The sequence below is a fragment of the Gasterosteus aculeatus genome, chromosome 1, assembly GCF_964276395.1.
Source record: "Gasterosteus aculeatus chromosome 1, fGasAcu3.hap1.1, whole genome shotgun sequence".
NCBI classification, from domain to species: Eukaryota; Metazoa; Chordata; class Actinopteri; order Perciformes; family Gasterosteidae; genus Gasterosteus; species Gasterosteus aculeatus.
Genome location: NC_135688.1, coordinates 20,479,158 through 20,623,336, shown reverse-complemented (window position 1 = coordinate 20,623,336; position 144,179 = coordinate 20,479,158). Strand labels below are relative to the sequence as shown.

At 42.6% G+C, this 144,179-nt stretch overlaps 2 protein-coding genes across 4 annotated transcripts; both read left to right on the top strand.

Moving 5' to 3' along the window:
- Positions 1-23,629: 23,629 nt before the first annotated feature.
- Positions 23,630-30,063, top strand: LOC120829878 (dehydrogenase/reductase SDR family member 13). The gene is made up of 5 exons (XM_040194463.2): positions 23,630-24,442; positions 25,181-25,299; positions 25,767-25,890; positions 28,105-28,431; positions 28,790-30,063. Exons 1-5 carry the CDS (start codon positions 24,316-24,318, stop codon positions 29,047-29,049), a joined length of 957 nt encoding a protein of 318 aa, XP_040050397.1. The 5' UTR covers positions 23,630-24,315; the 3' UTR covers positions 29,050-30,063.
- Positions 30,064-47,935: 17,872 nt separating this feature from the next.
- LOC120829887 (dehydrogenase/reductase SDR family member 13) lies at positions 47,936-86,869 on the top strand. Of its 3 annotated transcripts, XM_040194481.2 has the most exons (6): positions 47,947-48,158; positions 58,458-58,576; positions 59,101-59,224; positions 59,370-59,696; positions 67,928-67,969; positions 86,024-86,869. In XM_040194481.2, the coding sequence occupies exons 1-6, from the start codon at positions 48,032-48,034 to the stop codon at positions 86,101-86,103; spliced, it is 819 nt and encodes a 272-aa protein (XP_040050415.1). In that variant the 5' UTR covers positions 47,947-48,031; the 3' UTR covers positions 86,104-86,869. The 3 variants fall into 3 exon arrangements, with proteins under 3 accessions (XP_040050408.1, XP_040050415.1, XP_040050424.1); XM_040194474.2 differs by lacking the exons at positions 67,928-67,969; positions 86,024-86,869 and adding an exon at positions 61,029-61,572 and having other exon boundaries at positions 47,936-48,158; XM_040194490.2 differs by lacking the exon at positions 67,928-67,969 and having other exon boundaries at positions 47,948-48,158.
- The last annotated feature ends 57,310 nt before the right edge of the window (positions 86,870-144,179 follow it).

Sequence of the window (144,179 nt, the reverse complement as noted above, 5' to 3'; positions counted from 1 at the left end):
GCTGAAATTATTTTAAAGAACTGCTGAAAATACAGGAAGTGGGGAAGCTGAATTTCAATAGATTTTCTAAAAACAGAAGTTGCAGGAGCTTAAATTTGTTTAAAATTGTTTGTAGTAATAATAGTAGTAGTATTAGTTATAATTGTGGTATTAGTAGTACTAGCAGTATAAGCAGTAATAGTAGGTTTAGTATCAATAGCAGTAGAAACAGCTGGAATACTATTAGCCATAGTAGTATTTGTAATAACATTAGTAGTAGTTGTAGTATCAATAGCAGTAGAAATACTAGTAGTATGGTAGTAGAAGTATCAGTTGTAGTACTAGAAGTACGAGTAATATTCGTAGTGGGAGACAGAATGTTTGTTATTCACACTTAAAAGTTTTTAATTAATAGGCCTCATCACAGACATTACAGTAAAAATTCCCTCCATGGGGCTTTTATTTTGAAATTATTGGATTGGGTGGGGTGGGGGGGTGTAGATAGAGGGAGGGAGGGTGAGAGGGTGAGGAAGGGAATGGTGGTGAGGAAGAGATAGAGAGGGAGAGAGGAGGAGAAATAGACAGACATACTGACTGACTGAGTGATAAACAGTGAGAAGAGGTCAGGGTGGAGGGGGGAGGGGGGGCGAGTGTCTTTATCATATTGGTCTGTTGACAGAAAGCATAGCTGCGTCATGTGACTCCACTAATCAGCTCATAGGAGCAGCTGTGAGCCACAGACAGAGATACTGCAGCGTGTTTACGAGTAACCACGGCAACGGCGCACCTATTGGATTGGGTGGGGTGGGGGGGTGTAGATAGAGGGAGGGAGGGTGAGAGGGTGAGGAATGGAGGGGTGGTGAGGAAGAGATAGAGAGGGAGAGGGGAGGAGAATTAGACAGACTGACTGACTGAGAGTGATTAACAGTGAGAAGAGGTCAGGGTGGAGGGGGGAGGGGGGCGAGTGTCTTTATCATATTGGCCTGTTGACAGAAAGCATAGCTGCGTCATGTGACTCCACTAATCAGGTCACAAGGAGCAGCTGTGAGTCACAGACAGAGATACTGCAGCGTGTTTACGAGTAACCACGGCAACGGCGCACCTATTGGATTGGGTGGGGTGGGGGGGTGTAGATAGAGGGAGGGAGGGTGAGAGGGTGAGGAAGGGAATGGTGGTGAGGAAGAGAGGGAGAGGGGAGGAGAATTAGACTGACTGACTGACTGAGAGTGATTAACAGTAAGTAGAGGTCAGGGTGGAGGGGGGAGGGGGGCTAGTGTCTTTATCATATTGGTCTGTTGACAGAAAGCATAGCTGCGTCATGTGACTCCACTAATCAGGTCACAAGGAGCAGCTGTGAGTCACAGACAGATCCTGCAGCGTGTGAGTGCTCGTAACCACGACAACGACGCACCTGTGATCATTAACGATCTGCTGCAAAAGACAGAGACATGGCAGCAAGTTACACAGAATCCACACCTCAAACAAATGAGAACCAGCGCAAAACTATAACAGCTATCTAAAAAATACGGCGTTTGTAAGAGACCCAAGACTCTACCGAACGCGTGGATGTGTTTTTATGTCTGTCCGGTAATAAATACGGCTCCTATGGCCGTTTACAAAACGTGTACCTTGTGGATTTTTCTGAGAAATATGTCGGCAGATTTGTATTGGAGCCTATGGGGCTTTTGGCAGAGGTTGTGTCACTCAAACACTCCTTGCGCCAAAACTAAAAAACTATGGGATTCCATGAACACATTAATCCAATCAGCACAACCATACCCTCATTAATCTGAAGAAATGAAGCCTCTAGAGTGTATACTTTGGCTGCAAGGACAGAAGTTCCATACTTTTTAAACCAGATTTCTGCGCTGCCCCACACTCTAGCCTCGAGCTCTCCACTCTAGCAGACGCAATACACACTCATGTAAAAGTCAGAAACGGAGCGAAGAACTAGTGAAACATAATCAGTGATTATGAAAAAAGTACAATAGATATCAAGAAGCAGTTTTTTTCATAAAATAGTTGAGACTTGTGTGAACATTTGAGAGTTGAAATGGTGTCTGTAGCTGAAAGATTGGCGAAGCTGAAAAATCTGAAAGTTGAAGAAGTTGAAGAGGATTTGAAAAGCAAACTCCATTTGAAAACCATGTTAAAATATTAACGATTATTGATTTATATAAATTCAAGCTTAAGAGGTAGAAAGCTGAAAAGTCATAGCCCTCAAGCCAGAAAGGAGCTGAACATTTTAATATTTGAACGGTTTTAATAGCTGAAAGTGTGAAGGAGTTGAAAGGTGGCGCGGAAGAAATAGAAGAAGAAGATGAAGATGAAGAAATAAAGATTCGAAGAACAATACTTGGAATGCATCGTTAATGCATTCCAACAATAAAGATTCGAAGAACAATACTTGGAATGCATCGTTAATGCATTCCAACAACTAGAAAATGCATTTCCTGCTGAAAATGCGTTGGAATGCAAAAAGCTGAAAGCTGAAATGAATATTTAAAAATAGCTGAAAATACAGAAAGTTGAAGGGAATTTGAATACATCTGAACTTACAGATATTAGAAAAGCTGAAATTAATTTGAAATTGCTGAAAATACAGAAATGGGAGAAGCTGAAAGGAATTTCAATAGATTTGCTGAAAAAGCAGAAATGAAAACAGCTGAAATAAATTTGAAATATTGCAAAAAAATACAGAAATGAATATTAAAAAATTGCTGTTGATAGAGGCATAAGAATAGCTGAAATTATTTTAAAGAACTGCTGAAAATACAGGAAGTGGGGAAGCTGAATTTCAATAGATTTTCTAAAAACAGAAGTTGCAGGAGCTTAAATTTGTTTAAAATTGTTTGTAGTAATATTAGTAGTAGTATTAGTTATAATTGTGGTATTAGTAGTACTAGCAGTATAAGCAGTAATAGTAGGTTTAGTATCAATAGCAGTAGAAACAACTGGAATACTATTAGCCATAGTAGTATTTGTAATAACATTAGTAGTAGTTGTAGTATTAATAGCAGTAGAAATACTAGTAGTATGGTAGTAGAAGTATCAGTTGTAGTACTAGAAGTACGAGTAATATTCGTAGTGGGAGACAGAATGTTTGTTATTCACACTTAAAAGTTTTTAATTAATAGGCCTCATCACAGACATTACAGTAAAAATTCCCTCCATGGGGCTTTTATTTTGAAATTATTGGATTGGGTGGGGTGGGGGGGAGTAGATAGAGGGAGGGAGGGTGAGAGGGTGAGGAAGGGAGGGGTGGTGAGGAAGAGATAGAGGGAGAGAGAGAGAGAGGAGAAATAGACATACATACTGACTGAGAGTGATTAACAGTGAGCAGAGGTCAGGGGGGAGGGGGGAGGGGGGGCCAGTGTCTTTATCATATTGGTCTGTTGACAGAAAGCATAGCTGCGTCATGTGACTCCACTAATCAGGTCACAAGGAGCAGCTGTGAGTCACAGACAGATCCTGCAGCATGTTTACGAGTAACCACGGCAACGGCGCACCTATTGCATTGGGTGGGGTGGGGGGGTGTAGATAGAGGGAGGGAGGGTGAGAGGGTGAGGAAGGGAATGGTGGTGAGGAAGAGAGGGAGAGGGGAGGAGAATTAGACTGACTGACTGACTGAGAGTGATTAACAGTAAGTAGAGGTCAGGGGGGAGGGGGGAGGGGGGCTAGTGTCTTTATCATATTGGTCTGTTGACAGAAAGCATAGCTGCGTCATGTGACTCCACTAATCACGTCATTGGAGCAGCTGTGAGCCACAGACAGATCCTGCAGCATGTGAGTGCTCGTAACCACGACAACGCCGCACCTGTGATCATTAACGATCTGCTGCAAAAGACAGAGACATGGCAGCAAGTTACACAGAATCCACACCTCACACAAATGAGAACCAGCGCAAAACTATAACAGCTATCTAAAAAATACGGCGTTTGTATGAGACCCAAGACTCTACCGAACGCGTGGATGTGCTTTTTATGTCTGTCCGGTAATAAATACGGCTCCTATGGCCGTTGACAGAACGTGTACCTTGGGGATTTTTGTGAGAAATATGTCGGCAGATTTGTATTGGAGCCTATGGGGCTTTTGCCAGAGGTTGTGTCACTCAAACACTCCTTGCGCCAAAACTAAAAAACTCTGGGATTCCATGAACACATTAATCCAATCAGCACAACCATACCCTCATTAATCTGAAGAAATGAAGCCTCTAGAGTGTATACTTTGGCTGCAAGGACAGAAGTTCCATACTTTTTTAACCAGATTTCTGCGCTGCTTCAGCCTCTAGCCCGCGAGCTCTCCACTCTAGCAGACGCAATACACACTCATGTAAAAGTCAGAAACGGAGCGAAAAACTAGTGAAACATAATCAGTGATTATGAAAAAAGTACAATAGATATCAAGAAGCAGTTTTTTTCATAAAATAGTTGAGACTTGTGTCAACATTTGAAAGTTGAAATGGTGTCTGTAGCTGAAAGATTTGCAAAGCTGAAAAATCTGAAAGTTGAAGAAGTTTAGGAGGATTTGAAAGCAAACTCCATTTGAAAACCATGTTAAAATATTAATGATTATTGATTTATATAAATTCAAGCATAAGAGGTAGAAAGCTGAAAAGTCATAGCCCTCAAGCCAGAAAGGAGCTGAACATTTTAATATTTGAAGGATTTTAATAGCTGAAAATGTGAAGGAGTTGAAAGGGGGCGCGGAAGAAATAGAATAACTAGAAAAGGCATTTCCTGCTGAAAATGCGTTGGAATGCAAAAAGCTGAAAGCTGCACTGAATATTTGAAAATAGCTGAAAATACAGAAAGTTGAAGGGAATTTGAATACATTTGCTGAAATGACAGATATTTGAAAAGCTGAAATGAATTTGAAATTGCTGAAAATACAGAAATGGGAGAAGCTGAAAGGAATTTCAATAGATTTGCTGAAAAAGCAGAAATGAAAACAGCTGAAATAAATTTGAAATATTGCAAAAAAATACAGAAATGAATATTAAAAAATTGCTGTTGATAGAGGCATAAGAATAGCTGAAATTATTTTAAAGAACTGCTGAAAATACAGGAAGTGGGGAAGCTGAATTTCAATAGATTTTCTAAAAACAGAAGTTGCAGGAGCTTAAATTTGTTTAAAATTGTTTGTAGTAATATTAGTAGTAGTATTAGTTATAATTGTGGTGTTAGTAGTACTAGCAGTATAAGCAGTAATGGTAGGTTTAGTATCAATAGCAGTAGAAACAGCTGGAATATTATTAGCCATAGTAGTATTTGTAATAACATTAGTAGTAGTTGTAGTATTAATAGCAGTAGAAATACTAGTAGTATGGTAGTAGAAGTATCAGTTGTAGTTCTACTAGAAGTACTAGTAATATTCGTAGTGGTTATAGTAGTATTTGAAAGAGCAATGCGTATTTCAACGAAACCGCTTCATGGTTAAGGTACAGATAATCATTGAGGCTTTTAGTTTGTAATGATGGAATTGGGTGAGGGGGGGTTGGGAGACAGAATGTTTGTTATTCAAACTAAGAAGTTTTTAATTAATAGGCCTCATCACAAACATTACAGTAAAAATTCCCTCCATGGGGCTTTTATTTTGAAATTATTGGATTGGGTGGGGTGGGGGGGTGTAGATAGAGGGAGGGAGGGTGAGAGGGTGAGGAATGGAGGGGTGGTGAGGAAGAGATAGAGGGAGAGAGAGAGGAGGAGAAATAGACAGACATACTGACTGAGAGTGATTAACAGTGAGAAGAGGTCAGGGTGGAGGGGGGAGGGGGGGCGAGTGTCTTTATCATATTGGTCTGTTGACAGAAAGCATAGCTGCGTCATGTGACTCCACTAATCAGGTCACAAGGAGCAGCTGTGAGCCACAGACAGATCCTGCAGCGTGTGAGCGAGTAACCACGACAACGGCGCACCTAATGGATTGGGTGGGGGGGTGTAGATAGAGGGAGGGAGGGTGAGAGGGTGAGGAAGGGAATGGTGGTGAGGAAGAGAGAGAGGGAGAGGGGAGGAGAATTAGACAGACTGACTGACTGAGAGTGATTAACAGTAAGTAGAGGTCAGGGGGGAGGGGGGGCTAGTGTCTTTATCATATTGGTCTGTTGACAGAAAGCATAGCTGCGTCATGTGACTCCACTAATCACGTCATTGGAGCAGCTGTGAGTCACACACAGAGATACTGCAGCGTGTTTACGAGTAACCACGGCAACGGCGCACCTATTGGATTGGGTGGGGTGGGGGGGTGTAGATAGAGGGAGGGAGGGTGAGAGGGTGAGGAAGGGAATGGTGGTGAGGAAGAGAGGGAGAGGGAGAGGGGAGGAGAATTAGACAGACTGACTGACTGAGAGTGATTAACAGTAAGTAGAGGTCAGGGTGGAGGGGGGAGGGGGGCTAGTGTCTTTATCATATTGGTCTGTTGACAGAAAGCATAGCTGCGTCATGTGACTCCACTAATCAGGTCATAGGAGCGAGCAGCTGTGAGCCACAGACAGATCCTGCAGCGTGTGAGTGCTCGTAACCACGACAACGCCGCACCTGTGCGGCTGCAAAAGGGGAGACACAGGACAGCGAGTTACACAGAATCCACACCTCAAACAAATGAGAACCAGCGCAAAACTATAACAGCTATCTAAAAAACACGGCGTTTGTATGAGACCCAAGACTCTACCGAACGCGTGGATGTGTTTTTATGTCTGTCCGGTAATGAATACGGCTCCTATGGCCGTTGACAGAACGTGTACCTTGTGGATTTTTGTGAGAAATATGTCGGCAGATTTGTATTGGAGCCTATGGGGCTTTTGGCAGAGGTTGTGTCACTCAAACACTCCTTGCGCCAAAACTAAAAAACTCTGGGATTCCATGAACACATTAATCCAATCAGCACAACCATACCCTCATTAATCTGAAGAAATGAAGCCTCTAGATTGTATACTTTGGCTGCAAGGACAGAAGTTCCATATTTTTTTAACCAGATTTCTGCGCTGCCCCACACTCTAGCCCGCGAGGTCCCCCTCTAGCAGACGCAATACACACTCATGTAAAAGTCAGAAACGGAGCGAAGAACTAGTGAAACATAATCAGTGATTATGAAAAAAGTACAATAGATATCAAGAAGCAGTTTTTTTCATAAAATAGTTGAGACTTGTGTGAACATTTGAGAGTTGAAATGGTGTCTGTAGCTGAAAGATTGGCGAAGCTGAAAAATCTGAAAGTTGAAGAAGTTGAAGAGGATTTGAATACAAACTCCATTTGAAAACCATGTTAAAATATTAATGATTATTGATTTATATAAATTCAAGCTTAAGAGGTAGAAAGCTGAAAAGTCATAGCCCCCAAGCCAGAAAGAAGCTGAACATTTTAATATTTGAATGGTTTTAATAGCTGAAAGTATGAAGGAGTTGAAAGGTGCGGCGGAAGAAATAGAGGAATAAGTCGGAATAAAGATTAGAAGAACAATACTTGGAATGCTTAAAGCATTCCAACTAATAAGTCGGAAATAAAGATTAGAAGAACAATACTTGGAATGCATCTCAATGCATTCCAACAACTAGAAAAAGCATTTCCTGCTGAAAATGCGTTGGAATGCAAAAAGCTGAAAGCTGCACTGAATATTTGAAAATAGCTGAAAATACAGAAAGTTGAAGGGAATTTGAATACATTTGCTGAATATTTAAAAATAGCTGAAAATACAGAAAGTTGAAGGGAATTTGAGTACATTTTCTGAATATTTAAAAATAGCTGAAAATACAGAAAGTTGAAGGGAATTTGAATACATTTGCTGAAAATATTAGAAAAGCTGAAATTAATTTGAAATAGCTGAAAATACAGAAATGGGAGAAGCTGAAAGGAATTTCAATAGATTTGCTGAAAAAGCAGAAATGAAAACCGCTGAAATAAATGTGAAATATTGCAAAACAGAAGTTGCAGGAGCTTAAATGAATTTTAAAAAGTACAGAAATAACAAAAGCTGAGATGAATAAAAAGAGGTTTAAAATTGTTTGTGGTATTGTTAGTTGTAATTTGGGTATTAGTACTAGCAGTAGAAGTCGGTTTAGTATCAATAGCAGTAGAAACAGCTGGAATACTGATACTATTAGCCATAGTAGTATTTGTAATAACATTAGTAGTAGTTGTAGTTTTAATAGCAGTAGAAATACTAGTAGTATGGTAGTAGAAGTATCAGTTGTAGTACTACTAGAAGTACTAGTAACTTGCTTAGTGGTTGTGGTAGTATTTGAAAGAGCAATACGTATTTGAACAAAACTGCTTCATGGTTAAGTTACAGATAATCATTGAGGCTTTAATTTTGTAATGATGGAATCGGGTGAGGGGGGGTTGGGAGACAGAATGTTTGTTATTCAAACTAAGAAGTTTTTAATTAATAGGCCTCATCACAAACATTACAGTAAAAATTCCCTCCATGGGGCTTTTATTTTGAAATTATTGGATTGGGTGGGGTGGGGGGTTGTAGATAGAGGGAGGGAGGGTGAGAGGGTGAGGAAGGGAGGGGTGGTGATGAAGAGATAGAGGGAGAGAGAAAGGAGGAGAAATAGACAGACAGACTAGCTGATTAACAGTGAGCAGAGGTCAGGGTGGAGGGGGGAGGGGGGGCGAGTGTCTTTATCATATTGGTCTGTTGACAGAAAGCATAGCTGCGTCATGTGACTCCACTAATCAGGTCATAGGAGCAGCTTTGAGCCACAGATAGAGATCCTGCAGCGTGTGAGCGAGTAACCACGACAACGGCGCACCTATTGGATTGGGTGGGGTGGGGGGGTGTAGATAGAGGGAGGGAGGGTGAGAGGGTGAGGAAGGGAATGGTGGTGAGGAAGAGAGAGAGGGAGAGGGGAGGAGAATTAGACAGACTGACTGACTGAGAGTGATTAACAGTGAGCAGAGGTCAGGGTGGAGGGGGGAGGGGGGGCGAGTGTCTTTATCATATTGGTCTGTTGACAGAAAGCATAGCTGCGTCATGTGACTCCACTAATCAGGTCACAAGGAGCAGCTGTGAGTCACAGACAGATCCTGCAGCGTGTGAGTGCTCGTAACCACGACAACGGCGCACCTGTGCTCATTAACGAGCTGCTGCAAAAGACAGAGACATGGCAGCGAGTTACACAGAATCCACACCTCAAACAAATGAGAACCAGCGCAAAACTATAACAGCTATCTAAAAAATACGGCGTTTGTATGAGACCCAAGACTCTACCGAACGCGTGGATGTGTTTTTATGTCTGTCCGGTAATAAATACGGCTCCTATGGCCGTTTACAAAACGTGTACCTTGTGGATTTTTGTGAGAAATATGTCGGCAGATTTGTATTGGAGCCTATGGGGCTTTTGGCAGAGGTTGTGTCACTCAAACACTCCTTGCGCCAAAACTAAAAAACTCTGGGATTCCATGAACACATTAATCCAATCAGCACAACCATACCCTCATTAATCTGAAGAAATGAAGCCTCTAGAGTGTATACTTTGGCTGCAAGGACAAAAGTTCCATACTTTTTTAACCAGATTTCTGCGCTGCTTCAGCCTCTAGCCTCGAGCTCTCCACTCTAGCAGACGCAATACACACTCATGTAAAAGTCAGAAACGGAGCGAAAAACTAGTGAAACATAATCAGTGATTATGAAAAAAGTACAATAGATATCAAGAAGCAGTTTTTTTCATAAAATAGTTGAGACTTGTGTGAACATTTGAGAGTTGAAATGGTGTCTGTAGCTGAAAGATTCGCGAAGCTGAAAAATCTGAAAGTTGAAGAAGTTTAGGAGGATTTGAAAGCAAACTCCATTTGAAAACCATGTTAAAATATTAATGATTATTGATTTATATAAATTCAAGCATAAGAGGTAGAAAGCTGAAAAGTCATAGCCCTCAAGCCAGAAAGGAGCTGAACATTTTAATATTTGAACATTTTAAATAGCTGAAAGTGTGAAGGAGTTGAAAGGTGCCGCGGAAGAAATAGAAGAAGCTGAAGAATAAAGATTCGAAGAACAATACTTGGAATGCATCGTTAATGCATTCCAACAATAATAAGTTGAACTAGAAAATGCATTTCCTGCTGAAAATGCGTTGGAATGCAAAAAGCTGAAAGCTGAAATGAACTTTTTAAAATAGCTGAAAATACAGAAAGTTGAAGGGAATTTGAATACATTTGCTGAAATTATAGATATTAGAAAAGCTGAAATGAATTTGAAATTGCTGAAAATACAGAAATGGGAGAAGCTGAAAGGAATTTCAATAGATTTGCTGAAAAAGCAGAAATGAAAACAGCTGAAATAAATTTGAAATATTGCAAAAAAATACAGAAATGAATATTGAAAAATTGCTGTTGATAGAGGCATAATAGCTGAAATTATTTTAAAGAACTGCTGAAAATACAGGAAGTGGGGAAGCTGAATTTCAATAGATTTTCTAAAAACAGAAGTTGCAGGAGCTTAAATTTGTTTAAAATTGTTTGTAGTAATATTAGTAGTAGTATTAGTTATAATTGTGGTATTAGTAGTACTAGCAGTAATAGTAGGTTTAGTATCAATAGCAGTAGAAACAGCTGTAATACTATTAGCCATAGTCGTATTTGTAATAACATTAGTAGTAGTTGTAGTATTAATAGCAGTAGAAATACTAGTAGTATGGTAGTAGAAGTATCAGTTGTAGTACTAGAAGTACGAGTAATATTCGTAGTGGGAGACAGAATGTTTGTTATTCAAACTAAGAAGTTTTTAATTAATAGGCCTCATCACAAACATTACAGTAAAAATTCCCTCCATGTGGCTTTTATTTTGAAATTATTGGATTGGGTGGGTTGGGGGGGTGTAGATAGAGGGAGGGAGGGTGAGAGGGTGAGGAAGGGAGGGGTGGTGAGGAAGAGATAGAGGGAGAGGAGGAGAAATAGACATACTGACTGACTGAGTGATTAACAGTGAGAAGAGGTCAGGGTGGAGGGGGGAGGGGGGGCGAGTGTCTTTATCATATTGGTCTGTTGACAGAAAGCATAGCTGCGTCATGTGACTCCACTAATCACGTCATAGAAGCAGCTGTGAGTCACACACAGAGATACTGCAGCGTGTTTACGAGTAACCACGGCAACGGCGCACCTATTGCATTGGGTGGGGTGGGGGGGTGTAGATAGAGGGAGGGAGGGTGAGAGGGTGAGGAAGGGAATGGTGGTGAGGAAGAGAGGGAGAGGGGAGGAGAATTAGACTGACTGACTGACTGAGAGTGATTAACAGTAAGTAGAGGTCAGGGTGGAGGGGGGAGGGGGGGCGAGTGTCTTTATCATATTGGTCTGTTGACAGAAAGCATAGCTGCGTCATGTGACTCCACTAATCAGGTCACAAGGAGCAGCTGTGAGCCACAGACAGATCCTGCAGCATGTGAGTGCTCGTAACCACGACAACGCCGCACCTGTGCGGCTGCAAAGGGGCAGACACAGGACAGCGAGTTACACAGAATCCACACCTCAAACAAATGAGAACCAGCGCAAAACTATAACAGCTATCTAAAAAATACGGCGTTTGTATGAGACCCAAGACTCTACCGAACGCGTGGATGTGCGTTTTATGTCTGTCCGGTAATAAATACGGCTCCTATGGCCGTTGACAGAACGTGTACCTTGTGGATTTTTGTGAGAAATATGTCGGCAGATTTGTATTGGAGCCTATGGGGCTTTTGGCAGAGGTTGTGTCACTCAAACACACCTTGCGCCAAAACTAGAGAACTCTGGGATTCCATGAACACATTAATCCAATCAGCACAACCATACCCTCATTAATCTGAAGAAATGAAGCCTCTAGAGTGTATACTTTGGCTGCAAGGACAGAAGTTCCATACTTTTTAAACCAGATTTCTGCGATGCCCCACACTCTAGCCTGCGAGGCCCCGCCTCTAGCAGACGCAATACACACTCATGTAAAAGTCAGAAACGGAGCGAAAAACTAGTGAAACTTAATCAGTGATTATGAAAAAAGTACAATAGATATCAAGAAGCAGTTTTTTCATAAAATAGTTGAGACTTGTGTGAACATTTGAGAGTTGAAATGGTGTCTGTAGCTGAAAGATTTGCAAAGCTGAAAAATCTGAAAGTTGAAGAAGTTTAGGAGGATTTGAAAGCAAACTCCATTTGAAAACCATGTTAAAATATTAATGATTATTGATTTATATAAATTCAAGCATAAGAGGTAGAAAGCTGAAAAGTCATAGCCCTCAAGCCAGAAAGGAGCTGAACATTTTAATATTTGAAGGATTTTAATAGCTGAAAATGTGAAGGAGTTGAAAGGGGGCGCGGAAGAAATAGAATAACTAGAAAATGCATTTCCTGCTGAAAATGCGTTGGAATGCAAAAAGCTGAAAGCTGAAATGAACTTTTTAAAATAGCTGAAAATACAGAAAGTTGAAGGGAATTTGAATACATTTGCTGAAATTATAGATATTAGAAAAGCTGAAATGAATTTGAAATTGCTGAAAATACAGAAATGGGAGAAGCTGAAAGGAATTTCAATAGATTTGCTGAAAAAGCAGAAATGAAAACAGCTGAAATAAATTTGAAATATTGCAAAAAAATACAGAAATGAATATTGAAAAATTGCTGTTGATAGAGGCATAAGAATAGCTGAAATTATTTTAAAGAACTGCTGAAAATACAGGAAGTGGGGAAGCTGAATTTCAATAGATTTTCTAAAAACAGAAGTTGCAGGAGCTTAAATTTGTTTAAAATTGTTTGTAGTAATATTAGTAGTAGTATTAGTTATAATTGTGGTATTAGTAGTACTAGCAGTAATAGTAGGTTTAGTATCAATAGCAGTAGAAACAGCTGTAATACTATTAGCCATAGTCGTATTTGTAATAACATTAGTAGTAGTTGTAGTATTAATAGCAGTAGAAATACTAGTAGTATGGTAGTAGAAGTATCAGTTGTAGTACTAGAAGTACGAGTAATATTCGTAGTGGGAGACAGAATGTTTGTTATTCACACTTAAAAGTTTTTAATTAATAGGCCTCATCACAGACATTACAGTAAAAATTCCCTCCATGGGGCTTTTATTTTGAAATTATTGGATTGGGTGGGGTGGGGGGGAGTAGATAGAGGGAGGGAGGGTGAGAGGGTGAGGAAGGGAGGGGTGGTGAGGAAGAGATAGAGGGAGAGAGAGAGGAGGAGAAATAGACAGACATACTGACTGACTGAGTGATTAACAGTGAGAAGAGGTCAGGGTGGAGGGGGGAGGGGGGGCGAGTGTCTTTATCATATTGGTCTGTTGACAGAAAGCATAGCTGCGTCATGTGACTCGACTAATCACGTCATTGGAGCAGCTGTGAGTCACACACAGAGATACTGCAGCGTGTTTACGAGTAACCACGGCAACGGCGCACCTATTGCATTGGGTGGGGTGGGGGGGTGTAGATAGAGGGAGGGAGGGTGAGAGGGTGAGGAAGGGAATGGTGGTGAGGAAGAGAGGGAGAGGGGAGGAGAATTAGACTGACTGACTGACTGAGAGTGATTAACAGTAAGTAGAGGTCAGGGGGGAGGGGGGAGGGGGGGCTAGTGTCTTTATCATATTGGTCTGTTGACAGAAAGCATAGCTGCGTCATGTGACTCCACTAATCAGGTCATAGGAGCGAGCAGCTGTGAGCCACAGACAGAGATCCTGCAGCGTGTGAGTGCTCGTAACCACGACAACGACGCACCTGTGATCATTAACGAGCTGCTGCAAAAGACAGAGACATGGCAGCAAGTTACACAGAATCCACACCTCACACAAATGAGAACCAGCGCAAAACTATAACAGCTATCTAAAAAATACGGCGTTTGTATGAGACCCAAGACTCTACCGAACGCGTGGATGTGTTTTTATGTCTGTCCGGTAATAAATACGGCTCCTATGGCCGTTTACAAAACGTGTACCTTGTGGATTTTTGTGAGAAATATGTCGGCAGATTTGTATTGGAGCCTATGGGGCTTTTGCCAGAGGTTGTGTCACTCAAACACTCCTTGCGCCAAAACTAAAAAACTCTGGGATTCCATGAACACATTAATCCAATCAGCACAACCATACCCTCATTAATCTGAAGAAATGAAGCCTCTAGAGTGTATACTTTGGCTGCAAGGACAGAAGTTCCATACTTTTTTAACCAGATTTCTGCGCTGCTCCACACTCTAGCCTCGAGGTCCCGCCTCTAGCAGACGCAATACACACTCATGTAAAAGTCAGAAACGGAGCGAAAAACTAGTGAAACATAATCAGTGATTATGAAAAAAGTACAATAGATATCAAGAAGCAGTTTTTTTCATAAAATAGTTGAGACTTGTGTGAACATTTGAGAGTTGAAATGGTGTCTGTAGCTGAAAGATTCGCGAAGCTGAAAAATCTGAAAGTTGAAGAAGTTTAGGAGGATTTGAAAGCAAACTCCATTTGAAAACCATGTTAAAATATTAATGATTATTGATTTATATAAATTCAAGCATAAGAGGTAGAAAGCTGAAAAGTCATAGCCCTCAAGCCAGAAAGGAGCTGAACATTTTAATATTTGAACGGTTTTAATAGCTGAAAGTGTGAAGGAGTTGAAAGGTGGCGCGGAAGAAATAGAAGAAGTTGAAGATGAAGAAATAAAGATTCGAAGAACAATACTTGGAATGCATCGTTAATGCATTCCAACAATAAGTCGGAACTAGAAAAGGCATTTCCTGCTGAAAATGCGTTGGAATGCAAAAAGCTGAAAGCTGCACTGAATATTTAAAAATAGCTGAAAATACAGAAAGTTGAAGGGAATTTGAATAAATTTGCTGAAATGAAAGATATTTGAAAAGCTGAAATTAATTTGAAGTTTCTGAAAATACAGAAATGGGAGAAGCTGAAAGGAATTTCAATAGATTTGCTGAAAAAGCAGAAATGAAAACAGCTGAAATAAATGTGAAATATTGCAAAACAGAAGTTGCAGGAGCTTAAATGAATTTTAAAAAGTACAGAAATAACAAAAGCTGAGATGAATAAAAAGAGGTTTAAAATTGTTTGTAGTAATGTTAGTTGTAATTTGGGTATTAGTACTAGCAGTAGAAGTCGGTTTAGTATCAATAGCAGTAGAAACAGCTGGAATACTGATACTATTAGCCATAGTAGTATTTTTAATAACATTAGTAGTAGTTGTATTAATATCAGTAGAAATACTAGTAGTATGGTAGTAGAAGTATCAGTTGTAGTTCTACTAGAAGTACTAGTAATATTCGTAGTGGTTATAGTAGTATTTGAAAGAGCAATGCGTATTTCAACGAAACCGCTTCATGGTTAAGGTACAGATAATCATTCAGGCTTTTAGTTTGCAATGATGGAATTGGGTGAGGGGGGGTTGGGAGACAGAATGTTTGTTATTCAAACTAAGAAGTTTTTAATTAATAGGCCTCATCACAAACATTACAGTAAAAATTCCCTCCATGGGGCTTTTATTTTGAAATTATTGGATTGGGTGGGGTGGGGGGGTGTAGATAGAGGGAGGGAGGGTGAGAGGGTGAGGAAGGGAGGGGTGGTGAGGAAGAGATAGAGGGAGAGAGAGAGGAGGAGAAATAGACAGACATACTGACTGACTGAGTGATTAACAGTGAGAAGAGGTCAGGGTGGAGGGGGGAGGGGGGGCGAGTGTCTTTATCATATTGGTCTGTTGACAGAAAGCATAGCTGCGTCATGTGACTCCACTAATCACGTCATTGGAGCAGCTGTGAGTCACACACAGAGATACTGCAGCGTGTTTACGAGTAACCACGGCAACGGCGCACCTATTGGATTGGGTGGGGTGGGGGGGTGTAGATAGAGGGAGGGAGGGTGAGAGGGTGAGGAAGGGAATGGTGGTGAGGAAGAGAGGGAGAGGGGAGGAGAATTGGACTGACTGACTGACTGAGAGTGATTAACAGTAAGTAGAGGTCAGGGTGGAGGGGGGAGGGGGGCGAGTGTCTTTATCATATTGGTCTGTTGACAGAAAGCATAGCTGGGTCATGTGACTCCACTAATCAGGTCATAGGAACGAGCAGCTGTGAGTCACAGACAGATCCTGCAGCATGTGAGTGCTCGTAACCACGACAACGGCGCACCTGTGCTCATTAACGAGCTGCTGCAAAAGTGCAGACACAGGACAGCGAGTTACACAGAATCCACACCTCAAACAAATGGGAACCAGCGCAAAACTATAACAGCTATCTAAAAAATACTACGTTTGTATGAGACCCAAGACTCTACCGAACGCGTGGATGTGCTTTTTATGTCTGTCCGGTAATAAATACGGCTCCTATGGCCGTTGACAGAACGTGTACCTAGTGGATTTTTGTGAGAAATATGTCGGCAGATTTGTATTGGAGCCTATGGGGCTTTTGGCAGAGGTTGTGTCACTCAAACACACCTTGCGCCAAAACTAAAAAACTCTGGGATTCCATGAACACATTAATCCAATCAGCACAACCATACCCTCATTAATCTGAAGAAATGAAGCCTCTAGAGTGTATACTTTGGCTGCAAGGACAAAAGTTCCATATTTTTTTAACCAGATTCCTGCGATGCCCCACACTCTAGCCTCGAGCTCTCCACTCTAGCAGACGCAATACACACTCATGTAAAAGTCAGAAACGGAGCGAAGAACTAGTGAAACATAATCAGTGATTATGAAAAAAGTACAATAGATATCAAGAAGCAGTTTTTTTCATAAAATAGTTGAGACTTGTGTGAACATTTGAGAGTTGAAATGGTGTCTGTAGCTGAAAGATTGGCGAAGCTGAAAAATCTGAAAGTTGAAGAAGTTGAAGAGGATTTGAAAAGCAAACTCCATTTGAAAACCATGTTAAAATATTAATGATTATTGATTTATATAAATTCAAGCTTAAGAGGTAGAAAGCTGAACATACATAGCCCTCAAGCCAGAAAGAAGCTGAATATTTTAAAATTTGAATGGTTTAAATAGCTGAAAATGGGAAGCAGTTGAAAGGGGGCGCGGAAGAAATATAATAATAATAATAAGTTGAATAAAGATTCGAAGAACAATACTTGGAATGCATCTCAATGCATTCCAACAATAAAGATTCGAAGAACAATACTTGGAATGCATCTCAATGCATTCCAACAACTAGAAAATGCATTTCCTGCTGAAAATGCGTTGGAATGCAAAAAGCTGAAAGCTGAAATGAACTTTTTAAAATAGCTGAAAATACAGAAAGTTGAAGGGAATTTGAATACATTTGCTGAAATTATAGATATTAGAAAAGCTGAAATGAATTTGAAATTGCTGAAAATACAGAAATGGGAGAAGCTGAAAGGAATTTCAATAGATTTGCTGAAAAAGCAGAAATGAAAACAGCTGAAATAAATTTGAAATATTGCAAAAAAATACAGAAATGAATATTGAAAAATTGCTGTTGATAGAGGCATAAGAATAGCTGAAATTATTTTAAAGAACTGCTGAAAATACAGGAAGTGGGGAAGCTGAATTTCAATAGATTTTCTAAAAACAGAAGTTGCAGGAGCTTAAATTTGTTTAAAATTGTTTGTAGTAATATTAGTAGTAGTATTAGTTATAATTGTGGTATTAGTAGTACTAGCAGTAATAGTAGGTTTAGTATCAATAGCAGTAGAAACAGCTGTAATACTATTAGCCATAGTCGTATTTGTAATAACATTAGTAGTAGTTGTAGTATTAATAGCAGTAGAAATACTAGTAGTATGGTAGTAGAAGTATCAGTTGTAGTACTAGAAGTACGAGTAATATTCGTAGTGGGAGACAGAATGTTTGTTATTCAAACTAAGAAGTTTTTAATTAATAGGCCTCATCACAAACATTACAGTAAAAATTCCCTCCATGTGGCTTTTATTTTGAAATGATTGGATTGGGTGGGTTGGGGGGGTGTAGATAGAGGGAGGGAGGGTGAGAGGGTGAGGAAGGGAGGGGTGGTGAGGAAGAGATAGAGGGAGAGAGAGAGGAGGAGAAATAGACAGACATACTGACTGACTGAGTGATTAACAGTGAGAAGAGGTCAGGGTGGAGGGGGGAGGGGGGGCGAGTGTCTTTATCATATTGGTCTGTTGACAGAAAGCATATCTGCGTCATGTGACTCCACTAATCACGTCATTGGAGCAGCTGTGAGTCACACACAGAGATACTGCAGCGTGTTTACGAGTAACCACGGCAACGGCGCACCTATTGCATTGGGTGGGGTGGGGGGGTGTAGATAGAGGGAGGGAGGGTGAGAGGGTGAGGAAGGGAATGGTGGTGAGGAAGAGAGGGAGAGGGGAGGAGAATTAGACTGACTGACTGACTGAGAGTGATTAACAGTAAGTAGAGGTCAGGGGGGAGGGGGGAGGGGGGGCTAGTGTCTTTATCATATTGGTCTGTTGACAGAAAGCATAGCTGCGTCATGTGACTCCACTAATCACGTCACAAGGAGCAGCTGTGAGCCACAGACAGATCCTGCAGCGTGTGAGTGCTCGTAACCACGACAACGGCGCACCTGTGCGGCTGCAAAAGTGCAGACACAGGACAGCGAGTTACACAGAATCCACACCTCAAACAAATGAGAACCAGCGCAAAACTATAACAGCTATCTAAAAAATACGGCGTTTGTATGAGACCCAAGACTCTACCGAACGCGTGGATGTGTTTTTATGTCTGTCCGGTAATGAATACGGCTCCTATGGCCGTTGACAGAACGTGTACCTTGTGGATTTTTGTGAGAAATATGTCGGCAGATTTGTATTGGAGCCTATGGGGCTTTTGGCAGAGGTTGTGTCACTCAAACACTCCTTGCGCCAAAACTAAAAAACTCTGGGATTCCATGAACACATTAATCCAATCAGCACAACCATACCCTCATTAATCTGAAGAAATGAAGCCTCTAGAGTGTATACTTTGGCTGCAAGGACAGAAGTTCCATATTTTTTTAACCAGATTCCTGCGATGCCCCACACTCTAGCCTCGAGCTCTCCACTCTAGCAGACGCAATACACACTCATGTAAAAGTCAGAAACGGAGCGAAAAACTAGTGAAACATAATCAGTGATTATGAAAAAAGTACAATAGATATCCACAAGCAGTTTTTTTCATAAAATAGTTTAGACCTGTGTCAACATTTGAAAGTTTAAATGGTGTCTGTAGCTGAAAGATTTGCGAAGCTGAAAAATCTGAAAGTTGAAGAAGTTTAGGAGGATTTGAAAGCAAACTCCATTTGAAAACCATGTTAAAATATTAATGATTATTGATTTATATAAATTCAAGCATAAGAGGTAGAAAGCTGAAAAGTCATAGCCCTCAAGCCAGAAAGGAGCTGAACATTTTAATATTTGAACGGTTTTAATAGCTGAAAGTGTGAAGGAGTTGAAAGGTGCCGCGGAAGAAATAGAAGATGAAGAATAAAGATTCGAAGAACAATACTTGGAATGCATCTCAATGCATTCCAACAATAAAGATTCGAAGAACAATACTTGGAATGCATCGTTAATGCATTCCAACAAATACGTTTCCAAACCAATCCCCCGGACGAATTGAACGACAGAGCACTTTGTGTGTTAACATCCTGAACGTGTTTGCGCAGGTGCCGGTTTGACACACGGAAATCTAAAATGGGGCGGAGGGATGCACCCCCGCTCGTGACACCTCTGATCGGCTGTTTGTTCAACAGCGATGTTATTTCGTCCTCTGGGACTCGCGCTGAATCGCCCCTGGCTACTGAAACTAACACACCGTTGAATCTCGGTGGTTTCATAGCGAACTAGAAAATGCATTTCCTGCTGAAAATGCGTTGGAATGCAAAAAGCTGAAAGCTGAAATGAACATTTTAAAATAGCTGAAAATACAGAAAGTTGAAGGGAATTTGAATACATTTGCTGAAATTATAGATATTAGAAAAGCTGAAATGAATTTGAAATTGCTGAAAATACAGAAATGGGAGAAGCTGAAAGGAATTTCAATAGATTTGCTGAAAAAGCAGAAATGAAAACAGCTGAAATAAATTTGAAATATTGCAAAAAAATACAGAAATGAATAGTGAAAAATTGCTGTTGATAGAGGCATAAGAATAGCTGAAATTATTTTAAAGAACTGCTGAAAATACAGGAAGTGGGGAAGCTGAATTTCAATAGATTTTCTAAAAACAGAAGTTGCAGGAGCTTAAATTTGTTTAAAATTGTTTGTAGTAATATTAGTAGTAGTATTAGTTATAATTGTGGTATTAGTAGTACTAGCAGTAATAGTAGGTTTAGTATCAATAGCAGTAGAAACAGCTGTAATACTATTAGCCATAGTCGTATTTGTAATAACATTAGTAGTAGTTGTAGTATTAATAGCAGTAGAAATACTAGTAGTATGGTAGTAGAAGTATCAGTTGTAGTACTAGAAGTACGAGTAATATTCGTAGTGGGAGACAGAATGTTTGTTATTCAAACTAAGAAGTTTTTAATTAATAGGCCTCATCACAAACATTACAGTAAAAATTCCCTCCATGTGGCTTTTATTTTGAAATTATTGGATTGGGTGGGTTGGGGGGGTGTAGATAGAGGGAGGGAGGGTGAGAGGGTGAGGAAGGGAGGGGTGGTGAGGAAGAGATAGAGGGAGAGAGAGAGGAGGAGAAATAGACAGACATACTGACTGACTGAGTGATTAACAGTGAGAAGAGGTCAGGGTGGAGGGGGGAGGGGGGGCGAGTGTCTTTATCATATTGGTCTGTTGACAGAAAGCATAGCTGCGTCATGTGACTCCACTAATCACGTCATTGGAGCAGCTGTGAGTCACACACAGAGATACTGCAGCGTGTTTACGAGTAACCACGGCAACGGCGCACCTATTGGATTGGGTGGGGTGGGGGGGTGTAGATAGAGGGAGGGAGGGTGAGAGGGTGAGGAAGGGAATGGTGGTGAGGAAGAGAGGGAGAGGGGAGGAGAATTAGACTGACTGACTGACTGAGAGTGATTAACAGTAAGTAGAGGTCAGGGGGGAGGGGGGAGGGGGGGCTAGTGTCTTTATCATATTGGTCTGTTGACAGAAAGCATAGCTGCGTCATGTGACTCCACTAATCAGGTCATAGGAGCAGCTGTGAGCCACAGACAGATCCTGCAGCATGTGAGTGCTCGTAACCACGACAACGACGCACCTGTGCGGCTGCAAAAGTGCAGACACAGGACAGCGAGTTACACAGAATCCACACCTCAAACAAATGAGAACCAGCGCAAAACTATAACAGCTATCTAAAAAATACGGCGTTTGTATGAGACCCAAGACTCTACCGAACGCGTGGATGTGTTTTTATGTCTGTCCGGTAATGAATACGGCTCCTATGGCCGTTGACAGAACGTGTACCTTGTGGATTTTTGTGAGAAATATGTCGGCAGATTTGTATTGGAGCCTATGGGGCTTTTGGCAGAGGTTGTGTCACTCAAACACTCCTTGCGCCAAAACTAAAAAACTCTGGGATTCCATGAACACATTAATCCAATCAGCACAACCATACCCTCATTAATCTGAAGAAATGAAGCCTCTAGAGTGTATACTTTGGCTGCAAGGACAGAAGTTCCATATTTTTTAAACCAGATTCCTGCGATGCCCCACACTCTAGCCGTCGAGCTCTCCACTGTAGCAGACGCAATACACACTCATGTAAAAGTCAGAAACGGAGCGAAAAACTAGTGAAACATAATCAGTGATTATGAAAAAAGTACAATAGATATCCACAAGCAGTTTTTTTCATAAAATAGTTTAGACCTGTGTCAACATTTGAAAGTTTAAATGGTGTCTGTAGCTGAAAGATTTGCGAAGCTGAAAAATCTGAAAGTTGAAGAAGTTTAGGAGGATTTGAAAGCAAACTCCATTTGAAAACCATGTTAAAATATTAATGATTATTGATTTATATAAATTCAAGCATAAGAGGTAGAAAGCTGAAAAGTCATAGCCCTCAAGCCAGAAAGGAGCTGAACATTTTAATATTTGAACGGTTTTAATAGCTGAAAGTGTGAAGGAGTTGAAAGGTGCCGCGGAAGAAATAGAAGATGAAGAATAAAGATTCGAAGAACAATACTTGGAATGCATCTCAATGCATTCCAACAATTATAGTCTGTACCCCTGAGAAATAAAACCCATGGATGGACTGCGCATGCACGCCACTGTTAGCACCGTGCGGTGACGTCACCTTCTCCTCCTCAAGGGAGCGGCCTCCCCTTGGTGGAGCGTGAGCTCCCCCAAGGGGATTATGGGGCCATGACAGGGTTTTGTTTTTATGTTTTGGGGGGAGCGTTTTGCTCTCGGCCTTTGGCCTGGCTGCGAGAATACAAACTTTATTTCTTTGTTCAATGAACTGGGTAGAAATGCTTGGTGACACTGTAATACCCGCCGCCCTCGATACTCCCTCTCTTGAACATGAGGAACTGGCAAAACGCCGGGGTTCAGTCTCCACTCCACTTCTGTCTTCCTTCTTTTCTTTGAAGGTGGAGGAGAAGGAGAAGCAAGGCCGGTTAGGTTGTGCGCTTCTTCTTACCTTCCCCGGGCTGGGATGGGTGGTTCCTTGCTGCAGTGGCCACAAAGGAGTGTATGCCCCATGGCTTAGGGTTTTCCGCTCGGGGCTGCTGGTTAGTCTGCTGACTCGCTGCCTGTCTGTGCGGTCTGGCACTTTCCCCTTACCCCTCTCACAGCTGCGGCAGTGGCTGTAAAACCTGGCCTGGGCACCTGTGGTGTATGAGGGATGTGCTTTCGGGGCAAGCAGGGGTCAAAGGCTTCGCCTACTTGTTTCCTGAGGGTGCTGGCCACCCAAGAGCAGGACCAAACATACCCTGGGCTGGGTCATGAGCTGCATCCATTACCTCTGCCTTCTGTGCATCACTGATGCCCGAGAGATTCAGCCACAGGGCCCTCTCACCTGAGACAGCAAGGCCCATTACACGTCCGCAGCCCTGTACTACGCCAAGTGAGGAGCGGAGGATGAGATCGTTAACTACACAAATCCCACAGGGCCAGGTTAGGTAACTTCTTAACTTCCTCCAGGATTTCCCCCTGGTACGCAAAGAGCAGAGTCATTGCGTGCAGCATAGCGATACATTCTCTGCAAAACGGAGGCGGTGAGGCGCTCTGTTTTATTAGGCAGGACGATGTTTGAGGAAGCTGAGAGAGCGGCGGCTTGGGTGGAATTGGTAAGTCACTGATGGCTCCACCTCTGGTGGTCCGCTTTGAGTTTTGAGTAGCCCTTGGTGGGGTGCTTACTTTTAAACGGGCTGGACCAGTACCTGCCCATTTCTTTCATGTAGATTGCCACTGCTGGCAGAAGTTGCTTTGACGACGGTTGGGCTGGTGGCAGTCATCTTCATCCTCGTCATCTTCCATGTCATCCATGTCAGAGGACAGAGTTCTCTGCCCTCTGCGTCCTCACCACCCGGCTCCAGTTAGAATAGCTCCTCGAAAAGTGGAGGCATTTCCGGGGACTCAGCATTCATCATGTCTGCTCAGCTCGAAGAGGCTCGCAGCAGATGGTGCTGGCTGAGGCTTTCAGGGCAGTTCCCAACAGGCACAGGTCGTTCTTCGTGAATACGGCCATTTTGAGCCTTCTTGCCCGGGTCTTCTCAGGCATTGACGCACAGTGCAGACAGGACTGGGGGTCCGCCAGCGCTGCCTGAGCGTGTCACATAGGATGAGGGTCTCTGCCGAGATGGACATGGGTGGGATGCAGCCTCTTTAGCCCTCAATACCGCCCCTTTGGCGGGGGTAGCGGTCGACATGGCAACTGAGAAGACAGCGAAATATATGAACAATTAGCTAAGCTTAGCGTTAACTTAAAATTGCTCCGGTATGTTGGTGGGGGGTTTAGCCCGCTAACCGCGTACCGTAAGAGTTTGCTCGCCGTGACGTTGGCAAAACTCAGGGTACTTGGCTTGTACACCCACCCCCTGAAGTTGTGAACCTAGAGGAAACACTGGATTTACAACCGGAACAATAATTAAATAATATACGTTTGTTTTTTTAATTCAATGTTTTCTCTGGTTTTCCACACCAAATTTCCAAATGAACGGGAAAGAAAAATTACTGTTTCATCAGCAGTGATTTAATCTTGAATGGATGGCCTTTGACTAATTTCAGAATAATTCAAAAAGATCCTATATCAAATAGAATCACATGCATATAAAACAATTACATATGCAATATAATGAAGAAGCAGTGAAAAGGCAGCATTATATCTACATTTGCAGGTCTGCAACAGCAGGTGGTGCTGCGAACAGAGAGTGCATTGCCACGCCCAGGAAGGAAGTGGGTTTGTTTGTGAAAGTTTGTCGAAATGCACTAATTCACTCGGACTTTCAGCAGTCAGCCAGTTTAGTTTGAGGAATTGGGACTTAACAATGTCTACCTTTATGCTGGTTGTGGGTGCTGTCATAGGAGTTGCTTACATTTACCGTCATGTGGTGGTTAAGGGAAAGCGGTGCACAAGTGAAGCAAAGCTGCATGGGAAAACTGTGATTGTGACCGGTGAGTAAAGGCTCTTTTTTATAGGCTGCTGGGTGTCTTCAAGCTGGCAGTAGTCACATTCACTGGCTTTTTTAAATGGCCAATATATTGGATGTGTGCACAGTCTGCAACAAGTGATATATTAAGAAACAGCACATTTTAAAGCTGGATATAAGTGATACTTTTTCACACCCCTCTCAGTTGATGCCCCGCTCCCTATGGCAGAATGTGAGAAAACACAAAAAAAGTGTTTAAAGTGAAAAAAGGATTTGAAACATGAAAACATAAGATTCAAATCTGAAAATACAAAATCTGTAACCAAAAAACTATAATACAGCAAATATCCAAAACATATATAAGTAAAGGCTGAAAAAATCTTATTCTAATTTGTTTTATTTTAATTTTAATAAGAACTGAGTTATATTATATTCAACTGAAATACTTTTTGACCACTTATTTTTATTTTGAAAACGTATGTTCAAGACCAAAAGTTCTCAAATGATCAAAACTTTTGGCCTGGATTTGGCTCCAAATGGATTCATCATTAAGAGTCACTTTAGCTACACATAGTAATTTGGTTCATTATAAAACATGGGTTGATTGGTGCAGCCCTAAGGAATTTTTCAGTTGAAGCATTACCCCCTTAATCCTTACACCAGGATTAGCTGTATTCCATTAACAAGCGCAATATTTGAAAGAAGCAACATTTGTATGTTGGACATCTAATTTGGATCTGTTTGTGTCACTTTTTATGTCCAGGCAGCAACACAGGCATTGGTAAAACTACAGCCATAGATCTGGCCAAAAGAGGAGCGAGAGTGATTCTGGCCTGTCGCAGTAAGCTGAGAGGAGAAGCTGCCCTAGAGGAAGTCAAGAACGTGAGTAGAAATCTTTTATACCCTGTTTTCTTTGTCCAAGAGAAGGCTCTCTGTCCAAAATGCTTTGTAGAGGTGTTTGTGGGCCCCTATCCTCATGTTGCAGCAATGCTTCCTAATATTTTTACAAACATTCCAATAAAAAATATTATGTAATACTTAGTACTCAGGTGATTCAATGACCTATTTTGGTGAATTAGCTGTGCACTCTCATTGGCCCAGCTGGGGCAGACCAACATCCTCTGGACGCTGTTATTTTCCTTGGGGATATTCACTTCTTACAGGTTTAGCCAAAATTACTATCAATGCTGTCACACATTCCGGAACCTTGTTCTGGCCTTCACAATGACATTGTGCAAAAAAAAGTGTTCACTCACTCACAAATGCCCCCACAGGCACACAGACCGATCGCATGAGCGATGATAATGACCACTGCATTAAAAAAAAATACTGCTGGATTTCTCCCACAGAAGAGTGGCAGTAATCAAGTGGTGTTCATGCCTTTGGATCTGGGGAGTCTCCAGTCTGTTCGAAGCTTTGCTGAAACCTTCCTGAAGTCTGAACCCAGACTGGACATCCTCATCAACAATGCAGGTTAGATTGTTCATTGTAGCTTGAGGTCACAAACCTGCACCCCATAAGTAATGTTGTTTGGAGTTTTGTGTTCTTAGTTGTCATCCTTGATCATTTAACCTTTTATTTTTTAAGCTTTCAGAAAGTACTAATTGTATTTTACTTGCTGGGTAAAAATACTCAGCAGGAATAGTAGTTATTATTATTGTACACATTTTTGACCTTTGTACGTCTTCTCACCTTTGTGATTGTCTCCCTTGCCCATAATTGAATCCTCTTGCGTCTAATCACCTGCACCTCTCGAGTGAATTTAAACCTTGTATGCCCTGTTTCTCAGTTTGTCTGCTATACTCCCTGCTTGACTGTGGTAAAGTTAAATTCACTCTGTTGCAGCTTGTCCCGCTATGCTGTGTTCTTCTGTTAGGCTACCTTTCCTGATTCATTAGGCTACTCTTTTAGGCTACCTTCACTGCCATGATCCTTTTTTTGTGGATATACTTTTTTTGAATTCTTTGCTCTTGTTGTGTTCAAAATAAAGAAACGGCAGATGGACAAAGGACATCGCAGATCGAAAGGTTAAAATCAAACGTATTTAATAAAAGAAAGGGTGTTGTGGTAAAAAGAACATCTCAGCTGAGGAGCCGCTAATCTTTGCAACTAACAGGCCCCAGGGCCGTCCTTTGACCATCCCTAGTGCCTGTCTGTTGCCTCCACCAGCGAAGTCTATAACAATGGTTGCCTACACGTATTTATACCGATCCGTAAAGGTGTGAAAGTTAGTGTCCACACCTCTGGGAGTGGTCTTCTGGTGAGTTCAATGTAACTCTGATTTCAAATGACCCTCAGTCAATATCCGTTGTTGTGCAAGTATTACATGCATGCATTCCAGTTGATTACATAACATTAAATGCAATCATAACTGTACATTGATGTTATTCGATTACAGTTTCAAAATTACATTGGTTTACAATATTGTCATTACACAGTTTCAGAATCATGGCTGTACTCTGGTGTATACTCAATGTATTTTATTAATTTATGAACCGGGTCGTCAGTTTATTTCTAATATCCTACTCTCCGTAAGTTTTATTTTGAACATGTTTGTATTTATTAAAGTCACCGCTATTCATCCCTAGATTCCACCTCCATCAAGCACAAACTACTCTGAAATGATTGGTTGGGCACAGTTACACTTGATATTTCAAGTTCAACTAACTCTTTAGGTAAACTGAGCTCAAACCCCAAATCCTGTTTTGCACTGGAAGGAACTATTTACTGGACTGGGAAGACGAGTTTCTTAATACCCGTGATTCCCACAATGCCTCTCAACCAGCTAGCCACCAACTCGTCACTTTACTGCAAATATTTTGACTCGCTTTCCGCCAACTGTTTTCCAGTCACCTGGCAATGAGCTGACCACTCAGCTTGCCCTAACTCCTTAATGGGCCTCCTGGTGATAGTTTCATATCACATCTGCCCCCCGATTCTAGCTGCCGCCTATGAGCCGTAGCAATCGCTAGTTCCGGACGTTGCCAAGCCACAGTAACTTAGTTCTGCACGCCCTGATGGTGGTCAAGCCGACCCTTGCTCCACCTGTCCGGTCGGCTGTTTAGCCCAATGCAGCTCACTGCAGTTTCTGTCCAGCGACACTCTGTTCCTAGTCCCGCTGACCCCCAGCTTTTGTTTAGGCTGCTGCCGGCCCCCAGAGTTTCTGGAGCCCCAACCCCCAGTACCCTGAGTGCCAGTCTCCACAGCTCTGAACTTGACAGACGCAGTTCCCCAGTGTCCCGTTCTCCGGAGCCCCAGTTCCGAGAGCAACTCTTGGGGTCTGGTTGTCTTCCTGCCCCTCCCCCGCAGCACTTCTGCAGGTCTGGTGACTGGTCCTCCTCCAAAATGTCTCTCAATTGCATAACTACCTTGCCCCCAAGCAATGGGTCTTGGCTTCACCCCTTTCCGCACCCCCTTATGTTCCGGCCCGGCCACTTATAGTTGAAACGTTGAATCAATTTCCGTATATTTACACACACTGTTTTTTCAATCTTTTTACTCTTTTCAAAATAAATGAGTAACAGTAAAAATAAGATAATGCAAGTCTTTTCTTGTTCCTCCGAAAGTGTGTATATTCAAAGAATAATTTTAATATTCCACAGGTGTTAGATAGTTTCAAGCCTTGTCTACTTTGTTTTTACCATTGTCTGAAAACAGGATTAAGCTTTCTCCATGTTTTTTCTTCAGGTATTTTCCTGCAGGGTCGAACAGAGGACGGACTTGGGATGATGTTTGGCGTCAACCACATTGGTCACTTCCTATTAACCAACCTGTTGCTGGACCGGCTGAAAGAGTGTGGATCTAGTAGGGTGGTGAACGTGTCATCTATGGCACACAACTTTGGAAAAATTGATTTTGACTGCCTGAACACCCACAAAGCTCTGGGACTGGGGACCTCATTCATGCAGCAGCTGCAGGTCTACTCTGATAGCAAGCTGTGCAACATTCTCTTCACCCATGAGCTGGCCAAGAGACTGCAGGAAACCAAGGTCACCTGCTATTCCCTCCATCCGGGTCAGTAGAAAGAGTATATCACTATTCCAAAGCCATGGATTTAAGCTCTGTAAACAGGGAGTCTGCACTGGTACTTTATAAGAGGCCATAGAGTTAAGTACGTAGATTCTTACTTGCACGAACGACCGTGATTATCCAGCACATCCAACTTGACAATCCCTCTGATCCTGCAGGGGAGGGCAACGGGGGAAGGGGGTGCAGGTTAATAAGAGGGATATATTTAATTCATATTGGTTTCAAAGGGGATGCCCTCTACCTTTAAATGACATACTCATGGCAATTATTTTGAAAATGTTGGACTTGGGGCCTGTCTGAACAATACAAAAAGCAAAAATGTACCGTTTATTTTCTTTTACAGGTGCAATCAACACTGAACTGACAAGAAACACCGACTCTCTAATCAAAATGCTCCTGAAGCCCCTGACTTTGTTTTTCTTCAAAAACACTGATCAGGGAGCCCAGACCACCCTGCACTGTGCTGTTCAGGAGGGGATCGAACTCTTCCATGGACGTTACTTCTCCAACTGCAGTGTGAAACAGGTCTATGCCAAAGCCAAGGATGACGCTGCAGCAAAGAAGCTGTGGGAGCTCAGTGAAAGACTGTCTGGTCTGGCATAAAATGCTTTCCTCAAAATCCCTTCGATTCGGTTGTTAATTATCTGTTAATATTAATTGTGTTAGATGGTGTAGTATTTCCGTGGCTGTAATTCCCCCGGTGGTGTTATTAGTAATCTTCCCATTTTCCCTGTAAAGAGGTGTGTTATCAAAGATACGGGGGTCAGAGATTATGTAACAGAAATGTTAAATTTGTAATAAATGCCAAGATTTTAATTAGATTCAATAATTATTAATAGATAAACATACCGACACAATATAACTAAAACATCATAAATAACATACATGAGGACCTTTTTTTTCATAGAAAAAGAATTTCATTATTTCAATTGATGATAAATGAACACTAACTTATTTAAATAACTAGTATGGTAATAGTATGACAGGTTTCTGGTGTCTGGTTTAAAGTTGGCTCAGGTGTGTTCGAAAAGGGTGAACAGGTATTACACCAACCAGTATATACCAATGTAAGACAAATCAGTTTATTGAATCAGCCAAAACCACAGCCACTTCAGTTTAGTACTCATGAATGATGGTTGTTTCTTCATAAATAATTATTGCCACTTTTGCCTAAGAAAACAAGTTTTCAAGAGCTTTAATGGATCATCAAATCAGCGCAGTTTGTTCTCAGTACTAGCCTTCATTGCATCTGCACTTTGGGAATTCAACAGCTTTGCTAACATAGTTCTGCTCACAAGTTAAACCAGCATTCATAGTATTCATATTTCAATTACCTTTGAGTATTTTCTGTTTTGATTGGGCCAATAAAAATTAACATAATTTGTAAAAAATACTTTTTTAGTATTTGAGTAATTTTCTATTTAAAATGCAAAATACTTCCTCCACAAATCTCAAAAAAGCTGACGGTGCCAGGTGGAGGCGTAATTGGCCTCAGCTGCAGTCAATGTCATGAATTGTGAGTCTTCTTGTACTTGAGCAGTAGTGGAGAGAATGGATCTGGACGACTGCTGCAACTTTGTTAAATAAAGATGTCCATTTGTTAGAAAAAACAATAAAGTATTCTTAGTTGTATGATTTCATACATTCTACAGTTGGCCAGGTGGAAAACATCCCGTCTCAGCAAGATGATGTTCAAGAAGGACCATTGACAAACACAGATGGAACGACAGATGGAAACAGCCCGTGTCTGTATCTTGGACGGGATTTAGGCTATTTACCTGTGTATAACTGGTTTTAATTTAATATCTTGTCTTTATAGTACACACAGGCCTAATGTGACATGCTATTCCTTTGTGATGATTTTTTTCTTGTTGATACAAAGCCAAAGTTTATGGGCTGTTAAGTCCCATTAATAAATAAATAAAAAATAACTAACTCATCTATAGCATATATATATATATATATATATATATATATATATAGCCAAATACCAAATTATAAGAAATCTGAAACATTTTAAATACAAAATACGTGTATTTTGTTACATTTTCGGGGTGCCAATATTTAGTTTTATTTTAATATTTTGTATAAAAATACTTTTGATGTATTTTTTCCCACAGTTTAGAGAGCTCGGATATACAGTTGTGGTCAAAAGTTTACATACACTTGTAAAGAACATAATGTCATGGCTCGCTTGAGTTTCCAGTTATTTCTACAACTCAGATTTTTCTCTGATAGTGATTGGAACAGATACTACTTCGTCACTTTTATGACTTTATTATGGGTTAACAGAAAGAGTGGCAAAATATGCTGGGTCACAAATATACATAGAGCAACATGAATTAGCAATTTTGGTGACTTAGAAAGTTGTGTCTTATATTCCTGTGAGTGATTATGAGTGACTACAGCTGGTGACTTCTCTGAGGACATTTAAATAGGGCTCATTGGATACAAATGCCCACAAATGCTACAATGGGAAAGTCAAAGGAGGTCAGCATGGAGCTGAAAAAGTGAATCATTGACTTGAACAAGTCAGGAAAGTCACTTGGAGCCATTGCATAGCAGCTGCAGGTCCCAAGAGCAACAGTGCAAACAATTGTTTGTAAGTATCAAGTGCATGGCACTGTTTTCTCACTGCCACGATCAGGAAGAAACACAAGCTATCACCTGCTGCTGAGAGAAAATTGGTCAGGAGGGTGAAGAGTCAACCGAGAACCACCAAAAAGCAGATCTGCTAAGAACTAGAAGCTGCTGGAACACAGGTGTCTGTGTCCACAGTCAAGCGTGTTTTGCATCTCCATGGACTGAGAGGCTGCCGTGCAAGAAGGAAGCCCTTGCTTCAAAAGTGGCACCGTAAGGCTCGACTGTAGTTTTCTGCTGATCACATGGACAAAGATAAGCCCTTCTGGAGGAAAGTTCTATGGTCCGACAAATCAAAAATCGAGCTGTTTGGCCACAATGCCCAGCAATATGTTTGGAGGAGAAAAGGTGAGGCCCTTAACCCCAAGAACACCATGTCTACCGTCAAGCACGGTAGTGGTAGTATTATGCTGTTTTGCTGCCAATGGAACTGGTGCTTTACAGAGTAAATAGGATAATGAAGGAGGATTACCTACAAATTCTTTAAGACAACCTAAAATCAGCCCAAAGGTAGGATCTTGGGCGCAGTTGGGTCTTCCAACAGGACAATAACCCCCAAACGCACATCAAAAGTGGTAATAGGATGGCTAAATCAGGCTAGAATTAGTTTTAGAATGGCCTTCCCAAAGTCCTGACTTAAATCCCATTGAGAACATGTGGACAATGCTGAAGAAACAAGTCCAGGTCAGAAAGCCATCAAATTTAACTGAACTGCACCATTTCTGTCAGGAGTGGTCAAAGATTCAACGAGACTCTTGCGGATGGCTACCAAAAGCGCCTAATTGAAGTGAAAATGGCCAAGGGACATGTAACCAAATATATATTGTATATTTTTGACCCAGCAGATTTGATCACTTTTTCTGTTAACTCATAATAAAGTCCTAAAAATAACCAAACTTCATGAATGTTTATTGTGACAAAAGTATCTGTTCCAATCACTCTCAGAGAAAAATCAGACTTGTAGAAATAACGGGAAACTCAGGAGAGCCATGACATGTTCTTTACAAGTCTATGTAAACTTTTGACCACAACTGTACTTAATGTTATTGTGCTACGTGCACAAAATTACGTAATTATGAATGTTTTATAAATGGTTGGTCACTTATAAAATGACTGACTATAGGCAATGGGACCATGCAAAGGAAAACTTGCTTTTAGATTTTATAGAAATAGGTCTTAAATATCTTGATAAAATATTGTCCAGCAACCAATACCTTACAAGTTATTTTGTCAAGAACGAGGGAGGTGAGGCAGGAAGTAGGGCTCAAGCAGTTTGACAAAAACAATACTTTTAATAAATCCAAAATGCTAGAGGGAAACTAACAAAGACATGGAAAAAACACAGACGGGGAACAGGGACTTACATCACACAGGGACAAGGTTCAGGGTAGATGTTCCAGGCATAACATGAAGGGTTGAACGATAAATGACGCGACAAGGCACCAGACGCACATGGCACTGGTCAAGAACAAGAAACCAGTGCAATTTCATCAAATAAGCTAATTTACAACTTGCTATAGATAAGTCATAAGTAGAATTTAAGTGCTTCAGTTTGTGTAGTGTTTGTGTAATTAATTGCATTATAATATGTAAACTCCTATAAAAAAGTGTTATTCATAAAATAAGTACACATCACCTTACTTTTTTGCACTTAGTTTTTTACGACTGGATAAATACTAAAATCAAAAGTATTACACAATTATCAAAACCTTCACTCAAGGAGCAAAACAACGGCTCAGATTTGCACCACTATAAGCACATGTCAACATCACACTTTTTGCAAAACAATACACGCAAGTGATTTGCAAAACACTAAACACACTTTTATGCTTTAGACACAGACGTATATCAAGATGTCACTTCCTTGCAATTCCAAAGAACTGCAAGTCAAATTACCACACTTTGTGGCAATTAGTTGAACACAGCCATCAGGTGCGCAAACACATGATTGCTTAATTGTAGACACAAAAATCAGGTTTGAGCACTATAAAAATGCAGCAGGTGAGTTCACCTATCTTCAACCAAAATGGAAGGAATCAGAGGGAGAAGAGCGAGGGTGAGAGGGGGAATCCGAGGAGGAGGAGGAGGAGGAGAAGCAGAAGGAGGAAGAGGCAGAGGCCGAGGTAGAGGTAGAGGTAGAGGAAGACCTGAAGCAGGAGAGGCTCAAAGAAGAGGACCAAATTTGTCAGATGAAATTCGTGCCATACTTGTTGACCATGTAGTCAACCATGGGTTGACGCTGAGGGAGGCTGGACTACGAGTTCAGCCGAATCTTAGCAGATTCACAGTGGCATCTGTCATTAGGATCTTTCGACGAGAAAACAGATAAAAAAATAATCTGTTTACAGCTGCTTATTGTATGCACCATATCAGCACTTTTGATACCCCTTCCTGTGACATTTTACAGTAGGTTACATGTATTTTGTTCTACATAGGATTGAGGCTCGAGCACAACAAGGAGGAAGGGTGCCATATTCAACCAACAGCAAGAAAGAGAGATTGTTAACATGGTTCTAGCCAATAATGTAATAAGGCTTAGAGAAATCCAAGCTAACATTATTGGCGACCATGACATTTTCCAAGATGTCAATCAGGTGTCTATTTCTACACTGGCACGCATCCTGACCAAAAATCAGGTTATGATAAAGCAGATTTATCGAGGGCCTTTTGAGGGCAACTCCGAGAGGGTCAAGCAGCTGCGGCATGAGTATGTGGAGGTATGTATTGTTCACTTTAGTACTCTAATGTTGCATACCTTTTTACATGTACTGTATACTAAATCTATGCTGAACTACACAATCTGGTCTTTCGCTGTATTTCAGAGAGTTTTACAGATGGATGCTGAGGCAATCCCTCAGGAATATATATATATTGATGAGGCAGGGTTTAACCTCACAGTTAAGAAGGAGAGGGAGAAACAACATTGGCCAGAGGGCTACGTGGGGGTAACATCACCCTTTGTGCTGCCATCACCCAGAATGGGGTCCACCGTCATGCCAATATGGGGCCATATAACACAGCTCACATTCTCACATTTTTGGACCGATTGCAAAACATCATCACTGCAGTTAACCAGATGCACCAGATGCAATTCACTGTCGTCTGGGACAATGTTTCATTCCACCGCTCTGCTCTGGTCCAGGACTGGTTTTAACACCATCAACAGTTTACACTTCTTTACCTCCCACCATACTCTCCATTTCTTAACCCTATCGAGGAGTTTTTCTCGGCATGGCGGTGGAAGGTGTACGATCTCCGGCTCCAGGCTCAGGTACCCCTCATTCAGGCCATGGAGGAGGCCTGTGACCAAATTGACGCTGTGGCAGTACAGGGATGGATTCGGCATTCCAGACGGTTCTTCCCACGCTGTCTTGCCAATGAGGATATTGCCTGTGATGTGGATGAAATTTTCTGGCCAGATCCAGCTAGGCGGAGAGATGATGCATAGTACAGTATTTTCGTTTTTTTTTTTTTGGTACTGGATATAATGTTATGTTCTATATATTATATATAATGTTATTATATTATATATAATGTTATCATCGAGTCCATCCTCTGCTCCTCCATCACCGTCTGGTACGCTGCAGCCACAGCCAAGGACAAGGGCAGGCTGCAGCGTGTCATCCGCTCTGCAGAGAGGGTGATCGGCTGCAATCTGCCGTCCCTGCAGGACTTGTTCGCTTCCAGGTCGCTGAAGCGTGCTAAAAAGATCGTGGCCGACCCCTCTCACCCCGGACAAAACCTGTTTGTGCCCCTTCCATCTGGCAGGAGGCTGAGGTCCATCAGGACTAAGACCTCCCGCCACACCAACAGTTTCTTCCCGTCGGCAGTCAGGCTCATCAACAGAGCCCGGTCCCCCACTGACTGACTATAACATCCCACCGGTCACTCCCCTTCACACTGCACACGTCACTTTAACTGCAATTCATCACTTTGTCGTCACTCGTCACTTTGTTACTTGTTGGTTACTTGTTCGTTAGTGCACTTTATGCTTAATATTTTTCTTTCTAACTTTTTTAATATTTAAATTTTTTTACTTTATTCCCTTGTTTTATACTAACCCATAGCCTTATTCTACTAACCCATTGCATTAGCATTTCATTTTACTTTATTTTATTACTTGTGCACTGCTGTCTTGTCTGTCTACTGTCGCGCACTAACCGCCAAGACAAATTCCTTGTATGTTTGGCATATTTTGGTAATAAATGTTTCCTGATTCCTGGTTTGTCCGATAGCTTACAGTGTTATGCAGTTATGAAGACTGAGACAAGTTTAGTTGTTTTTGTTGTGATTCTCCATGTTTGACTGATTTGTGTATATGGAGAGAATTAAATAATATTTTCAGCAGTCTGCAACATTGGTCTTGTGTTTGGTGAATTTATTGAATATTTGCACTTTCTCTGTGTACTTCACTTAGTTCACTCTAATCACTGAGAAGTAGAATTGCAAAAAGTGTTTTAGGTTTATAACAGCAGTGTGTAAGTGGTACAAACAGAATTCCGTCATATGCAACGTGTGTGTTTCATATGGTAACAAAATATGGTTTTGTTAAATTAGTGTATAGTTTTTAAAAGAGTGTTTGCAATGGATCTGAGGTGTTTTGCTCATTGGGTGTGTGGTTGTGCTAATTGTGTGAGTGAAATGAAAAACAAAGCAGTCATGGACATGAAAATTGCTAAGTCATGGTGACACAACCACTTGTAGGATAGGAGTGGAGTGTCAGTGGAAGGAGGGTGTGATCTGAATCTCAATCTAAAACAGTGGATGGCGATGTTTGACTCGGCACACACACTCAATGCACACATTACTACAAAAACACTATGTGCAGCAGCTCAAGTTACGGGGAGTCGCCGTGCTGTTAACGACAGCTCGTCTGTAGTTATTTGTGAGAAGTCACTTTAATGACTTTCTCACTTTAGAGGTTGACGCTGTGACGGTTTTATATACACTGGGAAGGTGCAGATGATTGAACACAGGTGGAAACAATCATGGATACGGCAGACAATGACAGGACAAAGCAGAAAGGGAAGTTAACCCAGGAGCACCAGAGGCATGAAACTACAAAATAAAACAAGACGTGGACCCAAACCGTGACATATTTAGCCTTTATTTCGTTTCTAAAGTAGATAGTACTACTTTTCATAACAGACCATTCAAAAGAGATACACGTTTGTATATAATTACTATCCTTCTATTGACATGTACAGTGACATTAATAAAGTTTTTCTCCCGGATATACTTGTACAGAGAGCCAGAAGTGAGTTACCTTGCCGAAAGTTTCTATCTATAACCTGTACAGACTGCGATTGGGTGGTTTTGAGATACGACATCAGGCGTTTTTCTGGGGTCTGCAGTTTATAGGATGGGAGTGGAATAAGAACAATATGAAGCGATGACGGTTGATATTGTAGTACCGGCAAGAACTTGAATCGAATTAATTTTGAACAAATGATTGTAGCAATAATTGTGATAAATTAATCGAGCTTGGATGTCTATGAATTAATATAAGTGTAGTGAGTGAAACAGACCGTGAGCGTGTTACATAAATATTTTAGTCCATTAAAAAGGACTTGAATCTGTCGGCCATCTTGAATTCTGTGTCTGGAGGATGGGTTTGGACACCCATTAAATTGTGACTAATGGCATTGTACAATGTGGTTTGAAACCTCCTTGACAATAGGGAAATGTATTTATTATCATGTCATGATGCTCAGAGTGTAATTACCGTCCTGACTCCAGTGCTATTTGCCTCTTCTTTTACAGAGAGTGCTCTCCAGGGCATACAATCGGACCAAGTGAATCTAAAAACCATTAACAGCATGACCAAGCAGCAACCATGGATGATAGACTTAATTTGGCACAGGAGTAGTGGTTGTTTGAAGAGTTTCTGGATATAGCGGGAACATAATGAGATGTGACTTCATGGAAAGTTGGAACATAGTCTATAGACAGTGGGAGGTCACAGGGGATATTGGGGGGTACTAGTGAAAATGAAATGGGGCACTGAGCAGGTTACTGATTCAACAACATTGAGACTTTTAGAAGCCATTGACCTTTCCCATAATTCCATGGCAGCACATGGCGAATAGCATTAACATATCTCCCTGGAGCTACGTTGACGGCAGAATAAGTGTAGAAAAGACAAAGAAGTAACTGTGCTTAGGGTTAGGACATACCCACATTTATTCCTGCTTCTAAAAGGAGTCTTTTTAAAGAGAGCTTATGCAATGGAAAAAAATAAAAAGTTGGAGCTGGTGTTTTCGTACACTTATTTCCAGCCCTAAAAAATAGTATTTTTGATAATAATCATTAATCGGTAAAAGTAAATCATTCTAATAGCTCCAGGTTCGATTGCAACATCCACATCAAGGCATGTCCACCTCACAAGAGTTTTTTTTCACCTCTACATGCCTCTACAAGGGTGTGTTTCACCCTTGTAGAGGCATGAGTCAGCACACACAACCAATGCACACATTACTACGCATATGTAATATAACTATGCAATCTCCTCCTCGACTAAGCTCGCTCCAGCTCAAGAAGACCAGCCCCAATGGTGTTTCACTGAGGGTATGATGCTGCCCCCCCATGGTTCATTGAGGGTATGATCCTGCTTGTGGTGGATGATTTTGTCAAAGCAATCAGGAATAAAGAATTGAGTCTCTGAAGTTGTTTTTCTGTTTATTGTTCCAATGGACTCCAAGTACTCCAAGTACAATAGCTTCACATAGAAAAAAGTTGTAATCTTCTATTTAATAACAGTTCAGAAACACAAAAGCCTTTTATACAAATGGAAGAACAACTGTTGAACTGCCATGGTATGAATAAGAATTGACAGAAGGTACCCGGGCGCCCGAGTAGACGTTGGGGGGAAGTCCCAACACATTCTTGGGTAAAATAGGGAGTCTTGGTGAGAATTACAGAGACGTTATGCCCTTATTTGTCTGGTCTGTCACCTATTCTAAGGCCCAGGTCGTAACCCTGGTTGGTTCAAGGCCAGAGACTATTTCTAGTTTCCCAACACCCCGGCGCAACGGTTTCACGCACAGGTGATGGGAGGGAGAGATTGATATGAGGTGCTCATGGTACTCATGTTGTAAGGTTTTATTGACGGGTCTCTTCCATGTCCTTAAATCATGAATGACAATGATATCTCTCTCTTTTTTATGTGGAAGTGACCAGTGGGAGGTGATCCAGTGTAATTTAGCTGATGCTTTTATCCAAAGCGACTTACATTAAGTGCATTTCAACCATAAGGATCCAAACTCAGAAGAACAAGAACATGAAACAAGTGCATTTAGCTTAGTTTAGTTTAGTTGTTTTTGTTGTGATTCTCCATGTTTGACTGATTTGTGTATATGGAGAGAATTAAATAATATTTTCAGCAGTCTGCAACATTGGTCTTGTGTTTGGTGAATTTATTGAATATTTGCACTTTCTCTGTGTACTTCACTTAGTTCACTCTAATCACTGAGAAGTAGAATTGCTAAAAGTGTTTTAGGTTTATAACAGCAGTGTGTAAGTGGTACAAACAGAATTCCGTCATATGCAACGTGTGTGTCACATATGGTAACAAAATATGGTTTTGTTAAATTAGTGTATAGTTTTTAAAAGAGTGTTTGCAATGGATCTGAGGTGTTTTGCTCATTGGGTGTGTGGTTGTGCTAATTGTGTGAGTGAAATGAAAAACAAAGCAGTCATGGACATGAAAATTGCTAAGTCATGGTGACACAACCACTTGTAGGATAGGAGTGGAGTGTCAGTGGAAGGAGGGTGTGATCTGAATCTCAATCTAAAACAGTGGATGACGATGTTTGACTCGGCACACACACTCAATGCACACATTACTACGAAAACACTACGTGCAGCAGCTCAAGTTACGGGGAGTCGCCGTGCTGTTAACGACAGCTCGTCTGTAGTTATTTGTGAGACACTTTTAGCGCTGACAACCCTTTTTGGATATGAAGGCAACTTGAAATAAAAGGAATTTACAAACACTACACTAAGGAAAATTGCTAAGTCATGGTGACACAACCACTTGTAGGATAGGAGTGGAGTGTCAGTGGAAGGAGGGTGTGATCTTAATCTCAATCTAAAACAATGGATGGCGATGTTTGACTCGGCACCCACACTCAATGCACACATTACAAAAACACTACGTGCAGCAGCTGAAGTTACAGAAATTGATTAAAGTGAGCTCATGCAATCTATGAACCTGAAATATGACTTAAGTCCGTAACGTTACAGAATAAATACACAAAGAAACTGAACTTGCTTTGCTCCTCTTGTTTTGTGGTGCAATTATAAACTAACTTCACATTTAGTCTTGTTTTACACTGAAGGAGAACGATGTGTGTGGTGACATTCAGCTGCTGTAGGTTGGACATGTGCTGTAAAATCTTAAGGTTAAAGTTAAAATGTAAATGCTTGTATCCAATGAACGAAAAAAATACATATATATATATATATTTACGAATACAATTCAATTCATTTTATTTTATATAGCCCAAAATCGCAAATTACAAATTTGCCTCAGAGGGCTTTACAGTCTGTACACATACAACATCCTCTGCCCCGAGACCCACACATCGGCACAGGAAAAACTCCCCAAAAAATGAAAAAACCCTTACAAGAGGGAAAAAAGGGAAGAAACCTTAGGGAGAACGTCAGAGGAGGGATCCCACTCCCGGGATGGACAGACTACAATGGATGCCATGTGTACAGAATGAACAATGTATAATACATGCAATTCCTATGACAGAAATGATTCAAGTAATTGTGAGTAGTAAGCCAGGCGCACAGCAGGACCACTGCAGGGGCAACCACCATCAGATAGAACCACCATCCACAGAAGCCTGTGGGGAGGGAGAGCACAGAGACTTTAGGAGAGGGTAATGTTAGTCTACGAGTACAGTAATAGGATTAATATCTAAAATAATGATGGCGGCAGCAGCAGGCATCAGCAGGGCCACGGCAGGTGTCAGGACCAGGGTCCAGAAGGAACTACGATCTACGGAGACCTGCTAGGGGAGAAAGCACAAAAAAACTCCCGGAAAGAAGCTGAATTAGTCATGTGCATTAATAAAACGTGAATTATGGTAGAACGAGAGCGTGAGTCCCCCGGCAGTCTAAGCCTATAGCAGCTTAACTAAGGGCTGGTCCGGGCTAACCTGAGCCAGCCCTAACTATATGCAGAATCAAAAGGAAAGTTTTACTTTAAAAGAGCTGACCGAATCTGCCCCCCGGACTGAAAGTGGAACCTGGTTCCACAAAAGAGGAGCTTGATAACTGAAGGCTCTGGCCCCCAGCCTACTTTTTAAAACCATAGGAACAACAAGTAACCCAGCATCTATGGAGCACAGTTGCCTTGTAGGGCAATAAGGTGTTACAAGCTCTTTAAGATACGACGGTGCCTCACCAGCAAGTGCCCTGTAGGTGAAGAGAAGTACCTTAAAATCTATTCTTGATTTAACAGGGAGCCAGTGCAGAGAAGTTAATACAGGAGTGATATGATCCCTTTTCTTAGTTCTTGTTAATACACGTGCTGCAGCATTCTGATCCCAGACGGCCCTCAAATCACCAACGGGAGGGTGGGAGAGGACCACGGGATGGGAGGGAGGGAGCCTGAGTCTCGGAGCGGGGACCGGAGGCGTCGGGGTCATGAGTCTCGGAGCGGGGACTGGAGGAGTCTGGGTCGGGGCTGAGAGTCTCGGGACCGGTACTGGCCGAGTCGGGGTCGGGGCTGGTACTGGGCGAGTCGGGGCTGAGAGTCTCGTGGCCGGTACTGGCCGAGTCGGGCTCGGGGCTGAGAGTCTCTGGGCCGGTACTGGGGTTGGAGGAGCTAGTCGGGGAGCGGCGCAGCGGGAGAGCGCTGCGACGGCCGAGTGGAAACGGGAGGTCGGTGCTTCCTCTGGCCAGGGCTCCTCCTTGGATTTAGGAGATCCCGGAGCTCGAGGCAGGCGAGCTGATAGCCCCGGGGACCGAAGATAGTTTTCTGAAGTTAGTCTTACGCTGCCAGAACGGGCTCCTCACATCATATAGTCTGGCCCGTAATCTGGCAGCAGGTCCGCTGAGTCCCTTCGTGGTCGCGTCATTCTGTCAGGGATGCGTGGGGAAGGCAGGACTCAATATGCAGACTTAACCAAAAAAAAATACTTTAATAGTAAAAAAAAAAGGCCAACGGGCAAAAACACACACAGGAACCGGGGGGGAAAAAGGCAGTCAGGAACGAGGACCATCCAGGACCATAGACGAGGACCATCCACGACGATAGACAATGACACAGCAAGTGACACAAGAGACACACAGCTTAAATACACTAGGAAGGTGCAGGTGATTGGACACAGGTGGAAACGATCAGACAATCACAGACGATGACAGGACAAGGCAGGAAGTGAAGTTACCCAGGGAGACAAGAAGCAGAAAACTACAAAAAATAAGACAGAAAATAAAACCACACCGTGACAGGAATACTGTTTAGTAGGTATTATTCCACCACTAGGAAGGGCCCCCTAGTCGAGAGGGACTTTACCCTCCTCCCACCAACAGGGAACTCAAGGGAATGCAAGTTGCACCCTTTACCTTTGAAGTGATATTATTTTTTCTCCAATTAAAGACTTTTGGTTTATGTTTGTTTTTGTTTTTTTGGGTATGGCTTGCAACGTGACTCTAAACGGCAAGATGATGCTGAATAACATTCAGATTCTGTCGTTGAATGTATGTATGGTTTAAACAACCTTGTTAAACGGCGGAAAATAATCACAAAATTAAAGAAAGATAAGGCCCAGATAATATTTTTACAAGAGACACACTTATGTAGGCAGGAACATGAGAAGCTTGGGAGGTTTGGCTACTTGAATGTATTCTATTTGTGGGTGGGACCTTAGGACCTGGGAGCCTCAGCATGAGCGGGAGGCTTAAACTCAAGGAGAGCCTCTCCATATAAAGGAGATCCCGTGAGAGTTGAGCAACTCGATTATGGTTTGACGGAAGGCTCACATGGAGGAAACATGTGGAGTTTATAGAACAGAAGTGCAGGAAGGTGCTGAATCTGATGAGGGCTGTGGCAGGTGTAGACTGGGGGGCAGATAGGAGGACACTGTTGTGTATGTATCAGGCACTGGTAAGATCCACGATAGACTATGGGTGTTTTATTTATGGAGCTGCGGCCAAGACGGTGATACAGCGATTGGACAGGGTGCAATCACGAGCACTGAGGCTGTGTGTGGGGGCTATCAGGACCACTCCGGTAGTGGTGTTGCAGGTGGATACAGGGGAATTGCCACTGAGCTTGAGGAGGGACAAGTTGGCGATGGCGTATTGGGGCAGGCTGAATGGGAGTAGAGTCGGTGCAGGAGTGCATGTGCCTGAGTTCAGTGTGAGTATCTGTAAAAGAGTCACTGATAATGTGTCGGTGTATACAGCAGAGATGGTGGCTATGATCATTGGGTTGAGATGGGTGGAGGATGTGACACCATGTAGGGTGCTGATATGTTCAGACTCAGCAGCAGTGTTGAGCAGTGTTATGGGTGGTAGGTCTGACAGGGAAGACCTACTGGGAGAATTGATGGGGATATTGCTGGGGTTGGAGAGACAGGGAGTAGAGGTGAGGTTCTGCTGGGTTCCTGCGCATGCTGGAGTGGAGGGTAATGAGGTGGCTGACATGGTGGCAAAGAGTGCTGTAAGGAGGACTGAGGTGGATGTAAGGGTGTTGTTAGGGCGCAGGGAGGTTAAGTCGTTGATACGGGAAGCAGGGATTGCGGAGTGGGAGAGACAGTGGGGTGAAGGTGGTAAAGGGAGGCACTTCCGGGGTATAAATAGGTCAGTGAAGGAGGTTGGGGGAATGATGGGGTGCAGGAGGGAAGAGGTAGTGTGGAGTAGGTTAAGGTATGGGCACACAGGGTTGAATGGCACGCTGAGAGTGGTGGCAAAACATGACACAGGTTTGTGTGATAGATGTGAGGTGGTGGAAACGGTTGAGCATGTACTGTTTGTCTGTGGGAGGTATGATAAGGAGAGGGTGGTGTTGTATGGTAGTGTCAGGGAGATGAAGCGGGGCTGGGACTTAGGTGGGGTGCTTGGGGGTGGAAAAGGGAAGGAGGCAGTAATGAAGGCAGTATTTATTTTTCTTAGGAACACGGGGCTGTACAACAGGATATAGAAGGGAGGCCGTGACCGGCCTCACACTCCAGTGCAGTAGGTGGCGGTATATGCACCTTTAAGTTGGTGCGATCTGCCAGTAAACAAAAAAGAAGAAGAAGAAGAAGAAGAAGAAGTTGAGCAACTCGTTTTGACTCGGACGTCACAGGAGCGCGACACAGACGAGATTTCGGAGAGCACGCGGTCTGGTGTTGACGTAAATCACGGAGAAATAGTAGCAGCGGATTGTGCTTAAACTGATCTGTGACTGGACTAAGGATGGGAGAGAACAGTGATGGAGAGAGTAGGAGTGAGGATATGGAGTACAATAACTGGACTGAAGTAGGGAGAAATAAACGAGCCAGGAATCGTAATAGTGTATCTGGTAGTAGTTTGGAAGGGAGAGAGGAAGGCAGGGGGATGAGGAAGAGGATTGTTGGGAATGTGGAGTTCAAAGTAATTTTGAGATTCAAGGAAGGTAATGATATTACGAAAGTGAGTCCGGTGGCTCTGACCCATGGGTTGAAGGAGAAAGTGGGTGATATTCTGATGGCCAAGGTGCTGGCTGATGGCGGCTTGTTGATCAAATGTAAGGCTGAGGAACAGAGAGAGAAAGCAATGAAGCTGAAAAAGGTGTGCAACATGGTGGTTGAGAGTGCTAAGAAGATAAGTGATGGGCCCTTGGTGAGAGGAGTTATATTTGGTATCCCAGTGGAGGAAAGGGTGGAAGATTTGAGATCAAGTATAAGAGGTGGGAAAATTATAGGGATTAAACGTCTGCAAGTAAGAAGAGGGGGAGAAAGGGTTGATAGTTTGTCAGTGTTGCTGGATTTCCAAGAGAGGGTGTTGCCTGATAAAGTCACTGTGGGATATATGAGGTACAATGTAAGAGCTTATGTCCCACCACCGTTGAGGTGTTTTAAATGCCAAAAATACAGACATATTGCAGCAGCGTGCAAAGGCAAACAAAAGTGTGGAAAATGTGGAGGTGAACATGAGAATGGGAAATGTAAGGACGGGACAGAGCTCAAATGTGCAAATTGTGGAGGTGCACATAGTGTGGCCTATGGTGGGTGTGAAGTGAGAAAAAAAGGCAGTGGAAGTGCAGCAGCTAAAAGTGAAAATTAATATATCATATGCAGAAGCAGCAAAGATGGTTCAGAGGGAGAGTAGAATGGAGAGAGGGGGGGGGGGGGATATAACAAGGAGAAAACCGTCTCAGCAGGCAAATGAACAACCTGTAACAAAGAGTCAAAGGGGAGGTGGGAATATATTAACAATAAATAAGGAAAACTTTGTATATTTCATGGCGGAAGTAGTTAACTGCACATTTCAAGCAAAAGGGAGATCTGAGAAGATTGAAATAATAGTAAAGAGTGCAGCAAGATATTTAAATATTCAGGGGATAACTGAGATGGCTGTTCAGGAAGAGCTTAAAAAGCAGGAACAATTAAACAAAGAATCAAGTTCACAGGAATAGTCATAATGTTAATTCTACAGTGGAATGCAAGGAGTCTAATAGCAAATGGCCAGGAATTTAAAAGTTTTCTTAATGGGGCAGAATATAAACCAGATATAATATGTGTTGAAGAGACATGGCTTAAACCAAGCAAAGATTTTGTGATCCAGGGATATGTGTGCATAAGAGGGGATAGAGAACGGGGTAATGGGGGAGGATGTGCTACCTTTGTTAGGCAAGGAATTTCTTATCGAGAAATAGGAAAAGGAAAAGACCTAGAATATGTCGTTGTTGAAGTGTGGGTAGGAGATGAAAGTTTGATCGCGGTAAACAACAATCTGTGTCAACGATTGGAGTTGGAAGCATTAGAGGCAATAAAGGGATTAGACAGGAGAAGGGTTATTTGGTGTGGTGATTTTAATGCGCATAGTACTCTCTGGGGAGGGGAAAAGACTATGAATGGATTGATAGTTGAGGAGGTGATGGACTCCTTGGGACTTGTATGTTTAAATGATGGAAGTTTCACAAGAATTAATTACAACTCTGGTAAGGAGTCAATTTTAGACCTGACAATAGTATCACGGTCATTGGCAGGTATTTGTGTGTGGGAGGTATGGAAGCATTCAACTGTGTGGAGTAGGAAGAGGATGCAGGATGGGGGCAGAAGATACAGCAGAAAGGTGGGTATTTGGAAAGGCTCAGTGGGATACATTTATAGAAATCAGTGAATCAAGGTTTAAAGTTATAGATAGAGATCAGGATATAGAAAAATTTAATAGAAATGTGAGAGACACAATAATTGGAGCTGCCAAACAGGCAATTTTAAGGAAAACCGGTACAACGAGGCGGAAGTTAGTCCCATGGTGGAATGATGAGTGCAGTGAGATAATAAAGAAAAGGATTAAGGCTTTTAAAGTCTTAAAAAACACCCATAATTTCAAAGGCAAGCAGTAGTACAGAAAACTATTAAAGAAACTGAAAGGAAGTATTGGAGATCATTTTGTAACACAATAGGGAGAAGCACTTCAATCAGTCAAGTTTGGGGAATGATTAAGAAAATGAGTGGAATAAAACGGGAGTGGGGGTATCCAGTATTGGAAAATGGCGGAGTGGTGGCTAGCGATGATGAAGCAAAGGCAGAAATGATAGCTAAAGCACTGATTGAGGTCCATAATTCTGCTAATATGTCAGAGGAGAGTTTAAATGGAAGACAAAAAACACGTGAAGCAAATAAAGAATTGTTAGAAACAGTTGAAGGGAGGGAAGATTCAATTAATGCTCCCTTCACTTTGGAAGAAATAAAAAGGGCAATAAGAAAATCAGGGCTAACTGCTCCAGGTAAAGATCAGATTTGTTACATCATGTTGAACCATTTGTCAGATTTAGCACTAGCGGTGATTTTGCACTTGTATAATAAAGTTTGGCAGGAAGGATAATTACCAGGACTTTGGAAACAAGCAGTGATTGTACCTATCAGGAAACCAGGAAAAGATCCCACTAATCCAGAAAACTATAGACCAATAGCATTGACTTCCCACATGTGCAAAGTCATGGCGCGAATGATAACCGAAAGACTAACTTATTATTTGGAAACACGGAATCTTAGGTCAAAATATCAAAGTGGGTTTACAAAAGGAAGGGGGACAATGGATCCAATAGCGTGTCTAGAAGCAGAGGTGAGGAAGGCACAAGTGAATAAGGAAGTGGTAGTTGCAGTATTTTTTGATGTGGAAAAATGATTTACTGTGGAAAGAGGGACTATTAATCAAAATTAAGAAATTAGGAATATCGGGTAAAATGTTCAGGTGGATTAAACAATTTTTGGTGGGGCGCTCAATAGAAGTAAGAGTGGGAAGGTGTGTGTCGGCCAGCCATTTGGTGGACAATGGAACACCGCAGGGAAGTGTGATTAGTCCGTTAATGACTTTTTGTCAGAGTGACTAGCGACAAATCCAGCGACCTTATCTGGTTTTATTGGAGACTTTTGTGGTGTCTGACGTGAAAGCACGTTTTGCAGTTACTGAGCACACACGTCGCGTCCCGACTGAAAGTCCCATGTGCAACGACGCCGCTGATTCTGCAGCATCTTTCCTCGTTGAGTTGGCGAAGCTGGTTCAATGAAGAGAGAACACTCTTCAATCGTCACTAATCACGACTGCTACAAAATAAATACGACCCGGAACGTATCTTATCTCCCAATAGGTTTGATTCATCTCAGACTAAAGATAATTTAGACTCCACTAAAAGTGGACTACTGTATGTAGTACACTTTTGGTGTTTGTTATGAGGTGTGGAGTGTGTGCAGTTGTCCGTAGAACATCGTACATCATCTGAACTATCTGATGGTGGTTGTCACTGCGGTGGTCCTGCCGTGTGCCTGGCTTGCTACTCACAATTATTTGAATTATTTCTGTCATAGGAATTGAATGTATTATACATCTTTTACGTTGTTCATTCTGTACACATGGCATCCAATGTAGTCTGTCCATCCCGGGAGTGGGATCCCTCCTCTGACGTTCTTCCTACGGTTTCTTTTTTCCCCAAGAAAGGGTTTTTCATTTTTTGGGGAGTTTTTCCTGTGCCGATGTGTGGGTTTCGGGACAGAGGATGTCGTATGTGTTCAGACTATAAAGCCCCCTGAGGCAAATTTTTAATTTGCGATTTGGGGCTATACAAAATAAAATGAATTGAATTGAATCATAAATTTTTAATCTCATAATTTCGAATTTCTTAAATCATAATTTCGACTTTCTACGGCGAGAAAGCACAAAAAAAGAGCTAATGCCTCAGCACACTAATTCAATGGTAAACATTACTGCCCCTGTGTGCTGTCCCTGTCATTTTGAATAATGATATGTAATTAGATTACATCATTTTTCATGTCATTCTTATATAAAACCACACTATTGCAGTCACGTCACTTTAAGTACTAAGTATTACAGAATATTTGTGAATGCAGACAGTATTCTGTTTGGAGCATACTTTCTCTATTGAGATGGTTACTTTGGCGACATCTGGCGATTCATTAACGCTCAACCGGAAGCCTAAACGGATGCAGAGCTGTCGGTTTTGGACGGACCTTAAAAGCAAAATATTTATGATAATGTTGAAAATAAATCTTATTCATTTCAAAGCTACTATATTTTGGAATCAATTCAAACAATTGTGTACTTTTATGATTAACAAACTGAAAAATGTTTCTGTTGAGAAACAAACACTTATTGTGAAAGTCTAGAACAGGGTGTTACGTTTTAAAGACAGCCGGCCCATGCCGGTACACAAATCGAAGAAGAAGAAGATGAGCATTCACAGCAGCCAATCCGACGCCACTGTGTGGTGCACAGTGCAGTGATGTCCGCGCTGCTTTTGCTCGTAGCAGGAGCCCTTTTCTTTTACATTCTACTTTATTACAGTGTGTTCAAGGGAGCTTCGTGCTCCAGGTCTGTAAAGCTGAATGGGAAGACGGTCATTGTAACAGGTAACGAGCCTGAGTTTCTAACTCCTTGACAAAACACGTTAACTTTAAACTTGTTTCCCATGTTGATATGAATCCCCTTCCTTGCAGCTTGTTGGCAAAGCCAAAGTTCGGGCCGTGTACCTTTTTGACAGTCCCTTTTACCATAAAACGAAAACACTTTTTTTCTCGTTTTTAATCAAAAACGAGAAAACGGCTGGACACTTGGCTTTTAAGAAAGCTGGCCACTTGGCCAGCCGTTTTCTCATTTTTACATCGGAACCAAAAAATAAACAAACGGACAACCATTTACTCCGCTAATCCCCTTTTGGGTTTTGTCTATAAAACGAAAATACGAAGCGTAGCCGCTAAAACGGAAGTACGTAGATTTTCACAGTAAGAGTCAACGCGATGGAACGTTTGTATGCTAGAAATCCGTCTGCCATGCATGCGGTTCCACGGGTAACATTAGAAGAAAAGTTCGCTAATCAATATAAATAAATAATCCTGGTCCGATGGGATGTGTGTTAGCAACAGTAGCACACTGGTTGCTCATGGTTCTGATATTTATTTTCCACGCATTGTGTTGCTTCAGTGACCGCAGAGCAGAGGCAGTACAAGGAGACGCAGAGTAACGTGTTCACGAGTAGGTGGCAGAATACGTGTACTGAAACCATAGATTTAATTATATTTAACTGTTTTAAGTTAGTTATCTGTTATTACAGATGTATTTAATTCTGTTTATGTTTAGGGTTAATGTTCAACCAGTGTTGTTTATTTAATTTAAAAACCAAACATACCTCTAATGAAGAGACTTTTGGTTTCTTTATATTAAACATTAAGAATAATAAACCTACATCATTATTTGTTACACTTCAATCCCGAATTGAATGTTTAAGCCGAAGAGGTCAAAGGATGAGAAGATCTAATGTCGGTCTGTGTTCCAAAGAAAATTACAGTTTTATTGCCGTCAGATTTGTTACTATTAAGTTATCACTAGGGGTGTAACGATTCATTTTAACAACGATTCGATTTGAATCGCGATTCATGGTTGCCGATTCGATTCATAGACTATCTGGGTTAATTTAGAACGATTCGATTCGATTCAGTAACTTTACTGGACGGTGCAGGCAAAGTTTCTGAGCTCCCTGTTGTTTCTTGTAAGGAAATCAGGTTTAAATTAATTATGGATATTACAAACAAGCAAACAACAATTAATGGCAAATGTATTAACCTTTTATTTGAATCAAGTGCCATTTTCAATGTAAACACTACACAATAATTACACAATGTTTGAATCAATTCACAGAACCCCGGATTTTCAACCACATTATAGGGTCGCATGTCTTTACAGATAAACTTGTTACTGTGATGTTGAGTTTGGTGCTGGCGAGGCCTGAGGTGTCTGCAGAGCTGGAGTTACCTGCTGCTGCTGCTGCAGCGGTAACGCTGCTAGAGGTCCTGACTGTCGGCGTTGTTTAATCCCACGGCGCCTTAATAGATGGCCGGAAAGATTCGTCGTGTTTCCGTGTTTTTTTTATTTGTCTTCTACATATTCTACAAACAGCAAGCGACTTATTTAGAACACCTCCGTGTTTGCAAAAGCCAAAATGTTTCCACAAGCTGGATCGATAAGTTGGTTTGTAAATGTCTCGCTCGCAGTCGTCTCCTCCACGCTGTGTTTTGTTGTTGTTCAGAGTTTCACGCGGCTGCTGCTGCGTACTGATGACGTCGCAGGCAGGCAGACTGAATCGAGTAACGTTTAACGTGTCTAAAGTGCTAAAAAACAAACAAACACACATCCATGACGTTTTTGTGCTTAAATCCAATGTGCAGTTTCCAAGTATCGATACAATCGATTATGTACCATTTCAATAGATTTGTAATCGATATATGTCGTCCGGAATGACGATTTGCGGAGCACAGATCGATTCAGTTGGATCGCAGGAATATAAATCGATTAATCGATTCAGTGAATAAATCGTTACACCCCTAGTTATCACTGATTGCGTCCATGTTAGTTCCACCTCAAAGCCAGATTTTAGGGCAGCTTCTCGATTGCACAGAGACATTTTATTTCCAAGAGAAAACCAGTGTAAAACATTCAATTCTTATTTCAAGGAAGAGTATCCTCAGTTACAGCGAAGCCGGATGCACCACTAGCTGCAGAGTGAAGAGGTGGACTCACTAACAAGAGTGTCACAGTTTGGCACCAACAAAGCGCTCAGGACCAGGAAGCTGCAGAGATGGAATGTGCTTTACCCAGATGTTAGTGTACTGCTGGACAGTGCTCTCAATAAATTGCCAATGGACTCAAATGCCTGATTGGTGTTACAAGAAGACATTTGTTATATTTATCTCATCTATTTGTAAATTGGTCAAATATAGAATGTGATGATGCCATGACACAATATTTCACACTTGGGATGCACTGAAAAAAAAAGTCTTTTGAATTTACATGAAAAAAATATGTACATCGGTTGCACATATTATATTCATGTTTAGTCAAAATGATTCATTTCTATTTAATGTACTTAATTTGTATTTGTAAAACAAACATGATTTTCTCATGTAAATTCAAAATATTTTATTAATGTTAATTGTATTAAATTATTCTGATAACCCAACTTATTTTTTTTGTGTTACTTTAAAATGTCCCTTTTATGTTAAGTGTATTCAATTCTCACCTATTGAAGCAACATGAGATTTTAATGTGACTTTAAAATGTCCCTTTTATGTTAAGTGTATTCAATTCTCACCTATTGAAGCAACATGAGATTTTTATGTGAAGTATATGCAATGTTGTTCTGTTAAATTAACTTCCTGCTTCCTGCTCAAGTTAGTCTGATAATGATCCTGCATACTTTTCTGTATAAATTCTACATGCTAAAATTATTTCTGTATGGCGATTTCTACTAATCTCTTACCTACAGAATTTACTCCTTTAACATTTTTAAAATAAATAAGGCAAAACAAAAACGTTTAGTTTACAACTGTATTGTCATAGAACAATAGAAGATTCAGTGTAATGTATACACAAACACATGCACACATTCACAAACAAATCTCATATTAGAACAAAGCACCTTTTTCTTTCACAAGAAACACTTGGTATGCAAGTTATCAAGAGTGTGTAGTAAAGATTCATGACTGCTACAACCTGAGACAACATTATTTTGGTCCTTAAAACACCTTCTGAGTTACATCAAGCCAGCATCAAGAGAATACTATACAGCCAGGCTAATGCAGGAATGTCGTGCAAAATATGTGCAAAAAACATTACATTTACAATTTCTTAACAAAAGAAAAGGACACATGTAACAACCATTATTGTCCTGGCAAATGTAGACCTTGTGCTTGAAAACTACATTTGGTTTTGAAAATAAAGTAATACAATTAAGAGTTATGGCTTGCTTTCCCACCACTACTATAAGTCAGTTAAGAATGTGCAAAATCCAAAAATCACCTCCAAATTTGAAAATAGGGTAAACGGTTAGAGGTCTATTAAACACATCTGACAAATGCTGACACTTAAATGAAAAAGGCACATGACCCTAAGAAAAAAAAAGAAAAAAAAAATACACTACACTTGGTAGCGGCCCATCACAGAACATGCAGGTGACTGGTTCCAATAATCCTACTGAAAAAGCAGCAATGGTCCATATTCCAAAACAAGATGGTGAAACGGTTGTATCCATTTTGCCATCAAATGGCAACAGTTCACTGATGGAGTCTGTTTTTGAGAGCCGGGGCTTTCTTTGACAGTGTGTTGCCGTCCAGCTCCATCACAACCTTCTGGAGCACTTCGAACGAGTACTTAAGTTCAGGAGGGTAGTTGAGGTTCAAGGCATACATTAGGCAAAACAACATGGCAGCATAGTGATATAACTGATCATGTATCGGTATACGTGTTAGAAGCCCTGTTAGCGGCACAGCTTATTATAAGCACGATTTGGGCTACATCCGCCATTGCACAGAATTGTCAACAAAGCAGTTAGCGGCGCACATTCTGACGTCAAACACAGCGGATAAAGGCGTACACTCTGACGTCGCAAGGCAAAAAAACGGTTATACTGTCCACACAACACTGCAACCGTCGTTTCTGAAAATGCTCACCCTGGCCGGAGTTTTCAAAAATGTTCGGTTTCTGTGCCCTGAAACTGCCTTTTCGTGTGGACTGAAGGCTGAACCGCGTAAAAAAAGTCACTGTTATAAAAATACCCGTGTTCGTGTGGACAGGGCCTAAGTCAATGACGCGCGAAAAACTCCCATGCTGGTATAACCAAGCAGTTTAACATTACCTTTTTCTCAGCTTGATTTAGAAAACATGAGCAAGTTGCCCTCACTAGCATAACACGAGTAGAAACATTAGCTAACCTTTGCATTGCTCATTTTTGCTAGTCATTTAAAAATCTCTGCTCGACGAAAATAATGCCTCGAACAGGACTATCTTTAGCATAACGTTAGCTAACGCTAGCGAGTAGCAACATTAGCATTACCATTGACTATCCATGTAGCGAGTGGTAACGTTAGCTAACTTTGACTGACATTGACTAATTCCTGCTCGATGTTATACTGGCAGATAAAAACCTCAGTTTAGTCAAAATTGTGCGACTAACGGGACTACGTCTGTCTTTGACTAATAAATGATACAGTGTTATTAACTTTACCGTGTGAAGAGCTGTCCAGACTTTTATGGTCCAGACGGATGAATTCCTCCGACTGGATTGAAGAAATGGCGCACAAAGTTTTCCCTTAAAAAACCTGCTCCTAATGGGCGGAGTTTCCAGATGAAACATAACAACTTCCTTTCTTTATAACATGACTGAAACATAAAAATTAAACATCCCTGAAGATTACAAGAATTCTACACGATTTACATATGTTTAGAGGAGGAACATAAATCAATTGTGTTATGTATACGAACTGTTCATTTGTTAAGTGAACAACCCCCATTTCCCCCTTTTTTCAGTGTGGTGTGTTCAGGGTGATGGGCAGTGTTGGGTGTCCACCACACAGCGTTTGGCATTGAGGCCAAAAAGTTCAGTTTTGGTCTCATCTGACCAGAGCATCTTCTTCCACATGTTTGCTGTGTCTCCCACATGGCTTGTGGCAAACTCCAAACAGGATTTCTTATGGTTCTTTCAATAGTAGCTTTTTTTCTTGCCACTCTTCTATTAAGGCCAGATTTATGGAGTACACTGTTACTAGTTGTCCTGTGAACATATTCTGTGCACATTACCATTGGACTCCTGGTTGCTGCTTTATCAAGGACATCACAGTGCACTCAGGATAAATGTGACCTTTGACTTTGGTGATGATAGAGGAACTTACTCAAATATACAACTAAAGAGGATAATAATATTGTATTTCAAGTAAGAGGTGTCTCTCTACCACTGGAGACAACTTGTCCAAACATTCCTTTCTTCTACTAAATTACATTCCAGTGTCACTAAACTGCAATCTTATCTACATATTGAGATACATGTTTATTCTCTCAGTTCACAGTCACAGCTTTCAGCAGACCAGTGTTATTTGGCGGGAAATACATTTTCTGTAACAGTGTCATGGTGGTGTGTGATGCTAAAGAGCTGGTAGTCTGTTGGAATGCTACCCAACGCAGTTGCAGCCTGACGATGTACATCCGTTTATAGCTCCAGAGATACCTCTGAGGCTCACATGAAAGGTATAGTAATGAAGAAGAGAGAATTAATTCATCTCTTTATTGTTCTTGTCTAGTGAGAAAAATGTAAAATATTCTAGAGTCAAAATGTCTGAATGCCATAAGATGTATATAATAATGGTTGCAAATGAACAGTAAAAATCACATAAAATAAACTGCATTAAATACATCTGTAACAACCTAGACTAATAAAATAACCAGTTTAAATCCACGTATTCTGCCATCCACCAGTGGAGATGTGAACACGTTTACTCTGCGTCTCATTGAACTGTCTGGGTTCACCCAAGCGACAAAATACATAGAAAATAAATATCAGAGCCAAGAGCAATGAGTGTGTAACCATAAACCACTTTGATTGAACTCTATTTTTAGCTACGTTATTACAGCGGTTCTCAAACTCAAGAATGCCGCGGTGCGTCCGCTCCCGCCGCCCCACTCGCCATACACGCCTTAAATCTTCGGCTGCTTTTAGAATAACTTATTTTCCCCGTTAAGATGGTTCAGCTACTGTAGAGAAAAGGGCGCCGTCTCTCGCTCTTTAATCTCATGAAGTGCTCCGCGAGAACGACAGCTTTGTTTCTCCGACGCGCCCTGAAACAAGCTCCATATCTCACGCGCTTGAGCGCCGCTCAGCATCTTGCCGTCGTAGACCGAGCTTTGGCATGTTTGGCAGAGCGCCTTGGGCGCCGTGTACAACCAGTATGGATCAACCAATTAACCAATTGATCCATATATAAGGCGCTCCGGATTGTAAGGCGTACTGTCGTTTTTTGAGAAAATTAAAGCCTTTTAAGTGCGCCTTGGAGTGCGGAAAATGCGGTATATTTACTTTAATACTACAAGAGGGCGCCCCGTTTGTTGAACAACGACAGGCGGACAAAAGCAGCCGTTTCGAGCGAGAGCCTTATTGTTTTATTAATCTGTTCGTTTAAATTGTTTGTGCTTCATCAACCCTAACCCATGTTTCACATAACTAATGTGCTGCATCATAAATATTTTTATATATTAATTTCAAACTTCAAAATTGAAAATTAAAAACTATTTATTTATTGTAAATGAACTCTCGCGGCCCACCTGCAGTAACTTCGCGGCCCACCAGGGGGGCGAGGCCTACACTTTGGGAATCGCTGACCTACATTATCAACTATATTGCATCAAACAGTGAACCGATTTTAACGCGTATTGCTGCGTACATCGATGAATGAAAATCCATCTGCATATAGTCACTACTGTTGCTAAAACATCCCGTTGGACAAGCATTATTTATTTATAATAATGAATTAACTTTTCTACAGATGTTACCCTGGTAACCGCTGGCTTCGCAGAAGGATTTCTAGCATACAAACGTTCCATTGCGTTGATTCTTAAGCCTGGTTTATGCTTCTGCGTTTTCAGCGAGACACAAGGACAGCCCCTTGCGTGTCCCTTGCGTGCCTTTTCAGACCTCCTTGCGTGCGTCGACCCATTTTTCTAGGCTTGCGTCAAAAGCTACGCAAGCCTCTCGCAGCCCGCGAGGCTGCAATTGGTCTGCTAACTGCATCCTTTACGGAGTCTCACATTTCTGTTTTCATAACACAATACCACCATTATTAAAACAAATAATGTTTACGAGAGAACGGATCAGATTGAAGAGCTTTTGTCGGAAAAAGTCTGTAAATATGACCACTTCTACAACCCGTCATTGGCGGACTATAAGGACGCGCGGAGGGCCTCCGATTCACGGAGGGAGATCTCCGCAAACGTCTGTTTGCCGGTCGAGGGAAACAAAGTTGTGGAGGAAAATACGAGACGAATATGTCCGCAATGAAAAGCATTGGCAATGCACGGGGCAATAAAGTCTATAATAAATAAATAAACAAACCAACAAAGACGTGACTCTTTAGGTCGCCTTTGACAAAAAACGTTACTCCACCTGTTGTTCTAGCGTAAAGACGCAGAAGCATGCGCCAGCCTTAAGAGCCCCTTGTGTGCCTCATGCGTGCCTTTTTTACCTCTTCTTGCGTGCGTTGACCAATTTTTCTAGACTAGCATCAAAAGCTACCGAAGCCTCACGCAGCCCGCAAGGCTGTGATTCATCTGCTAACTACATCCTTTAAGGAGTCTCACATTTCCAGTTTCAGGTATTGTATAATACCTGCATTTGTAAAAGAAAGGTTTTTGAAGAGAATGAATCAGAGCTTTTGTCGGAAGAAATACGGAAACATGACCACTTATACAACCCGTCATTGGCGGTCTATAAGGACGCGCAGATGGCCTCCAATTCATGGAGGGAGATCTCCGCAAACGTTTGCCAGTCGAGGTGAACAAAGTTGTGGAGGAAAATCCGGGGCAAATATGTCCGCGATGAAAAGGCAATAAAAAGCAGCATTGCCGATGCAGGGGGCAAAAAAGTCTGCTTTTTATGTATCCCTAAATCCCGACAAACCCTGGTTCACAGCGGAACTCAGAACACTACGCCTGCAGAAGGATCAGGCATTTAGGAGTGGGGACAAAGACTTGTATACAGAGTCAAAATACAAGTTTAGCAAGGCGGTGAGGGATGCTAAATGATTGTACTCTGAGAAACTCCAACAACAGTTCTCAGCAAGTGACTCGGTTCGGTTTGGAGAGGCCTCAAACACCTCACTAACTACAAGCCAAAAAAACCCCACTCCATGAATGACCGCTGCCTGGCAGACGAGCTGAATGAGTTCTACTGCATATTTGAAAGACAATGTCCTGATCCCATCCCCCACAGCTCCACCAACCTGCCCCAGTCCCCCACCCCTCCATCAGGGGCTCACGCCTCTACATCTATATCACCTTCCCCTCCCCCACCAGCAACGACCCTCTCTATTCTGGAGAGAGACGTTAACCGGCTCTTTAGAAGACAAAATCCCCGCAAGGCAGCCGGCCCGGACTCCGTTTCCCCTCACACCCTGAAGCATTGTGCTGACCAGCTGTCTCCGGTGTTCACTGACATCTTCAACACCTCCCTGAAGACATGCCACGTACCAGCCTGCTTCAAGGCCTCCACCATCATCCCTGTTCCCAAGAAGCCCAGGATCACAGGACTCAATGACTACAGGCCCGTCGCCCTGACCTCTGTAGTCATGAAGTCTTTTGAACGACTATTCCTGACCCACCTGAAGTCCCTCACCGACCCCCTTCTGGACCCCCTGCAGTTTTTCCCTACAGAGCCAACAGGTCTGTGGACAATGCTGTCAACATGGGGTCGTCGTGGCGCAGGGGTTAGAGAAGGTGTGCTGGGAAGCACAAGGTTGGTGGTTTGATTCCAGGCTGCCCCATGTTCCATGTCGAAGTGTCCCTGAGCAAGACACCTAACCCCGAATTGCTCCCTGGGCAAAATGTGAAAAAAAGCCATGGGTTTACAGTGTAATGTAAGTCGCTTTGGATAAAAGTGTCTGCTAAATGACCTGTAATGTAATGTAACATGGCCCTCCACTACATCCTCCAGCATCTGGACTCCCCAGGAACCTACCCCAGGATCCTGTTTGTGGACTTCAGCTCTGCCTTCAACACCATCTTTTAGAACCATGAATTAAAATGAGTCCATCGACACAGCTGCGCAAAATGCCGCAGCTCCAGTTGCAGAACCATGCCAGAGCCTTTACTGTGAAAATCGACATACTTCCGGTTTAGCGGCTACGCTTCGTATTTTCGTTTTATGGGAAAAACCCCAAAAGAGATTAACGGAGCAAAGCGTTAGTTTGTCCCGTTTTTTGGTTCCAAACGAAAAACAAGAAAACGACTGCCCACTTCCGTTTTACTTGTTTTTGATTTAGAACGAAAAACGAGAAAACTGTGTTTCCGTTCTATGGTTTTTAGGTAAAAGGGACTATCAAAAGGTACATGGACCAAGTTCATCTTGCAGCCGCCAGCTGGGGTCTCAAAAACAAGTTATCATATATTGATTAAGATCCTCCTCTAGAATAAGTCAAATCACCTCTGGCTAAATGATTCACACTATGGCACTGTTGTCAGGGATGCGGGGAAGGCAGGACTCAAACGCAGACTTTAAACCAAAAAAAGACTTTAATGGTCAAAATATTCAAAAGCAAAAGGCCAAGGGGCAAAAATGCACACAGGAACCAGGGGAAAAAAGGCAGGCAGGAACTAGGAACATCCAGTGTATTTAAACACACAGTTTAAATACACTAGGGAGGTGCAGGTGATTGGGCACAGGTGGAAACAATCAGACAATCACAGACGATGACAGGACAAAGCAGGAAGTGAAGTTACCCAGGGAGACAAGAAGCAGAAACTACAAAATAAGACAGGAAATATTACGGCACTGTTGTTTGTTTGTTTAAATCTTTGCCCTATTGTTTTGTTTGCTTGATTTAATAAAAAAAAATTCTTGTGATGAATTGTATATTTTCTACTGTTGTTTTTCTACACGTGTACGTATAAATAATACAAAATTAAATAAGGATTTTTAATATGTTTAGTAAAATAACAAGTTATAGATTAGATTGGTGTATATATTATATACTTATTCATTTGGAAATGTAACCTTAAATGACTTCTGCTGTGATCTGACTCAAGCTAATTAGAAATCACATACAAACAAAATTAAGTTGAAGAGGAGGGGGGCCCACTAATATAATGGTAGAAGAAACACTGTTTTCCCTGCACAGGAAGCGACACTGGCATCGGCAAGGCCACGGCTCTAGAACTGGCAAAGAGAGGAGCCAGGGTGATCCTGGCCTGCAGCAACAAGGACAAAGCTGAGTCCGCTGCTTTCGATATCCGAACAGTAAGTACTATGTGGGTTCCATAGTCACAGGATGACACTGAGAACTCCAGTTCAGAGTCCATACCTTATCCATACCTAATCTGAAATCTGACTATAAAGCATTTAGTTGAGATATACTTGAAATTTATTTAGCCTTCCGTCCCCTGCCCACAACATGATATAAACACCTCTCACTATAACCGAATACTGCACGACAGGCTATCGCTTCCAATATGATTGTTTTGTTGAGTCAAATAGTTTCCACTACAAGTGAGCATTAAATTGTTCATGAAGGAAAGATGTATTGTTCTATTAGACTGCCTCAGCAAGGCATTCTTAGGAAACTGAGTGTAGTATTCACATTTTTTAACATAACATTTTCTTCTAGAAAGTATTCCAGAAAGTCTTTTATTAATTCCCACTTACACTAGCCCGTAGCTTCTGCACATTGTAATAATGTGGAAGTAATGAAATACTGTTATTTTTCATGTCAGTTCTGGTAGATTGTTGTGTTACAGCCACTCTCTGGCTTTATTGTCTTTCAGGAGAGTGGGAACAATCAGGTGGTGTTCATGCAGTTGGATCTTGCAAGTTTAAAGTCTGTTCGCTGCTTTGCTGAAACCTTCCTGAAGACTGAACCCAGACTGGACATCCTAATCAACAACGCAGGTGATGATGCCAAAATTCTGGCGTACCCCTCCGGGTGCATTTATTATCATATGAACCAAATGAAAAAGCCCTGTTAAAGGACTCTCACGACTCCCCACTGCAATGCTGTAAAATGGTGTTAAACTAAGTAATTGAACTGTTTCAGGTGTCATGGGTCCAGGACGCACTGAGGATGGTTTTGGCATGGCCCTCGGAGTCAACCACTTAGGTCACTTTCTGCTGACCAACCTTCTTCTAGAGAAACTGCAGCAGTGTGGCCCAAGTCGCGTGGTTACCGTGGCAGCACTTCTGCACTGCTTCGGAACTGCCAACTTCCCTCTACTGGCTTCCAAGAAAGACTCGGTGTCCGGTCAGTCGACCTGGAACAACTTTCGAGCCTACTGCAACAGCAAGCTGTTCAATGTACTCTTCACCAGAGAGCTGGCCAACCGGCTGGAAGGTACCAGTGTCACCTGCTACAGCCTTCACCCAGGTAAGTGCCCTGTTGTAAGAGCGTTGAAACAAACGGAGAGGCAAAAAATTCCTTTGGCTACACCGTGTGACCCTTTATTAATATCCAAAAACTCATCTCCACATCTACTTCCTGCTCTCTTTAAAACTCCCCCTGTCCTCAGGGTTACGCCCCTTTCCCTTTAAGTCAAATTCGGTCCGCTTCAGTCCCCTACATGTCTCCCCCCAGAATTCACCAACTCTTGAGATTAGTTCCAAAGACCCTGCACGAATCACCTGACCTACACTGTGTCTCTGGGGCGGGAGGCCACCCTACCAGCTGGTCCAGGTCCAGATGTGCCAGTTTAAGGCAGCCAACAGATACATATTCCAGCCTGCCGCCCATGTCGACCGTGCAGGTTTTATCTCCGGTCTCCAGAACTCAAAACTGCCAAAGTAAGGGAGTTGAAGGGGCCCACGATGGCCGTCCTAGTGAACAAACACATATTCCACTGACCTGAGGCGGGATGGAATGTACGACTGTGGGAGGCTGTGCTGCGACATGGGCACTGGTTTGAAAAGCTTTATCCAGAAGTGTTTCCCGCTGCTGGGTGGCAGACCAGGGGTCTGACTTTGGGGAAAATATCTCCTGGGACCCGTAATGGCTGTCCATAAACCAGCTCAGCAGCTGAAGCTTGCAAATCTTTTAACCTCCCCTATCACCAGGGTTACGCCCCTTTCCCTTAAAGGGGCCCCGTGAATTTGGTCCTTTGGTACTGCAGGGGGGTCGCAAAATTTTTGGTTGATAAGGCTTATCAACCAAATGCTGTTGATAAGATTTTCTTTTTCACAAATTCAAATGTCTTCAGAATCAGAATTGTATTTATTGTCTTTAAATAAACATTAACATGAATCCAACATATTGTAGCGAACGGATAAATTGATGGAGAAGACGTTATCTTTCATTCCTCAATGCACACATTCAGCTACCCACAGGAGCTCTCTCAAGCTGGGCACCGGTTCATTCACAGCACCTTTCATGCAAATAAGACAGCACAGGCACTAGCCAATCAGATCGCGTTTATGCTCACGTCTAAAGAGTGCGAAACTCAAAAATAAAAGATGGCGGACATCTCGCCATCAGTTTGGGGGACCTTTGCCTGAAAAAAACGTTGAAGACCTCTACCCTACACTGTGAACATCTTGAATAGGAATGTTAGCGGAAAATTAAGTGATTCCCTCAATTTCCCCCAAAGAGTTGACACATCAGTACCTGATTGAACAGATTGACTACCTGTAAGCCAAGCTGTACTGTGTACAGTAATTATGGAGAACCTCCACAGTCTTCACATGTTTCGACCATTTCTCCTTCCAGGAGTCATCGCCACAGAACTGTGTCGTAATATGAGCCTGTGGATGCAGCTCCTTGTGACGCCCTTTGCCAAGCTCTTCTTCGTGGACCCTGAGGGGGGGTCCCAGACTATCGTGTACTGTGCACTGCAGGAGGGCCTTGAGTCTCTCAGCGGACGTTACTTCTCGCGCTGTGCACTGCAACAAGTGGGAGCCATGGGACGAGATGACGCCCTGGCAAGGAAGCTGTGGGAACTGAGTGAGAGGTTCACCGGTTTATCATAACCGACTGATCACTCTTATCATCATTACAGCTCTCCAGAGTCAGGGGCTTATTGTTGGTCTACTTCCTCCACGGCCGGTTTCTCATAATATTACAATAATAATCATCTTACACTTGTGCCTGTTTTTTTTCTTAATGGAGGTTAATCCATGTCACTGTGATTAGACCACTAAAATTCTTGTCCAAGAAGAAGATAACGTTTTTGAGGTGTATGCTCCGTTAGACTAGAATTGTCTGAGCAAATTCTCATTCTTGTGCTCGAAATAAATGGTGCTGGCAGGTTGATTTTGCAATGACTTTGTGTCTTTGGTTCTAAGTGGACATTAAGTCTTCTCAGTTAATTCAAGGCCATGTGCTTTATTTATACTATGCAATATTTTGTGGATCAGTTTTTATGACAAAGGGAGAACAGTGCTTTTCCTAGGTGTATAACCCGGAGGGAGGGGGGGGGGTGTCACGTACTTGGAAATTAATTTGTAGCGGGGGGGCGTATGCACCACACGCTCTGTCTGCTGGTTGAAGCGTACGCCCATGTCTGTTTGTGCCCATCGGGACAAAACTCCCCTGTGCACAGACATCTGTTGGTATTTGAACGTAAAAAAAATATATACTTTCTTGCGGGGCGCCTCCTTATTGAATGGTAGGGGAAACACTGGGGGAATAGACAGCTGATGCAACTCATCTAATATGAGCCAATAGAGAACCCCAAGCAGTTTAGTTAAAGCCACAAATGTAGGTGTCAGAATTCACCACGGTGAAAATAGATCTAAAACCATACTTGCGTTCACTCATTCCGTTATTCCGTTGTTCCCCTGACGCGCTGTGTCGCCAGTAGTGGAAGGAGAAAAAAGTGGACTTCAGTCCCTACCAATCCCTCTGGATCCATCAGGGACCTAGTGGGCAGCTTCAGACACCTGGTGTTTGCATCACAGAGTTCTCAAGGTCCTCTTACATTAACAGTTTGGTGAGGAAATCTCGTCAGCTGACCTACCACCTCCAACGCTTTAGGGTCTTTTTTCATATGTGATTTTGTTTTTGGAGTTTGGCTCAAAGGATTTGGACCCTTTCTGTGTTTGCAGATGCTTCTTGTTCTATCCTGTGGCAGCACAAAATTAGTACAGAACAGAGCACAAATAACATTGCATTGATTCATTTTTTGGTTCTTTTTAACAGGTTTGGGCAGTGTTTCACAAAATGATAGACAAATGTGCTTGTGCTGGATTCTACCATTAAAGCTTTCTAACTAAGGATACTGGCACAAACATTATATGAAACAAGACAAAGTCAAGATCCTGGTTGAAACACCTGTCTATGAAGCATTAGTCAAACTCACAACAACCAAGGAACTGAGTAAGATCATTCATACACAGCCAAAGTGGACCAATCTGGTGCCCAAGGCATGATTTTAGCTGGTGCCTTCATTCACAGGCAATTTCGCAAACAATCATTTAGTTCATACACCCACATGGAAACTACCCAGCTTTGTGTATTGAGATCAAGCTATGCAGTCCACACTTACAAAAAACCCCAGGACATATGGTCTATTAAATAAGTGACATACTTCTGTTGTTGTGGGCTTTTTGTGGGGATAATATTTCAAATAAATTAGTATTAAAAGAGCATTAGCTAAAAACGTTTGGTAAACGTTTGGTGCAGATCCATGGATGGACAGTGTTTAAGTTTATATTAAATTGGATAATATAGAAAAAGATGTGAATAACCCTACCCCATCATATGTCATATCTGTCCGAAAATCTGCCAGAGATGGGTTTATTCTCCTGAAACGGTCAAGTACAATGATCAGAATCGACTGGAATTGTCTTTGGCCCGTGGGCCCACAGGAGGGCAGTAGCGTAGCACAGTTCTAACAATAGCAAAGCATAACTCTCGATGCTGTGCCTTGGCAGTTGTTGCTTGGAGCAAGGTTGTTCAGGACCTTAACCCAGCAGACCTATGGATTCTGTTCATTATGAGCACTGATTATTAACACGGGTAGCCATGAAAGTTGGGTCACTAGTGTGTGTTAAGAGAGGTGCTCTTGTAATTACTCAGTAGGACATTCTTCTGCTCAGACTTCTCCTTTAACCTCGTGTTGGTGGGGAGGAACACACTTCCACGATCGATTCCTATCTCCTGCTGCCTCCCCCCCCCCCTCTGCTGTCTCTGCTGCATGCTGAAAGGACCTGTGGTAAACTTGAATTCTCTCTGAGGAACAGCTTCAATGGTAATATTGTTTATATCCAGTAACAGCTCAGAACTTATTTTTCCTTGCTGCAGAAAACAGTTAAAGTCTGAACGTCATTTAGATGACGCCTCAAGCTCAGACATCGTTATTTCATGCACTGGACAATTTGGAGATTTTGGGTCCATTTTGCTTCCATTACACGTCTTCTTTCAGACTAGAGGAAACAATTCATTTTGCTTTATGTGCATCTGCAGATTCCTTTTAAATTGACCAGATGTTACCAATATATAGCATTGAAACCTTTTTTAGAAAGCTCGTAATTTGAGCCATAAACTGAGGAAGTGGTGACATATATTGCCCTTTTATTTATTTAGTTAGTCAAACATCAAAGAGAGACACACACACTTTGTATATCGGCAAAATTCATTTTCAACCTGGCTTATGTAATGTAACATGTCATGCAAATGAACACATTCAATAAGGAAATCCCTCATTTGCACATTCAAACATTAATTCACTCGGTGAGTTTCATAGTGAATTTTACCTGGAGTGTCTCCACTTAAATTCAATATCAACCCAGACAAGAACACACACATATCTAAACAAACAGATGGAATGAGAAAAAAATCTGTGGAAACTGACAGAGCAGACAGAAGAAATAGTTTCTGGCAATAGGTAGCTATTTCGTTTTCTGTCCTTCTTCAATGCTGTTCCCACTACAAACAGTTTTAGTCGCCCTAACTGCCGTGGGTTCCATGCAGAAATCTCAAAAACGTCTTAGAACCTCATCAAATGAAAAAAGAACTCACTGCACTCCTGGGTAGCACAAAGGCAGGAGTTCTTTGGGTCAGCCCAAACCTTTGCCTCAAATATAAAAGGATTTCAAGTAGTGCTTGAACTTTAATAGTTTTTCAACATGATTTCTTTCCCCTCACAAGCCTTTTGCTACTGTGCTGCGGGGCAGAATGGTGTCTCAGGTCCAGCTATTGGAATAGTGTTATGATCCTCAGCTTCCTTAAGTTCACTGGGGCTAGCTCCGTCAACGTAGTCGTGCCCCAGGTCTTTTCGGGTCCTAAACTGTTCACCAAATTCTTTGTGTTAAATAAGTTTTCTCCATTCTGGTGGATTATGGTGGCAATGTCTTTATTTATGTCATGGAAACACTAAGTCTAGGCAGAAGTTGAGAACTTGAATTATGATCCATTTAGATCCTAAGGCACTCTGTGATGCTTCCAAATATTTATTCTCCGGTTGATCGACTTTTCTTGTTCAATGACATTTAACGATCTATCGTCCCAATATATACCAGAAATGTAATGCACAACATTAAATAATTCATTCAAAAGTAGTGTATTGCACATTTTTATTTGTGATACCACTTTAAGAAAATATTGACGTTTGATCTAGTTTGTGATAGAAAAGTCCACGATCATAACTTTCATAAATCTGTTTCCTTTTTTTCTGTGGTTGTCAAAATTTAGCACAGCATGCACTACAATAATGCAAGTTGTCAAATCGAGCATCCTACGGTAGAATATTCTAACCATATTTAAAAACATGATGGGCTCCTTCTGACGTTAATATTCTAGTTAATGTCCTTTATGTCACCAGCATGAACATGTGTCTTTGATCAGGGAGCAGCATAAACAGTCTATCTATGCATTGCTGTGGATGCATTCTTTGCAGTTTTAACTATTTTTAAGTATTCTCTAACTCAATGACTTTATCTGACTTGTGATGAGGACCCTCACAGACCAGGAACTTTCAGTAACACCCACCCATAGAACACATTCAAGATTCGGATTCTTCCATTCACAAAGATTTATTGGAGCAACACACACTCGATAAATCACTCTCTTTCCAGAAAGACACTGACGAGCCAACGATACCTCACGTTAGTTTATACATTTCTTTGAACATTTGATTGAGTGAAACCATTCCCCTCTGTCGTTTCTTCCTGATGTTTCCCCACTATTCTCCCCCCCTGCCCCTTTCAGGTATGATGAAGCCGGCCTGTCTCCCTCATTCTTGTTGGTTGACCTAACGCTGCCTAGCGCCTACATACACACTCATGAAAACTGTCCCACTGCTAGTGTCACTACACCATCTCTTCCTGGGCCTTTGCGATCCTTAGTTTGGCAAACTGTCTTCTGTCTCCATAGCTCTACAACCGTGGATGATTGGAGTCTTTTTATGCCTAACTGTCTTTGCAAACAGAGCCCTAAAAAGACTGCAATTAACTCCCCCCAAAAAAACCAGGGGCCTCATTTATAAACGTTGCGTACACACAAAAGAAGGCGTACGCCCCTCTCTACGGAATAATTGGTATTTATAAAAAGCTAACTTGACAGAAAAATGTTCGGTGCTTCACGCAAGCTCGGACCCATGCGTACGCACAAAAACGGGTGAAATGAGAACTGTCGGCAAATGCAAGAAACACGCAAACGTGTGTAAAACTAGACTGTTGTGTAAAAGAAATGTCAATACTGCCTCTCATAAATAACACGAACACCCGTTTGATCGATCTGCAGCGTAAAACAAACAGAAATACAAAATAACACATTTTCAAAAAGAAAAGTGAAATATGTTCTGCAATAATATTGGCATGTTATGCAATTCGTCCTCAAAACACAGCTGTTGCTTGTCAGATGCAATCAAATGGACGGTAATAAAATGCCATGATGCCATCACAATGCGTAATGACGCAAAATGGCTGATCTTGTGCTCTTAGAAGATGTGGCACATGGAAGGATTGGCGCTGTAGTGCAGCGCACCGTCGGCCTGTTTAAGGGCAGATGTTGCTGCCTCGACTGCACTGGAGGGAGGTTATTGTTTACTCCTGAAAAGGTGTGCAAAATTGTGCTGGCATGTGCTGTGCTACATAATTCCAAACGTGCCTCGACCCCCCCCCCTGACGCCGATGTTGGCCCAGACCCTGTTCCCGATCCCCGATCATTGCCGCCAGTCTCTCATCAAGAGGGGACAGCTCCGGTGTCCCCTTTCCCCCACCCGTGGCAGACACACCTTGGCGATGGCGCGCTAAACGCTTTTTTGCATCCAAAAATGTCAGACCCTTTTTTCTTTATTTCGGCCACGGTCCGAGGTTGTGAGGTTGCAGCGTTGCTCTGCAACCTTTTGCCACTCAAGTGCCTTTTTGGCATTAGTAATGTTCATACTGTGCCCTCCAAAAAGCATTTGACTTCTCCTTTCCACCTCCCAATGATCATTTCGACTTCACACTGAGTGAAGTTACGTTTCTTCGTTTTCCTCTCAGTGTTTGTCATGATTTCACAATCAATGAATATTCATTTGTGGGAATGAATGAAGCCGCAAATGCTGCGCTGCATTTATAAGTGATTGTGATTTATTAAGGGAAAACTGCGTAGGATGTGCGTGCGCATGGTTTTATAAGTCTGAATACTTCTGTGCGTACGCACGTCCTATGTTTCATCCGTACGCCACTTCTGCCGCAAATCGCAAGGTTTAATAAATGAGGCCCCAGGTGTTAATGGGGGACTGTAGAATGTAACCTCCACAGAACTCACCAAAAGCCCCATACTCCCAGAATCACTTGTTGCAGCTTCATTTCTTGAAGTTGAATGAGATCACAAAGCTGAGTGATTCCCGGCCAAAGGTGTGTCGCTCAGGAGTGTGCACTACCTTGATCCATAGCTCATAGACGTTCTGTCAGCCGTGTTCCACTCTCTTGTTTGAGAAGCAGCTCATTCATGACTTGTGTGTTGTGTTTGCTTTGGGCAGACTCCACAGTGCTCCAGTACTTAGTGACCGGATTAGTGCACAATTAGAAAGCTATTGGTTGCATGGAGCCAGGCTGATTGATTTAGATGCTTTGGTTGCAGGTTGTTTGTATGGGGACAATATCAATACATCCGGCTGAAAGTGTTTACAATAGATGGATAATTTTTTGCTGGCAGTGGAATTGATGATCAAGTACTTAAATACGCATTAATTGAATACACAGTGTAATTCATTCTATATAAAAAAGTCATTCCAAACTTCCTGATGGCCAGTACGCTCCTGCCATACGCATTCAGTATACTGTGACAGACTACCAAACCACAGTAACTTGTAACATCAGGAATATTAATGAGGAATTATTCCCACAAAATAAACGCTTCCCCGAATTCTGAAGTCTGACAGGGAGGAAGACACAAACATGGGTTTATGCACTCAGTCAGCACCTTTCACTAGAATGATAAGAACTGTGAGCATGAAAAAAGGGGTTTGTCTTTACCAATACTGCCGACAACTGCACGTTGTTCACTTTTAAATGTGTCAAGCGGATATGTAATTTAAAAAAAACGTTTTGGGACTTCTATCCTTAAGCATCTCTCCAAAGAATTTATAGTAATTTCTAAAAAAGTTGATGCTCACAACCATGTCTGTTCAAATCATAGTTTGACTGATGGTTTTGTTGTCTGTGTGTCTTGTTCAGTAACAAAAAAGAGTGGGTGGTCGACAATAAAGCAACGAGTTGGTAAGCTCATATTCAACATTCAATCACCCTCGTCACCTCTTTCCTCCAGACACTCTTTACTTTTCATTGTGAACACACTCACACACACACACCCATCTGGCCCTTATTAGTAACACTGGGGGTGTCGATAAATAGAAGCATCCTCTGGGTCTTGTTATTTCCTCCATTGCAATTAGCATTCTCATCTGCTAACCTGTGATTAACGATGTTTACTGATATGCTGTGGCGTGTTCAACTGCTTGAGTCATTGTACACACCTTCCTCTCCATTTCCCAACCCCTCCCATATGCAGCTCAGGCCGTCAATACGGAGTATAACTACACAGCTCCTCCCCCTAATCCTTGAATGAATGTAGAGTAAAACTAACTGCATCACTCAATATAAATATCTATACTGTATGTAAATATATCTAGATGCAGTGGTGAGAACAAGTATTTGATACACGGCTGATTTTGCACATTATCCAACTTACAAATCATGTAGGAGTCTGGCATTTTTATTATTGGTACTCTCCAACTTTAAGTGATGGAATTTAAAACAAATCCAGAAATCACATTGCATGATTTAAAATATATATAATTAGCAGTTTACTGTATGACAAGTATATATCACCTACCAACCAGTAAGAATACCGGCACTCACAGACCTTTTAGCTTGTCTTTTAAGAAGCCCTCTTTTTCTCCACTCATTACCTGTTTAACTGCACCCGTTTGAACTTGTTACCTGTATAAAATACACCTGTCCACACACTCAAACACACTCCAACCTCTCCACAATGGCCAAGACCAGAGAGCTGTGTAAGGACATCAGGGATAAAATTGTAGACCTGCACAAGGCTAGTATGGACTACAGGACAATAGGCAAGCAGCCTGGTGAGAAGGCAACAACTGTTGGTGCAATTATTAGAAAATGGAAGAAGTTCGAGATGAGGGTCAATCTCCCCACGACAGAACCTGGGGCCATATATACAAAGGGTGCGTACGCACAAAAAAAGTGGCGAACGCACTTTTTCACGTCAACAATCAGATGTATCAAGAGCAAAATGACCGTGGAAATGTGCGGTGCCTCACGCCAACTTCAGGGCTGTTGTTTCTTGTAAGGAAATCAGGTTTAAATTAATTATGGATATTATAAACAAGCAAACCTTTTATTTGAATCAAGTGCAATTTTCAATGTAAACATTACACAATAATTACACAATGTTTGGATCAATTTACAGAACCCCGGATTTTCAACCACATTGTAGGGTCGCATGTCTTTACAGATAAACTTGGCAATTGTTACTGTGATGTTGAGTTTGGTGCTGGCGAGGCCTGAGGTGTCTGCAGAGCTGGAGTTACCTGCTGCTGCTGCAGCGGTAACGCTGCTAGAGGTCCTGACTGTCGGCGTTGTTTAATTCCATGGCGCCTTAGTAGATGGCCGGAAAGATTTGTCGTGTTTCCGTGGTTTTTTATTTGTCTTCTACATATTCTACAAAGAGCGACCGACTTATTTAGAACACCTCCGTGTTTGCAAAAGCCAAAATGTTTCCACACGCTGGATCAATAAGTTAGTTTGTAAATGTCTTGCTCGCAGTCATCTCCTCCACGCTGTGTTTTGTTGTTGTTCCGAGTTTCGCGCGGCTGCCGCTGCGTACTGATGACGTCGCAGACAGGCAGACTGAATCGAGTAACGTTTAACGTGTCTAAAGTGCTAAAAAACAAACAAACCAACATACATCCATACAGTTTTTGTGCGTAAATTTCCAAGTATCGATACAAATCGATTATGTACCATTTCAATCGATTTGTAATCTATATATGTCGTCCGGAATGCCGATTTGCGGAGCACAGATCGATTCAGTTGGATTGCAGGAATATAAATCGATTAATCGATTCAGTGAATGAATCGTTACACCCCTAATATATACACACACAATAATACAATAAGACATAACTACTTATATAGGTAATTTATTCAGGTTTAAACATATTTAAGAACGACAACAATAAACAAATGCAGAGTGCTGATCTAGAGTTTTATGCAAGCAGTTTAAGGTTGCGATTCTCATCCCACATATGGCAGGCTTCATTCAGTGATTGAAACTGAAAGTACCGACATCGAATGCTCCGAGTGAGCTGTGCTGTAAACTTTTCCTTGGCATGAAACGGCAAATAATCAAACCAGTGCATGAAGCTGTTGTCGCTGATCTAGTCTATTTTATTCCTGCAATATAGCCAGTATAGTCAGGCCCACCCACTCCTCCGCAACATTTTTGCGTGCCTCCACTTCGGAAAGTAGCACTTCCATCTCGCTTTCGGTGAACGTTTTTTTTTTTTTTTTTTTACCATCTTACTCATTCTTTTTCTTATATCTTTTCTGATCATGCAGAGAGGGGAATCGCAGGTGCAGGGCTCATTTAAATATTATTTGCATATTTATGTAGGGGTGTGAACAGGGAGGAGTCGGGTACTCCGACATGTGCGCTCAATTCCACGTTGATTGGGATGTACAAAGGAAATGTGCTTGGATTCATGCGTTCGCACACATTGATACATCCAGATATTTCTCTGCGTGGGAGGGCATTTGGGTTTGATCGTACGCCATGTTTCAGTAAGAAATCTACGCAAGTCTTTGTACATGAGGCCCCTGGTCATTTACCTGAAGAGAGCTAGGACCACAGTCTTAAAGAAAACCATTAGTAACACACTACACCGTTATGGATTAAAATCTTGCACCGCACACAAGGTCCCCCTGCTCAAGCCAGCGCATGTCCAGGCCCGTCTGAAGTTTGCCAGAGGAGGTATGGGAGAAGGTCTTGTGGTCTGGTCTAAACTCCACTCGGCATGTTTGAAGGAAGAAGGATGAGTACAACCCCATCGTAACGGTGAAGCATGGAGGTGGGAACATCATTCTTTGGGGATGCTTTTTTGCAAAGGGGACAGGCCGACTGCACCGTATTGAGGGGAGGATGGATGTGCTGGATATGGAAATCTTGGCCAACAACCTCCTTCCCTCAGTGAGCACATTGATGATGGGTTGTGGCTGGGTCTTCCAGCATGACAACGACCCAAAACACACAGGCAGGGCAATTAAAGAGTGGCTCCATAAGAAGCATCTCAAGGTCCTGGAGTGGCCTAACCAGTCTCCAGACCTGAACCCAAAAGAACATCTTTGGAGGGACCTGAAAGTCCATGTTGCCCATGTTGCCCCAAAACCTGAAGGATCTGGAAAAAGTCTGTATGGAGGAGTTGGCCAAAATCCCTGCTGCAGTATGTGCAAACCTGGTGAAGAACTACAGGAAACGTATGTCTGTAATTGCAAACAAAGGTTTCTGTACCAAATATTAAGTTTGGCTTTTCTGATGTATCAAATACTGATGACCTGCAATAAACTGCAAAATATTTTTTTTTAAATCATACAATGGGATTCTCTGGATTTGTTTTAGATTCAGTCACTCACAGTTGAGTACCTATGATACAAATTACACACTCCTACATGCTTTGTAAGTGGAGAAAATCTGCAGCGTATAAAATACTTGTTCTCCCCACTGTAGTTAGATAGATGTATTTATATATCAGACAACAATTAATTAAAATTTGTAATCATTGCCCAGCATTACAATTTATGTGTTCTTAATTATCAGGTTGTTGCACACTTTCTCTGTAACCTTGCTGGTTTTGGTGGGCACTTTCTGGGTTTAACACATATATTCTGCTGAGAAGCGGCAATTCACTTTTGAGCACTAAAGTGCACATTATGTTTTGGCTAATACCTCTCAATGGCTCAGAGGTAAGCACATCAACACATTTTTATTATTGCCTTGATTCATTTGTCTGTTTTTATTAACAAAGATGCGGTACATTTGCTGTGTTGATAAAAGGCATTCCTAATAGCTTTAAATCTGTGGGTGAACCGGTCTGGAGGGCAGGCCAACGCTAGGCTGCCAGGTTTAACCACGGAGGAGCACTTTAATGTAATATTTTTGTTTGTGATTCACACTGAGTTTTCTTTCAGGGTTTTGTTATAGAACAAACATTGAGTTGATTTTAATTTAACCTTCCATTTGATCTTATTTTAATGTCGGGCCAGAGGGGCTTTCTCGACAGGAAAGTTTGAACACGGTTTCAACTCTAACAGTGCATATTCGCCAACCCAAATTGAAGGTTTTTCCAGTAAACAGAGACCAGCTTCCAATGTTTGACAAATTACTCCACAAAAAGATCAGGCTTAGTCTGCAGGTGCAAATACAAGTTGTATTATTTGAATGGTTTCCATTTGTCTTGAAGATATTTTAATTATTCAGCCTGTGACCCACTGTGCCTAGAGCCTACATTAAACTGCCATGCAGGGGAGAGAACCATTTTAGAAGCCTCTTTAACACATATTTAGTCATAGCACTAAATTAGCACACTCTCATGCTTTTGTAATTTGCAATAAGAAAAAGAAAATGCTACTTGCTGAGTAGAGACTATGAAAGAGCAGCATACACACTATTAATTAGACATAAATTATTCAGTTTTGTTGGTTGCTATGGGAATAAATTGCCAATTATCTCTGCTAAAAATGTATTTCGGTTTCACACATCCATCCAGTCACAATAGCTTAATTCCCGGATGACTCTTTCTGTGATAAGTGCAACACATTAATAAAAGTTCAATATTCGTTTGGCTTGATGAAAAACTTACAACTAGTAACTGTGGTTTATAAACAAATATGTCTTAAAAGTAGCCGAAGAAATGCAGATTTCATTGATGTAAATGATCAATCAAAGTTTTGATTGGATTTTCCTCACAGTTCTTACAAGAATGTATGTTCTAACTGTAATGACTCATAAATGAGATTGAACAATGACTGCCATCCTGATCTTGGCCTTGACCGAGACTGTGAGTAATGCCATTATATCCGTAACACCAAAAAAGTACACTAAAAGCATCCAGGTGAACACATCACCTCCTCTTGCCTTGACTGACCCAGACCAAGGTTTTAACAGATGGTGACAGTCATTGTGTCATCTCGTAGCCGCATAGTTATAGTGTTGTTCTACAATCCATTTTGACCTCAGGCAGGCCGCTACCACAGTGTTTACCTTGAATGACAAGTAACAGAAGACTCTAGCAGCTGAGCGCATCTCAGTGGAAGAGCAGCCCACTATTAAGACCCAGATCCTTTATTTTATCCTAGTGATTCTCACACCTGAGAGGAGCTGAAGCCAGCGTTGGTTGGGGGACTGATTGGGTAATCTGTGCTAACCTGATTTTAATATTAAATAGCTTTTAATTAATCACAGTAAACTAATACATTTTTTTATCAATCTTGCTTGGAGAGGGACAATTACTCCAATCACCTGGAGGAAGGGGCATGTGTGTGTGTCTCTTTGAGACCCACATTGAATTCATTTTATTGCTTTAGTTAATTCAATAAACAATTGTTGGTACACTGTAAAAGAAAACGTAAAAAGAAGTTCAAATGGCTGGCAGCAGCGGCTGCCAAACAAAAAACATAAAATTAAGGTAAAATAACTTTTTCAAATTCAAATGAAGTGCGAAAACCATACATTTACAGGAATTTTTCCTACAGAAAAACAAATTTATAGATTTTGTCTGTATTATTATTATTTGTACATATTTTTGATGATTTGAATGTAATTTAAGAAAACTGTAAAACAGTATTTCTTCCGTAAAAAAGAGAAAAATAATCTGGCGTTATTAGCATAATACTTAAATTTACAGTTTGTTAATTTACAGATAATCTTTATTTTTACAGTTTTGTACATAATTAAAAAAAACAGGAAGTGTTAATCAAAATGAAAATATTTGACACTAATATGTAGTTTACTGTTTTAGATTCCTTAATGTAATTAATTCAACACTTCAACAGAACATCTTTTAAGTATTTAAAATTTGTAATTTATCCTACATTGTGCCAAAATTGACAAATCATAAATTTGCCTCAAAGGGCGTTACAGTCTGTACACATCAGACATCCTCTCTCCCAAAACATTGGTACAGGAAAATGTCCTGACATGTGACATTTGTGTCTAAAAAAAACATAAAAATGGAGTAAAAAGGAGAATGTGTCTTTTTTAATCAAATCCTATCAAAACTGTTCAAAGATTCTTTGGGTAGACATGAAGAAGATCCGGAGACAAACAAGTTATAATATAGTATTGGTTTTAATAAAAATGAGAATAAAGATGTGATACAAAAGGTTTCCCGACCAATAACAGTCCACAGGCCACTACTGTCTATGCTTTGGCTCAAGAAAACAATGAACAACATTGGGTTATATGCATTCCCCATCCCCCAGGCATAGTCGTCACTTATTGGAACATCCTGGTGTCTAATTTATTATAAGTTTAAAACAGATTTGTTGGGTTCGTTCAATGTTAGTGCACAGCCGTCTTTCAAGCCACTGGCTATGACGTCACATTCCTGGTTAGTTAGTAAAAACTGCTTGGTGCTTCTCTCTTTCTACCAATACACTTTGTCCTAAGGCTCGCCGCTCCTTATTGTTGACATCCTTCTGATCATAATTTACAAATTGACATTATTTAATACCGAGTCTGTTTATAAAACATTTTAGTGTAAATAAAAATAATTAATATCAGGTGTTTTATAAATTCATGCATTTATAAATACACATTTTTAAGTGTTCATAGCACATTTATGCATTTCTGCAAAGCAAATCAAAGACTTTATATGAAAATATTCCTCACATTTTAAATAATGTTTAACGTTTTTTCCTCAAGCTGAAAAAGAGTGGTTCTAATATCTTCATATGTGTGTGTGTGTCAGTTAGAAAACCTCTAATGCTGCATTCACACCAAAAGCGAATTATTCGCGCGAGTAGATGCCATGCAAAGTCAATGCAACTGGTCGCGAAGGAAGCAAATTTTAAACGGGCGGCGAGGGTGGGGGGACGCCAAAAAGCAAAAGGAGCGAAGCGAATAAATTGCTTTTTCGCCCAAAGTTGAAAGATTAGCCCGACGCTCTCTTGCAAAAGCCCATCAGTGTTGAGATGCTGCGCTCGTCATCACCGCCATCCTGCTGCCAATGCGTGAATGCAAAGCTGAGACTGAACGCTTGTAAGTTACTTGATGTCTAACCGAGAGACAATGGCACGAAGCAGACACAACATGTCATCAGGAATCAGGAAACATTTATTGCCATAATATGTCAGACATACAAGGAATTTGACTTGGCAGGTGCATAACAGCAGACAGTATGACAATATGTATGACGAAGAGGAATAAAATAAAATGCAATGCTATGGGTTAGTAATATAAGGCTATGGGTTAGTTTAAAAATAAAGGACTAAGAGTTGAGTAAAAGTTGAAATACAATATTTAAAAAATAAAAATAAAGTGCACCAGCTAACGGAAAGTGACAAGTGACGTGTGCAGTGTGAAAGAAAGTGACCGGTGTAATGTCAGAGCTAGTCAGTGGGGGACCGGGCTCTGTTGATGAGCCCGATTGCCGACGGGAAGGCTACGATCTTTTAGCTCACTTCAGGGTCCTAGAAGCGAAGTCCTAGAGAGAAATGGCAGATTGCAGCCGATCACCCGCTCTGCAGAGCGGATGACATGCTGCAGCCTGCCCTTGTCCTTCGCTGTGGCTGAAGCATACCAGATGGTGATGGAGGAGCCGAGGATGGACTCGATGATGGCCGTGTAAAAGTGCACCATCATCGTCTTTGGCAGGTTGAATTTCTTCAGCTGCCTCAGGAAGAACAGCCTCTGCTGAGCCTTCTTGGTGATGGAGCTGATGTTCAGCTCCCACTGTCACCTAGGGGGATGGAGGAGGGTGTGACTTTGTTCTTCCTGAAATCCAAAACCATCTCCACTTTAGAGCATTGAGCTCCAGGTTGTTCTGGCTGCACCATGACACCAGATGGTCAGACTCCCACCTGTAGGCGGATTTCGATGCGCTTGGGTCTACTCCTGTCTTCTGTATAGCATCACAGGAGACAGGAGTAGACCCAAGCACAGAGCGCAGATTTAATCAACAACAGTTACACAGGGAGTAGGCTTAGTGGTATCCAGTAGACAGGCAGGAGGTCGAAATCCAGGAGCAAGGAGATCGACGAAGGTACCGACAGGGATCAGGTAGGAGGCAACGAGTTCTGGAACAAACAAGGAGTCTTCAACGGGGGTACAAACAGGAGATCCAAATAACGCTCAAAATGTGATGTTGACTACACAAGACTTCGCAAGGAACACAGAGGGATAAGGGGTATATATACAGACCAGCTTGATGGGGAACCAGACACAGGTGTGTAGGGATGAGTGGGCGTGCACAACAGGCAGACACACAATGGAACAAAACGGGACAGACCAACTAGACAGTAAACAGGGGGGAGTTTGGGGACCAGATTTAAAGGCCTCAGTACTCCGGAGAAGGGGAGCGCTGGATCGTGACAGCATGGATGAGCGACAACTTTCTCCAGTTAATAGTTCCAAAACCGAAGCCACACAAGGTTCAGTCATCTTCCATTATCCATCTCACTTTTGACAGGTCATACTCCTCTCCACAGTTACCAATCTGGGACGTAGGTTTGACCTTAACCTGACCTTTAATAACCATATCAAGTACCTGTGCAAAACCTTCTTCTATCATCTCAAAAACATCTCCAAACGCCGCCCCACTTCGACCCTGTCAGATGCAGAGAAGCTTGCTCATGCCTTTATCTCCTGAGGACTGAAAGGATTCACTTTTAACTGGAATCAATGGCAAAAATATCCTGAAACTACAATACACCTAAAACAGCGCTGCCAGGATCCTGATGAGAGTCCAGAAATATGAACAAATAACACCCATCCTACACTCACTACATTGGCTCCCTTCTAAAAGTGTTAAATTTACATGCAATATTATAGAAACAGCAGGAAAATCATCAAACATGAAACACTACAATCACGTTAGTACCACTAGTACCACAAGTACCACGTTATAACTCAACAGCTAACATAAACATAAAAGCTTATATGTATATAATATATATATATAATCCGTTTTTGAGCGCCAGGCGGCAACGTAGTTCCTTTGAAATGGAACTGAAAAGCTCTGGGAGAAAAAGAACAGCATGTAAAACCTCTTTACATATTTGAAAAAGCAGTGGTTTCTATATGTGGTTCTCTTCTTTAACCCCTTAGTCTGAGGCCGTATTTGCCCTCCCTTCCGAAAATGCAATACCCATGACAAAAAGTGTAATAATTCTACTTTCTCTATGTAGGCAGGTTACATTGAATGACACAAGTCTTATTCTATTTCTCAACTAATCTTAGAGGAGAGAGCAGCTTGAAATTTGGAGATGTTCAATTGTATGATTTACAATAGATTCCAGTGTACAATTATCCTTTTATAACATTTAACAAGTTAAGTTAGTGCATAATGTCAGTACACAAATAACTGCAGTGGTAACTCTCCTGCCAATATAAATAAAGAAAGAAAAACTAACTCAAAATCAAAACCCAACAGAATGTATAGTGTGCAGATAGGATGGTCAAAATTTCAGAACGTCATTAGATTGGTAATCTATGTTATTCTCTTGCTTTTTCCGATCTCGGTTTTCTTGTTGGCCTGCTGCTTCATCGATGGTCGACGAAATGTGCAGTTTGGTAGTGTTTTTTTGAATGAAATATGTATGGATGTTTTTCCTACATTTATTTATTGCTTAAGTTGCGGAGAATGTACAAACAGCTTTAATATCCTTGTTGTCACGAGAGAACGAGGATTAGGACCCAAATGCAACTATAGGAGCCAGCATCGGGGTACCAAATTTATTCTTTAACCTAAAAAGACAAATCTGAGTGAGTCCCGTGGCTCGACGTTGGATTTCAGTTTTTTGGTCATGGAAATTTACTAAATGTGTTGGAACCCTGACTAGTATGTCACATACTGTCCGATACTAAATGAGCCTATACAGTTTGCGGCGGAAGATGTAAAGGCTCTCTGTGGTCCTGAGCTCATTCCACCATTTCGGAGCCAGCAGGAGTCGTGATCAGTGAGGAAGGAACAAGTAGACCATGTCCTCGATGTAGACTGGACCCGAGTACCGATGTTTTGAAATGGATGCGGATAGCCACTGGTCGCCAGTGAAGAGAGCGGAGTAGTGTTGACGTGGAGTAGAGATGGTGCGCCGGGAACCGCAAGGTTAGTGGTTCAAACCCTGGTGTCCCTGAGCAAGACACCTAACCCCTAATTGCTCCCTGGGCAAAACATGTAAAAAAAAAAACATGGTTTAAAAATGCAATGTGAGTTGCTTTGGATAAAAGAGTTAGCTAAATTATTTGTTCTGTAATGTAGTGTGGGAGAATTTCTGAAGGTTAAAGACCAGTTAAGACCAGTCGAGCTGCTGCTGTTAACAACATACATACGTATAGCAGGTTAGTTAGCATCTGTTAGTGAGTTTAGCAGTTAATTAATTTAATTTAATAAATTTACGTGCAGAATGGCAATGTGTTGAATTAACTAACAATGTAATATTTGATTGACTTAGTTGAACCACGTACGATAAATAGGGGCCAGGCCACTTTTTTCCAGTATGCCACTGTTCGGAATGGATCCTTGGATTGAGTGATCAGCTGTTTCAACTGCGTGATAACTGATAACTCATAGTGGAGTTATAGATAGGATAAAGGGGATGTGTGCATCCTTATGTCCTCGTGTCAACAAAAAAGGGAAAGACCAGCAGGTTGTTATCCTCTTGGGTCACATTTCAAAATAAAAGCAAACAAATAGAAACAAAATAAAGCAAGAGTCTTTGTTTAAGACTAAAGCTTATGGACTTTACTGAAAGAAAACCAGCAACATTGCAGAGCCTCGATCCATTGTCGACCGGAGTCAGCGTGAAAGAGAGCGTTATCTTGTGTGTTTGAGGATATGAAACTCCAGGCTTGGTCACGTGACACACTCCTTGTCCAGTGAGAGCTCTGTCCGTTTCCACACCTCCCCCCTTTTTCTCCGTGCAGCCTGGTGCCCAGTGGGGGATCTGTGACTACAGGCTCTAGTCGAACAAGCATGTCTTCATGCAGGTTTCTGCATAAATAAAGACAAAGTGCAAGCAGTGCAGTTACATTGGGTCAAGCGTGGTGTTGTGGGAACTTAAAGAGAGGGGGGGGACAAACAATAATATGAATGTAGAATTAAAGATTAATTTAGAATATGATTCAAATTGAAAATAACACTGTACTCTGTCACGGTGTGGTTCACTTCCTGTCTTATTTTGTAGTTATCTGCCACTCGTGTCCCCGGGTAACTTCACTTCCTGCCTGGTCCTGTCATCCCCTGTGATCGTCTGATAGTTTCCACCTGTGTCCAATCACCTACACCTCCCTAGTGTATTTAAGCCGTGTGTCTCTTGTGTCACTTGTCGATGTCTATTGTCCTGGATGTTCCTCGTTCCTGCCTGCCTCTTTGCCCCCCTGTTCCTGTGTATGTTTTTGCCCGTTGGCTATTTGCTTTTTGCCCGTTTTGACTATTAAAGTCCTTTTTGTTTCCCGCAAACTCTGCGTTTGAGTCCTGCCTTTTTCCCCACGCAACATCCCTGACATACTCAAAGAACTGATGGAATTTAGCACGGAACCATTGTATATGATCTCATCATAATCTATAGTTAAGTATATGCTTATTCTGCATATACCACGGCACGCAAGTGTCACGCATTGAGCATTTTGGTATCTAGTTACACACTCCCGCACACATCCAATTCCTCACACTGAGAGGAAGGTGTTTATAAGTAATAACTAGTAAATAGCTTGCACTGTTTTTTTCCCAAAACCAACACCATCAGAAAAGGCCCTTAAATTTGGCTGCTGAGCCTGTTAAAAATGATGAACTTTTCTTCATAGAATGCCAGGAGCAGGACTTTAACGCCAGACAAATTATAAGCTGGACGCATGGGCAATAATACATTTTATTATAATACAACATGTTTTCCCGTTAGGTCAATTTTCTTTTATTCCTGAGATATTTAGATTCCTTTTAGTGCTCTTTAAGCCCCTCTACATCCACCTGATGGAAGATACATTTTGAAAAAATGGAATCCTGCCCTAAACCTAATCTGAAGTTAATAGGTTTATATCACTAGGTTGATAATTTTGCATAAAAATAGTTTTCAATGAAACACATTTTGTTTTTAAAATACTCATGAGCCTCATACTCTACAGTTATCCTGGTTTAACGAGCAGTTTTAATGCCGTATGGTTCACTATGAAATATAAGTAGCTGGACAGAAATCTAAACTTTGGTCCACTTAGGAGTCTGTACATGGTGTAGTTATCACAATGATCCTATTTTATATATGTCAACACATCTTAACAAATCATTTTTTTTTCAATAGATGGATTCAGATAAGATATAAGAGATATGATCATATGATAACAAATAATTGTATGAAAAAGCTACTTAGCTTAGATGTAGCTTTGTTGCCATTCAAAGCTCCACCATGCAGTGGTCTGAATAGTGGTGACAGGGTTCACATAAATGTTGTACCATCTTTTTAATTGGTTGTAACCATTCAAGCTTTTTATATTCATGGTTTAATAAATTGACAATGTCGGCCTCTTCTGTTCGTTAAGCAGTCTTAATTTAGGAGGAACATCCTTGAACCTATACAGCATGGGATATGGAGGAGCTTGAGAGGGAAAATGTGGAACAACAATGCACCTGAGCTACAGTATGAAAGCCCCCTCAGTTGAGATCCCAATTGGATTTTACCTCAAGGCCTTCTTGTAGATATTTGGATGAGCTATGAATCGAGCAGCTGCTGTAAATGAGCTCTGTCAACCATCTGGTGCACCTTACAATGTTTTCATCCACAGTCCTATATCCCATTAGGGAAGTTTATGGTTAACTCCACACTTTTTCCACAAACACACTTCCTTGCAATTCACAGAAACCATCTTGTATATTGTAGGTTGTTGTTCATTGTTCATTAGTTTCCACATTTTGGTCAGTTTAATTGTCGTTGTCGACTGTATATCTACATATTTCCATCCATTAAGAAAAAATGTTTGAATGCTCGCTGTGAAAGCTCAATGCACTGATTATACAGAAAACTAAACTAAATAAAGATTACAAAACTAAACGCAACCAAATAAAGAAATGTGTTGTAAATATAGAAAATAAAACCTTCTATAGCATTTTCAGGGCATACCAAAAAGTGATCTCCAGTACCAGAACATGCTTGTTGTTGCAATGGTTTGTGGGTTATGAAGATATCGTAGTCGGCTCTTTGTCTGGAGCCACATTCAAATTCTATCAACATAATTTATTGATTTTTCTCCATTTGTGTTCATAATTTTGCAACCCTCGCTGGTCAAGAGGGCGCCATTCAATGCGCATGGTGGGGAGAAGGCCGATGCCTTCTTAGCAGATGCCATCATTAACCTTATCCTCAACGTCAACAGGTTTACTAAATATTCTTTAAACATAAAGTCCAACCAACATATTTGCAGGTGGGTAGAAATGTAGTTCGGCTCATTTGTGGTCAGATGATCTAGGTATTACTGCAGATAATACAATCTTCCTGTATTGAAAAACAGGAGAAAGGCAGAAAACGTAAAAGGCTACTAATTCTCAACCGTTAAAGAAAATTAAGCCGAGGGATGAGTTTCATTTTAATAGTCATGTACGCAGAGCCTTGCTAATCCCTTATTTTAAGGGTCACAAAAGTAGCGTCAAAGCCAGTTAACATAACTCTAGCCTTTTTCAGAAATGATTGTGTGTATCTCATTAGCTTTAAATAACAGGCTAATGCAAATGGATAACACTAGGCACTAGAAGACAACAATAAATTTCAGCAAAAATATCTGATCAGTGTTAAAATATCTCAACTACTTGACAGGAATTTAAAAGAAAACGTACCAAAAAGAAGGGGATAAAATGTGTACAAGGCTGCTTTATCTGGCTTTTGTTTGTGTGTGTGTGGGCGTGTGTGTTAAGGGTTTGCCGGACTGCCAACCCTCATTATTGTCCATCAGCAGGGGTTCAGAACAAGTGTGTGCGTGAGTGAGAGACACGCCAACTTCATCTCAACTCACCACTGGTTGTGAATGTACAGCAGATGCGTAAGAGTCATCAACACTGGTCACGAGCTATTGATTACCTCATTGATGAGGCTGGGAAAGGGGGAGAGGTGGAGGGCTGGGGCTACTGTTTATTCAGGGTCACAGACCAACCCAGCTGTGTGCAGCCAGGATCTTTCATCGGATTTGTCCATTTCGTAGCTGTCAGTCAGAGCTAAGCCTTCAGTCTAGGCCTGGTGTCAAAAGGCGGGAGTTGGTAAATGCCAAGTCAGTATTAAGCAGTTCTTGTTGGCATAGCAGGACACCAGCACCTTGGGTTTAACACCAAGAAAGTTGCTCTAAGCATTTCCAGTGCTTCATGTCCCACTGTTAGTAGCAGCTGGTGTTCACTCTGGTAACCTCAGGTGATCCCTTGGCGCCTTGTATGCAGAATGAGTCAGATCATGGTGCCTTAGCCCTTGACAGATCGTCTTGGCAGCTTGCAGTGGGAACTGCCTTCAGTTTACGAAACCTTTCCATTCTGTAGCGCTCCTCTCTGAAGTCATTGTTTGTAAAGACAGCTTTGCTGCTTGCCTTGACCTTAGCTAAGAGAGTATTTGAGCTAACCACCTTGTTGGTACACCACAGATGCTTCTTAGGGAACGAGCATGGCTACACTCAAGACTTATGCTGAAAGTAATGTTTGGGACCGGGAGACAAAGCTGCACCTGTTTTTCCAATTCCCTCCATTGCCCAGTCATGTTCAACATAGACTGCATGCTGGCAATAAAGGGACAGTCATTAGGATACATTAACCATCCACCAAACCATCCGGCAGATATTAAGCTTTTCCACGGATACTCGGTGGTAATCCACATAAATGTTTCATGTTTGGACCCAATATATGGTAAAACCAAATAACGTTTCATCGTGGCTAAAAAGAACTTCATCCATAATCTTCCAGAAAATAAAATTTACTATAATAAAATATATTCAATTTAATTTGTTAAATCACAAATTACAAACTTGCCTCAGCAGGCTTTACAGTCTGTACACAAACTCAAAATCGGCACAGAAAAATCTCCCCAAACAATACATAGTTGTCTTTCATCTGGCAGTGTCCACCAACACCTCTATGTGAAGGTACATACTGTTTCATTAGCTTCAGGCTCTGTTAAGGTCAAGTGTCTCACTTTTGATTTGTTGTTCCAACCACAAGTTGTAATATTAGAGCTGTAAGATTCTCGAGCTCTCTGGCTCGCTTCTCAAGACAAGCAATTACACCCTCACACACACACACATACACTCTCTCTTTTTCCCACACACTGACACACACACACACACACTCTCGTTCTCTCTCACGTGCACACACACACTAACAAATACACATGTTTTTCTATCGTCTTGCTGTGTGTCTCAGTGACCTTGTGTCTTTAAATCCTTGATTGTCCCATCATAACTGGATAAGCTACTTGTTTTTCATGTACTAAAGCTCCACTGGGACTGCAGCACCCAGTGGATTGTCTGTGGGTGGAATATAGGGCGACTTAACTTCAGCAGGCCTGTTAAAGGGTTTCTAGGTCATGTTCATGACCACTTTTTCAATGAATGTGGGCTGCCACTGAATACATGTATACTGTACATGCAGAAATGACCTTATACGACATGTCATCTTCGGGTACTAAATTTCGAAATATATTATTACCTAAGTTTGATAATGAAAATGTAGCATAAAAGAACAAAAGCTTCATTATAGTACTCAAACTATATTCTTTGTAGTTTATTTCATGTGATACTGATGATACACTGAATTTGAATCTGTTAACGTGTCCACTCTCTTCTCCTGGTATAGGCTACATACAGCAGTAGTGCAACTATTGTCTTGTTCTTTACAGATCCTTTGTAAATGAATACAGGAGAATCCTGTGGATGGTTCATCTGTTCTCTTCTTTTACAATAACATTTTTTTAAACGTATTTAGTCTCCTGCAGGTTTGTGCAGATTCTCATCACAGATCCATTGGTCCTTCAGCACTGAGGTCTAAATGTGGTTCCCTCAAATACCACCAATATCAGTTTATCCATCCTCTTTACATTCCAGATTACCTCCCATCTGCTTTGATTATGCTGAGACACCTGCATCTCTTATCACATACAGTGTCCCTATTTATTACGCGTTAAAAAGTAGTTCACACTGATGCCAGGAATTGGTTGCTAATTTCTCAAAATGGATATTCATGGCAACCATTCATCCATCTTGCATCTGCCAACAGTTAGTGCCTTAGAGGGACAGCAGTTTTGGTGTTTTTTTTAATTAAAACTATGACCTAGGGCGCTTCGTTAACTTATTATAAAAAACGGAGGCCCTCACCAATGAATACTCTGACACACACCCTTGTGTCTTTTGATAAGGCTTGTACCCTTGTCAACAGGCAAACAATTTAATTAGTGTTGATTGTTGTTGGCGTGTTCAATAGTTATTAATTAGAGTGGGGTGGGCCCCCGTCTAGGTCGCACGCCTGAAGCTGTGACGCATTGTGTTGTCCCACAATCCAGAATCACAGAGATGAAGACTGGCTGGAGTGGTGTGGGTTGGGAGCCCTTTTTAACTAAGAACAACTTATTAAATAGCAATATGTGGAAAGGGAAGACTAATCAATTTTATTGCTGCCTCTGATGGTACAAAAGGTGTTGAGTGGTTGCGTTTCATTTTTTGTAAAAAAAACTTTCAATTGCTTTTGTGCGCTGCACTATGCTAGTAGTGCAAGTTTAATCTTCAGAGAGAAAAAAAACTGAATGTCACTTACATACAGTACATGGCAGTTGGGTACCTCAAGGTTGGAGAAGCTAGCAGGAGAACGAGAACATGAACAAAACAATGTACTACTGTGGATTGAGGCAGCAGCAACACATCTTTAAGACAACTAAAAAAATGAATATCCATTCAAGTATACATTATATGATACAGTACCAGTGAAAAGTTTCTTTCAAAGACAAGTTTTTAAATCTTCTTGGAATGAATATATTTTGGTAACTCTTCAGCCTACGGATTGATTCATCATCATAGCTGAATTTAGATTCATATTTATATTAAATGTTTTTCACGTGCAAACTTAGATTTGAACTGCATTGACAGGTTACCATACCATACTCCAATTACACTCTCCAGACTCATTGAATAAAACCATTTTTTTTTCTGTTAACAACATTGAGCCCAAACCTTTTCAAAGAATACATTATGTGCTTTGTCAAAGTTTTTCAAACATAAAATAATTTACTCTTTGTGTAGCAAGAAATTCGGTGTCTGGAAATCACATTTGTAAATGTTTTTTACGCCTTAAAACCCTTTAATGATGGATGGGAATAAACCAATAAATACAACGTAGAGGGCTCAAACAAAAACACCATGTGTAAATGGCTTTCTTGCTGAAAGTGGGCAGTTTGTAGCTTTTAGAGGTGCACTCCTGTTGACCTCCTTCCTCGTGCTCCAGGGGTGACACTTCATCAAGAGGCCTTGCGACAGAGCAGGAGTGACGAGGACCATCCCCCTTTCCTCGCCTCTTCCTCTCTGTCCTGCTCTTGATGTGCCTTTTGTTTGGTGCCTAATGACAGCTCTGATGGAACCGTCATGCTCTGTGATCAACCCGGCCCACAGACAGGCCTTTTTTTTGTGCTCCCGCCGCCGCTCTGCTCATTCCCCTTCTCTATCTACTCCCATAGGCTCCCAGAGAGCTCACCTCATCAGCGCGGATCTAAGCTGGCACTACATCAAATCTCATTTCACAGATCTAGTCTGTGTGTGTGTATATATATATATATATATATATATATATATATATATATACTGTGTTGGTATGTATATATTCCTGTATGTGTATGCTGCTATGAGCTGCAGACAGGGAGGCCTAGTGGCTAAAAATATCATTTTCCCCGGCTCTGGAATTGTCTGGAGGGTTCATTGGAAACTTGTGCAGCTGGTTGGGTTTCCCGCTGTTCGCCTGAACATACCCTCATTCTGAGACGGTGAGCAGCTCTGCCTATTAAAATGTAAATTCTCTCTCGGTGCAGCGGCGGGAGCAGCAGCGACGGCAGCAGGCGAGCTCAGACAAGAATGCTGCAGTGAAGGAAGAGGAATCTCGTGGGGGTGAGAGGTGTTCGCTGGATGAGTCTTCCACCATGCAACAGCTCCCAGATCGGCGGCTTGTGGCTGTACAACATGCGCGCTGGTCAGCCTGGCCCTTCAGCGGATTTCAAAGCCCTGGCTGGAAACAAAAGGTTTTTCCTCTGATGTAAAACATTTTCTCTTTCTCATGTTTGCCTTTTTAATGTAGTGAGGTGATCAAAAATGTTCAGACAGCAGTTGACAAAATGCAACGTTTTTTTTTAATGACTTTCATCTCATCTTAAAACATTGTTTTTCAAGTTTCAAGATTGCAAAAAGCGTTTTGAGGATAAATTCGTCATAATGAATTATAAAATACTCATTTAGGTGTTATCTCATCATTGCCTTGTTGTAAATAGAATTACAATAAAATGTAAAGTAACGGCTCTTCAAGATTACAAACAATGATTTGTATTCAGCACATTCAACCCATTTTTATTGCTTATAAGCCCCTCATGAGAAGGCCCAGATATGTTGTTATATATCACTCACCATACTGTACTGAAGACAAATAAATTAAATCACGTAGTGAAAATAATGAGAATGAACACACCAAATATTAGACAATAGCAAGATCATTGTGTCTATATTGTAAAACACTGCAAGCATATGTATATATATGCACCGTTGTTTATCCTGAATCTGTTTGGTTCTTTGTACATACAAAGGTCGCCTCACTTCTATGTGTCTAGTGTCTGTCTGTCTGCATTGTCCCTTTCAAATAAACTTGTGAGGAAGATAAGGATAAAAAAGAGATTATTGATTTAAGGTGTGATTGCAGTTTTGGTTTTGAAAATAAGCATAAAAACCCGAAGAAGATAAAATGTTGTTTTCTAAAAATTGCAATGCATGGTTTAGTCCCGTTCCAAGGACTGGCTACATCGCTAGAAAAAGATTTGAAATAATCATTATCAAAGGCCTATTTTACGATCTGTAAAAAATGTGGAGAATGTGGTAAGAAATATACCCATATGCTATATTATAAGAATAGTGATGTTTATGTTCGACTGCTTGTTTATGTGATTCAGACAAAGCTAAAGTATGAACCTCTATTGTATCCAGGTAACCCTCGTGGAGTCTTATTTTGTATCCTTATATTTCTCATATCATTTGCCTCTAATGAGTCAATGATCAGAAAGAAATGACAAGTAGAGTTCATTGTGTAGCTGTAAACTGACTGCAAACCATAGTTGAAGCTGGTTGAACTTGTCTTGCTTCCTGTCTGAATTCTCAGTGTGAAACACTAGATGGAGCTGTGATCATACCTCAGACCGCTTACACACTAACTTACTGCGGTTGGGCACAGGCCACTTCCACAGCCTCCATCACAGGAAATACAGCTGGCTGCTTCTCCTGTCAGCCTCTGTGCATGATGACTTTGCTGCATTGTGTTCCACTTTTCCCATCCAGCATGTCATTGTATCCAGGAACAATCAATTGGACAGAGTGAAGCGGAGGAAAAAAAATGATGCCATCCGTACCATGTCAGCAACAACACTGCAGGCCTATTTTGCTTTTCTACAGCATCTGTATTTCCCGCATGTGTTACAGTGACCCAGAGGGCTCGGAGAGAGTCTTCTGGCAGAAGCTCATTACTCCATTAAACCAAAAGACTGAGGAGGAATTAACACAATACTGTCCATTGCGTGACAATAACCAGCATTGATTTAGCAGTTACAGTCTGACGTCAGTTGCCTGTGTCCTACTGTGATGTGTTATGAATGAAAAACCTGGGCTGTAGCAGCAATGTTGTGAGTTGAAATTCCTTCCTTCAAGTATAGTAGGCAGATTTAGCAGAAATCACATTTGTCTGCCGCTTTGCTTAAATTATAACGCTCGTGGCATTTAATTTTCTCTCAATATTAAGAAAACACATGGAAACACCAAAACCGCCAAAAAATATATTACGTAGTTAACATTTAATCCGCAGCTCAACATTTTCTCCAACATCTTTTCCTCCCGTTTTTTAAATTGTGTTTGTTAATAACTACAGTGTTTTGGGACATTACAGAGCCTTTGCAAAATGTAGGAATACATATTTTAGGATTGAAAATAAAATATTTAATTGAATTTTTGATTTTGCCATTTTATGACATGTTATGTTATTTTATGTTAAATATACATTGTGGTTGGTTAGCTCAGGTAGCCGACAGGGTTCCTAACTAGGTGGCTTAATCCATGCTTCCTTCTAGTTTTGTGCTGCCCTGGAGCACGACACAAAGTTACAAATTGGTTCTCACATGGGTTTAAAATGCATGGACAAAAGTTCATGAAAAGGTCAAATTCAAAAAGAAGAAAACAACGCCTAAATAATGATTCTCATTTGTTTATCATTCAGACAGGCTCAGAAAGTTTATTTAAGAAATGTGAAAATCCACATGAATACGATCATTGCAATGAACATACATACTGTACATATATACATACTTTCCAGGCCTGAATATTTAACACACGTTGAAAACAATCCGAAGCTGTTTTACCACTCAAATTGACTTATGAGGAAGACAACAATAAAAAATATGTTATTGATTTAAGCTGTAATTGTAGTTTTCGTTTTATAAATAAGTATAAAGATCCAAAGAATACAAAATGTTGCGATGCACAGAATAACTCTTAAGCCCCTTTACACAACCCTTTACATGCCCTAGAATTTGTTAGTTTCCCTGTGGATTTCATAGGGAATCTGTGACTGTTATAAGTTTACTTCAAAGCTAATTAATTAGAGTTTCAATAATTTTATTGTGATGAAACAAATGAATAGATTATAATTGTGCCCTGCAGTGGTTTTGACACACTGCATTTGGCCATCAGTATTTGACCATTTCTCTAATTGAATACGATCTGGCGAGGCAATTGCTTTCTCAATGCTGATTATGTTGTATGTATGTCTTATAAAAATGCAGCCCTGCAGCAACCAACCACAACCACACGCGTGAGCTGGTTCCTCTTGCTGAGGAAAGAAACACATGCTATTACTAAAGAAAAGAAAAAAAGATAATGATTTGTAAAATAATTAAATTAATTAAAATGCGTCTGATTTATTTTCTTGTCTTTGACAGGTTTTATGAGATGCAAAAATGGTCACAATTGATACCCTGATTATCAATATACTGATGTGTCTCGTCCTATTGCTGAAGCATTATGTCATTTATTATGTCCAGGAAGCACATCAACATTTTAAATAATTTCCTGAAAATAAAAAGTTTAAAGTCATAATGAGACAAATAAATTAAGGGAAAACTGCTCTAAAATAAAAAATCAGCTATTATTTAATCTCCACAAGTCTCATGTCAGATTCAAAATTGGCGGCAAACTCTGGTTTCTAAAGGGAAGGTGTCTTAAAGCTGCATTCTCTCTAGTGTCAAGCAGGTGACTCCTCTGGTTCTATACGTCTTTTGGGAAAATCACTTGGGCTGGATTTGAGTTGTCAAATTTCCTAAATAAACTTCTTAATTGTGTGAAATGACCCGGACGTAGTGTAAGTGATATGCTATGATGAGAGCTGTTCAAACAAGGCTCTGCTCACTGACCTGACCAATCCCTATACACTTAATATTACAATAAATTAAATGATTACACCTTTGGCCTAAAGCTTCTTTGAGTAAACATATTATGGCATGCAATGTATCATGCTTATATCTAATAGCTAATACACTCTAACCATAACACATCTTAAATCCTCAAATTTCATAGAATTTTAACAATTATGTCATATCATTTTATATAATCCAAAATCAAATGGTTTCCACACAGGGCATTCCTATCTGTACACCTACAACATCCCTTGCTCCTAAGCAACCCTCCCCCAGCCATTCACATTATGGATGGATGTACAGGACATTTGTCTATTCCTAACCACTATTCCTTGACCTCTGTGGAAAAAGTCATGGGGTCGAAGAAAGATTGTTGGGAGAATTTATGAGGATTTAGGAAATCCGACTCCTCCACTTACTAAGCGACATAGTCATGGTGCGACGAGCTGAAGCACGTTTGTGACGTCTGCAGCGGAAAAACTACAATTCTGTGTGGCTTTTGTGTGTGGAGTCTACATGTTCTCCCCGGGTTTCCTCCCACAGTCCAGAGACATTCTCTGGGATTAGGTTGATTGGTAACTCCCATAATTTCCCGTAGGTGAGAGTCTGAATGGTTGTTTGCCTCTGTGTTATCCCTGCCCGATAGGCAGGCAAGCAATCCAGGATGTACACCGTCTCTCGCCCGAAGTTAGCTGGGATTGACTCTAGCCCCCCTGCGACCCTGTATGAAGGATAAGCGGTTTGAAGATGGATGGATGGATAACGATCACTTACATAATCAGTCATTAGTCACGGCTGAATGATCCGTCACCATTTAAATAGTGCCACCACAAGGAATTGTGGGAGCGAATTATTATTATCGACAGCACTGTGACTATTTTCACCAAATCAATTTTGACCTCACACCGTAACATATGAAATAGGATGTGGTCAAAACCTCTGTATGCAAACTCTGTGACTTAGGATTGGTTACATTTAGGCAACTAAAACTACTTGGGAGTAAGAATAAAGTAAAAGACGGTTGTCAACACGTTACCTTGTCAGGAGATTGTTGACAGGTCAGACTAAAGACAGAGGTCATTTTGGAGGCAGGTTGTGATACAAATATTGTGGGGACAACTAAACAGCGCTCTTACTATTCGGAGTATTAACATTTCATTTACTTACCCAACATTATGATCTACTACAAAATGACAATCCCTAACAATGAAATGCATCTCCATTGGGATTTCAGGGAAACCTACCTCTCAGATTGCGATTGCAGTTTTAAACATGTGGTTGATGTTGTAAATAGAAAGAAAACCAAACAAAACCACATTGTTGAAATTCCTGGTATGGATTTGTCGTGCGAGCAAAACAAGGACTAGATTGTCATATTGCTTTGATTAAAGTCTCCAATGTTTATTTGTGACAAGAGTATTCTGTCCAGCTGTTTATCGTGCAATAACCTATTTCAAGCAGTTTAACAACAACATGAAAGAAGGCGCTTAATACAAAGTGCGCTTGAATTATATACTGTAGTCTTTAAGAGCATTTTTGATTGGTTTATTAAGATGGAGGCAGCTCCTGCTTAGAACTCTCGGAGAGCCCCATTGGAGCACAGTGATGTCCATCCCTTTAAACTCTCGGATCATCACGCCTCCCGTTGTTTATGAGTTCACTACATATCAGGATGTTTGCAATGTATGTATTTTGCATATGAGTGCTGCGTGCAGCTCCATGTATGGACATGTTATTGTTAATATGTGGAACAGGTGTTTCATGTTTTTCTGCATTTGACCCAAATAGTGCGCGCAGCTTTTTAGCAACATGTTCGTGTGCTGGTGTTGTAACTTGAAATACATGCTGTTCGTGCAATCCGGTCTTTAAGCCGCCTTCACCCATTATTACTCTGCATTTATAGATCAAGTGTAATTTCATTCTAGCGTGAGCGTGCATGATTATTTTGTAATACTCAACAGAATAAATAAGTGTGTTTGTATTGTTATCTACTTACTTACAGACATACTGTATATTGGTCGGTGGTCTTCACTGCAGAATTTCTCACCTGTACTAAGCTGCTAGGCCACAAAGAGGTCCTCTTCCACCTCAAAGGGAAATGTGTTATTCGAAAAAGCAGAGTGTTGAAAATGGTTGTTTTCAGCGAAAACAAATTCCAGGTCTAACCAATTGCCAGGCCTTGTGTAATTGAAAAGACTACTCCATATAAGTTTTTAAGTACCAAGCAGTCATTTTTGTGGCAGTTTTTGACGTATCCCACAAAAGCTTTCATTCTGTCCGAAATGGTACATTTATCCATGATGGGGGGGAAAAAGTCTGAAATGACTCTATGGCCTTTTGAACCTGCAGTCAAATATCATTGTTTGAGTTCCTCTCCTGAGAGGCAGTCACTAAATACTACTGTTAGTACTGATATAAAATCCATGAGGACGTTTAAGAAAGCAGAACAGCGCCTTTGAAAAATGATCCAAAAATGTCTCTGTGCTTTCTATCAAAATGTTGTGTTTAATGTTCACAGGACGCGGTTTTGGTGGTCTCAGCGTTGCCCCATGTCTAACTGATTAGTCAGTTGTATTGTTTTTTGTTTGTTTACAGGCTAACTACAAAGAAGATACAAAACTGCATTGAATAGGTATTTGAATCTAAAACATGTGCCCTTTAGTAACACATGCACATTCGAGCAGGCCGATTGCTTGGCCTGGAAATGCTAAAGCGTTGTCAAGAACTCCACATCGCTAGTTGACCCCAAAGAAGTGTAAAAGAGTTTGGTTGTAATTTAGTATATCCAGTATCAAGGGGCAAAAGTAAATTGCATTTAAAAAATTGGCACATTGTGTAATGCCCTTCTGCGGATGACGTGCTTTTCCAAACGGCACCAACTTCGACATGTCTTTGGGTCCCCAGCAGATAGGATGAACAAGATAGGCAAGGACATCCCACATATAGACAAAAAGACCAGAAGAATCAGAAGCCATTTATTGCCACATATGTTACACGTAGAGAAATTTGACTTGGTGAATTGGTGTGCAGTATAAGAATAAACTATACAAGCAAAAATGAAAACAATGTAGAGACAACATAACAGACAGATGTTGCCATGGTGACAGAAACCACTGTGACAGACTGTGAAAGAAAATATTCAGGAGAGGCTGTCTTTAGCCTCACACCGACCTGAGGTCAGTCCGGAAAGGGATTTTTAGAGAGGGAACTCACAGATCATAGTAGAGGGACCCCTGTGGTGTCTGTGGCTTGGCCAATCAGATCTCAGGGCTGTTTCACCAAGAGAGAGAAATCACACCTAGGTGCGAAGGCCCATTCCTTGCGGGGGGGGGGGGGGGGGGGGGGGGGGTCCTGCAGCAGAAAGCTGCTTAAAAAGTCAGCCTTGGTTTTATGCTATGGTGGGAGCCCAGCAATGGCATAGTACTGATCAATCTAAATGCCATGCAGGTAGCACGCTTTTTAAAGGATGCTGGCTTGTCATCTTCCCAACCGATTCTCTCTTTTAGTAGAAGTTATGTTGGCATTCTTGTGAAACATTTACAAAATTAACTTTCGGCGGTACTTTTACATCCGCTTTCGCTTCAGAGCTGACGCGGAGGGGTATCTGGAGCTGCCTCTGCCATTCTTTCCAATCGACACTCCGCCAAGAGACCCGCCCTCCTCTGACTCTGATTGGTTTGTAAGGACGAGTCTTCGGTTGGGATTATTTGCATGGGATGCATTGACGACAACTCAGCAAATACGGAACAAACCCGGTGCCGTATTGATTCAATACGGGACAATTCAGTATTTTAAGGGACGGGTGGCAACCTTAGGTAAAAGGAGCAGTGAGTGGTAGATCTCCTAAGATCTCCTCCTCCTTTCTCTGTGCTGTTAATGCATGCATATGAATCTGTCATTAGTCGTCTTCCCCCCCCTCTCCCCTTCACCGACATTTCCAAGCCCCCTCACACTGTGACACCCCTTCATCTGCGTTCCATCTTTCTCCATCTCTTCCCTCTTGTCCTTTCCAACGAGGGGGGCGCCACACGCATGGCGTAGTTAAATACCTTGTGATTTATAGAGCTTTAATTTGGTTGTGGCCCATCCATTGTTTTGCAGCTTGTGGTGCGGTGGGCCGCCCCGCTGACAGTAATTTCCCGCCTGTTGGGGAGGATTGTGTATCATAAGCTAATGGCATCCTATTTTCCAGCCATCTTCATAAAAGGAAGGAGTATGTCTATTTGTGGTTGAAAAAGAGAGCTTGTATCTTTGAAATAAGTAAGAAATATTGGAGGAACAGGAAACCAAGAGCATGTTATATTTAATCTCCCAGTTGCATTTGACACAGGGGGGATTGAAATGAGCCAGGCTGTCTATGACTGGATGTGGGCTGGGGCAGGCTGATGTGGAATAAATGGTAGCAAGTAACTGCTTGCTAACTCCTATCCTCATACCTCCATCACGTCGCTGCGGCCAGTTTGATAGCTATCACACATATTTACTAAATACACCCATATCACAAACACTTTTTACTTTCAACATGTATGAGTTAGTGACTTGTTTACAACAATGGTTGTTTCTAAGAACAACCTTATTTAGCAGCTTGACTATTTTTTTCATGTGAGTGTGAATGTTATTACAAAAACCCATTTACCCATATATACAGGGATTGTCGTCGGCAACATAATTTGCAATTTGACAAACCCATCAAGATGAGTGGGAAAGTTTAAATACATTGAACTAAATTGTTACCAGCATGAAACTGTGGTTGTTGCACCTTTGCTAGTAAAGCCAAAGTTGCGGTAACACTGTAATGCCAAATAGTGCCTCCTTCTTGTAGCCAAGTACCATCAAATAGGTAGTTTAGTAAAGCTAAGAAATGTGGTCACTTCCACTGAACAGAACATGAACATGACCTTTTTTTATCAAGTGCACAAGTAGCACAGAGTGGTAGAGTTGAGGGAAATTATGCTTTCTTTGATGGTTAGTGAGTCTGTCTACTTCCATATCTTTCACCTTGGGGGAGCTGAGCTCTGGATGTCTCTATTACATCATAAAAAGCATTCATTATTAAAATAACATTCAAGGGCAAACGACTTTGGAATGGGAAACTTGATGTTTTCTTCCTCCCCCACTCACACCACATATTTGATTTAGCTACCTCTCAATAGTAATTCACTTTGATATGGTTTTCCACATAAACACAGCTATGTAGCTAGGAGCAAGCCGCTGGCCGATGGAGTGTGTCGGCCATAAGAATCCATATCACCACAGCTGCAGAGCACTGTTGCCACTGAAATGAAAACAGTGTCATCAGCATTCAGGGAAGGGGAATGCCCATGCTGATTGCTCTCAGTGTGTATGTGTGTGTAAGAGAAAGTGATGGAGGGGGGGGGTATGATTGTCTGTGCTTATTGAACTGTGTCTTTGTGTTTGTGTTCACGCTGACTAGCCTCATGATAGCTCGGCTGTGTGGTGTGGACTGGTACTCAAAGTGCACTCCACTAGATGCTGCTGGTATCTCACTTCAGGCTGCTGCTGTCAGTCAGGGCGTGCGTTGTAGAGAAACAGGTTCTTGGGTTAGAGACAGAGGAAAGAACATTGATTTGTCATTATACCCACTAATCATAACGCAAGGAAGTAATCCAAAACCCCTTTGAACACCATAATAAGTGTGATAACGCTTGCTGGAATGGAATCATTAGATTTACTTAGAAGTATAAATCTTCTTCGATAAACTATCTACATATGACTTGCACACGCACCTCAAACTTCAAAGCATTTTGAATGTACACTAGCCAGAACCAATTATTTCATGAGAAATGACAGAGGTTAAATAAAGTCATGGATTTTGCACATATAAAAATGCAAGCATTGCTACATAGTACATCATGAAGTTGAACAAGGTAATAAAAAAGTGTACTCACCCCCAACTTTTAAAGACAAAGACAGCTTGATCAGTGGCTCTAGGCGTCAAACTGTTGCACGCTGCTTACCGTGGTACCGTCAATTTTGACATGTCAGGGAAGTTGTAAATTGGCTTATTTGATGAAATTGCACTTTCTTGTTGCTTGTTCTTTTCAGTTTGTATCCTTATGGTTGAAATGCACTTATTGTAAGTCAGCTAAATGACATCTAGTGTAATGAAACGTATAGGTACCTGCCAGTCAGTATCTGTTGTTACATACTAAAACCAAACTATACTTAGTTTTTAGGTTTACTTATGTAACAAAAGTACTTATGTTAAGTTATGTTAAGGAAAAGTGGTTTGGTTTTAGTACCCATGTTAAAATAAAAAAACTATATTTTCTCTAGGGCTGTCAACATAAACGCATTAATCTATGAGATTAATGTGGCCGAATTAATGCAACAAAATATTTTAACGTAATTAACGGTAGTAAAACAAATCGAGGCGCAACATACAGCAAAGTACTGTGCAGAGGAATTACTCCATGTGTCAAAAAGAAGGGGCGGTGAGTGGCATATGGACCACATAAAGCACTGCTATGCTAAGCTAGCTGCTAGGCTACTTCCATTTTAACTAACGTTACCCTGCACGGCACACAGTCTGCAGAGGGCCACCACTGTGTCCCTAAAAGATTGTGGTTTGAAAGCGTCCTGGCTAAATGTGGGTAGATTGTTGGCACTTCAAACACAGCCGTTAAATTATGGAGAGTTGAGGGCAAAGTCCACAAGGACAGCAGGAAGAGTTGCTGGTTCCACCCAGTGGAATTCTGTCTCCAAGATGATCAAATGTGTGTAGTTTTGTGTTTAAAATAACATTAACAATTAAACGACATTGTCTAAAATACACACTTAAACACACTCTAAAGTGAATACTCATTACTTAAGATGTAGTCTTTAGAAGAAAAACATTAATTAAAAACAACATTGTAACAACAACATTCATTAATCGCTATTAATCAAGATGAATGAATTTCAAAATGTGCGATTAATTAGTTAATCTTTTGACAACCCTAATTTTTTCACAACTGGCGGTAGTAAAGGCCGGAGTTTACATGACAAAACAGCTGTAAATCATGTTGATTTCACACTAAAGATTAATAATGGTGTCTGTGCGTCTTAGACAGACGCTAAAGGGTGACTTGTGAGTCAGTACTCTAAGGAGCAATGAGCAAACTGCAGTTTTTTACACATATACAAGATGTTAGGTCCTACATCACTTTAAGACTTACAAGCCTCATTGGTTTCCATCGAGAATTCCTTCTCTGTTCCGTCCTCATGTCCAGGCTGCAGCTTCCTACCTCACTCTTGTCTTTCTGCTGTTAATAGACACAGTTAAATAAATACAGTAACATCAGAAAATCCCCCTTACAATTGCATCTCGTCCTTTCTCTCACTAACCCACCCAGATCCAGCCAAGCACTGCATTTGGAGGTGATGTGTACTAGTATAGCACAACCAAACAGACGATAAGACTTTTTTGCGTTTGGGAGCCTCGGAGGAAACTTGGGATTTGGGGAGTGCCAAAAAAGCCTTAATTTGCTTATCACTTTGTGCATGTCTGCTATTGTGTCTCCTAACACCATTTTAAGTTGCATTAGCAAGTTGAGCACCACCTTCTGCCTTACAATAGGCAAAGCTTCAATGGAAAGACCCGTCCCACCGTTTAGAAAAGCCTCAATTTTTAAAGATGCTACCTCCGAGAAAGCTGTAAGCACTGATCCCAGCTGTGTGTATTTGCAAAGCCCCCAGAATTAATCCTGTGAATTTTTTCTGCATCACTTGTGCTTATGATAAAGGAAGCCTGAGCATTCAAATGGGCTGGGTCCCTGGTGGCATTAAGTTCTTACCATATTGGACTGCAGTCAGGCCTGCAGTGTAAAAAGGAGACTGAGACGAACCACTGAGCCTTGCCAGGCTTAAAACTCTAGACCACTATACAGTATATCGTACTCCCTCTCTTTTCCAGACAATATTCCCATCTTTCTGAGAAGGAAACAAACACACTAAGTGTGCTATCCTCTCCAGCAATCAAACCAGCAAAAGGCTCAGTTAGAGTGTGGTCCACATGCATGTAGTTCTAAACTAATTTAAAAAACAAGTTCATTAAAGTGGTCATAACCTTCTGAGGCCTTTAAATGTTTTTTTATAACTTAATTGCCTGTTTTTTATTCATTTCACAGCGTGACTCACCGATTTTAAGATATTTATTGCATTAAGCATGGCTGTAACCTCTCCAACTTTCCAAACCCACCTAAAATGTTCATGCGGTGCTACCAAACTTTAGTCAAACGTGTAGAAATTTTAATTATAGTGGACACCAGTATACCAGAAAAGTACCAAATACGGAATGTCCAAGACTGTATGGTTGTAGTACTACTTAATACCGAAGCATAAATACATCACTGAATGGCTAAATAACATAAGGCAATGGAGAGAGAAATTAGTGAGTGTATTTCCGGCAAAATATAATTTCTAGAGAGTAGAACAGTATACAGAAAAGACATTTGACAGAACAGTCTTGATTTAACTATTTGTTCAAATCTGGGCAAGGGTCCTCTAAGGCTGTGTGTTTTTTACAAGAAATTCAAAGTAATCTTCAAAATTATCCACCACCAAAAAAAACCTCATCACAAATTTAAAAAAAATTCTCAGGAAAAAATGGCATTCTAAAGCAACAGACTTCAATATTTCCAGGTTTTGCAAAGCTCTTGATTGTCTTCAATATCTGTGCATTACAACTATACGGTAAGATACAGGTCCTAGGAAATTTATTATTATCACAATCATTACATTTAATAAACAAGGGTTCAAGAGATGGGTGTGTATGTGTGTCTTTTCTGAGGTAGATCTAAAATGTAATCACGGCAGCCCACGCATATGCCTCAGCTCTATAAGCCGCTGTTTTCACAGATAGTTGATCGAAGGCCGCAGAGCTGCCGAGAGATTGAGTCTCGGCCTGGCTTTGATAGATAGAGCTCTTTATTCAGACCAGAGAAAGGGGAGTGTAGGGGAGGGGGTGAGGTCTCTGAAAATCACCAGAGGCTGTAGAAGAGAGAAGAGGCAGCTTCGTGGCTGAGGTGAAGGGTTTTTGGAGAGTGGGCACAATAGCCTATCAGAGACAACCTGCTGCTGCAACAATCATGCTGGTGGAGAATGGAGAGATGCGATGGCGCTCAGCGAGACAGAAACGTATAAAACTCTTCAGCCAGCCCTATTATACCCACCTTAATAAGGCCCAATAGTCTGATAAGCGCTTCTCCTCTCACTTTCAAGCCATAGAAGTCACCATTGAATGCTGTAACCGCTGCAGGAAATTTATGTTGGGCTGTTTATTTCTCCTTCAACTCACTTGGTAAAGAATTGGCTCCCTTTTAATGCTGTTTCAGTGCAGGGTGGTTGCAGTCACAGGCTGATTTTTCTTCTTCTCTATTTACTTATTACCTGATTGTGTATGCAGTCTGAATATACAACATTGATACATTGTGTTAGAAATCATGTCATGGACATTCACAAATACCTCAAAAAGCTGGAGGGACATAACGGAAGCTGCCTTCTGGATAAAAATACAGCTGATCATTTTGATGGTGAATGGCTCACTATTTGAATGGACCCAAATAACAGGTGCTCTTGGATTATCAGGTAACCAATAGCAGCATTGAGTTTAGCGTCCCGCTCAAGCTATTTTTGACATTTAGGGTTTGGGAAAAGAAGCGCAAACTTTGCAGAAAAAGGATGATTCTTAAAATGAACGTGTAAAGATGGATGTAACATCATGTGGCTCCTTGACATAATATTGTCATTCACATTAAATTGTACAAGCGCCTCCAGTCTTCAGACCACTTGAAGCGCTGTAAGTAATTGTTTGAATGGCACACCGGTCAGAAAACCATCCGGTTTTTTGCCTCTCGCGCGGGTACGTTGGGTCCTGGGATTCAGAAGTCGGTTTGACCAATTTTTTGCAACCACCTAGCGCCAATCAGTTGCCCCTCCTGATATTGTCGTCAACACAGCAGAGGTGTTGTCCAACCGGAGTGGAAGCCCTCCGGGCAGTAAATAAGGAAGCTGCTTGTGGTGACGCACCCTGGAACACGAGAATATGTTGACAGACGTGAACCACTCTTCCTAGGAGACCGAAGGCAAGGCGTCTGCTGTGCTCTACATGTGCATTGGCAACACTGCAGGACTTAGACGTCATGTCGGTGACTGTACATCGTCCGAAGCCTCTCTTTCTTACTAGAATGTAGAAAGCAGGCCAAAAGACATTCCAAGCAGTGAGGACACTGCCTTCACTAGAATAGTTAATGTAGATATTAATGTGCCACCAGTTAGCTTGAGTGACATCACTTCTGCTACTGTGGAAGCTTCATCGGGATATTCGCTGCAGTTATCAGTGTCCCACCAGTCAGCTCGAGCCAGAGCAGCTCTGCGATTGTGGCAACTGGCCAGATAACTGGTCCTTTCAGTGAGAGGGAAGCGGGAGCACTCGCTTCACTAGGATCTTTTGCCTCAGATATCGGGGTCCCGCCAGTTAGCGCGAGCAGGAGCGCTTCTGCTACTGTGGACACAGGCCGAATAGCTGGTCCTTACAGTGAGAGGGGAGCGGGAGCACTCTCTTCACTACGATCTTGGGATGCAGATATAGATATCATGGTCCCACCGGTTAGCTTGAGCGGGAGCGCATCTGCTACTGTGGAAACAGACCAAATAGACGGTCCTTAGAGTGAGAGGGGAGCGGGAGCACTCTCATCACTAGGATCTTTTGCTGGAGATATCGACCTGCGACCTGTGCTAGCTGTAGCACTTGTTTGGGACTAGTATTAGGAAAAGCACTAAATATCTACCTAGGTTCGAAGGAGAGGTAGGTTTAAAACAAAGAAGTTGAACGAATGACCAGTTTATTGCTTCATTCGGTCATGCAACAATCACAATATAAAACAGTGTGAAATGAAAAAAAAGAAGAGTAGATGATCGGGAAATTGTATGCTTCTTGTGAAAGAACTCAGTCTTTCCAGTGTGTATATATAAACAAGTCCCAGGATATAATCCGTTTAGTCCGTAAATAGTGTGTGTGAAAGTTCCGAGTTCCGTTCTGGTCCGGGTATACTGTCTCTCTGAACTACCTTACTACCGTCTACCTGACGGCAGGACTGGAGTCTGACGTCTTCTCGATACACAAATCAGGTTCGGTCTGGATCATACGGTAGGGCCACACCGCATCCACGATCCGTGTTTAGCTCGCCATCTCAGCATTCAGATTCACAGGGTTCAGGTTCTTCTAGTGTGCATAAAAAAACAATCTACACAAAGTGCAGAATAATCAGTGTGCTTTCTAATTCTAGTTCTTACATGAGATCTCATTAATTTCTGTTCTATATGTATAACCATTACCCGTTTGCAAGCAGATTACATTGAGATGATAAAACAACATCACAGTAATACTCTTATAACATTACAACTTCACTTAATAATAATAATGTACAATTCAAAACGATACAGTATTCCACATCCCTAACCAAAGGGTTTATCTTTTTCCCTTAATACGTTATGTCAGCGGTTCCCAAACTCAAGAATGCCGTGGCCGAATTTGAAATCTGAAAATCTTTTGCGGCCCATCCAAACTCTTTAATCACAACTCCGATCAAAACATAATGATTAAATGACCTTAAGAATTTAACCAAAATCAAACATCCGCGAGCAAAAGTCAGTCTCGCCCGAGCAAAAGTTTGTCTCCGCGAGGTATTTGCTCGCTTGCGAAACGTGAACTTCGTTGCTCGTGAGGAAAATCTCTGCTCGCACTCGAATGAGTTTTCTACGCGCTCGCTGTTGTTCTTTTTGACAGTAAGGGGGCGGAGCCAGTCACCATGGTCTCTACACCTGATTGGTTACAAACCCTGTCTTTGGATTGGCTGGAGTGATGCATTTACAAAACTATAGAAGCCCATTTCCGCACTGAAGAAAGGGGATAGAAAGTCGAAATTATGAGATAAAACGTTGTCAAAACAACAACAACATCTTTATGTAACCGTAGTGGACCGTAGATGACAACCAGCTACAACCATCATTACCGGCACTTTAAGACCAATGCGTCCAGCTTGCAGACCGGCTGGTGATTTGCCGCCATAGCAGTCAAACGTTTGGCATCGGGGCGGGTGGAGGTGGAGACAGTACTTCCAGGGTCCGATCGATGCTGCGAGGTGCGTCCCGCCACCCCCCTCGCCATCCACGCCTTAAATCTTTGGCTGATTTTATAATAACTTATTTTCCCCGTTAAGATGGTTCAGCTACTGTAGAGAAAAGGGCACCATCTCTCGCTCTTTAATCTCATGAAGTGCTCGGCAAAAACGACAGCTTTGTTTCTCCGACGCGCCATGAAACAAGCTCCATATCTCACGTGCTTGAGCGCCCGCTCAGCATCTCGCCGTCGTAGACCGAGCTTTGGCATGTTTGGCAGAGCGCCTTGAGCGCCGTGTACAACCAGTATGGATCAACCGATTAACCAATTGATCCATATATAAGGCGCTCCGAATTATAAGGCACTGTCGTTTTTTGAGAAAATTAAAGCCTTTTAAGTGCGCCTTGGAGTGCGGAAAATGCGGTATATTTAGTTTAATACTACAAGAGTGCGCCCCGTTTGTTGAACAACGACAGGCGGACAAGAGCAGCCGTTTCGAGCGAGAGCCTTATTGTTTTATTAATCTGTTCGTTTAAATTGTTTGTGCTTCATCAATTAATGTTTCACATAACTAATGTCCCGCATCATAACTAATGTCCCGCATCATTAATATTTTTATATTAATTTCAAACTTTTAAAAATTGAAAATTAAAAACTTTATTTATTGTAAATGACCTCTCGCGGCCCACACTTTGGGAATCGCTGCGTTATGATAGCTCATCACTATATTATATCACCATACTTAACATGAGAATACCTTAAAGCAGGGGTCTCAAACTCAAATCAGCTGCGGGCCAGATGCAGCCCACTTCAACTGAACGCGGGCCAGACTAGCGTCCGAACGGCATGGTCGACAATAACACAACTTAACACTCACTTTCAAAAGCAGTCATTGAACCCCACCCTGGGGGATCGGTCTGAATGAGACTACAACACTAGTCCTCCTTTAACTCAGCGGGGGAGACCTAAGGTCATGTGACCGTGGAATTCCTTTATAGCCAAACGTGAAGTTACGTGAATCGAAGCTGCGTAGTAATGGACGGAGACGCTCGTCGGTGACGTCAGATGCTTCATGTGTTGTTAGTGTGAGTCGTAAAGGAAAACTTTATTAAACGAGCGATGCTAACGGTTAGTCACATGATCACCTGCGCGAAAGAGGGCAGGAAACTGAATTTCACCCTCCTGCTCTCTGCACCTCGGCCGACACACACGACCCGCCCCCCATGTCAGTCACATGCATGCCACGTTCACTGGACAAGCACACAGTAGGAAACCAGAACATCATAACATGTCCCACACAGCAGCTGACAGTGGGGTTACAGTATAAAACTTGCGGGCCGCACTAACATTACACTTTCATATTAAGGATGGGGCCACAAAATATCGTCCCGAGGGCCGCAATTGGCCCGCGGGCCGCGAGTTTGAGACCCCTGCCTTAAAGTATAACTTGAACTTAATTTTAGATATGCTTAGGCTATTTAGACTCTATGCACCTGCAATGCACTTGCATAGCAAACCATTGCCATCTGCTACTTAACATAAGCTGCATCGCTGAACTGTAAATAACGCACCCTATAACATTCCAAATTGCAACGCAAAGACATCAGCGGTTAGGCTCGATGTTACCTCCACGATACAGTGAGCACCAGTGTGGGGGTTTAACATTTACTCTTTCCATCTATAAAACTAAACACGGTGTTAACTATGGTAACAGGCTGCCGGCAACACTGACAACCACTCCGTTACTACTCCGATTGGTTCCAAAGAGATAACGTTTCAAATAATAACCTAAAAACAGTATTAATTCTGTCCCAGGTTCGCTAGCATGATGCTAGTAATGCTAACAGTGTCTAGCTAACTGTGTTCACACACCGGAGTTTCCAGTACGTAATTATTCAATGGTATTATGTCACTCTCAACTGGCTGTCTGGATGTCTAGTTGGAAAACAGTCTTATTAATATAATTGAATGTAAGCTATGATAAAAATTTTAATGTTTTATATTATTTCGTACCGAAATCCGGGAGCTCTTTCCTTCATGTCTCCTGGAAGGATAAAAAAAAGGGATTCCTCGCTCGTGGGTAGCTCCCTTGAGCGGAACACAAGCGCGCCCCCCAGAGGCAATAACTGCCACTACTACTGGTATTAGTAGCCCTAACTTCATGAGGGTTACATAGCCATAACAAACAACTTTAAACGTGCCAGTTAGTCTGGGCAGGAGCAACCTGCTAGCTGTGATAGTTGCAAATATTTACAGAACAAGTGTACTGAATGCTGCTGTTCACCGAGTCAACCGGTACCGCATCAGCTAGCCTGGGCGGGACCGCCCTGCTAACTGTGAAGCTGTAACGTCAATAGAAACAATTTTACACAGTGCTACTGTTGGCCTAGTTAGTTAACCAGCACCACATCAGTATTGTTAGTCTCGGCGGGAACACCCTGCTAACTGTGACAGCCGTAATGTTTCTAAAACAAATGTACAACGTGTTACTGTTGACCTACTACTACCACATCAGTTAGTCTGGGCGGGACCACCCTGCTAACTGTCAATAAAAACAATTGTACACAGTGCTATGCACTGTGTACAACTGCAATGATGGATAGCAGAAACGATATTTGTCTTTACGGAAACAAGTAGTAAATTAGCGAGTAAAGCGTGGGGAAAATTTGCTTTTGATGTATTTTTATTAACATGAATTACTTCACTATTGCTGTCACTAGTTTGATTTTGAACCCTACTATTGCAGTTAGGGTTGCCACCTTTAGTACAGAAGAATAAAGGACGAATTGAATCAAATAATCATGGCAAAGACTGGCACCGCCACCCTGCAAGGTCTACAAGCCCGGCAAAGTATCGCAGACAAGGTGAATCCGCAAGTGTTGGGAAAATGTAAGTGTCTCATCACTAATCAATCAGATTACATTTCTTTAAATGTGACTGCTTGCAGGAGGCTTCATGGAATGCATCATCATCGAATCAGAATAATTATCTTAACTCTTTCAGAATATGTAGATGAAAACAAGCCCAAAGAATCTAATTGATACGAATGGATAGGATATCCATTCAGGGTCTCCAAAAAGGCAGAATACTCTGAGCTACTGTTTGTTGCATATGCACAGACAACAGGCGTAGGGAGGTGACCCTTTTGTCCACCGGGGTAAGCTCCAATGTAGCAGCACTCAGCCGGGGACTTATGAGTATCCCCACACCCGCCTGGCGCCTCACACCATGGGCCACTCCGGAGTAGAATAGAGTCCATCCCCTATCCAGGAGTGTGGTTCCAGAGCCGAGGCTGTGCGTAGAGGTAAGCACCCCCAGATCCAACTGATAACGCTCCACCTCCCGCACAAGCTCCGGCTCCTTTCCCCCCAGAGAGGTTACGTTCCACGTCCCCAGAGCCAGCATCTGCCGCCCAGGTCTGTTCCGTCTAGACCCCCCACTGTCACTGCCACCCCATTGGTTTCCTCCACAGGTGGTGAGCCCATGGGGAGTAGAGTCTTGGACTGCCGGGTCACTCCTTCGGGCTGTGCTCTGCGGTAAACCCGGCCACCAGAGGCTCCAAATGGGGGCCCCGGGCTTCCTCCGGGCCGAGTAACTCCTTCCCTCTTCCGTTTTTTCATAGGGTGTTTTTGAAGCATTCTTAGTCTGGCCCCTCGTCTGAGACCACTTTGCCAAGGGTAACCCTACCAGGAGCACAAGGCTCCCGACAACACAGCCCTCAGGGTCATAGGGACACACAAACCTCTCCACCACGATAAGGTGACGGTTCCCAGAGAGGTATATAGTCCTGCATGGGGCTCCAGTAGGGGACTCCATAGTCCTACTGGGAGACTTCAATGCGCACGTGGGCGACGATGGAGATAACTGGAGAGGCGTGATTGGGAGGAATGGCCTCCCTGATCTGAACCTGAGCAGGTGTTTGTTAATGGACTTCTGTGCCAGTCACGGATTGTCCATAACAAACACCATGTTCGAACATAAGGATGTTCATAAGTGTACGTGGTACCAGAGAACCCTAGGCCAAAGATCAATGATCAATTTTGTAATCGTATTGTCTGATCTGAGGCCGCATGTTCTGTACACTCGGGTAAAGAGAGGGGCAGAGCTGTCAACTGATCACCATCTGGTTATGAGCTGGGTCAGAGGATGGGGGAAGACTCGGGACAGACCCGGTAAACCCAAGCGTGTAGTGAGGGTGAACTGGGAACGTCTGGAGGAGGCCCCGCTTCAAAAGATTTTCAACTCACACCTCCGGCGGAGCTTCTCTCACATTCCTGTGGAGGTAGGGGACATTGAACCAGAGTGGTGTATGCTCAAAACCTCCATTGCTGAAGCCGCGGCAGTGAGTTGTGGCCTCAAGGTGCATCAAGGGGCGGTAACCCTCTAACCCCGTGGTGGACACCGGTGGTCAGGGAAGCCTTTCGACTGAAGGAGGCCTTCCGGGTTATGATATCCGGTGGGACTCCGGAGGCAGTTGCAGCGTACCGACAGGCTCGAAGGGCAGCAGCCTGGAGGCAAAGCAGCGAGTATGGGAGGAGTTTGGGGTAACTATGGAGAAGGACTTTCGGTCGGCACTAAAGTGCTTCTGGAAGACCATCCGGCACCTCAGGAGGGGGAAACGGGGGAAACGGGGAACCATCCAAGCTGTTTCGATTCCAGGCTGCCCCTTGTTCCATGTCGAAGTGTCCCTGAGCACGACACCTAACCCCTAATTGCTCCCCGAGCAAAAATGTGAAAAAGCCATGGGTTTAAAGTGTAATGTAAGTCGCTTTGGATAAAAGCGTCTGCTAAATGACATGTAATGTAATGTAATGTGTACAGTAAGGATGAGACCCTGTTGACCGCAACTGAGGAGGTTATCGGGCAGTGGAAGGAACACTTTGAGGAACTCCTGAATCCAACTACTACGCCCTCTTTGGTAGAGGCGGAGCTGGAGGCGGAGGAGGGATCATCCTCAATTGGCCTGGTGGAGGTCACTGAGGTAGTCAAACAACTCCGCAGTGGCAAAGCCCCGGGGATTGATGAGATCCGTCTGAGAAATGCTAAGATGCTGATGCAGAGATGCTAAAAGCAATGGGTGTTGGGGGGTTGTCTTGGATGACACGCCTCTTCAACATTGCGTGGAAGTCTGGGACAGTGCCAAAATCAGGAATCAGGAAACATTTATTAGCCAAAATATGTCAAACATACAAGGAATTTGTCTTGGCGATTAGTGCGCGACAGTAGACAGACAAGACAACAGTGCACAAGTAATAAAATAAAGTGGAATGAAATGCTAATGCAATGGGTTAGTAGAATAAGGCTAAGGCTATGGGTTAGTATAAAACAAGAGAATAAAGTTTACAAAATTTAAATATTAAAAAGTAAAAAAGAAAAATATTAAGCATAAAGTGCACTAACAAACAAGTAACAGACAAGAGACAAAGTGACAAGTGACAAAGTGATGAATTGCAGTTAAAGTGGCATGTGCGGTATGAGGGGGAGTGACCGGTGGAGTGTTATAGTCAGGCAGTGGGGGACCGGGCTCTATTGATGAGCCCGACTGCCGACGGGAAGAAACTGTTCGTGTGGCGGGAGGTCGTAGTCCTGATGGACCTCAGCCTCCTGCCAGATGGAAGGGGCACAAACAGTTTTTGTCCGGGGTGGGAGGGGTCGGCCGCGATCTTTTTAGCTCGCTTCAGAGACCTGGAAGCGAACAAGTCCTGCAGGGACGGCAGATTGCAGCCGATCACCCTCTCTGCAGAGCGGATGACCCGCTGCAGCCTGCCCTTGTCCTTGGCTGTGGCTGCAGCGTACCAGACGGTGATGGAGGAGCAGAGGATGGACTCAATGATGGCCGTGTAGAAGTGGACCATCATCGTCTTTGGCAGGTTGAGTTTCTTCAGCTGCCTCAGGAAGAACTACCTCTGCAAGAGTGGCAGACTGGGGTGGTGGTAGCCCTCTTCAAAGGGGGACCAGAGAGTGTGTGCCAATTGGGTACAATCTACTCCAAGGTGCTGGAAAGGAGGGTTCGGCCGATAGTCGAACCAAGGATTGAAGAGGAGCAATGCGGTTTTTGTCCTGGTCGTGGAACAACGGACCAGCTCTTCACTCTTTCCAGGATTATAGAGGGGGCTTGGGAGTATGCTCATCCAGTCTACATGTGTTTTGTGGACTTGGAGAAGGCGTATGACCGGGTCCCCCGAGAGAAACTGTGGGAGGTGCTGCGGGAGTACGGGGTGAGGGGGTCCTTGCTTGGGGCCATCCAATCCTTGTACGCCCAAAGCGAGAGCTGTGTTTGGGTGCTCGGCAGTAAGTCGAAGGAGTTTCCGGTGGGGGTTGGCCTTCGCCAGGGCTGTCGCTCCTTCATCAATGACGAAGAGAGCTGCTTTTTTCCAGGGGAGTGGCAAACTAATCCAGCTGGCTCAAATGAACCTGTGCCGGAGCAGGTTCAAGTTTTTTGATGTGTTGCTATGGTGATTTAGCCAAACATGCTTCGGGGAACCGAAAAGCCTGATGTATGTCATCAACTTATCCTGAAAAGTCCTTGTCCCTGTCCCTGTGAGAAAGCCTAACAGTAGCGGATATAAGCGTTGGTTTGTTGCTAAGTTGATGGAGTCCTTAACATTTTAAAGAAAAAATGTAGCATATATCTTATGCTCGCCAGCCTGTTCATTTTTGTTTTTATTTTAGCCTTTTAAATTCAAATTTATCTAGGTATATTGTCATTTGCTAGCAATTATCTTTGTTACAGTACATGTATACAGTACATGTGTCAATATGTCAAACAATATGTTCTGCACATGTCAGGAAATCTAAAACAATCACCGCTGACAAAAGCAGTGGAGGTACTCAGCATCGGTAGAAAAATCTACATGAGAACGACCAGTGGAGGCCCCTACGCCTCACACTGCTCTTTACCCCTCCCTGTTGGCTGACAGAGGACTCCACCTGAATGACATTTACAAATTACCCAGCCCAGAGTGCTCAGTCCCCTGACCTGTGAGCCTCTGCTCAGCACCCGGAGAGACTCGCCAGCGTTTTGTCATATAATTACTGAAAATCCCCTGAAAGTGGCCCACTCCACACATCCTCCACCACAACCATCATCCCACACACACACACACACACACACACACACACACACACACACACACACACATCCCTTGGATGTGTGTGTGTGTGTGCGACATGCGCATGTCGGTGCAGAAGAACAAACTTGCAGTGCTGAATTTAAATGTCTGCTATCTACAACTTTATGCATTTACGCAGATGAAGAAAATAGAAATCAGATGTAAGACAGTGGTTTATTAGTAATGATTGTACTGTATGGGAAAATTGGGAATATATTTAAAAACAAAACAATTCGGAATAAAAAATAAATAAAATGAGCTTAATGCATGCTGGAAAAAGTTACAAAACATTTGATTTGATTCACAGGACAATATTTTTGACCACGGATGTTTCCCATTCAAAAAATTCAGGAGAAATGACAGGAAGAATATTGTGCAGGATTCTCACAAATTCAGGTCATTGAAAATGTGCTTGCTGTAACAGACTGCCCGAACCTGTACCAGATGAACCACCCTCTTAACCAATGTGAGTTGGCTCCAGTCCACTGTGAAGAACTACGATGGTTGGATGGTTTAAAGGGATTATACCATACAACACTGTGTTCTTGTAGTCCTAACCTTGTTACTCAGAATTAGTCAAATTCACAGAGAGACGGTTCCCAACACCTTTATTGGCTCATGTCTCTGTTGTTGAATTCCAGCATTGCATCACAACGTAGATTTGCTTAAATTATTAGAAACAACACTTCGGTCAAAATAAACAAGTTACCTAAATTCATCTAGCTGTGTTTTCTTTGTGGAAATTGATTGAGTGAAACATTTGACAGGACTAAAAACAAATTTCTGATGAAAGCTGAATGATTCTACTGTATAATGGCTCTGTGAGATGAAGACTGTCCAGCATAAAGAACCAGCTGAACTTTTGTCTGCATTTACTGGAGGTTATAAAGACTGGTGTTTGTATGAAAAGAAAAGTAACTTTGGAGCCGTATCTGGATTTATACAAGAAAATGGGCCTTACAGTGCATCCAGAAAGTATTCACAGCGCTTCACTTTTTGCACATTTTGTTATGTTACAGCCTTATTCCAAAATGGATTACATTCATTATTTTTGTCAACATCCTACACACAACAACCCATAATGACAGTGAAAACTGTTTTTCACAAATCTGTTAAAAATAAAGAATGAAAATGTAACATGTACATAAGTATTCACAGCCTTTGCTCAATACTTTGTTGAAGCACCTTTGGCAGCAATTACAACCTCAAGTCTTGGGTAGCGTGGCACACCTATTTCTGGGCAGTTTCTCCCATTCTTCTTTGCAGAACCTCTAAAGTTCCATCACGTTGGATGGGGAGCGTCGGTGCACAGCCAATTTCAGATCCAGAGATGTTCAATTGGGTTCAAGTCAGGGCTCTGGCTGGGCCACTCAAGGACATTCACAGAGTTGTCCCGAAGCCACTCCTTTGTTATCTTGGCTGTGTGCTTCGGCTCGTTGTCCTGTTGGAAGATGAACCATCGCCCCAGAAGTCCAGAGCGCTTTGGAGCATGTTTTCATCGGGGATGTCTCTGTACATTGCTGCATTCAACTTTCCCTCAATCCTGACTAGTCTCCCAGTTCCTCCCGCTGAAATACATCCCCACAGCATGATGCTGCCACCACCATGCTTCACTGTAGGGATGGTATTGGCAAGGTGATGAGCAGTGCCTGGTTTCCTCCAGACATGACACTTGGCATTCAGGCCAAAGAGTTCAATCTTTGTTTCATCAGACCAGAGAATTTGGTTTCTCATGGTCTGAGAGTCCTACAGGTGCTTTTTACTGAGAATTGGCTTCTGTCTGGCCACTCTACCAAACAGGCCTGATTTGTGGAGTGCTGCAGAGATGGTTGTCCTTGTGGAAGGTTCTCCTCTCTTCATAGAAGAACGCCTGTCAGAGTGACCATCGGGTTCCTGGTCACCTCCCTGACTAAGGCCCTTCTCCCCCGATCGCTCAGTCTGGCTGGGCGGCCAACTCTAGGAAGAGTCCTGGGTCCAAACTTCTTCCATTTACGCATGATTGAGGCCACTGTGCTCATTGGGACTTTCAATGCTGCAGAAATGTACCCTTCGCCAAATCTGTGCCTCGATACAATTCTGTCTCGGCGGTCTACAGATAATTCCTTGGACTTCATGGCTTGGTTTATGCTCTGATATGCACTGTCAACTGTGATACCTTATATAGACAGGTGTGTGCCTTTCTCAATCATGTCCAATCAACTGAATTTAGCACAGGTGGACTCCAATCAAGTTGTCGAAACATCTCAAGGATGATCAGTGGAAACAGGAGGCACCTGAGCTAAATTTTGAGTGTCATGGCAAAGGCTGTGAATACTTATGTTTATGTTATGTTTTCGTTCTTCATTCTTCAACAGATTTGCAAAAATTTGCAAAAAACAGTTTTCACTTTGTCATTATGGGTTGTTGTGTGTAGAATGTTGAGTAAAATAATGAATTTAATCCATTTTCGAATAAGGCTGTAACATAACAAAATGTGGAAAAAGTGAAGCGATGTGAATACTTTCCGGATGCACTGTAAGGCCCATTTTCTTGTATAAATCCAGATACTGCTCCAAAGTCACTTTTCTTTTCATACAAACTCCGAATGCACTGTATATACTTATTTTCTACTTGTCAGTAATAGTTGTGACTGAATGAATATAATCATGGTTATTACGAACAAATCCGCTTTATAAACAAATCACAGTATTTGTGAAGTCCCTCTCCCTTGCTGCTCAGGAGCATATATCTGTGATGTTTTCTTGTTGCTAGTTCTTTCTGTCCGTCCCATGATTGCCCGCGAGTAAGAAAATGAAAAGGATGATCTAATTGAACAACTTTAAAGCACTTGCACCATTTCATGTATAGTTCCTTGGAACGTCCCTCATTCTGCCTTCGTTACCCAGCCAAGCGTCTCCGTGCTGAAGGTCAGCCGTCTGCCTCCGACAACATGCACAAAATGTAAAATCAAACTCATTGACATCCTCTCCTCCCCTCCATCCCTGGGCAAGGCATACATCTTTTTTCTTATCTTGATTCCAGGCCTAAGTGCTAATACATCGACAGACAGCTGGGTTTTTCAGAATTGGATTATATTGGAGTTTTATTATTTTTTTTATATACTTTTCTTTTGTCTGGTTTGTCAAAAAACTGTATGTTGCAATTCACCCTTTACAACATTGGGTTTGTCCAGACATACAAAATAAAAATGGTTCAGCACAGGTGAATTCACCAATATAGAATTAGTATTATAGTATTATACTATATATTAGTATATAGTATTAGTATTTTATTTCTGTTGTCAAAGTTTAATAAAATCTTTATATCAAAAAGGATATTCATTCAACATGCGGCTTTCCATGACGTTGTGGGTAGGGCACATAGAGTACAATAAAAACAATCAATGAAAAATAGACATCCCTTCAACTCCCTCTTCACTATATCTTATCAAAAAATGATTTGACAATAACCTTTTTTGTTGTCAGTTTCACTGAACAGATGTGACAAAACATAGTAAATGACAGAAAACAAGAAGAAAAAGAAAAAAATGTAGGAAAAAGTGTAGGAAATCCAAACCTAAACCCCATACAGACATGCAGGTTCAGAGTGGTGGAAACCCTGTTGTAAAGGGGAAAGACTCAATACAGGAAGCATATTATGGCAATGTAATACAAAAAAGGTGACTGAGGCCAGTAGCTGGAATGAGACTGAAAATCAAAACTTTGCAATTCATAAATATGTCAGCTACCCAAATGTATGATGCCCGTCAGCCACAGCCAGGATCATTTGTTGCACCAAAGTAGACACACTCACAAGTTACATAGCAGCTTTAATTCCACATAATTTCATGTTGAGCCACTGTAGTTGCCAATGTCCCCTTTCCTTCCTCAGGGTCCATTCAAGTGAATTTCATATGCCTTCATGTTACCGTCCTTGTTCCCTAGTTAAGACAAGGTTGGTGCGGGAGTCAGGTGCATCTGCAGCACTATGGAGCCAAATCCAGGTCAAACGTTTTGTTCATTTGAAAAACAAATGTGAACCCGAAAAGTTAACGTTTTGTTGTTGAACATTGAAAAATACAACAATGTATTCAAAATAAAAATAAGTGGACAAAAAATATTTTCGGGATGAATATAGTTTTGACTCAGCTCCATATTCTTTTTGAATACTTTTTTTTTTTTCAATCTTCACTTATACATATATTTTTTGATATTCACTCCATTATATTTTTCGGCTGCAGATTTTATATTTTCAGATTCAAAACTTATATTTTCACTTTCAGATCTTTTTTTCACGGATCTTTTTTTTCCCACATTGACTATTGACCCTGATGTGGCATAGGGGGCGGGGCATCAACTGGAAGGGGCGTGTCATCGTGAGTGACAGCTTCCTCAACCGCATTGCCTTGAGGAGACGTAGGCACGCAAGACTTAATTAAGAACCCTTTCTCTTCACTACATTTAAGATTGGATGTAAAACCATTGACGCCAGAGACAAAGTTCTGTTTAGCGAGCTGTTTTGGATCCTACTTGACATAAATCGCAGAAGAAGACCAGTTAACTATCTCAGAATGAACCATTAATCAACCACACGTGAATCTCTGTTTCCCACTTCCACAAACAACTGTGAATTCAGCGCAGCATCCGTGCGATGGACTCTGAGTTCGGTAGGGTTGAAAAGATATTCACAGATTTGGACTTGGTTTAATAGCTGGTCAGCGAAACATTATTGAAACACAAACGACACCTCTCTGTAACCATGGTGATGTCGCTTTGCAGACGGCCCCGGCTGCACATTAAGATCAATGTGGTTCGTCCAGCTCGCAGACCAGTCCGTTTTCGTAAAATTATGCTTAGAAGGTTGTAGCTGGTTGTCTACATCACTGCGGTTACAGAGACGCTTTGCTGACGAGCTGTTGAACCCGTGTTTTGTCGATTTTTGCTGCTTTGTCGAGAATTGCTACGGCCGCATAAATCGATGGCTCTGTCTATCGATTCATGCTACCCTATCAAAAAATGCTACATTAATCTACATGTTATTACTACCTGAAAAACCAATTGGGCAGTATGTTTGAGACCACACTTTGAGCCTCTGCCCCTCTAAAATTATGTACATGTCCCTGCGACACAGTAAGCTACATGCAACTATTCCAAATTTAACTTCAAGAGCTACCCCAGTGTGGTTTAAGCTATATGCTATTTATCTTAAATAAGCCAAAAGCGCGATGAAAGGTTTTTTTTGTGGATGTTACTCAACGTGTTTCTGCAAATGGAAAACGGACTACGGATAACACGACACAGTAGACGGAGGCAAGGATACACAGTCCATGCAATTATTTAATATTTAATTTCAAGAGAACAGTCCTTATACAATCTACATGCTCAATGTACTTTTTAACTTGGCCAAAAGAGGAAATAAATCGGGATTTTGAGGATGTTACTCACAGTTAACACGTCGTTCACCGACAGGGTTGCAAAATATTATGGGCGTTTCAAGAAAACTGCTTCGACTCGGCGCATGCACAATACCACAAAGTAGCAGTTCTCGACAAGTAGCAGAAAATGATAGAACACCGGGTCCGAATCTTTCCTCAGCCTTATTTGTTAAGCTGTCACTCATGATGACACGCCCCTCCCAGTTGATGATCCGCCCTCTACGCCACATCAGGGTCAAAAGTCTGAATCTGAAAAAAAAGATCGGAACACGAAAAAAAAATCTGAAAAAGTGAAGTTTTGAATCTGAAAATATAAAATGTGCAACCGAAAAATATAATAAAGTGAATATCAAAAAATATATATAGGTGAAGATTGAAAAAAAATATAGAGCTGTCAAAACTATATTCATCCCGAAAATATTTTCCGTCCACTTATTTTTATTTTGAATACATTGTTGTATTTTGTTCAACAACAAAACGTTAACTTTCAGGTTTCTCTTCACTTCACAGAGACAAGGCTCTCATGAACTCTCGGTTATCTGGGGTTTGTTTCATTTCACAATACTTTTTGAATGTGTTTTCTTTTCCTTTTTTAATGCTTAGATTTAAGTAAGTCTTTGATCTTTTTTATGTTTACCCTCTCCTCGCTCCTAAAGATGATTTACATGAAAGCACCACAGCGGACTAACTTCATTATTTGTTTTACATCAAAAGTTTCATTAATTATTCCATAAGCTGAAAGGCGGGGGCGACTGGGAGAATGAGACAGAAATACAGTGCACGCAAAAGAAGATTTTGAAGAGCAGTATGAGTTCAAAGCCTTCTTTCTGAAGGAGGTAGGATGTGAGATACAAGGGGAGAAATCAGTTTAATTGATATGTTCATGTAATTCATTTCTGTACTTTACCTTTTGAATGTGCTTTTTGTCTTTGTCTGAGACTATACTGATCAGTGGCGGGTGGTGGATTTTTTTTTGTTGGTAGGGCCAGCCAATTAATTTCAGCAAACATCCCAGTATGATTCAATGAAAAAAAAGTATCAAACACGCTTTATTACTTTGCAGTTAAATATTTCTAAAATGTACAATATAAATATCATGAATATCATATAATACATATATTTAAAGGATAAATATATTAATATGAAATCTAATAGAACATGTATGTGTAGGTCAAGATGCCCTTAGGAACCTAGTTGGTTGGGGAAATCAGTGTGTTGAGGAAAGACCAACTCAAAATCCCCACAAAACATCACACAATCAATTATTTTGGATATAATGTGCCTGTTTTCATCCACCTACACGTGTGTTTCCTCACCGCCAGGTCAGGTTGATCTGGGCCCAGTTTTATAACCTCCACGTTCTCCCATAAACAGGTCTTGGAGGAGAGAATGTACCGTGTTCGGGTTGGGTCTTCTTAAAGGATACTGCTCATGCTCGCCTTGTCATGTTGTTAAAACAGCGCTTCGCGAGTCTAACCCTAGGCTGAATCGGTTTTAGGACGCTGAAATTATGTCACTTATTTATCTTCGCTAACCTGCTTTTTAGACCTGCCAATTTTGGGCCTGGCACCAGCCCAGCCGAGACAGAACTCCCCTCCCCCCATTTATTCATATATTTAGAACACACAGTCTTTTTAAACATTTTCATTCATTTGTTCACTTTATTTTTTCAAGCTTTTTTCCATTTTATTTTTCCCTAGCTGATTGCAAAAGGTGCAAGTGGAATGCTTCTCTTTTGAATTTCCATGCTATCAACACCTATAATCCACAGCATTCGCGCACTTTGTCTCCACCTCTCCATCCTTTGTTCCGTCATGGGACTGACCATGCCTCTCTTATCCTATGTTCCTCCACTCTCACCCTTGCTTCTTAGTCAGTCTATTACATGGCAACTCATGTTCCTACACATGTTCCTTGGCTTTCTTCATTTCAAGGTATTTCACACTGGCTTACGCTGGTTATAATGACTTGACGCTTACAGACATGAAGCTGCCTCATATTAAGCAGGTCCGTGAAATAATATCTGCTATATATGATTTACTCTCTTTTTGCTTCTGTATGGCTTATTGTTCACCCAGCATGTTTAAACTATGGTGTTGCATGCTCTTATCCAGTACTAGTGGATGAAGGAAAGGATCCTCTGCTGGTGAAGTTGGAAGAGAAGCTAAAGTCCTATGTAGCATGAGAGCTAATGGGATCAAAACTTATCATACACAAGGCTGAAAAGAGAAAAAAATATCCAAATTGCAAAAATACGTAGAAGATAAATATTCTAGCTAAAATATAAATATTATAGATGGCTTACTAGCATGACTGGTAGCACCACAAAACCAAGTATGCTAACAGGGATCTAGCTAGGAGTCCCCTCCTCCCTCATCTCCACAGTCCCCTATCCCAGCTCTACCACTTGCCTGCGGCCCTGCGTATGGATGGAAAGTGACACCGTGATTGTGTGTGGGGCAAGGCAATGCTTAGATGGGGGTGTCACTTCTGCCTAGCTTGATTGCCACATTCAGCGGGCACAGCGGCAAGAAGTTAAATTGAGGGAGAAAAGGTCAGGAGCCATTGGTCATCTGCTCTCCCTCTCTCTCCCCGAAATTACTTGGCCTACAGGAGGAAAATGAAAACAGACAGGGCCTGACCCGGATACTGAGAGATGATCCAGGGAGCCGGCAAACCACAGGGAGAAGAATGTGCCTTTCTCTACCCACTATACCGTACATTGCGAGCATTTAAACGTCCAAGTCTTTATATCATGGATCAGCCAAAGTCACTGCGAAAGCGAAATTTCAGCAATAACTAAGTTGATATGTTATTTCGGCATCAGTGGTGTGGAAATGTATGTATTGACCAGTGCGTAGTCCATGGGTGGTTTCTGTACATACCGGCAAATAATAATTAGGCGCACTTTACACATCCCTCCCCTCTCTTTATGGGAAATTTTCGAATTGACCCTCCCGTGAATGTATATGCATGACAAAAAAAGCGCAATTTGCCTTTTGTTTGTACAGACCTCGCCATGCTTGCACATTGCGGAACAAATACACCTGAAGTGGGCGCAAAAGCAAGTACATGAGGCCCAATGTGTCATACAAACTTTACCCAACTCTAACTCTTCTCTACCCAGAAGAATAACTCAACAGAGTTGCATTTAACCATAGGGACTCAATGAAGAGTTAGAAGAGTTGCTGATCACAATTTGACTGAAAAGCTGATTTAGAGATCATAGAGATTGTCATTAATCCACTAGAAAATGCATTTCCTGCATTGACTCAGTAAAAGATTAAAAGAGGTTTTAAATTGTTTGTAGTAATATTAGTATTATTATAGTTGTATAGTTATAGTTGTAATTGTGGTATTAGTAGTACTAGCTGTAGAAGTAGGTTTAGTATCAATAGCAGTAGAAACAGCTGTAATACTAATACTATTAGCCGTAGTAGTATTTGGAATAACATTAGTAGTAGTTGTAGTATTAATAGCAGTAGAAATACTAGTAGTATGGTAGTAGAAGTATCAGTTGTAGTACTACTAGAAGTACTAGTAATATTCTTAGTGGTTGTAGTAGTATTTGAAAGAGCAATACGTATTTCAATGAAACCGCTTCATTCTGATCTTCATGGTTAAGGTACAGATAATCATTGATTGATCAATGTTTGTTATTCAAACTAAGAAGTTTTTAATCAATAGGCCTCATCACAAACATTACAGTAAAAATTCCCTCCATGGGGCTTTTATTTTGAAATTGTTGGATTGGGTGGGGTGGGGGGGTGTAGATAGAGGGAGGAAGGGTGAGAGGTGAGGAAGGGAGGGGTGGTGAGGGAGAGAGAGGAGAAATAGACAGACAGACTGACTGAGTGAGTGATTAACAGTGAGAAGAGGTCAGGGTGGAGGAGGGGTTAGTGTCTTCATCATGTTGGTCTGTTGACAGAAAGCATAGCTGTGTCATGTGACTCCACTAATCAGGTAATAGGAGCAGCTGCGAGTCACAGACAGAGATACTGCAGCGTGTGTGTGAGTAACCACGGCAACGGCGCACCTGGGTTCATTAACGAGCTACTGAAATGCCAGAGACAGGACAGTGAGTTACACAGAATCCACACCTCAAACAAGTGTCCACTAGCGCAAAACTAAAACAGCTATCTAAAAAAATAAGACGTTTGTGCGAGACCCAAGACTCTACCGAACGCATGATGTGATTTTTATGTCTGTCCGGTAATAAATACGGCTCCTATCGCAGTTTACAAAATGTGTACCTTCTGGATTTTTTGAGAAATATGTCGCCAGATTTGTATTGGAGCCTATGGGGCTTTTAGCAGAGGTTGTGTGACTGTTGGTCTCCGTAGGCCAAAACTAAAGAACTCTGGGATTCCATAGCCACATGACTACAAGCAGCACAACCGTGCCATCACGTTAAGCTAAAAATGAAGCCTCAAAAGTGTATACGTTGGCTCTGAGGACCGAAGTTCCATATTTTTTTAACCAGATTCTGACGCTGCCCCACACTCTAGCATCTCCAGGTCTCACTCTAAGAAACGCAACGGCGCAAAGAACTAGTGAAACATAATCAGTGATTATGAAGAAAGTAGAATAGATATCAACAAGCAGTTTTTTCATAAAATAGTTGTGACTTGTGTCAACATTTGAAAGTTGGTGTCTGTAGCTGAAAGATTGGCGAAGCTGAAAAATCTGAAAGTTGAATAAATTTAAGAGGATTTGGGAAAAAAACTCCATTTGAAAACCTTGTTAAAATATTAATGATTATTGATTTATATAAATTCAAGCGTAAGAGCTAGAAAGCTGAAAAGTCATAGTCCCCCTCTCCTGAATGAGCTGAACATTTTAATATTTGAACGGTTTTAATAGCTAAAACTAGCATATTGGTCTGTTGACAGAAAGCATAGCTGCGTCATGTGACTCCACTAATCAGGTCATAGGAGCAGCTGTGAGTCACAGACAGAGATCCTGCAGCATGTGAGTGCGAGTAACCACGGCAACGACGCACCTGTGCTCATTAACGAGCTGCTGCAAAGGGCAGACACAGGACAGCGAGTTACACAGAATCCACACCTCAAATAAATGACAACCAGTGCAAAACTATAACAGCTATCTAAAAAATACAGCGTTTTTACTAGACCCAAGACTCTACCGAACGCATAGATGTGTTTTTTATGTCTGTCCGGTAATAAATACGGCTCCTACCGCAGTTGACAAAACGTGTACCTTCTGGATTTTTTGAGAAATATGTCGGCAGATTTGTATTGGAGCCTGTCACGGTGTGGTTCACTTCCTGTCTTATTTTGTAGTTTTCTGCCACTCGTGTCCCCGGGTAACTTCACTTCCTGCCTTGTCTCGTCATCCCCTGTGTTCGTCTAATAGTTTCCACCTGTGTCCAATCACCTGCACCTCCCTTGTGTATTTAAGCAGTGTGTCTCCTGTGTCACTTGTCGCGTCATTGTCTTTCGCCACGCATGTCTTTCGTCTTGGATCGTCGTAGTCTCTTGCCTGTGTGCGTTTGCCCCCAGTTCCGGTGTTTTTTTGATCCTTGTGACTATTAAAGTCTTTTGTTTGCCGCAAGTCTGCGTTTGAGTCCTGCCTTCCAACCTCACACCCTGACAGAATGACGCGACCAAAGAAGGGCTCAGCAGACCCGCTGCCAGACTACGGTCCGGACTACCTGGACGTAAGGAGTCCCTTCTGGCAGCGGAAAACAAACTGTGTTTTTGGTCCCAGGAGCTATCAGCTCGCCTGCCTCGAGCTCCGGGACCTCCTTAACCCTAGGAGGAGCAAGCGGAAGAAGCGATCTCCCGTTCCCGCTGGGCCGCCGCAGCGATCTCCCGTTCCCGCTGGGCCGCCGCAGCGATCTCCCGTTCCCGCTGGGCCGCCGCAGCGATCTCCCGTTCCCGCTGGGCCGCCGCAGCGATCTCCCGTTCCCGCTGGGCCGCCGCAGCGATCTCCCGTTCCCGCTGGGCCGCCGCAGCGATCTCCCGTTCCCGCTGAGCCGCCGCAGCGTTCTCCCGTTGCCGCTGAGCCGCCGCAGCGTTCTCCCGTTGCCGCTGAGCCGCCGCAGCGTTCTCCCGTTGCCGCTGAGCCGCCGCAGCGTTCTCCCGTTCCCGCTGAGCCGCCGCAGCGTTCTCCCGTTCCCGCTGGGCCGCCGCAGCGTTCTCCCGTTCCCGCTGGGCCGGCCCGACTCTCAGCCGTGCCCCCGACCCCCGAGCCAGCGCCACGTTCCATGCCCCCGACCCGACCAGTTCCGGCGCCACGCTCCATGCCCCTGACCCGACCAGTTCCGGCGCCACGCTCCATGCCCCTGACCCGACCAGTTCCGGCGCCACGCTCCATGCCCCTGACCCGACCAGTTCCGGCGCCACGCTCCATGCCCCCGACCCGACCAGTTCCGGCGCCACGCTCCATGCCCCCGACCCGACCAGTTCCGGCGCCACGCTCCATGCCCCCGACCCGACCAGTTCCGGCGCCACGCTCCATGCCCCCGACCCGACCAGTTCCGGCGCCACGCTCCATGCCCCCGACCCGACCAGTTCCGGCGCCACGCTCCATGCCCCCGACCCGACCAGTACCGGCCCCACGCTCCATGCCCCCGACCCGACCAGTACCGGCCCCACGCTCCATGCCCCCGACTCGGCCAGTCCCCGCTCCGAGACTCAGGCTCCCTCCCTCCCATCCCATGGTCCTCTCCCACCCTCCCGTTGGTGATTTGAGGGCCGTCTGGGATCCGGCCCTTGAGGGGGGGGCTACGGGGTGGGTTATGGGGGGGGCTGAGCCGCCGCCGATTGCGGAGGTGTTCCGTGTCCCCGAGCTGGAGCAGACTGCGGAGGTGTTCCGTGTCCCCGAGCCGGAGCAGACTGCGGAGGTGTTCCGTGTCCCCGAGCCGGAGCCGACTGCGGAGGTGTTCCGTGTCCCCGAGCCGGAGCCGACTACGGAGGTGTTCCGTGTCCCCGAGCCGGAGCCGACTACGGAGGTGTTCCGTGTCCCCGAGCCGGAGCCGACTACGGAGGTGTTCCGTGTCCCCGAGCCGGAGCCGACTACGGAGGTGTTCCGTGTCCCCGAGCCGGAGCCGCCGACTACGGAGGTGTTCCGTGTCCCCGAGCCGGAGCCGCCGACTACCCAGGAGGTGTTCCGTGTCCCCGAGCCGGCGCCGCCGACTACCCCGGAGGTTTCCCGTGTCCCCGAGCCGGCGCCGCCGACTACCCCGGAGGTTTCCCGTGTCCCCGAGCCGGCGCCGCCGACTACCCCGGAGGTTTCCCGTGTCCCCGAGCCGGCGCCGCCGACTACCCCGGAGGTTTCCCGTGTCCCCGAGCCGGCGCCGCCGACTACCCCGGAGGTTTCCCGTGTCCCCGAGCCGGCGCCGCCGACTACCCCGGAGGTTTCCCGTGTCCCCGAGCCGGCGCCGCCAACTACCCCGGAGGTTTCCCGTTTCTCAGAGCCTGCCATTCCTGAGACGTTCCGTGCCCTGTGGTCACCGCTCCGGAGCCGGCGAAAGGACCGCCCGCCGGGCCGACCCCCAGAGGCTCCCCGCTCGTCTGGCCGCCCGCCGGGCCGACCCCCAGAGGCTCCCGGGTGGTCCGACCAACGTCTCGGGTTTCCCTCCCCCCCTCCCCTTGTTTCGCTCTAGTGTGAGCCGCCTGGAAGTCGGCCCTTGAGGGGGGGGTACTGTCACGGTGTGGTTCACTTCCTGTCTTATTTTGTAGTTTTCTGCCACTCGTGTCCCCGGGTAACTTCACTTCCTGCCTTGTCTCGTCATCCCCTGTGTTCGTCTAATAGTTTCCACCTGTGTCCAATCACCTGCACCTCCCTTGTGTATTTAAGCAGTGTGTCTCCTGTGTCACTTGTCGCGTCATTGTCTTTCGCCACGCATGTCTTTCGTCTTGGATCGTCGTAGTCTCTTGCCTGTGTGCGTTTGCCCCCAGTTCCGGTGTTTTTTTGATCCTTGTGACTATTAAAGTCTTTTGTTTGCCGCAAGTCTGCGTTTGAGTCCTGCCTTCCAACCTCACACCCTGACAGAGCCTATGGGGCTTTTGGTAGAGGTTGTGTCACTCTATCACTCCTTAATCCTTAAAGAACTCTGGGATTCCATGAACACATTAATCCAATCAGCACAACCATGCCCTCATTGATCTGAAGAAATGAAGCCTCAAAAGTGTATACTTTGGCTGCAAGGACAGAAGTTCCATCTTTTTTTAACCAGATTCTGACGCTGCGCCACACTCTAGCCCTCGAGGTCGCCCTCTAGCAGACGCAATACACACCCATGTAAAAGAGCTGAGAGGAGCTGAAAAGTCTGAAATTTGAAGAAGTTTAAGAGGATTTGGAAAACAAACTCCATTTGAAAACCATGTTAAAATATTAATGATTATTGATTTATATAAAGTCAAGCTTAAGAGGTGGAAAGCTGAAAAGTCATAGCCCTCAAGCCAGAAAGGAGCTGAATATGTTAATATTTGAACGGTTTTAATAGCTGAAAGTGTGAAGGAGTTGAAAGGTGCCACGGAAGAAATAGAATAAGTTTAATAAAGATTCGAAGAACAATACTTGGAATGCTTAATGCATTCCAACAATAAAGATTCGAAGAACAATACTTGGAATGCTTAATGCATTCCAACAATAAAGATTCGAAGAACAATACTTGGAATGCTTAATGCATAATAGTGTGTTCCCACCCCTCTAATCACCCTCCCTCTCTTCAAGAAAGTCTGGATTTTTTTTACAATTGTCCACTCCTTGCTGCGCACAGCAGTTCCAACCAGACATGTTCGTGCATACACGGATATGTGCGTATGATTGCACCAGCGGGCAGAGAGTGTCTCCCTCCACCCCTCCCCTGTCGGCCGGTCTGTTCGCTCAAGCAAGGTTGTAAACCTAGGGGAAACACTGTAATAAACGCTCAACCTCTATCCGTCTGACATCTACATCAGATAACCCGACCTTTATAATATTCAAGAGAACATGAAAATTCATTTTTATTGGTTATCACCCAATAGTATTCAGAGAAGACAAATTCTCTCTTCACTACAAAGACATGAAGGACAAAAGCTTTAAAACCACGTTGCTTGCAATTGTACCTTCTTTAGATACTTTGGAGATGAGCCGTTTCTAATTTAGAAACACCAAACCCTCTGAAGTGATCTGGAAGAAAGTTGACTTCATTCATGATATTTCTTTAACTACAATTATCCATTCATTAACTGTAAAATAAAACACTTCTCGATCTGGGCTCTCTCCCCTATGCCATTTCACAAAATGTAACTGCTCAATCTAGACTCACACCTGAATTATGAAAGCTACAATAGGTTCTCTTTTAGAGCTGATGTCTCTACTTGAATGTGTCAGTTGCAGTTTATCTTGTGACTCAGCGATTCATTTTATTACCATGTTGAAATCGTGCGAAACCTTTAACCATAATACTCTCCATGTATGTGTACATGTGTGTAATGTCTAAATAAAACAAAATATTTTCCACTGAAATGGAAAAATAAATTGTGAAAACAAGAGAGTAAGTGTAAATCAACTTTACTTATCATGGATAGTTAGGTATCAAAGGCATGTAACGTTGTAAATACTTTACTATTTGTTCTTGTTTGAGGTAACATGATTTCTATTTAATTTTATGTAACTATATACACTTTTTGATTTCACTAGATTTAAGAGGGAATACTGTATTTTTAGTTACAGTAGTAGATTACAAGATTTCTATAATTAGGAATAATTGTGAAAGGGTATATTCTCAAGTGTGACTTGATAATATCATGTTAAGATGCTGATACATCTTTAACATTCTGAATGTATAGCATTTGGTTATTACAGAGTGTTGTTACATGTAAAATACGCTAATTTTCCGTCAGTGAATTATTTGGGTTTATCTTCTGTGAGATGTGCGGCAACACTGTATTTAACATAATGATGAAGATTTCACCCAACTCATGCTATAGCCTGTAGAAAACCTCTTTTTACGTTTATTAAAAAACATATTTAAATGAAACTGAGAGCAAAAATTGACCCCAGGAATTTCAATAATGCTACAGTCAAAACATTTAGATTTTACCCACTCAGCCTTCTCTAACTCAAAGGTCCCACCTGCCCAGGTAAGAGTCGGGTGAGCTTGCATCCACGTCACAAAAAGATATCTCTGAGTAACTGTTACATCTGAATCTATATATGGGGACCATACAGATACAAGCACAATAAATATTATATAATTAAATTTCCTGCAGAACTATCATCCTAGAATGTTAGCAGAGCCAAGCCCCTGCCTGCTATCAGCAAACCTGGTATAACTCACTATGATTGAGCAGGTGATCCTTCCCAACATCCCAGATGGAACAAGCCTAGGTAATTTATATACAGCAGCTGAATGAAATAAACAGAAACACTAGACTGCAATGAAAAATCAACACAAAAACATGTCATGTTAAAGAACAGGACCGAATGCAAAGAAAGAAAGGCATCCTTTTCAAACTGATCATCTCTATATCCGCAGATCAGCTGCCGCTCACTGCCAACATGCAGTCCCCTTCTGCCCCCATTAGGTGGCGCTGTATGCCAGCTCCTCTCTTTGACACCAGCCCATGATGATATGCATTATATATTGTATATAAGTATGACACAGCTGCTAGCCTCTGATGCAAAACTTGGGGCTTACAGTACAGGACTACTAAAAATTAAACTAAAATGGCATCCTATTGCTTTCCGGTCACTCTTTTGCACAGGGGCAATTAACCTGCTAATAACACAAAATCCCCCTCCCCATACCCACACACAGCCATCTCCTTCCCTGAGCTCACAGCCCCTCGGGCCATGGAGAGCCATTGGATTAGAGGATGCTTGCAGAGATAGTTTAACGTAATGAACCATCAAGATGACAACTATTAAAGATGATTTGCAGTGTTCCGGCACAGAGAGCAACCGGAGTTTGGCTGACGGTAGCGTTAACTCTTTATTCTGTCATTGTTGGATAGATAAAGATTAGAAGACCCATTTTCTTATAAGACAAAAATCTCATGATGAATAGAGGAAGTATGTTTACTCTGTTTTGAACGATGGGAGTACAGTTTAGTGTTTAAAAGGCACATTGGGCCACTAACCAGGATGTTCTCAGCATGCAACTGCGAGATGTTGGGCTCGCAAAAGAAGAGGTAGCTTATTGTTGCACAAAAACAATTCCACTATTATTTAAGTCAAATGATGTCATATTTATAACTTTTATTTGCAGTTGATATTTGCCAAATATCTAAATTACTAAAAAATTACTAATTACTATTACTAAATTACTATGTAATTACAAAGAAATATCTTTTTTTCTATTCAAATATTTTTCAGAATGGGACAGTTGCTGGGAGAAAACAATTGGAAACTCTTTTTGCCAATGCGCAAATGCAGTGCTTTGGAAAAAAGCCAAAAATGAAAAAATCTGGTGACTAAACAACAACAATTATTTTGTTGTTGATGAATGCAGTGAAATTAATTGTTTAAAGCTTTGAAATAAAGCTAATGAGTCAAAATTACTTTGAGAAAAAAAAATAATGTTAAATATCTGCAGATATGGCATTCATTGCATTTTTTAAACACAAACATTAATCTATTTTTATGCTTATCCGAAACAGCTAAATTGTTCCAAACCATTTCTTCAAACTAAAATCTCAATCGGCATAATTGTACAGGACCTGAGCTTGTGGCAGTTTTGGTCCGATATGTAATATTCATATAATTGTCGCATAAAAGATATGTGCTGGGTTATGGCTGCTGTTTTATTCTGATGCGTCGACACTTTGTAATATGTACTGTATTAAACCTTATTTTCTGTTTTTGTGATGCAGACCTTGTTTCTCAGCCTTTATTTACCCTCGAGCAACACAAGCATGAATATGAAGACGGAGCAGAGCCCCTCGCCAATGTCTTCAGACCTCACTCAATCTCCCAATATCTCTGCAAGCAGACGACCAGATTGAATTTTCCTTTAGAGTCTCCCAGGATGAAAGCGGACATCACTGGAGGATACTTCCCTTACTACGCCTCCTGCTGCGGCCCTATAGATGCATGCCTCAGATATTTCTCCCCATACGGGAGCGAAGGCGTTGCCTGTATTGCGGGAACGCTCTTGATTCGCTTTAGATTTTACATCTTGTCAACACTGGGAATTTACTGACAAACAAAAGAAAGTCCATCTGGTATGAAATGCAGCATCCTCAGAGAGCAGGAGCGCGTTTTCTGGATTGGAGTTCTTATATGTGATCCCCAATATAGAGATAGTTACACAAAAGGAAAAAAGCGCTCTGTATTTGCCTCTATATTCTTTGATCAGTTTAGAGCTAATTTCCATCATTGTCATTTCTACCACAGTGGCCCATCTATTTGTGTGTGTGTCTCTGCGCACACATGTGTTCTGTAAGCAGGATCAGAGAATAAATATTTACCATCTGTGGTGTTCCCCCCCCCCCCCTCTCTCTCCACCCCAGAAAATTACGGCACTCTTTTTTTCATCAGTGATGGAGTTCAGCCATGGGCCTTTTTAATTTTCTGCTTTTGTGTTTTTAGCTGAGATTGACAGGCTGCTCTCTCCCTGGAGCATTGTTCTATTAATCTGTTTAATATGCTACAGAAACATTTGAGTGCCGGAACAGGCAGCCAGGGTAATGGAAATCACAGCAGGTAAAGGCAGGCTTGCATATCTGACGACTGAAGAGGGGGCAAGAGAGGAACAATAGTCTCGGCGTGGCGCTGTAATGCTGAAGCCTACACCCCGCCTCCCAAACTCACAACTTTGTTTGGACTGATAGGGAGCTGGGCACAGTTCATCCCTTTACATGTCATTTGTAAAGGAAATGGCTCTCCCCGCGACATTCTACATTTGCCATCATCTCTTACTACTTTACTTTGCAGATTCTTAGATATAAGATATAAGATGGACCAAAGAAGAAGTCCAAAGCAGGGCTCGCTGACTTCCTTCTAAGAGCGCTGAACTTGGGCGACATGGCGGTAAGACTGAAACATGTATATTGATGAGTGACCGCCGGCTGAGCACTTTACGTTGAAAATGGTAAGTGAATGCCAATGTATAATTGTGCAACCCCCCTTGGAACCTCCTTTTTCCCTATCCCCTCCTGCTGAGGCAATGAGTTGTGGTTTAATTAACTTTGCCTTAATGGGTGCACAGCAAGACGGAGGTAGGGTAGTGGGGGGTTGGAGGTCACAACCCACCATATGCGGCATGTGCGCTCCGTAACGCCGCTGTCCCCGTGAGATAAGCTGGAAACTGTTCACCTCGCTTGACAAAAAGCTCTTCCCTGACATCCTGCCTTGGCTAAAGACCGTGGACACTGTGCAGAGACAATGACAGTCCAGCTCGCAGGCTGAGGACTGAATAGAGCAAGCAGAGCGCTAATGACATAAGAACAAGATAAGTATGGAGAGGAATTCATCCTCAAAGCCTTTACATTCTCACAGACAAGGTCTAACCGCTTCATCCCCCACATTACGCAGGGAACATAATGTGCTGATACTCTGACTTAGGTTAAGCTTTTGATCAGCCTGTTATTCCAGACAGGCCTGGGGATAAAAAACAAAAAGGTGTCACCGTTGGATTTTCAAAGCGCATGACACTAAGAGCAAAGATATTCCGGGTAAAGGATTTGTCACTTTTGCCCTGGACTGACAGAGAGGACTTCAAAACACAAGTCATTAGTTCCTGTATTGCCAATCATTCCCTAGCAAATAAGTCATGTCACAAGACGGATTTTAAGGGCGGGCGAAAATTATACATGCACTTAATTTTAACAGAAGCCTTTAGTTCCAACTTTTAATGAGGTGAAGCACTAATTAAGACCCTTTACTTCTCACACCACCCCATCACAGGTGCAGTTATAACACTATTTCCCACTGTAGGATGTTGGGAAAACTCTACTGCCTGATATATCTCATGTCATGTTTGGTTCTATTAACACCAGTACTAAAAGGCGTGATGAAAAGCGATTGGAAGAGAAGTTACATAGCTGCAAAGGGGCCTCAGATCAAAGCGAGCCATCAGTAATTATAATACATGCTGAAGAGAAGCAGATATGTGCACAAGTCAGGATTTTTGCTGGAAAATTACCTGTTGAGCCGTTAAAATAATAAATGGGAGCCATGTCTTGGTAGAGTGGGGAGACTGAGACGGGAAGCTCTGCTAAGTCAGGCTCACCGGTCGCCTTGCTTTCCCAAGGCAGCCTAACAGTTATCGAAGGAAAGAAAAAAATCTCCCCTTTTTTCTGTTTCCCTCTTCATTTCAGCCAGCTTTTGTGGTTTTCTTTCTTTAGCCCCGCCCCTTTTATCAAGGACAATTTCCTTTTATGCCTTTACTTGCTTTTTGAGCAGCTTTCTTGCAATCGGCCTTTCCTGTCTGTGCTGCATTACACATTAGATTTAAAGCTTCTCTTGGTACTATCCATCATGAATGACCTTTAGTAATATTGCAAAAGCGCAACATCACTTTCAATTAATTGTGATCTAATCATATACTCACTAAAACCACATGGGAAGACATTTTAAGGTTGCTTTCCCAGTGGTCTTTTAGGCCTAAGTTAAGACCACATTTTACCATGATCGTCAAAACATACTTTCAGAAAAACATGTGGATCAATAATGTTTTCTTTATTTTCATTATTTTGATCGATCACCTATCATGTTCACAAACATCAAACCGTTAGCTTCGATGTGCTTAGAAAAGGATGACTTCTGTTTTTTTTATTTCTTTTAGGGTGAAATGAGCATATTTGTATTTAGCCCGCAGCAAATGCACGACTCACAAATGCGACAGAAGGATTTAAAAATACATTTCAATGCACACATGAATAAATTCTGATTTATATTTGCGGATCACACTGCATTTATTTGAAGATTACGATTTATGTTGGCGGATCGCTTCACATTTGTGCGTGGGTTTTTGGAGACTCGTCTTAAGACGCAGACGCAAGACCCCCTTGCGTGTCCCTTGTGTGCCTTTTCACCCCTCCTTGCGTCCTTGCGTGTGTCGACCCATTTTTCCGCAGCGCACAAGGCTGTGATTGGTCTGCTAACTACATCCTTTACGGAGTCTCACATTTCCGCTTTAATAGCGCAATACCGCCATTATTAAAACGAAGAACGTTTACGAGAGAACGGATCAGATTGAAGAACTTTTGTCGGAAGAAATGCGTAAATATGACCGCTTATACAAGCCGTCATTGGCGGGTTGTATAAGCGGGTTGGATTCACAGAGGGAGATCGCCGCAGACGCCGGTTTGCCGGTCGAGAGGTGCACAAAGTTGTGGAGGAAAATACGGGACAAATGTGTCCGCGATGAAAAGCAGCAGTGGCGATGCACGGGGCAATAAAATCTATGATAAATAAATAAACAAATAAATAAATAGACGTGACTCTCTAGGTCGTCTTCGACAAAAACACGTTACTCCGCCTGTTGTTCTGGAGGTGAATTGCTCTGCAACACACGCAATCATGAATTGAAACGAGTGCGTCGACGCAACGGCGTCGCAGATCCACCAGAAACAGTGAGTTTATTTCAACACGGACCTAGCTGTAGCCAATCAGATGTCGGCCTGATTTTCAACCAATCACATGAGCACAGCTCCCCCCTCCCCACAAGCCTTCCAGCGATACAGCAACGCGAGGAAAATACGGGACTAATATGTTCCCGAAAAAAAGGCAATAAAAAGCAGCAGTGGCGATGCACGAGGGAATAACGTCTATGATAAATAAATAAACAAACAAACCAACCAACGACTTCCACACACAAAAGACGTGACTCTCTAGGTCTTCTTCGACAAAAAGCGTTACTCCACCTATTGTTCTGGCGGTGAATTGCTTTGTAACATACGCAAGACTTTTAGAACCATGAATTGAAACGAGTGCGTCGACCCGACTGCGCGAAAAGACGCAGAAGCATGTGGAAGAATTTATTTACTATATACTTTATTGTCCCGTGCATCACCACTGTTGTTATTCATCGCGGACATATTTTTCAAGTATTTTCCTCCACAACTTTGTACCTCCCTCGACCGGCAAACCGACGTTTGCGGAGATCTCCCTCCATGAATCAGAGGCCATCCGAGCGTCCTTATAGTCCGCCAATGACGAGTTGTATAGGTGGTCATATTTACGGATTTCTTCCGACAAAAGCTCTTCAATCTGATTCATTCTCTCGTAAAAAATCTTTGTTTTAATAATGGCGGTATTGTGTTATGAAACCGGAAATGTGAGACTCCGTAAAAGGAAAAGGATTTAAATCTAATTCATGTTGAGGGGAACATAAATGTCTTGAGAATTTAATGGCATTCTTTTCCAAAGTTGTTTATGTCTTTTACCAGTGATGGACCAACCCATTGACCATCATTGTTGATGTCAGAATTACACTGCTACCAGGACTTTAAATACCTATGGTATTGTGAATTTATTTTTCTATAGTATGCTCAGACTTTCTGTAAGTCATTCTATAGTATCATGGTATTGGTGCAGATAGCACTCAATTGAATCCACATGAAAAGTCTTCCGTCAGTACTGTCGGTTCTGTTAACTACAAACCGTTTTTACAAACTCTATATCCAACGATGTCCAATCCATCGAGGCACATTGAGACAGATTTTTGCACTCCCTGTTCAATCAGGAGATAGCATCAGACACTATAAAACACCAGAGACCCGCCAAGCTCATCTCAATTCATGACAGACTAATTCTTAGAACAGGATTTACACGCAGTTACATTTGATTTTTTATGTACCTTCTACGTCGTAGAATCTACGCTATTGGAAACTAGCGATGGCAAAGACACTTACAGATGTGATGCATTACCAGCTGTGCCTAAATCCGTGCAAATGGCTACTTAGAACCAACAGATGGTTAGATAAAGAGAAGATAAGAGGCCAGCATCGTATGGGGCTTCCACAGCCATAACCACATACCTTAAAGCTTGAAGCAAGATGAGAGCCAAGTGTGTAAATCTGAACCTGATGGTGCCCTCACAAATGTTGCACCAAGTGAGACACACATCAGGCGTCATATCCCTGAAGTAGGACAAAATAAGGGTAGAAATTACTATGTCTCCAAAATAACCCACTCGGCACCTTGTGCATCCATTAAAATTGAACAATTCAATTTGAAATACCTTGTGGTGAAGATGAAATGCTGTTTGGTCTGAAAGGCTTTCATGTCATATGCACACATTGTATACCTGCACTCAGAGACTCTCTGAGTAGACACACATTTGTGTGAAATCCCTGTTGAAAGTAGAAATGACTTGGCTTTGTCTTCCAAGCATTGTTTTTGGGTGGCGTGTGTGCGCCTGTTTTTGTCTGCTTATTTGTGCATGTTGTTTGCAGTGGCAGTCCGAGAATCGGCGTGCTGTAAATGTCATCCGTCATCAGACGTTTGTGCAGCATGTGCCCTTGTAGAAAGGGGGAAAGTGCCGATGTTGCAGATCCCAGCCTTTGATTTAGACACAAAAGGCAGACCGGCGGCAAACGCACTGAGGCGTGAAGGTAAATTCCCATAATTCACAGCTGAAAGGTTAGCCACTGGTGCGCTTTGCTCCTCCCTCATGTTAGTTACTAGCAAATGTCAGGATTTTGAAATAAGCACAGTTATACATTTTGTGTGTGTTTTTGGTGGTACACCTCCTGTACAACAAATATACTGTGTTTGTCAGAGGCTCTCATACACCGTAAATCTGCAGTGTTGGTCTGCATCAATACAGACATTGTCCTGTTGCGGCTTCAGTCAGCCAGTTCATTATAACAACGGCAGCAGTGATACGCGTTGTCCACAGACACACTCCCCACCAAAGGCCATAGAATAAACAATAGCTGGTTTGCTAATTCATAAAGTATTAATGACATACAGTATTTGTTCATTCTGTACACATGACATCAAGGGTGTAACCATGGTTTAGACATCGGAGGTGGTCGCCGGGGGGGGGGGGGGGGGGGGGGGTGGCGCGAACACTACAGCCGACGGGGGGGTGGTGAGGACACTGCGACCTGCGACTAGAGCGACTGCTCTAAGCGGGCACTTAGAGAATCCCGGTGCGTTTTGCTTAACAAACTGTTCGTAAAAGGAAGGAAACATTTATTTTACATATTTTCTGCCGTATATTGGGGGGGACCCGACCCCGACCTCCTTGGGACAGAGGATGTTGCATGTGTACAGACTGTAAAGCTCTTTGAGGCCAATTTGTCATTTGCAATTTGGGGCTATACAAAATAAATGAATTGAATTGAATAAGATTCTATCCAGTTTTGTTGACGTATATGTTATACACATGGAGAGAAGAGCACCACATGCTTTCATTTTAAGGAAATGTCTGATAATAACTTAAATTCTAACAGAGGAATTTGAACATAGACCGAAGCAATCTAATTCTGCTGCTTTTATTTCTCCTGCTCAACCCGCCTGTCTCTCCTGGAGCTAAATTAATATTCTCCCACATAATAGAAAAAACAGCATATATTTTACATGACAGCCCCCTTGTTCATTACCATGACTTATTAGCTAATTTGCGACCAAGAAATTTCTAGCCACTATGAGTGAACTGAGGTGTCAAGAGTTCGCTAAATGTGGTGTGTGGAATTAGATGTTTGATAGCACATCTTAGTTAAGATCACAACGTGTGCCTATGAGTACGGTTGGAGATATGCAGGGATGTAGTATTTCACAGTGTTTTACATTCTTAAAGTGATACAATCTTACACACTACATCAATGCATCACAGTGTTTCAAATCAAACAAATTGGAATAATTGCAATACACAGGTCATCACAATGAAAAAAAAGTGAAAGTGTTCTGGTATGGTCATATGGTCAATCCAAATTTCAACATTGTGTATATTGTGTACTCATCACAAGCGAATATATGAATGCTCCACACCGTTCGAGATTTGGTTACAATATACACTAATCCGTATGAAAATGTTCCAACAAGTTATAAAACTACGTTAATTAAGTTAGTCCAGAAATTTGCACATGTCGGTGCATTTGTAACATTTCCTCAGCGAAGCGAGGAGCTAACAAAGGAAAGGGACTTAAGAGCTGGCCGAGACAATGCTGAGGACGCTGATATAAGTATCATTTCTCTCAGACAAACCTTGCCAAAACCACAGCAAAAATTGCCACCAAGACTTTGACATATAAATCATATATGGCCCTTACCTTTGACGTTTTGAGCGAATTTCTTTTCATCCAGTCCTCACTTTGAACGTCTATTTAGGCTCTTACCAGTTTTGCTTCTGAGTGGCCAAGGAGGCTGACTGAGCATTTTGTGGGTTTAGTCGTATCCAATAGGTTAAAGCCCATTGCGGGAAAACAAGCCACAGGCTCTTTACGTGGTGGGCTGACACACATTTGACCACATCATAGTTTATCTTTCTTCTTCTTTTAGTCCACTGGCAGATTGCAACCAACTTAAAGGTGCATATACCGCCACCTACTGCACTGGAGTGTGAGGCCAGTCACGGCCTGCCTTCTATATCCTTCTGTAAAGCCCTGTGTTCCTGAGAAAAATAAATACTGCCTTCATTACTGCCTCCTTCCCTTTTCCACCCCCAAGCACCCCACCTAAGTCCCAGCCCCGCTTCATCTCCCTGACACTACCATACAACACCACCCTCTCCTTATCATACCTCCCACAGACAAACAGTACATGCTCAACCGTTTCCACCACCTCACATCTATCACACAAACCTGTGTCATGTTTTGCCACCACTCTCAGCGTGCCATTCAACCCTGTGTGCCGATACCTTAACCTACTCCACACTACCTCTTCCCTCCTACACCCCATCATTCCCACAACCTCCCTCACTGACCTATTTATACCCCGGAAGTGCCTCCCTTTACCACCTTCACCCCACTGTCTCTCCCACTCCGCAATCCCTGCTTCCCGTATCAACGACTTAACCTCCCTGCGCCCTAACAACACCCTTACATCCACCTCAGTCCTCCTTACAGCACTCTTTGCCACCATGTCAGCCACCTCATTACCCTCCACTCCAGCATGCGCAGGAACCCAGCAGAACCTCACCTCTACTCACTGTCTCTCCAACCCCAGCAATATCCCCATCAATTCTCCCAATAGGTCTTCCCTGTCAGACCTACCATCCATAACACTGCTCAACACTGCTGCTGAGTCTGAACATATCAGCACCCTACATGGTGTCACATCCTCCACCCATCTCAACCCAATGATCATAGCCACCATCTCTGCTGTGTACACCAACACATTATCAGTGACTCTTTGACAGATACTCACACTGAACTCAGGAACATGCACTCATGCACCCACTCTACCACCATTCACTACCTTCGATCCATCAGTACCCTTACAAAACCATAAAACCGTTTACAGACATACCTCTACACACACACGCTCACGTCCCCCTTGCCCCACTCCCTCCTCTCCTCCATCATGCCTACATCCGCTCTTGGCATCGGGAACATCCACGGAGGGATGGGCCCCAATGCAGTCGCCGGCCCTATCTCTATCCCCTCCAAGCCATACTCTATCACTTTCTGCCCAATTGTCCACCCATACATCCTCAAACTACTCTTGTCCCTCTCCAAACACTCCCTAGTTGCCACAACCACTGTGTGGCTTTCAGCACACCCCTTCAGCCTGCCCCAATACGCCAGCGCCAACTTGTCCCTCCTCAAGCTCAATGGCAATTCCCCTGTATCCACCTGCAACACCACTACCGGAGTGGTCCTGATAGCCCCCACACACAGCCTCAGTGCTCGTGATTGCACCCTGTCCAATCCCTGTATCACCGTCTTGGCCGCAGCTCCATAAATAAAACACCCATAATCTATCGTGGATCTAACCAGTGGTGCCTGATACATACACAACAATGTCCTCCTATCTGCCCCCCAGTCTACACCTGCCACAGCCCTCATCAGATTCAGCACCTTCCTGCACTTCTGTTCTTCTATAAACTCCACATGTTTCCTCCATGTAAGCCTCTCATCAAACCATAACCCCAAATATTTAAACTCTAACACCCTTCCCAATTCCTGTCCATACATATGTAACCGAACCTCCCCCACCCCCCTCCTCGAGTACACCATGAAACACGATTTAGTCACAGACATCCTAAAACCCCATCTCTTGGACCATTCCTCCACCACATCCACCGCCTCTTGCATCTTTCTCATTACAAACTTTTCATTCTTAGCTCTCTTCCACAAAGCCCCATCATCTGCATATAGTGCCATACCTCTACCTACATCCCTAAACACATCGTCTATCATTATTGTAAACAACACAGGGCTTATCACACTGCCCTGTGGGGTGCCATTAGCAACCTCATACCTCTCTGACAATATTGTCCCAACCCTCACTGTTATGTACCTGTCAAACAAGAAATCCAGAATCCAATTATACATTCTGCCCTCAACTCCCAATGCACTTAACTTCATTAACACGCATTAACCCTCTCTCCACATAGTGTCATACGCCTTCTCTATATCAAAGTACACCACCACCATCTTCTCCTTCATAGCAAGTGCCTTGGCTATCTCTGTGCTAACCACCACGAGTGCATCCATAGTAGACCTTCCTCTCCTGAACCCACTCTGTGCTTCACTCTTCAATCCCTTACTTTCCAGGTAGAATATCAATCTTTTCACTATCATCTTTTCCATCAGTTTACATACGTTTGAGGTCAAAGCTATTGGTCTATAGCTATCCACCTTCCCTGGATCTTTACCCGGTTTAGCAAACGGCAGTACTACCGCCTGCTTCCACCCGTCCGGCAGCACCCCAGTCCTCCACACCTTGTTAAACAGCCCTACTATAGCTTTCATACATTATCAGGGGCCTTCTTCACCATCTCATAGCATACCCTATCCTCTCCCGGTGCCGAACGCCTGCATCCCACCAGTGCCTTCGTCAGCTCAAACTTTGTGAATTCCGCATCCATCACCTCCTCCGTCCCTGCCTTCTTATGCAACACATCTCCCTTTTCCCTTTTCTCCCACATCTCACATCTCCTCCTCTTACTCTCCTCACATAGGTGCTCTCCACTGTGAACCTTTGCAAATGCTACCCCAAACGCATCCGCCTTTTCCTTACCTGTCATAGCAATTGCATCCCCCACCACCAACACTGGTATTTCCGCATTTCCTCCTTTACCCAACATTTTCCGGACCATTTTCCACACACTGCCAATGTCCGTCCCCCTCCCAATGGTAGAGCAGAACTCACGCCATGCTCCCCTTTTAGCTCTCTTTATTGTTCTCCTAGCCTCTGCCCCTTTTACGTTGATACTCCAACACCTTCGTCATAGTTTATTTTCATCTTCCCTGCATGTTATCTAACTCTCCTGTCATTTCAGATCCTCCCACATAGTCACCTCATTACCCTCACCTGGTGGTTCTCCTTGCCCTCCTCACCTGCAGCACATCCCCTCATCAGCCACTATTTAAGCCTGTCATATTCTTTTTTTTGTCCCTGCCAGATTGTCTTGTGTGTTTTCCAAGTGTTCGAGCGGTTTCCTAGAAGCCTGATGTACCTCTGTTCTGACCTTGCCTGCCTTTCGACCCTGGATTCCCTGCCTGCTCCTTTTCGGATTTGTTTGCCTCCCTGATTGTTTCCATCTACGGATTCTCTGCCTGCCCCTCTGATGGATCTCCTGCTTTTGACCTTGCCTGAACTATCGATTAAATTTAGAGGCTCCCCCCCATCGTGGTCTGAGTCGTGCTTTTGGGTTCCTTCGTGTACCATTACAATACATGTCATTTAGCTGACGCTTTTATCCAAAGCGACGTACAATAAGTGCATTCAACCATAGGGTACAAACTCAGGAGAACAAGAAACAAGAAAGTGCAATTTCCTCAAATAAGCCAATTTACAATTTGCTATAGATGAGTGACGTTACAAGTACAATTTAAGTGCTACAATTTGTTAGTCTTTAGTCGAGGTAGAGTCTGAAGAGGTGTGTCTTTAGTTTGCGGCGGAAGATGTGAAGGCTCTCTGCGGTCCTGATGTCTTCAGAGAGCTCGTTCCACCATTTCGGCGCAAGGACAGCGAAGAGTCGAGACCTAGTCGAGTGTTTTGCTCTCAGTGAGGGGGGGACGAGTAGTTTTGCAGATGCAGAGCGGAGAGTGCGGGTTGGGATGTAGGGTTTGACCATGTCCTGGATGTAAGCTGGACCCGATCCATTCACAGCATGGTACGTGAGCACCAATGTTTTGAACTGGATGCGGGCGGCCACCGGTAGCCAGTGAAGAGAGCAGTAACCGTTACAGATGCTGCTTCCTCCTCCTCCATAAAACACAACTAAATGTAACGCTTATAATCATACAGCAAAAGGAGCAAAGAGTTCACTGTCTTTGTATTTATTGTGTAACGTTACTGACTATTTACTTTCTAATTATAATTTCGCTGATAGCCACATACTGTGCATCCGAGAAGTATTCACAGCGCTTCACTTTTCCACATTTTGATATGTTACAGCCTTATTCCAAAATGGATTAAATTCATTATTTTCCTCAACATTCTACACACAACAACCCATAATGACAAAGTGAAAACTGTTTTTTGCAAATTGTTTTGCAAATCTGTTAAAAATAAAGAACGAAAACATAACGTGTACATAAGTCTTCACAGCCTTTGCCATGACACTCAAAATTTAGCTCAGGTGCATCCCGTTTCCACTGATCATCCTTGAGATGTTTCGACAACCTGATTGGAGTCCACCTGTGCTAAACTAAGTTGATTGGACATGATTGAGAAAGGCACACACCTGTCTATATAAGTCCAAGGAATTATCTGTAGACCGCCGAGACAGGATTGTATCGAGGCACAGATCTGGCGAAGGGTACAGAAAGATTTCTGCAGCATTGGAAGTCCCAATGAGCACAGTGGCCTGCATCATCCGGAAATGGAAGAAGTTTGGACCCACCAGGACTCTTCCTAGAGTTAGCCGCCCAGCCAGACTGAGCGATCAGGGGAGAAGGGCCTTAGTTAGGGAGGTGACCAGGAACCCGATGGTCACTCTGACAGAGCTCCAGCGATGTTCTATGAAGAGAGGAGAACCTTCCACAAGGACAATCATCTCTGCAGCACTCCACAAATCAGGCCTGCTTGGTAGAGTGGCCAGACAGAAGCCACTCCTCAGTAAAAAGCACCTGTAGGACACTCAGACCATGAGAAACAAAATTCTCTGGTCTGATGAAACAAAGATTGAACTCTTGAAAATGGCTTTGCACCCACCCTCCTCGTCCAACCTGATGGAACTTGAAGAGAAACTGCCCAGAAATAGGTGTGCCACGCTTGTGGAATCATACCCAAGAAGACTTGAGGCTGTAATTGCTGCCAAAGGTGTTTCAACAAAGTATTGAGCAAAGGCTGTGAATACTTATGTACATGTTACGTTTTCAGTCTTAATTTTTAACAGATTTGCAAAAATTAGCAAAAAACAGTTTTCACTTTGTCATTATGGGTTGTTGTGTGTAGAATGTTGAGCAAAATAATGAATTTAATCGATTTTGGAATAAGGCTGTAACATAACAAAATGTGGAAAAAGTGAAGTGTGAATACTTTCCGGATGAACTGTATAATGACCCTTTTTCCTACATGTAAGTGTACCGGTGTTGTATGCGCTCTTGTTTTGCTCATAAAACTCAATTTGGTAGGTTCTGAATTCAATAAGTAACTCTAGTTGAGAAAGTGGGGCATTGAGTTTTGTTCCGACAATAACCAGTTCTTTCATGAGGAGGAGGGAGGATGGGGAGGTAAAAGTGTAATGGGAGGGGGACCTAAATGGAGATGGAGGGTGTAATAAGGGGCCTTAAGGCTGGCGCGTGCTTCGGCGTCTGCGTCGTTGCGTCGACGCACTTGTTTCAATTCATGGTTCTATAAGGCTTGCGTGTGTTGCAGAGCAATTCACCGCCAGAACAATAGGTGGAGTAACGTGTTTTTGCCGAAGACGACCTAGGAGTCACATCTTTGTGTGGAAGTCGTTTGTTTGTTTGTTTATTTATTTATCATAGACTTTATTGCCCCGGGCATCGCCACTGTTGCTTTTCATCACGGACACATTTCATTCACATTTCATTCATATTTTCCTCCGGGCTGTATAAGTTGTCAAATTTACGCATTTCTTCCGACAAAAGTTCTTCAATCTGATCTGTTCTCTCGTAAACATCCTTCATTTTAATAATAGCGGTAATGAAAATGGAAATGTGAGGCTTCGTAAAGGATGTAGTTAGCAGACCAATCACAGCCTTGCGGGCTGCAGGAGGCTTGCTTTCGACGCAAGCCTAGAAAAATGGGACGACGCACGCAAGGAGGTGTGAAAAGGCACGCAAGGGACACGCAAGGGGGTCTTGCGTCTGCGTTGCTAATGCAGTGAGAGTAATGAGGCAGTGTGGGAAATGTAGTCTCGGCCTTTTTGTGGCGTGGCCGTCGATCATGAGTGGAAATTTAGCACCCCTTCACTAACTATCCCCTTGTGATGCCATAATATGTATAATACTATGCTTCTGGAAACGTAGCGGGGGTGGCCAATTGAATTAGGTTTCACTTTTGTTGACATGTTCACTGTTGTAATCTTCACTTCACCGGTTTCACTTCACCCCAGCAGTCGGTGTGTGTATGCTTGTGTCTATGTGTGTGTTTTTGTGTCTTTGTGATTATGTCCATGGCTGTGTAAATTAAATATTTCAGCCCCAACAGAGAGAGCAGAGCAAATGTGCACTGCGGTTTAGTAAATCACACCAGAGGATTAAAAAGTTAGAAGTTAGAGGCTGAAAATTACTTTTAACGATTTAGCACCTTTTGATTTGGGAATTCAGAACGCATTCCTACCTTCTGGCTGTAGCTGTAGTGAGTGTTCGTTCAGGGCTACTGCACCATGCCGGTGCAAGATAGCTGTGGCTAAGGAATGCCAAAAGATTCTGAGATTTCACACTGATTAAAAATAGTAATGAATATTGTCTTCCATTTCTGCCAATTAATTCCCCTAAATATGACACATTATTCCTTTTTAATTAAATCAAGAATTTAAGCGTATGAAGTGAAAAAGTATAGGGAGGATGTCTGATAGGCCAGGCAAACACATAACTTACTTCTAAGAGACCACCGTTTGTGCCTTGTGTAAAAGAAAATTCCACCATTTTCAAGTTAAATGATGTGCATTACAACATCTGGGGGCCTCATTTATAAACGTTGCGTACGCACAAAAGAAGGCGTACGTCGCTCTCTACGGAATAATTGGTATTTATAAAAAGAAAACTTGAAGGAAAAATGCGCGGCCCTTCACGCAAGCTCGGACCCATGCGTACGCACAAAAACGGGTGAAATGAGAACCGTCGGCAAATGCAAGAAACACGCAAACGTGTGTGAAAGTGTGTAAAACTAGACTTTTGTGTTAATGAAATGCCAATACTGCCTCTCATAAATAACACAAACACCCGTTTGATCGATCTGCAGCGTAAAACAAACAAATACAAATTAACACATTTTCAAAAAGAAAAGTGAAGTATGTTCTGCAATAATATTGCACAGCAAATACTGTGGGAAAGGCTTAGCAGCAGCTCAGGTCAGAGAGGTGAGGGCTGTTCAGCCTGAGGCCTGCCAGCATACTAAGAAATTACGCTATTGGCTGAGAAACAGCTCCTACTCTGCACTGCAATAAGCATATACTCACAAACACATGCACCACAGTCTGTAACCAAGTAGCCAAGTAGTGTGCACCACCAAATTCAAGCAGTATATATCAGAGGAAATTGTCAGGTCGCCACCCTCAGGAGGCGTCGGTGTGTTGGCACCAACCAGCACTCGAGGGGGCCGGACGTCAGCACGGAGGTGAGAGCAGGGCCCAGCTGCGTCTCATCCACAATCACCCACCTGTTGCTGCCTTCCAATCAGGGGAGGTATTTAGGAGCGGCCCCGAAGCCTCTTCCCCGCCGGATTGTTAGTCTTGTTTGCACCTGAACGGGCCGCATGGCCCACGCACCTCCCCGGGAATCCCGCTCACTGTTTTTCCCCCACCTCTGGAATCCGGGACCGCCGTCACCACCCCGTCACCTCCTAGTCCGGTGCCTCCTTTTCACGAATAAAATACATGGTGACTAACAAATCTGCGTTTGGGTCTTTTCCAGTGGAGGCAATACGTGACAGAACAATCCGGCCAACGACATGGACCCAGCAGATCTACAATCTGTCCGCGGGGCCGTCACCAATCAAGGAGCCCTGCTAGATCAACACAGCCTAGCACTTCAGGAGATCATGAAGGGACTACAGGAGCTCTCAACCAGTGTCGCCGGGATACAACACCGACTCAGCGCCCCGGTTGGTCCTCCGGCTCCGGCTCCAGATCCTGCTCAAACACCGCCAGTGCCAGTCCCTCCCTACCATCGGGAGCCACAGGTTCCTACCCCGGAGAGGTACGATGGCGACCTCGGCAGCTGTCGAGCCTTCCTACTACAATGTGGGTTGGTCTTCGACCAACAACCAACTTCATTCGCCACGGACGGGTCAAAGATTGCTTTTGTGATTGGACTGCTACGTGGAAAAGCCTTAGAGTGGGCCTCAGCGGTATGGGAGACACAGAGTAATGTGGCAAGTACCTACCCAATGTTCACCTCCGAGATGCGTAAATTATTTGACCACCCAGTGCGTGGTAGAGACGCATCCAAGAGACTACACGCGCTGCGGCAAGGTACCCGAGGCGTCGCAGACTACGCCATTGAGTTCCGGACGCTAGCCGTTGAAAGCGGATGGAACGATGAGGCCTTAGAATCTGTTTTTTATAACGGATTAAGTAGCCAGATCAAGGACGAATTGGTTTCATACCCTGAACCAGAGACTTTAGAGGATCTGGTTCAATTGGCGATTCGGGTAGATAACCGATGCCGGGAGCGACAGAGAGAAAGGAGGCGCAGCGAGTCACCCCTCCCCCGAAGGGTAGCAACCTCATATTCTGTTGGAGGGGGACCTCCCAGGTACAACGCCAGATCACCAGCGGGGACCAACAATGAAGAGAGGCCCGAGCATGAGCCCATGCAACTAGGCCGATATCACCTTGACGAAGAGGAGCGGCGGCGCCGGTTTGACAACAACAGCTGTCTTTTCTGCGGGCTACAAGGACACTACCGTTCCTCCTGTCCTCGGCGCTCATCAAACAGGAGGGCTCGCTAGATGTGGAGAGAATACTAGCGAGCCAAGTACCCATATCTCCCAACCCCCGGCCCAGAGCACCACTGCACGCCACGCTCTCAACAAAAGGTCAGTCTTTTCGATTTCAAGTTTTAATCGATTCTGGGGCAGACGACAGTTTTATTGATGCTGATGTGGTGAGACAACTGGGCCTCAACACCACTCCTCTGGAGGGGGCTGTTGAGGCTGCTACTCTTGACGGCAGGCTGCTGGCCAGGATCACCAGCCGAACCGAGCCCGTTAAGCTATTTATTTCAGGTAACCACCAGGAAGAGATCAGCCTGTTAATTATTTCCTCCCCTAAGATTCCGATCGTTCTAGGACTTACGTGGTTGGTTAAACACAATCCGGTAATCGACTGGCCAGAGGCTAGGATAACCAACTGGAGTAAGTTTTGTCATGCTCATTGCCTGCGGTCTGCAAGTCCGAGACTAGAGAACAGCCAGGGATCCACCCAATGCGCGGCTGACCTATCCCTCGTCCCCACTGACTACCATGACCTGGGGGAGGTTTTCAGTAAGAATCGGGCCTCATCACTTCCACCTCACCGCCCGTACGACTGCGCGATTGAATTAAAGTCTGGTTCCACGTTCCCCAGTAGTCGTCTGCACAGCATCTCTAAACCGGAACGGGTAGCCATGGAGAAATACATTAAGGAGTCGCTCGCCGCCGAGCTCATCCGTCCCTCTTCGTCTCCATTGGGAGCAGGTTTTTTTTTTGTCACCAAGAAGGACGGTTCCCTCCGGCCATGTATTGACTATCGCGGTTTAAACGAGATAACCATCAAGAATAAGTATCCGTTACCACTCATGAACGAGGCCTTTGATGCACTTCAAGGGTCCACAATCTTCACTAAGTTAGACTTGCGTAATGCATACCACTTGGTGAGAATTCGTAAGGGAGACGAGTGGTTGACAGGATTTAACACACCGTTGGGGCATTTTGAATATCAAGTCATGCCGTTTGGATTGACTAATGCCCCAGCGGTATTTCAGGGGCTGGTTAACGACGTGCTCAGAGACATGTTGGGACGTTTCGTATTTGTGTATCTTGATGACATCCTCATATTTTCTAGAGACCCCACCGAACACATTCAACATGTCCGCCTGGTGCTACAACGTCTCCTGGAGAACAAATTATATGCCAAAGCGGAGAAATGTGAATTTCATGCCGACACTGTTTCATTCCTGGGCTACGTCATTTCTGAGGGACAGGTGAGGATGGATCCAGCTAAGGTGGAGGCAGTACTTGGATGGCCTAGGCCCGACACGAGAAAGCAACTTCAGAGGTTCTTAGGGTTTGCTAACTTTTACCGACGGTTTATTCGGGATTACAGTAGTGTCGCCGCTCCCCTTACTGCACTTACCTCCTGTAGCAAACCCTACGTGTGGACCCCAGAAGCAGAGGGGGCGTTTGGGGAACTCAAGAGGCGGTTCACGTCTGCTCCCATCCTTGCCCAACCTGATCCGTGCCGGCAGTTTGTTGTCGAGGTGGATGCCTCTGACGTGGGGCTGGGAGCGGTGTTATCCCAACGCACCGCGACGGACGGTAAGCTCCACCCCTGTGCTTACTTGTCGCGTCGGTTGTCCCCGGCCGAGCGCAATTACGATGTGGGCAACCGTGAGCTACTGGCCGTCAAGGTCGCCCTAGAGGAATGGCGTCATTGGTTGGAGGGTGCGGAACTACCGTTTGTGGTTT

Bases quoted from the DNA above. Each gene is read 5' to 3' on its own strand.
- LOC120829878 (XM_040194463.2), top strand. From the start codon at position 24,316: ATGTCTACCTTTATGCTGGTTGTGGGTGCTGTCATAGGAGTTGCTTAC. The intron at 25,300-25,766 runs GTGAGTAGAAAT...TTTCTCCCACAG, and splicing joins CCCTAGAGGAAGTCAAGAAC to AAGAGTGGCAGTAATCAAGT. The intron at 28,432-28,789 runs GTCAGTAGAAAG...TTTCTTTTACAG, and splicing joins CTGCTATTCCCTCCATCCGG to GTGCAATCAACACTGAACTG.
- LOC120829887 (XM_040194474.2), top strand. From the start codon at position 48,032: ATGTCCGCGCTGCTTTTGCTCGTAGCAGGAGCCCTTTTCTTTTACATT. The intron at 48,159-58,457 runs GTAACGAGCCTG...TTCCCTGCACAG, and splicing joins GAAGACGGTCATTGTAACAG to GAAGCGACACTGGCATCGGC. The intron at 58,577-59,100 runs GTAAGTACTATG...ATTGTCTTTCAG, and splicing joins CTGCTTTCGATATCCGAACA to GAGAGTGGGAACAATCAGGT.